We start from the raw sequence: 116,407 nt of genomic DNA, 5'->3' as shown, positions 1-116,407 counted from the left end.
CCTTTACTCGAGTGATCACTTCGACCTGACTTGGTGGCCAAGTATAAGCATTACCTGGTAGCTAACCACCCATACAATCAGATTGTGAGTCAGACTACGAATGCCGTGAATGTAATTACACACTCACTGCACTTGCTTACGGTAATCGAACCTGGGACGTCAGCGCTAGAGGGGCTTAGCAGCGGTGAAGTATTGCTTTTAAATTTTAATTAAGAACAAAAGAAAACCTCAGAGGTTCGATTCCCGAAAGGGAGTGAAGTGAGTGTCCGGTCACCTACCAGGTAACGCTTATGGTTGGACAGCAAGTGACGTAACATCAGCCACGGTGCCTTCAGTTGTGAGAAGCAGATCATAGAATGATTGAAAATAGTTTTGCATTTACCTTTTTAGTAAAAGGCGAGCTTTTAAGCCTGAGAAATCACCCCGTAAATGCACACGTTTAATTGCACATGTGTTAATATGTATGCTTACACAGTATTAAAAGACACTCAAAAATTAACGTCATTTACCTTCGTTCCCGCGTTTGACTCGTGCTGTAAATCTCTTCCTTGTTTTTAGTTCACGTGATTACGTAGGAGGCGTGATGACGCGATACGTGACTCCGCCTCATCCATTACAGTATATGGACAAAAAATATGTTCCAGTTATGACCATTACGCGTAGAATTTCGAAATGAAACCTGCCTAACTTTTGTAAGTAAGCTGTAAGGAATGAGCCTGACAAATTTCAGCCTTCCACCTACATGGGAAGTTCGAGAATTAGTGATGAGTGAGTCAGTCAGTCAGTCAGTCAGTCAGTCAGTCAGTCAGTCAGTGAGGGCTTTCCCTTTTATTAATATGTATAGATTATTATTGGAATTACTAGGTTCTAACCTGCAAAACATGAACGAAAGCAGCAGTAAAATTCAAGGAACCCAAACGGTTTATTCATAAATTGTTACAAAACACAAACTGGTGTTGCAGCCGTGTCTGCATGTATTTGATGCTTTCTCCAGTTGAACTGGTCTGGTTGTCTGATATGACAGACCTTTCCGTTGTCTATACGTTGTCACCAGGCTGAAGAAAAGGAATACTTATGGACCATTCTCATGACAGTATCTTTCCAAGTACTAACAAAAACAACGTCCTTTGCTTTCTTCTTTGAGCTGGAAAAAATACTCCAATGCATCATGTCATCTTTCATAGCAATTCTGCCGTATCATTTTCAACATATTACAAGTCTCTCAAAAAACAACTTCAATCAACAATCCACCTACAACAACACAGGTAGGCTACTTCTCGGGTCTCCCGCTTTGCCAGGATTACAAGTCACTCATCATATTATTAAAACGAGGAAATAGATTGGAGGGCACAGATGAACGCTATTCTCCTATTTCAGTATAGTATTGAACAGGAAAATCGCTGCATTTTAAATCTTGGCATATTGTATTCTGACATGGATCAGTGTCGCTTGGATTTAGAAATTTATCTGAAAACTCATTAAATATACTATGCCTTATGGCCCTGCAGTGAAGTAGTGTGGCCACATGACAAAGAAATCGGGGAAAAGACAGAACTTTATCATCTTATTAATATCTTGTGATATATTATGTCTACAGTAATCACACAAAAACACAATGTTATGTTAAGCTGGTGTCATGAATCGTGTGCACGAACGCGCATTGTAAAGGACGTTATATCAGATGCGATCAGTCAGACTAACATCAGGTTACGGTCTTCTCTGCGTCGACATGATTCAAATTAAAGTATATCACAGAAAAAGACATATCCTTCTGGAGCAGAGAAAAGAAAGAAGAAGAATATAGAAGATGAGAAAAAACAGCAAGATAAAGGTAAGTTACATGACGAATTTTAACATTTCATCAGAATCACTTGCTAAGTAGCGTCATTCAGTTCAGTCAGGGGATGTGCGGCTAACGTTAGCTACTTAGGGGATTGGGAGGAGGAATTCAGGACAAGGATGGAAATGCATGAGTAGTATAATTCAGGGACTTTCTGTCAAAATGATTGATGACCTTAAGCCCCACCCCTTTTGGCTGTCATTAAGCCACGCCCCTTTTAATGGATGTGTGACAATTCCTTGAACCCGCCCCCACTCCCTGTTTACCCCAGGAAACTGTCAAGGGGTTTTAATGGATGTCTGCCCCTTCCTTGAACCCACCCTCTACCCACCTGATTGGTCCTCCTTTGTGTCAAGAGTATTTGGAGGGTTGTCTCCTATTCAGGTCTGTGAAATGTACTTCTACATAAAAAGGCCTAAGGTCTTGCGAGTCTGGTCATTGTGAATAGTTAATACAGAAAAGAGAATACAGTACACACAGCGCACTTGTCCTATCTCTTCGGAAAAACCCTAGGTGAATTTTGAACATCATGTCCTATGATTGGTTAACACTGTGGACGCAGGCGCTACATCTCCGTCATATTGACCTTTACAGAGTAAAGATTATAGAATGTTTTACGCTCTCCATTACAAGATCCACAGCCCCCACAGAGAGTTTGACAATTAAGTGGAGACCCTTTAGTTTGTCAGAATCATGGGGTTAGCGCAGAGGTCCATATTCTAAAATATCTTAGATTATATCTATTTAGTTAGCATGTCGGCACTGTTCATTTTCAATATATGTGGTATATGTCCCTGTCCAGGGGTTTCTTGTCAAAAGGTTAAAATAAAACAGAGATCCAACATATCCCTATTGAAACAGCAACATTTGTTATTAAGTATATAGGTTCATCTTGCATTCTCATTCTTAAAGCTGTATCAAACTATGGTTCATTTCAAAGCAAAATGCAGCCAATCATTTTGCTTATAACTAAATTAAATAAATCTTATAAACAGAACCCAGTGCTTGATAATACTTAACACTAATGGATATCATTAAAGGCTACTTCTGTGCTTTATTCAGTTTTAATATTTTTAATATGTTTTATTTAAAAATGAACTCTTTAAGACATATTCAGACTATTCCAGACTGCACATGTCAAAAAAGCTTCTTATTTATTTCAAAAGGTTTCTTTTCATGCTGGTTTTGTCATCTATCAATGTTTTTTTATACATCACGGCAGTTTTTCAAATTGTAATAACTCCTTTATAGCTCCAGTTTTTCATGTGATTATTTACTTCATAATTATCTTTTATTTATTTATTTAATAATTTTGGCACAAATGTCCTTACCATCATGACTACCAGTCTAGTTAATATTCTAAACTCCAATATTTAATGTTCTTCCTGAATCTGGGGGAACACAAGCCCAACTTTTAGTGCCGGATAAGATTCTAACAATAACAGGCTAATGTTAATTAGCATCATACTAGCAGATGTTAAATAATGTTTTCCCCATCTCTTTGCAACCCCGTGGAACTGCCTAAACAGATGACAGTTTAGCTGATAATACACCGCAGAACACGTAGGTTCTGTTGTAGTGTGCTGTGAGCTTGGGGTGATCCCTTGTTGATCCAGTCTTAATATGTTTTTTAATCTCCTCTGTGACTTAGTATTTGTAAATTTTAGTTTTTACTATCTTATATTCTGTGGTGGGCTGGCACCCTGCCCGGGATTGGTTCCTGCCCTGTGTTGGCTGGGATTGGCTCCAGCAGACCCCCGTGACCCTGTGTTCGGATTCAGCGGGTTGGAAAATGGATGGATGGATGGACTATCTTATATTTGTGATATGGGCGAGTCAATGTTTCATTCTGGAATAATAATGTCTAGCTTAACTCTGCCCCTGACCGTGATCATTGCACAAACCCTGGTCCTTTGACTCGTATTCAAGAAGATTGCAGACACTTGTTGATTCTTGGAATCCCCTTCACCCTGAATGCGAATAAAACAAAGGGTGCTTTTTCACAAACAGAAGGGGAAAAGCCATTTTCAATGATAGATGGTTTACCTAAAAGAAAGAATAAACCTCACAGTTTTAGAAAATTTTAATCCTTGTGTTATCACCTATAATAGATATTATGTAACTATTCACTAAAACATTTTCCTTCCTGATTTGCCTAACGTGTCCACAATAAGCCTAATCATCAGCCCTGTAGTGTATAGGCTCATAAAACATACGATAACCATTCTTATTTTTCAGGGGCTCATAACTGATGTAAAATGGAAGGCTCTTACCAAGCGTTAACAGAAGTTCTAAAACTTTGTGTTATACAAATTACCCTGCGTACCAAAGTGGTTATAACCTGTTGATGAAAATGCTGATTTAAATTAAAGCCTGAACAATATAACTGTTTTCTAATCATCGTATAAAATGTTTAGTAAATAAAGAGACTAAATACAATTTTTAACAAAAATGGAACACTGATGGACAGCTGAATAACCGAGGGAATCTAATTTAGCTTGAAGTGCCACAGAGTGTTTTACAAATAACCCCAACAACAGCGGTTCTCAAACTGTGGGGCGGACCCCATCTAGGGAGAGTGAAGATGTCCATCCATCAATTTTCCAACCCGCTGAATCCGAACACAGGGTCACGGAGGTCTGCTGGAGCCAATCCCAGCCAACACAGGGCACAAGGCAGGAACCAATCCCGGGCAGGGTGCCAACCCACCGCAGGACACACACAAACACACCAAGCACACACTAGGGCCAATTTAGAATCGCCAATCCACCTAACCTACATGTCTTTGGACTGTGGGAGGAAACCGGAGCGCCCGGAGGAAACCCACGCAGACCCAGGGAGAACATGCAAACTCCACGCAGGAGGCAGCAGCGCTACCCACTGCGCCACCGTGCCGCCCGAGTGAAGATGTAAAAAAAGAAAACAAGAATCGAAAATATGAAAAATACATCTATTGAACCCAAAACAAATTAACTTAAACTACATTCTGATACTAGAAAAATAAATATAGAGATAAGATAAATGTCGATAAAAGTTAAGTAGGTATAATAAAATATGCAAATAAACTGTAATGAGAATAAAATCTGATTTTTATTTTTTTTAATTTTTCATGATTAACATGACAAAGATTTGGCCATTTGACCGTGCGTTTGTGTTGTGAGCAGAATCTGAAAAAAAAAAAAAAGATATATGATAGAAGATATAAGATGTCTCCAGTTCCCACCCAGTTCCTTTAGGGACCTTATACTGGCTATTATCATTTAAAATGAGTACAGTACAGAAATTAAGTTATATGCTATGTTTGGGTGGATGTGATTAGAAAGGCCCTGATGATTCCAAAGATCAGTCAAGAAAACTGTTGGAAAAAATGGGCAGAACTCTTTTGGAAACAAGGATTTTTCTTATAATGTTTTAAAATTGGACCTTTACAAAGATGCTTTTAGATGCTTTATTTTCTAAAGATGCTTTATTTTCATGTTAAAGCAACTGGTCATTTTACTTGGCTACTGAAAATGTATTTTGTTCACTAATGCTTTAGTGTTTAATTAAGAATTACCTGAATATTTGATAATTAGTTTAAGCAGAAAGAGTAATTAGCTCTGCTATTTTGTGAGCTATACAAGCGTGCTGAGCTGTCGGCTCCCATTTATGAGGTCACTAGCATGAGCTAAAGCTGATGATTTTAAAAACATGATTTTAGTTCAATGAACTTCGGATGTACAGAAGAGCCAAGCGCTATAGTCTCCTGGCTCTAAGAGCAGAAGCGTAAGAGCTATGAATGAATTTTCAGAGACAAGAAATTTAAATGTAATAAAGGAAAAGTTGTCTTGGAGACAGGATGACCACATCATACCTAGATTACCTTTATAAAATCAGTATAAAAGCTGATCAATAAAGAATAAAGGAAAGATCTTGACTTATGGCTGATACCTCACACAACGCAAAAAAAAAATGGGTCACCTGGAAAAAACGAAACATCTAGCAATACCAGGTTGTGTGCTGTTCACACTTTATTTTTCTTTTGTTTTATGGCCCTGTGTATTTGACCTATAATACTTTTCTTTTTCTCTTGCCTGTTATGGAGCTCTGTCTAATTACCTAAAGTTACAGGAATTGGGAAGTGATGAACTATTTTGGTAAGAATATGTGTTAAGGTCTACGTAAGAAAGAGTATAAAGGGGAAAAGTGTCACCCTAGGACCCTCCCATGACAAAACAAAAATCATAATTGGGATTTTCTGTTTTTAACTTTTTAATTAAAAATAGTAAAATGTTTTCTAATTATCACCTGTGTTAATAGAAATAATTTTAATTTTTTGAATAGACAGAAAATATCAATTTTGTTCTAATGTAACAGTGAGTGCTTTTAAATGCACGTACAAAACTGGGATAAGGTGTGTAACCTGCTTTCTTATAAATCTCCGTTTAAATGCACAAGTGTATTTATAGAGTTTTCCTTTGTCAAAAGGCTCCTATGTTATAGAAATTAAAAATCATCATAAGCACAGCCATTCCTTTCATTACTAGTTTAATAGGTTAGAGAGGATAAATATGAATACACACGCAAGATGTGCCTCATACCTCGAAAACAAAAGGCTACAATGCGGCGGAAAGCTCCGGCTTCCAGCGACCTTTTAAATGCTACGGAAATGGAACTGAATAAACAAATGAAATTCATACTTGAACGCGGTGACTTGAGCTCCGATGCAAAAGTAAAACTTTATACGACTGTCTTACAAAGATACCTGACCTTTGTGAAAAAAGCTGATAAAGAAACAGGTACCACCGAAAAATGTCTACATACAAACTTTTTAAAGATGTAAATAAAAACAGACAGCCAGGTCTCAGGTTCCCTGTGTATTAAGATATAATCTCATACATCCCGGTACATCTTATACTATTCATTTACCCTATTATTCAACAATACACTTGATATGTCTAAAAATCGTCTGGACTTTGGGGCTACTATAGGCTGTACTAAAATAATTACATTTCATTTAGAAGAATGAAAACACAGTTGCATTAAGCTCCTGGTCCCTGTTCATCCTTGGAGGCTGTCTCCAACCGGCTATCCAAATGAGAGTTTATCAAGTAAAAATGTTTCGTTACCTCAGACTTTTAAAAACAGGCGGATCCGTACAGAAAACAACCGGTTACAGTGGCATTCCGATTCGAAAGAGTACGCATTTCACAAATGGGGCCCTTCTGCACGTATTTCAGTATACAGAGCTCTTAACTATGCCACAGCTAATTCACAGCCTGCCTGCATTTTTAAACCCTGCCTCTAGTTAAACAAGCACACCTCACTATAGCCTCCTGGGTCTAAGAGCAAATCTTTTTTAGTAACTGTCTTTTGTCTGATTTTAGACAGACCCTGGAAAATAAGCCCTAAGGTTAATCTCTGTATATATATATATGTGAACATTCTTGGTATCATCCACCAATCACCCAGGTCAGATGTTTTATACGTCTCAAATGTGATTTAAAAGGGAACTGCGGCATACGTCTGTGTGATTTTTACAAGGCTTATATCAAACTAGTTATCTCATGCATTACCTTGAAAATGTGAAGTACAATCCATGGTCAGAGGTTATGTTCTGGGCGCTCACGAACAGGTTGGGGATCTTACAAACAGCAAGTTGGTTGTTAAGAAATCGGTCTAAAATAGTTGGAGTGGAGATGGCTCTCTGAAACTGCTTCTCAGAATATGCTTCTTTTCTCACACTATGTGATAATCAGGAAACAGGGAGCTGATATGCAAATAGATCAAAGTAAATTCACTAAGAAATGGTTCAGAAACCCTTCTGCTGTGTCACACGTGACTTGCTAGTAGCTGAAGGATTTGAGAGCAAAGCCGGACACCAAAAAGTCCTGTATTTTTTAAAAAGTCACCTTTGCATGCCACAAGGTAAGGCAGTTTTTTCACACTGACCCCCGAATGATCTGACCTGGGTTTAAAGATCTGGCCTGGCCCCCGGGGGTTCAACAGACACCTGTGAGGTGTGAATTGCTCCCAAAGGCTTTGCCAAAGAGTGCTTTAAAACGCATTTCTCTATCCCCAGAGGTCCGATCTGTTTAAGGCGATCTAACTTGGATGGAATAGGGCTTTTTTAAGATATACTTTATTATATAAAATATACAGCCAATGCTTGATTTTTTTAGACGTCTCAAATGTTCTTTAAAAGGGCCCTGTTGCCTATTATTTAACGATGTGTGTGATTTTTTACAGGGCTTTTATCGAACTATATTTAAAATAGGACGGAAAAGGGCTTGTTTTATATAAATTATACATCCGACCCCTGGTTTTTTTTTAATACGTTTCAAATGGGTTATAAAAAGTCCCTGTTGCCTATTATTTAACTGTGTATGATTTTTAAAATCCTTTAAAAGTTAAGTACAACCTTTACATATCATGGATAGAAGGTCTGGCCATTCAGCCATCAAGGGGGATGGGGGTGTGAGATTGCAAGCGAACTCACAAAGGCTTCCTCAAGTGGGACGCCCGATATCTTACAGCTATAGACCCTGGACAGTTCGCGCCTGCGCAGAACTCAGACCCTAAACAGTACGTACTCGAGTGCGCACACACAACACAGCAGGGAGGGGTTAGGGGGCGGTATCTAGCGGAGCTCCAGACTCATAGTGTTTGCAGCTATACCCAGATACTGATAAGCATGCGTGCGCAGAACACAGCATGAGGGGGTTTCCAGCTATTGACACGTGCCTGCTCGCAGGGACTCAGAGACTGTCAGCTTTTTAGAGACCCAGGTACTCTGCTGTGTAGACAGAAAGAGCCACTGCTCGTATTTCGAACTACACATGCTTGCCTGCATGTACGCTTGGAACTTCGACCCATGGGGCATCACACAGAGGCTGCCTGCTCCACTCTCATGCCTCAACTGTGGGGAAAGAGTGAAAGCCCATGCCTGCTAACAGCATGGACAGCGCAGAGACTGTCTGGGGTCTTTCTCTGCTTGACTTAGATAAAATAAAAAACGGTTTACAAGTGCTAAACCAAAGTTTAGATAGATATTTAAAGTAATAGATATTTTAAATAATAGATACAGGGGTTCTTACCCAAAACAGTAGAGGCAGGAAAGGCTATAAGGTAGATTGCTCCAGCTGGAACATGCTCTGGGCCTGTCCTTGGGAGAAGTGGGCAAGGAAGTGGAAGGGGCCAGTCATCAGGGGATGCCTGACCAGGAGCCGAGGCAGAGGCAGGGCCTTCATACCTGGGACCACCAATAGATGTGAACGGCAGAGGCCTTCCCTCACATGCCTAGACTTGTCCCCGGGAGAGGGGTGGGGGACGGGGTGAAGGAAGGGACAGACATCCATCAAGTCTGCTCTTGACAGAAAGGAGAACCAAACAGGTGGGATCAGGTGGGTAGGGGGCGGGTTCAAGGAAGGGGCAGACATCCATCAAAAGGCCCTTGAAAGTTTCATGGGGTAAACAGGAGGTGGGGGCGGGTTCAAGGAAGGGTCACACATCCATCAAAAAGGAGTGGGCTTAATGACAGCCAAAAGGGGCGGGGCTTACGGTCATAAATCATTTTGACAGAAACACCCTGCATTATACTACTATCCAGTTTTATTTAGTGATGTTCATTGATGACCCGCATGTATAAATCAAATTGGTCAAATTAACGGGAAGAATAATTGCACAGTGCTGTTGGTACATCCTGTTAAAATGGGGTGGAGGTGGGAATACATTATAGCTGGAACAAATCAGTCGGTGAAATGACCAATGATTAAGAAACCCTGGCTTAGAGTGCCGTTAAAATACTGCCAATATGCAGTCACAGGTTCGACCTGACTGAGTCCCACCGCAATCATTTTATAACTAAGTTTGTACCTCCCTAACCAACACTCACTAAACGCCGTCCTGTGTTAGTCCACAAACATCTGACTAAAAAAGAAACATTATGATAATTTCTCCTAACTGTCTAAAAAATACAAAATTCTCCATAAATGAATTTGTGAAGATCACTGCTGGTGAATAGTCACACCACAATGTCAATTGCACAACTCTGAACATACCTGAACATTTTTAGTAATTCTTCGCTTGACTGAGGTCTGAAGCCGCTCACTTTGATTTAAGCTTCGAAATCTTAGGAACTCCTGTAGGGTTGTCCCTGTCTCTGAATTTAATCAGAGTCACACAGAATGTTGATTACGAAACAGTGCTAAAGTTTATGCAACCGACAGCAGCTGGCTTGGTACTTGACTCTCTAGAATGTTTCAGAATTTGTTGATATTGGGTGTGAGGGATTGCCGCCCATATATTCCGGCCAAGCCGCCAGATGGAGCCCTTCTTGCAGCATGGAGGTGCCCCGAATGCCAGCAGGGAATCATGGACCTTGGAGTTTTTCTTCAGAGCCCTGCTGGATACCATGGGGGCCGCCAGGAGTCGCTGCAGGGAGGCCCAGGGATTTATGCTTTCCGTATAGCCCGGAAGTATTTCCAAGTCACGGGAACGGAAGAAATGATATACTTCCGGGCTGAAGAAAAGGAGAAGTTTTTACCTGACCCGGAAGTGATAGAAAGTCACATGGACTGAGGGACAGAACCACTTCTGGGTCAGGGACTATAAAAGGATTGTGGGAAATCCCGGACGTTGAGCTGAGCTGGGTGGAAGGGTGGCAATGCGTCTGGGAGTGGATGATTAATTATTGATTGTATTATTGTGTATTATATGAGTATAGTGGAGTGTAGAGTGCTTGGTGCACATTATTATTATAAAATAAAGTCATATTGGACTTTTACCTGGTATCTGAAGTTTGGTCTGAGGGTTCAAGGGGTTGACACTGCCTCTATCTGTCACATGGGTTGAATTCATCTGACCCTCAACTTTAACAAGGGCCCCAGTCCCTGAACTAGCCACACAGCCCCACAGCATGATGGATCCTCCACCAAATTTGACAGGAGGTAGCAGGTGTTTTTCTTGGAATGCGGTGTTCTTCTTCCACCATGCAAAGTGCTTTTTGTTCTGACCAAATAACTCAATTTTTGTCTCATTAGTCCAAAGCACTTTGTTCCAAAATGAATCTGGCTTGTCTAAATGAGCATTGGCATACAACAAGCGACTCTGTTTGTAGCTGAGTGCAGAAAGGGCCTGCCATACAGATGTAAACATGTTTATTTTAGACAATGTTGGAACAAACTGAAAACACCTTAAAACTATGCAATACCAACGCAATGCTTGCTTTATAACCAATCATGGAAACTATATTTAAAACGAGACTGATATGACAAAAAATGGTAATGTCCCTGTATCTTTAAGCAGGTCTTCTTCTTTTTCTCTTTTCTAGTAAATTAAAAATTACGTCATTTCCGTTTTGAGAACAGACTTCAATTTTGTCCTTGATTTTTATTTGGCATTTTTGTTAATTTGTTCTATTGTGTATTTCACTGGTGGCGCAGTGGATAGCGCTGCTGCCATTCAGTTAGGAGAACCAGATTCGCTTCCTGGGTCCTCTCTGCGTGGAGTTGGCATGTTCTCCCCGTGTATGTGTGGGTTTTCTCCGGGTACTCCTGTTTCCTCCCACAGTCCAAAGACATGCAACTTAGGTGGATTGGCGATTCTAAATTGTCCCTGGTGTGTGTGTGGGTGTGTGTGAGCACCCTGCGGTGGGTTGGTGCCCTGCCCGGGGTTTGTTTCCTAGCCTTGCTCCCTGTGTTGGCTGGGATTGGCTCCAGCAGACCCCCGAGACCCTGTAGTTATGATATAGTAGGTTGGATAATGGATGGATGAATGGTGTGTTTAATTAATTTGTTTCATGACTTTTTTGTTAATGTGTAGATTGTTTTTCATGTTAATTTGTTCTATGTGTGTCTTGCTAATCTGTAATTTATGTTTTTTTGTTCATTTGTTCTGCTGTGTTCTTTATTAATTTGTTGTATTTTTTTTATGTGTTCTATTGTGTTTTTTATAGTTGTATTTTTTTTATTTGTTCTATTGTGTTGTTTTATTGTTGTATGTTTTTTTATTTGTTCTATTGTGTTTTTATTTGTTGCACCATAATACGTAAAACGATCAGTAAAAATGATCTATCATTACTGCTCAACATTTAATGTTAAAGCTAAACAATTTCTTTATACATATCCCAGCTATGTGACTAATATTTTACTAATTGTGTCCAGAAATGTTTCATAAGAACCTTAGATCATAGATTTAACTTTTTTAATTGGACATTTCTTAATTGATTGGTTCTTTTGTCTTTTTAAGGTTCTTTTTCTTTAATGTCCTGTTTTTACAAGGGACAGGGGTTGGTTTTAGTAAGGTTTGTTTTAGTGGTTTTATTGATTTGTTTTTAGTGCAGTGTAGGCCACGCCACAGACCTATGCCACTAGTTGTTTTCATTTTTGTTTAATAAAAGCATGGAACACGTTTTCACCATCCCCTTGCTCTACATGTGATTTGTCCCCGTCTGTCAGCTTAGTCGGTCATAACTATCGACGGTATTGGGTTCGAGACACCCTCAAATGTGAAGAGGGAGCAAGGAGTGGACCCGCATTGTCACAAGATGTACCAACAGCATGGTCCGACAGCACTTCCGGGTAATGCAGAAGCCTAACAAAGTAGGGGTCTGCAGCCCCTTCAACATCCCCTGGAGGTACCCCCAGAACCCAACAAGGCAGGGCTGAACTCTGTGTCACCACAGCGAGCAAGGGGGGCTGCGACCTAGCATCCTGGGGGAGATAGTGCCCTGACCACTCCTACAAGGTCCTACCATAATCTTCGTGTCCCTGGCCCACTGTCACAATGTTTATGCACACCATTATCAATGCCTCATCATTTCAAACACAACTCCACACATTTTCACACATTTTCTTTAACCAGATACATTCCCAGACTTGCTTAAATACCTTCAAATGCACTTCAGTTACAGAGATCTCTTTCATATACTGTAAAGCATATTCAAAAGTCACTTAAACCAAACTATCCAAATTGATAGAAAGAACATACAAACATCACCCAGGTCTGCACGTCAAGATAAATAAAGAAACAGAAAGAAAAACAAAGCCTAGAGAACAACGAGTTAGCTGTCATTTCTTTTCTAGGAGGGTGTTTCATAAAGTTCGCAGTTGTTAAAAATGCAATAAATCAGCCAAAATTCAAAATTTTTATTTAATTTCATTCAACATGTGCTTCGATTTAATAATGAAAAATGATATCGAGCATATGTCCACCTCCTCTTTCTCTGCAGTCAGTCATCGGATCGTTGAAATTAACGATAACTCTTTTGCAGACATCCCTGTCGATTTGGCCGATTACCCGTTGAATTTCCCTCTTCAGTTCGGCAATTATTTGAGGTATGTTCACATTGACTTGTAACTTCACATATCCCCATAATAAGAAGTCACAAGGTGTGAGGTCACATGACCTCGGAGGCCATTCTTGGTCGCCACCATGAAGCGAGATCAGACGCTCAGGGAATTTTTCACGAAGCAAGGTGATTGTCTCCCGAGATGCATGGCAGGTAGCCCCATCCTGCTGAAACCACATTTCATCAATTCCATCATCCTCAATTTCTTCCAGAGCAGGCCACAAAAAATAAGTAATCATGTCCCGATAACGGTTGCCATTTACAGTAACTGAATTTCCATCATCATCTTCAAAAAAGAAGGGGCTAATCACACTCCCTGCCCAAAATCCACACCAAACCGTGGCTCTTAGGGGATGCATTTTGTGCTCTTGAATCACTCTAGGTTTTCGTCACCCCAAATGCGGCAATTTTGTTTATTGACATACCCCGAGAGATGGAAATGTGCCTCGTCACTGAAGATTATTCTTTTTGAAAAATTGTCATCCTCTTGTTCCAAAATCCAATCAGCGAATCTTCGCCGTTTTGCATGATCTGCTGGTTTCAGCTCTTGTGTCAACTGAATCTTGCAGGGGTGCATATGAAGATATTTTTTCAGTATTCGATACACCGAAGATGGTGACATACCCAGCTGTTGTGAACAACGGCAAAGCGACTTCACGTGGCTCACATTCACACTGTCTTGCACTTCCGCAATGTTTTGTTGCGTTCGAACGTTACGGTTTCAACCGGGCGATTTTCTGGTTGCAACTGACCCAGATTCTTCACTTTTCTGCACCAACCTCGAAACTGTTGTTGCGGTAGGGGCATTGTCACGTCCAAAGATCGCGTGAAGTTTACGGACAGTCTCTGTGTAGCACTCCCCGTTTTTGTAATGAGTTTTCACAATAAGAATGGGTTGCTCAATACTGAACCGCTCCATGGCTACTAAATGGAAAAATGATAAATGGTCATCTAATCGGAGTGATAATATAGATAACAAAAATGACAGGAACAGTGCTGACAACCTTCAAACAAAAAAATCCCATGCAATTCAAAAACTGCGTACTTTATGAAACACCCTTTACATTCCACCCTCACTCACAATGTTGATTAGAACAAAGAAACCCCCTACAGCCTCTGATGACATGACCTCTGGTGATTGCTGCAACATCTAACAAGAAGTTCAAGCTGCACTGTCTACTTAGCCATAAAGAGAACACCGTCTCACCACACAGAAAACATAAACCTTACAATCTGTAGCATTGACTTAAATCTTAACTTTAGATCTAAGTCATATTCTTTTCCTTAGAACACCTGTACAGGCACAAACAGGACAATCAGTCCTTCAGTATCATTCTGCTCTTTTCATGCACAGTCATTAAGTCATTGTCAGTGGTTCCTGGTTTTATCATTACAGGGATATTTCTGCCATCATTTGCAATATTCGTCCTTAATTCTTTACCCTAGTATCCTGTTAACATTAGCACTTTCCTTCCCAATTAGGACTTTCTGGGAAACCCACTTTTTCCTGATTGAGCCCAAACTGTGGGTCTGTTGGTCTAAATGCAGATTGCTGTTGGTCCCGATTTTTTGGGGTAACTCTCTGTTACTCTGAGCTAACTGATTCTAACCTTGTTGCCAGGGGTTCACTAAACAACTCTTTCTAAAATGTCCTGGTTGAGCACATCTCCAACACACCCCAGATGGATTTTGTGGAGTCACTTTATTTTGACCTTTTTTCCTACCTTTTGACCATGCCTTATCTCAGTCTAATTGCTGGACATATACAAATGCTCTAATCCATCCCTCTCCATCGTGCTCATGAATGTCAGGAGGCTAACTGCCAGGTTCTCTAAGACTTGCATTTTCTGTACAACGTGTTGTTTTCTTGTCCCCATAATCTTAGTACAGTCAAATGAAAAAGTTTGGGAACTCCTCTCAGCCTGCATAATAATTTCCTCTCCTTTCAACAAAAAAGATATCAGCGGTATGTCTTTAATTTCCTAGGAACATCTGAGTACTGCGGTGTTTTCTGAACAAAGATTTTTAGTGACGCAGTATTTAGTTGTATGAAATTAAATCAAATGTGAAAAACTGGCTGTGCACAAATGTGGGTCCCCTTGTAATTGTGCTGATTTGAATGCCTGTCACTGCTCAATGCTGATTACTTACAACACCAAATTGGTTGGATGAGCTCGTTAAGCCTTGAACTTCATAGACAGGTGTGTCCAATCATGAGATATAAAGGTATTTAACGTGGTCAATTGCAAGTTGTGCTTCCTTCCCTTTGACTCTCCTCTGAAGAGTGACAGACAGCATGGGATCCTCAAAGAAACTCTCCACAGATCTGAAAACAAAGATTGTTGAGTCTCCTGGTTTAGGGGAAGGCTACAAAAAGCCATCTCAGAGGTTTAAACTGTCAGTTTCTGTAACTGTAAGGAATGGAATCAGGAAATGGAAGGCCACAGGCACAGTTGCTGTTAAACCCAGCAGATCTGGCAGGCAAAGAAAAATACAGGAGCGGCATATGAGCAGGATTGTGAGAATGGTTACAGACAACCCACAGATCACCTCCACAGACCTGCAAGAACATCTTGCTGCAGATGGTGTATCTGTACATCGTTCTACAATTCAGCGCAATTTGCACAAAGAACATCTGTATGGCAGGGTGATGAGAAAGAAGACCTTTCTGCACTCATGCCACAAACCAAGTCGCTTGTTGTATGCAAATGCTCATTTAGACAAGCCAGATTCATTTTGGAACAAAGTGCTTTGGACTGATGAGACAAAAATTGAGTTATTTGGTTATAACAAAAAGCGCTTTGCATGGCAGAAAAACACCGCATTCCAAGAAAAACACCTGCTACCTACTGTCAAATTTGGTGGAGGTTCCATCATGCTGTGGGGCTGTGTGGCTAGTTCAGGGACTGGGGCCCTTGTTAAAGTCAAGGGTCAGATGAATTCAACCCAATATCAACAAATTCATCAGGATAATGTTCAAGCATCAGACACAAAGTTGAAGTTACTCAGTGGTTGGATATTCCAATAAGACAATGACCTAAAACACAGTTCGAAATCTACAAAGGCGTTCATGCAGAGAGAGAAGTACAATGTTGTGGAATGGCCATCACAGTCTGCTGACTTGAAAATCATTGAAAATCTATGGGATGATTTGAAGCAGGCTGTCCATGCTCGGCAGCCATCAAATTGAACTGAACTGCAGAGATTTTGTATGAAGAATGGTCAACAACACCTCCATCCAGAATCCAGACACTCATCAAAGGCTGTAGGAGGACAGCGTCTAGAGGCTGTTATATTTAAAAAGGAGGCTCAACTAAGTATTGATGTCATATCTCTGTTGGGGTGCCCACATTTATGCACCTGTCTAATTTTGTTATGATGCATATTGCATATTTTCTGTTAATCCAATAAACTTAATGTCACTGCTGAAATCCTACTGTGTCCATAAGGCAGGTCATATATTAAAAGGAAGTTGCTACTTTGAAAGCTCAGCCAATGAGAAACAAAACTCCAAAGAATTAAGAGGGGTTCCCAGACTTTTTCATATGACTGTATTTGTACATAAGTATACAAAGTTGCTCTGAGCGAACGGGCACTGTGGTCACATGATCAGGTTCATTGATGGAGCGGAAATGCACATAATGACACACTTAATGGACACTGAGCTGAAGAAAGTTTTAGTTTTAATAAGATAAAAATAAAGACTCGAAATAAAATAGACTCCTGAATTTCTGATCAGAAGGCGCACACTGTATGCTTTAATTTTGATATCCCTACACCTTTGTAATTTATTTATTGTTTAATTTACTAGCTTTATTTTATTTTAGTTTTTCACAGTGTTTGAGAGCAAATAAACACTCTTCAAACATCAGTTGGAGCGTGGTCTCATCTGTACCAGGAGAAAACTATCAGGAGCAGCTACAAAGTCAATATTGATACCTGATGAGAAAAAAATTAGTTACCTTAAAAGATGAATGTTTTTTACTGTCAATCAGAATTGAACATATGCCTATTATATTTAGTATTGCATTAGTAATGACCATATTAGCACTTGTAGCATTACCAGTAAAGTCAGTGCAGTTTAAGCTTTCTTGGATATTGATTTAATTAAAAGAATGAATAATCCAGAGTTTAACAGGGAGGGAGATTTGTTAACTAAGAAGAATAATTGTAAATTTAAGGGATAGATAGATAGATAGATAGATAGATAGATAGATAGATAGATAGATAGATAGATAGATAGATAGATAGATAGATAGATAGATAGATAGATAGATAGATAGATAGATAGATAGATAGATAGATACTTTATTAATCCCCAAGGGGAAATTCACATACTCCAGCAGCAGCATACTAATAAAAGCAATATTAATTAAATAGTAATAAAAATGTAGTGCAAGTTAAAAAATGGAGGTATAACAGACAATAACTTTATATAATTTTAACATTTACCCCCTCCCAGTGGAATTGAAGAGTCGCATAGTGTGAGGGAGGAACGATCTCCTCAGTCTGTCAGTGGAGCAGGACGGTGACAGCAGTCTGTCGCTGAAGCTGCTCCTCTGTCTGGAGATGATACTGTTTAGTGGATGCAGTGGATTCTCCATGATTGATAGAAGCCTGCTCAGCGCCCATCGCTCTGCCACAGATGTTAAACTGTCCAGCTCCATGCATACAATAGAGCCTGCCTTCCTCACCAGTTTGTCCAGGCGTGAGGCATCCCTCTTCTTTATGCTGCCTCCCCAGCACACCACCGCGTAGAAGAGGGCACTCGCCACAGCCGTCTGATAGAACATCTGCAGCATCTTCTTGCAGATGTTGAAGGACGCCAGCCTTCTAAGGAAGTATAGTCGGCTCTGTCCTAATAATAATAATAATTCATTACATTTATATAACGCTTTTCTCAGTACTCAAAGCGCTATCCACACAGGGAGGAACCAGGAAGCGAACCCACAATCTTCCACAGTCTCCTTACTGCAAAGCAGCAGCACTACCACTGCGCCACCTGTGAGGATGCCCTCACTGTCCTCTCTTGCACAGATCATCAGTATTGGCAGTTCAGTCCAGTTTATCATCCAGCTGCACTCCCAGGTACTGGGAGGTACAGGTGCACTCCCTGCACACAGTCACCTCTGATGATCAAGGGTTCCATGAGGAGCCTGGTCCTCCTTGGTTTTGCTGGACCATTTAACAAAGTACTTGATTGGGTTCCTATACTCCTCCTCCTGCCCACAATGTCAGACCTGCAGTTCCCAAGACATACATACTGAGGTCTGTCTGTAAGATAGTCCACGATCCATGCCACCAGGTATGAATGTACTCCCATCTCTGTCAGCTTGTCCCTGAGGAGCAGAGGTTGGATGGTGTTGAAGGCGCTGGAGAAGTCTAGAAACATAATTCTTACTGCACCACTGCCTCTGTCCAAGTGAGAGAGGGATCGGTGTAGCATAAAGATGATGGCATCCTCCGCTCCCACCTTCTCCTGGTATGCGAACTGCAGAGGGTCGAGGGTGTGGCGGACCTGTGGCATCAGGTGGTGAAGCAGCAGCCACTCCATGGTCTTCATCACATGTGACGTCAGGGCGACAGGCCGGAAGTCATTCAGGTCATCAGGACGTGATACCTTTGGGACTGGGGTGATGTAAGATGTTTTTCAAAGCTTCGGGACTCTCCCCTGTTCCAGGCTCAGGTTGAGGATGTGCTGTAGAGGACTCCCCAGCTCCAATGCACAGGCCTTCAGCAGTCGTGGCGATACTCCACCTGGACCACGTGCTTTGCTGGCACAAAGTCTCCTCAGCTCTCTGCTTACCTGGGCTGCTGTAACTGTGGGTGTGGAGAAACTCCCTCCTATGCTGGTATCAGCAGAAGGATGGGTGGAGGGTGCAGTACTCCGAGGTGAGAGTGGGTTAGGGTGGTCAAACCTGTTAAAGAAGTTGTTCATTTGGTTTGCTGTCTTCACGTCTCTCTCGATGGTGGCACCCCACTTCGAGCTGCAGCCAGTGATGATCTTCATCCCATGCCACACTTCCTCCATGCTGTTATTCTGCAACTTCTGCTCCAGCTTTCTCCTGTACTGCTCCTTCGCCGCCCTGAGCTGGACTCGGAGTTCCTTCTGCACACTCCTGAGCTCATGCTGATCACCGCCTTTGAAAGCCTTTTTCTTCTGGTTCAAAAGGCCCTTGATGTCACTTGTAATCCATGGCTTGTTGTTAGCATAGCAGCGAACTGTTCTTACTGGAACTACAATGTCCATACAGAAGTTGATGTAATCAGTAGTACAGTCAACAACCTCCTCAATGTTCTCACTATGTGACCCCTGCAGGATATCTCAGTCTGTAGTTTCAAAGCATTCTCTAAGAGCCTTCTCTGCCTCCGGGGACCACTTCCTGAATAAGCGTGTGGTTGTAGATAGATAGATAGATAGATAGATAGATAGATAGATAGATAGATAGATAGATAGATAGATAGATAGATAGATAGATAGATAGATAGATAGATAGATAGATAGATAGATAGATAGATAGATAGATAGATAGATAGATAGATAGATAGATAGATAGATAGATAGATAGATAGATACTTTATTAATCCCAATGGGAAATTCACAAGTAGGTAGGACCCTCACTCTTGGTTTGTAGTGAGGCTGAATCAGAACCAGGTTATGATCTGCTTTCCCAAGTGCAGGCAGCGGGGTGGTGCTGTATGCATCTTTAACGTTTGCATACAGTAGGTCAATAGTCCTATTTCCCCAGGTGTCCACATACTGGGAGAAGGCAAGTGTTTTGGGAATAGGGGCATTAAACACACAATGTCTAAATCTATTAATATAAGCTGAAGTTATAGTTTGAACGTAAAGACTCTTGAAACAAGCAAAATGCATCATTTGCTTAAATGACTACTGTTTTTTCATGATGAATGTTAATTTTATTTATGTAACAGTAATTGATACAGAAGGATGGAACAAATTTGAATGTATTAGGAACTTTGCATTAGAATTACACACAACATTAGGACACATATTATGCGATACTAGCCATGTGCACACAACTACGTTGCGTGTGTTAAAGTTGTCAGTGAAGGGCTCCCTGTTTAAATGTGGCTGCCAGTCGTGAACTGGGCCCTTCGTCGCACAGCATTATCATTTTTTATAAGGGAAACAAAATTACAAAACAAAACCGTTGGACATTGATTCGATAGGAACGGCCTACTCTGAATCACTGTCCGAATAGTAATTATGTGGTGGTGGAGGAGCATTTCTGCTTCTCTCCGTTCACAGTCTGTCTCGTTTTCACGACGCTGTCGTTTCCTTTCACGATCTCTTCTCAACCTTTCTCCAATCTCGCAGGTTGCTTTGTGGCAATCCAAAGAGTAAGGAAGAACCAATGCTTCTTTCTTGAACTCCAAACGCCGACTGATGGAAAATCACAAAAGTGTGTCTGACTTATATACTCTGACTGTCGACTCCAAGAAGCGGGTGGACATTCGATTTGGACGAAGTGCTGCCAACGACGGTCGATAGAACCAGAAAAAACCACAGTCTCGACAACGAAGCAGGTGTCGACGCCAGATCTAAACACAAAGCACAGTGTCGATGCCAGATCTAAACACAAAGAGTGGTATCGACAGTGTTTGTAAAGAAAAGTAACAACCAAGGCAGTGTCAAGGGAACATGAATTCGCGGACAAACAAAGATCAAGATCCAAATGAAGATTATATATAGAGATTAGTTAATTTAAAGCACAACAATTTGTTTAGTTTGAATGTCTGTGTTTTGAGGTGTGACTGGAGTACTACAGTCTTCAGTACTATAAGCCTGGAGGAGATTCTTAATATAATGCCTATGTTTTAGCTGTCTCTCTACTGCCATCTAGTGCTTCTTCTTCTAATTCATTCGCGGACAAACAAAGATCAAGATCAAAGTGAAGATTATATATAGAGACTTGGTGTTAAGATTAAATATGCTAAATTAGATACAAGGTATAGTACACAAACTTTTAATGTTTGTGGAATGGGGCAGAAGGGAAATAAAGTCTGTGGGATAGTGGTAACAGTGTTTTTAGGAACGGGGCACCTAGGGCTATCTATACAGAAATGGTTGGTAGCAATTCAGGACAAAAAATGAATGCAATGGCTTCTTGGGGCTAAGTAGTATAGAAGATAGCAAATCAAAGTAACAATGCGGCACAACAGAGATGGAGTGTCTTATGCAAAGAGTTGGTGAGGGTGTAGTTTGTGGATTGGAAAACCAGATACAAGCCGAAGATCCCAGCTGGTGGCAGAGGACTTTAACATCAATGAGAAGCTTGGGTTCAAACCCTTGCAATTTTAATATGATCTTGACATGAGCCAGTGGCTTGCATTAATGAGAGTAGTGCTGATGTCTTCTGAAGGGAGCTGTTTGCTTTATACAACAAAGGTGATAACATCATTTAAGACCACAGCTGGATGTAAATTGGGGCAACTTTATGGATGAGAGCATGAAGATGCGAGCATGGCTGTGTGGTTGAGGGCTCTATCTCTGGTCATTGATGTCTTCATCATTAGCAACATAAACTAGAGACTCTGGAAGTTTTTAAAAGTAAATAATCATGCTGTCTTTGTCACCATCAACAATACTATTAAATGATCTCATCATGAATGAAAACACAATACTAAGGTACATTTGTTATGAACTATCATAGCTAATGTTTATTGGACAGGAAGGACATTGAATATTTTGTTAACAAACAGGGGACACAATGACTTTGACAATAATTTATTATCAAACTTAGAAGTTATGAGCATATGGAACACAAGTCTTTGATTTATAAAGGACAGCATGTAATGCCAACTTATTTAGAGGAAGAAAAATAACTTTGATACATGCTTTTGTTCACTGTTTTTGATTTATGTAATTATCTTAGGCATTAATGATTTTCAATGATTTCTGCTATTCTGAAAATTTAGCTAGCCAGGGATCTTATACTTTCTTAAGCCCCAAAGGGGGGACATATTTAGTATACACACATGTTCTGTACAGATTAGAAATAGAGTTAAAGTAGGATACTAGACATTGTACTTTAAATGAGACTTTAAGAAGTCCCAAATGGGGGAAAATATCTAGAATTTTAACAAATATTTTTAATTAATACATGGTCATTTTTTACAGTTTAATACAACAATATGTGTAAATGAAGTTGAAACAATGACTTGTTAAACATAGGGATAAGAATTGAATATAACTAATGGGTTAACTACATGTTGCTTTAAGCCTAGGCATCTTAGAGGAGACTCAAGTCAGTTGCTCAGGTTAAAATGAAGCAGTTGAGTTACAAACACTCTCCCCCTAAAAAGTGGGAATAAACTAATGGGAAAGCGCAAACACCCGTCCTGTTAAGTGGTGCTAAAATCGAAAGAAGAGTCAGCAGACAACTCCTATTTACATGGCAATATTCAGATTAATGGGAGAGTGAAAAGGAGCCAGAAAATACTAGTGGCACTCGTTGATTGGATGAAACTTTGCAAATTATGCATATTAAGAGTGTGATGTGATGGATGAGGTAATGTAACAGAAAAGCATAAAGGCAGATGAATTGTTTTATTGATTGCTCACTGAGCCGTTTGTTCGTACCTGTGTACAAATAAGAACTGTTTTGCATTTTCATCTGGTCACTGTGAATGACTTCTTTGAAAACAGAGGAAAGCTTTTCAACTACAAGCCAGATATGAATGAGTGTATCGCCATCATTCCATGGCGGTATGAGGGCCAAATTGATAGTGGTGAGCCTGGGCCAGCACTGGGCCGTTACTCATTTGCCATCTTAACACCAATGGTGCAAGTGGAGACCAGTCAGAGGTTAAGCCAGCCAATGCAGATGATGTCCAATTCCTCATAAATGTACTGTTGTTTTATTTCATACAGATTGACAAACTTTCCATCATAATTTCTGCATTGACCCAAACACACAAAAACTGTCCTTCCATTGTAAAGTCCACTGCGGTATACATTAGTGTGCAGTACAGTACTCAATAGAAACAGTCATCGACAGGAGAAATTTCATTTACAATAAACAAGAAAAGTTGTGTCAGTTATTTGAAATATTAAAATGTGTGATTCAATTACATCTAAAATCTAAATGTTCTCAATTGCAATAGCAGTTGTCACTGTCACCCTCTGATAGAGGTCCATAGATGACTAGACTCCTAGTAAAGCATCAAATATCAAAAATAATATCATATCCATAGCCATTGACTTTAAAATAGTATAAACCAATACCCCATGTGCTCATGCTTTAAATGTGTCATTATTATCATTCTAGAACTTGTTTGTGGAATGCTAGGACCACCAATAAAGCACCAATTCTAAAACATATGACCATTTCTTGATCAGCAACCTCAAAATAGCATTGAATGACACTCCACGTGCCTATATTACCAATCGTTATTGTCTTCAAAGTTTTGTTGAAAGGAGTAACTTGGACCTCTCGCATCCCACTAGGGTTGATCCCCTGGGGTCAGATGATGTCATCTGCACAATTTCTGATCATTTTTGTCAGACACATTGGCTTACTCTTTATTATAAAGGTGTATGTAATTCCTTACTCAAATTATGATTGAAAAATGATCTAAGAATTACAGTTTGTGTCTATAGGGCAAAAAAAAAGGGGGGAAAACCAAAAAGTTCAATATCTTGTATAACAAGACATTGAGACAAGGCGAACAGTACATCATATGTGGGGGGGTTTCTCACATCGGTGAGTCAGGAGGTGCTGGACAATTCAGAAGTATATTTCCATTTCTATTCATTTGCTTAGCAGATACATTTATCCAAAGTGACTTCCACAACAGATCATCATAAAGTAAACATAATTCTGGGGGACTGTTTGGTAACAAGTGTGAAAGGACAAATTGATAAAATTGGTAATTATAAGTGAAGAGCTGAGAACCCAAAACCCAAGCAAATTACCAGCATTGCGTGGTATCAAGTCTCAGTCCAGACTCTTTTCATGAGCTCAGAACATCTTTTACATAACATATAGACAATAAAACGAACAACTGTCCATTAAGGTGAGCTTTGTGGATATTGCTGGTGTAATGGTGAGGATGTTTTGTCCCATAAATCAGAGGGCGTCCTGTAGAAGATGGGTTTGGACTGCCGAACACAAGACAGTGGTGCGAGGACACAGGAGTGTTCAGTGTCCTTATGGTGGTGCTCAGCAGACGGTGTAAGGGGTTTTGTGTTCTTTGCTCTTCAGGTGGAGAGGTGGGAGCGAGCGTACAGCTGCATAGCTCAGAGGAGCCCACTGGGGTGCTGTCCTGTCCTCCTCATGTTGCCTGATTTAAAAGAGGAAGTGTGCGGCGGTAGAGGGGGTGACAGCGGACAGCCAGGGTGTGTCCTGCCAGGGAATGAGGGGGGATGAAGTCAGCTGGCAACATCACTCTTCTGACTCAAGATAAGGTTCAGTCTTTGGATTATGGATTATATAAAGAAGTTGTCAGAAAAGGCAAAACATTTACAAATGGATTTTGTGTTTAAAGTGAGACTGGGGGTCATCCAGTCAGGATTGTAAGAGACGAGAAGATAAGAAGTGAGAGGTGCTTAAATAATTTGGGCTTTGTCATCGGTTATCTGATTCTGTCTCGGTTATTGTTATGTGGGAAAGGCCACTGAGAAAAGTTACCCCAAACTGAGATAATGTGTCATTAAAATGAGAGGAGAAAGACTAGGAGCTGTTTGAAAAGAGTTGTAGAAAGTGATATCTGATCTGTTTAGATCATGTAAATGAAAAGAACAAACAAGTTACAGATATTCTACAATATCAAAGAATGGTTTTAACGGACTGTTTGGCATTTTGTTCTGAAAGCCCAGTTTATGTTCCTAAATAAATTGTTCCTTTGTTTGTCTGAGCACTGAGAAGGTTCATTTAGTAATCGCTCCTCTCATTATCTCACACTCACACAGCACTCTGCTACTTTGCCCGTTTTGTTCGGCCACACTGGCGTCATTTTGAGGTTTCTTTGATGTGTCAGGAGGTTGAGATGTAAAAGCTTCTGAGCTGACCGCATTCTAAAGGTCCTTGCTCATATTAACGAGTGTAGCATCATGAAGGTGAGCTGTGCTGGTACTTCTCATGATTTTCTTTCCATCAATTACAGTCACACTCAAGGCTTGGACTCGGACATATTCTGAAGGTTGTAAATATTAAAAAGACCCAGACGTTATCTCCACATTTCCTGTGAAATTAAAAAGGTAACAACAAAACAGGGCACTAATTTGTGTCCACAATTCAACTATGAAAGACTCTGTCTTGTCTATTGCCCCTTGTCCTCTTTGTGACCCTCGGCCCACCAAAACCTTTCTGCCCGCCAATGTCTCAGGACTCAAACAGTTGGTTTTTCTCCACACTTCTTTATTGTTCCCCCGTTTTTTTGTTTTTCTCCAGTTGTCCCTTCGCTAAGCTCTTCAGTGCCATATTGTCATTCAAATAACATGGTTTACAACACGGCACAGAATTGTCTCTGTGCTCGACTATTTATTTAGTGTTGGAAATAAAGAACAATCACAGAAACATGAAGGTCTCATGAAGAAAACTTTATCATTGTTAGTTTAGCCATTACAGTTTAATTTGGTCTGATTATCATTCAGTGAAAGAAAGTGTACAAGATTTATGAAAGCAAAATTTTAAAGAGACAAGCTATGGCCTCAAAAAGACAGAAAAACTGTGCAAAGCTCTCATATCTTCCATGCTGCCTGTCAGCCTGGAGGTGCCAACTTGCCGTTACTTCAGGGGGTCCTTGCTGGTGAGACCCTTTCTCATGTGTTGCCTTTCTCACACTATGGCTTCACATGCTTCAGAGACGCAGGGTAGCTTTGGACGCCAGTACTGTGACAGTCGGCCACTTCGTCCCCATTGATGGCCACATGCATTTTTCCAGCCATGTTTTGAAACTCATAGAGACACCAGGCTCCACTGCGCACTCGATAAGAGGCCACTTTGTACCCCGAAGGCAATGTGGTGTGCTCATCGAGATCGGTAGATGGACCATCAAAGTTGATTCTCTCAAACAAGATAATACGTGGGGCGTCCACGTCTTTGATGAGCTTCATAGATGTAAATCTCTTGCCATCTGGGATACTCGGATAATTTCCTTCTATGTACAGATTCTGAGCTCCTCTAAATTGAGCCTGATTATAAGTAACCCAGGGATTCCCCTGCACATTCAAGGAGGCCATTTGCCTGTCAAAGCCATCAACTGTAAGGTCAGAAACATCATTGTGGTATTTGCGCTTGTCTCCATTTAACTGCTCGCCTTTGAACAGAGTTATGGTGCTCATGGTGGGACTGCTGATGTTTGTCTGCACTTGGAAAGAAGAGATTTGGTGAACTCCTAAGAGGAAACACAAAGAAAAAAACAAAAACAAAAAAGAAAATCAGCACTATGTATTGGACTTGAATGAAAAAACTGAAAGTCACACATTTTCAACGACAACTACCAGAGGGCCCTGCAGACCCCTGCCACAAGGTTTTTTATTTTCTTTGTATACTAAAGAGCACATGGCAGTGTACATACCCTGAATGTCCCAGAACAAAAGGACACATTCTTGAAATGAAGGCCCCTGCTAATATAGTGCACAAACCCTCTCCATTTGTTCTCCCTTCTGTCCAGGAGATCGAGGAGAAGCTTCAACGTAAAAACAACATCTTTGGAGGAAACGCAAAACTCTTCTGTGTGGACATTTGTCCAGAAGTGCCGCTGATTTGTTTTTGGATGTCAGTAGGTGAGGGTTCTAATGCTGACAAGTCTTCTGACGTTTCTTTCTTTTCTGATTTTTCTGTTGCCGCACTTGAGTGAAACTCCACTTTGCTGCCGTCATCTTCATTTTAACAACAACTTTTACCTGGAGAGCTGTGTGTAGTTTTGGCATTCAGGCTACAAAAAAGAGCAACAGGTCTGATTGCAGGACTACAGGGGATGAATTATAAGGACAGATGAAAAGAGCTGAGCCTTTACAGTTTAAATAAAAGGAGATTAAGTGTATCGTGATTGAAGTGTTCATAATTAGTGGAATTAGTGCAGTGGATTGAGACTGTGACATTAAAATGAGTTCATCAAGAACACGAGGACATAGCTGGAAACTTGATAAGGGGAAATTTCACACAAACATCAAGAAGAGAACGACAAACACATGAAATAAGTGACCAAGTAGTATGGTAGACAGTAGTTTAGGGACTTTCAAAACTCAACTTAATGTTACTTTAGTTGAATTAAGTGGATAGGACTAATGAGCTGTGTTAGTCTGTATGACCTGTTTTCAAATGTATTTAAACAGCTGAACAGATGACTTCATTTAATTCAAGGAGTAAGTAGAAATGGTCTGAAAAAGTGACTGATCTATCTATCATCTAGATTTGAATGCCATAGCGTTGTGCGTAGCTGCGGCACCCATGTGAGTGGCATCAGGTGTAAGTTTTGGACATGATGCCAAGCCGTCACAGAGCAAGCTTACCCACCATTTAACAGAGTCGCTCAGATTCAATTTGTGAATATTTCATGAATCTAAAATGGGCATGTATAGTGTATGATAGAGAAACCAGGATATATAGAGGAAGGCAAGCCGACCACAACGAGAACTTTGATACACTCATCAGTGTTTAGGTCCGTCCATTCCTCCATTGCCTAACCTTTCTTAATCTGATTCTAGTGGGGGAGATGGCTGAATCTGTTCTAGCAGCACTGACAGTAAGGCAGGAGCCAACTGTGAACAGAGTGCAGGAGGAGAAGAAGAAGAGGAGGAGGAGGAAATGCAACACACATAATGTCGCTACCCAGGTGACTGAAGATATCAGGTGGCAGTGCCAGGCATTGTGCCGCCAGGACTATCAAGTGAATGACACCTTCACAGTAATGTGACAGCATGAGCTACACAAAAGATATGAAGCACTTTACTGAACATAGAGTGGGAGGCCTACTGGACTTGTGTGTTCTCATCTGTTGAGTGTCAGCCTTTTTCTGAATTGATTTCATATGTATATGTATTTTTTATTTATTTATTTATTTTAGCTAATAACCAAAGTGTGCAGTTTAAACACAAGTAGGTAAAGAAAGTCAGAACTGACCCCATGGACAGCCTTAGCCACATGTTGGGAAATCACAATGGACTTTGATTGTAGAGGAGCCCTAAACGTCGAACATCACTGTTGTTCAAGTGTTTGGCTGACGCATCTGCTACTTGTGTTTTATTCCTATTGACGTTGTCATTCATGCTCAATGTATAAGAATTTCTACACATTATCATATTTAGATTCACTCCCTCGTAGTAGAGCTGATGTAGCGCTGACTTTCATTTGCACACACAGGTGAGCTCTCAGGTGAGACATTCACCTGCCTCAGTCCTTGTGGCAACGCAGACCTGAAAATCTACAAACTCAGCCTCGGCCTGCCATTTACTGGACGGTCATGTCATTATACTGTTTAGATAAAGAGTATTATAAAGATGAAATTAAACATAAATGTGTGTCCAGATGAATGCCACCACTCTCAGTAATTATTCTCGCATTTGTGAGTTTTCAAAATATTTTTTAGGACTCACAACTGTTGGACTTTCGAAGCTGCAACTCAACTTCAAAGCACAACGGATGAACAGCATCTCATGCTGTCAAGAGGTCAAAATGGAAATTTTATTTCAAATGGGAAGAGCAAAGACAAGGCCGTGTAGGTAAACATTATTCTCTTGCTAAAAACAGTTTAAAGGAAACGTAAAGATGGCGCATTGTGGCTGTTGAAGCTGCTCAGACACACCGGATGAAGGCTCAGCAGCCAAGATGATGCATCTCCAAGCTTTTTTTATTCAGTTGGAAAATAACCCATTTGCTATTGTGTGTACCATCACATAACAAAGAGAATATTTGTTTTTAACCGAGTCGTTGATGATTTGTGTGATTCTCGTATATTTGTTTTGCTGAGAACACCTTCATGAAAGTGACGTGGACATCACCTCAGTGGAGATGAAAGCTGCTCCTTCTTCAGAGATCAGCTGCATTTCTGCAACCTCTTACTGGTAGAACTAAAGTAAGGATGAAACAAACTCTTATAACAGAAAATAAGCATTAAAGAGATTCCTTGATTCATGGAAGCTGGAAACGGTTTTATAATTGCTAACCAAATCGCACGAGTTTAGTGCAAATGTCCATTTTACTGCACTTAACTTCTGTTGATCTAAGAGGTGGGGGGCTCGCTCAGCGACCCTCATACACAGAATGAGGCCAAGGAAGCCAAAACAAAGGAATGGTTGTTTTTTACTGCATGTAATTAATGACAGGAGAAGAATACAAAAGCAAGAAATAAACACAAAAACACACCTGTTGTTGCTCTGAACCCACCTCAGCGAGTGTCAGTCTTTATCCTCCAGCAGGGTGTTTTGTCCACTCGGTTATTTTAAATTGCTCTAAAGAACTCATCTCCCTGACCTCCTGTCTCTCAAATGCTGGGTTATTCCTCTCAGAATTCCCTTCTCTCTCACTCCATTCTGGATGACCAGTCCACTTCATTTCTGGATGTCAAGTGCATTTCCACAGATGATCCCCCTTCCTTCTGTACTGCTGAGCATATCTCCACTCAGTGGTCTTACTGAACATCTCTTTTCATGAAGTCACCCATCACACTGTCAGCAGTGGTGAACCCATTGAGCTCTTTTGAAAAGGCTGTGTGAAACGCTTACCTGCTGTTTTATTATTACTTTATTTGATAACATTTAAAGAAAAGAGCTTACCATCTAAAAGTGTAACTTCTGTTTGATTAGTCTGGTTCTATTTTCATGAGCGGTGGAATTCAAGTAAATAAGCAGGAGCAGAGAGAGCACTTTATTGTACAATAATCACACCTTATTTAAAAATCAAAATGAAACATTATCATCATTTCATCATAGACTTATTTAGGTGTGTGACCGCTGACTGACTAAATGAATTCATGTACTGATAAACACAGCCCAGTTGTTTTTTTTTACTGAATCTTTAAATCTTCTTTGCTTTTATTGTTTTTGAGTTCAAAAATCAGCATCTTGGGTTTTCTAACACGCTGATTAATGAATGATGCCCAGCATAAGCATGCACTTCATGTGATAAGAGCCTGATAAACGCGTAGATCAGTCAGTTTTAAAGCACGATGTTTAATGTCATTACATGTAGGGTGAAAATAAACCATGCAAAGAAAGAAGAGAGCATGGTAATGGCAAGTGTCTAATCAAGAAATGGTCCATTTATAAATATTAAAAATAAGTCTGTGATTCACACAATCTAAGATCATCCTAAGCTTAAAATAATTACAACTGTCTTCTTTTGATAAGCTCATCCCCTCTGTGTCTCAACTGTCAAATAATTCAACTCTGGCCTTCCCCTTCACCACTTCACATGTCCATCACAACGAATGATGTCCATTCCTCACATTCCCTTTAGATGTTTAGGTTTATATTTTCAGTTGTGTTTCTCTCTAAATCACAGAATTACAAATCACACGACTGAAGCATTCATTGGCTTTTATTAACAGGCCAGTTGGCTGTCAGCCTCTCACTGAAGTGTTCAGTAAGGAAAAAGGTAAAACAGAACTTTATAACAATGGAGGCAGTTGTTATCTATTTTATATTACAAAAGGCATCAGTGTCCCCCAGTCATCAGGAGACTGAACCTATCAGAAGTTCATATCTGATGATGCATTGTGGAAACAAATTTTGTTGTTTTGTGTTTGCACTGTCCTGTGGCAAACAACAAAATAAATGACCACCTAATAAAGAATGTTTGGTCATTTTAGTTGACACTTTTCTTTATACAACTTTGTCATGCGATCATTGATTGTGCCATTCATGAATATTTGTTATTTTATGATAAAGTAAAACACTAACATTAGATTCAGTCTCTGAGTACTGATGTTGAACACACAAGAACCAAGACAAGACCACTTACCTGAGGAAAGACCACCGGTGCTCACACGCTAATGGAGGGAGACACAGACGAATGATTTGCTGTCTCAGTCCTCCTGCTTTTATTGGCCAGCTGCTGCTCTGTTTTGTTACTGCTGTGTGCTCATTGGTTACTTCAGAGGGAGGGTTTTTCTTTGGAAATTTAAACAAGTCAGGTGACTTCATCATCATTGTCATCCTCCTGCATATTTATTAGTAATTTTAATTTAGGTTGGTTAGGTGAGGTGGACTCTATTATGTCAGAGAGAAACTTGTGTGCAGCAGAGAAGAACAAAACACAAGTCAAGAGACAACATATGACAGTCATTGTTATAATCAGGGCTCACACCATGAATATTTATACAAATAAGAATAATTATGTTTAACAGTAAATAATATTAATACTGAAGGCAGTTGGAAATTGACAGCTAATAAACTTCAAAACTGCATAAAGGTCACAGAATCAAAGAATTCAGAAATCTGTTGTTTATAAATCTAAATCTGCAGTCTGAGTTCTAAAAATTACACTTTGTAAAATGAGAATGGCCGCAGTGTGTGGTAACTGAACACAATTTAGAACAGAAAATGTCTGAACAGATTCAGGCCAACACAATTAATAAGGGGACATTCACATTCAGGGTATCCACCACCCTAAGTGGCTCTTTCAAGTGATTATTTAACAGTCATTGGCAATCACAGAGAATCCTGCCTGATGGCCTACAGTTCAACTTCTTTACCACTAGAGGGTGACATCACCTCAGCAGTACACCAAGGTTGGGCATTCACTTCGGTCACATTATTATTATTATTATTATTATTATTATTATTATTATTATTATTCATTTTAATATCATCAAAACAATCAAAAGCATGCAATTATACAAGAAAAACAGGATTTAAAAAATGTTGGCAAATCTGTTTAAAAAATAAATAAAATATCACAATGACGCAAGTATTCAGACCCTTTACTCAGTACTTGGTTGAAGCTCCTTTGTGACTAAATTCAGCCTCGAGTCTCCTTAAGTCTGACAGGACAAGTGTCATACATCTGGATTTGGGGAACTCCTGCCATGTTTCCCTTTAGATCCTCTCTGGCTATGTCAGATTGGATGGAGACCTGTGGTGGTCTTCTATTTTCAGGTTTCTCCTATTATGTGCAGTTGGGCTCAAGCCTGTTCTCAGGGCACAGGGTAAGTGACAAGACAAGACTGTACCAGTGAACCCACCGATGTGTAGGTAGTAATTTTTTTACCTCCCACTTAGATAGATAGAACACTTAAAATGAAAGAAAATTTAAAATGAAAGAAAATTTCTAACTTTGCAGTCCCAGTCCCATTGAGGCGCTATACAGACGTATTACTGTTGGTGTAAAGGACCCTTGTCGCATTTCTTGATCCACTTCTGCTGATTCATTGTCTGGAAGTTGTCAGTGTTAGTGAGACACAGAGAGGATGTGCATCATTGTTCATAAGGGCACTCAGTATCGTTTAACTTCTCTCTTTTGCTATGAACTCTGGGGTGTCCAGAGTGCAATCCATAACAGAGCTTGCCTTTTTAATTAGCTTGTTGATTTGGAGGTCCTCTCTTGAAGTGATGTTACCAGCCCAGCACAGCACACTGGCCTTCACAGAATTGTAGAAGATGTGAAGGATGTCACTTCCCACATTAAATGAGTGCAGCACCCCAAAAAAAAAACAGTCTGCTGTGCCATTTCTATTTTAGTTCCTCTGAATAGTGACTGGACACAGAAGCTCTTTAGTGTGGTGAAAGTCAATCAGCAGTTCCTTGGTTGTGCTCATGTTACGTTGCACACAATTCTCAAAGTTTTCCCTCTGACTTCTCGTCCCCTGTATCAATATACCTCATAAGTGAAAAATCATCTGATAATATCTGCAAGTGACCTGATCTGTTGCTATATGTATAGTCTGAGGTGTTATCTGAGTGGTGTACACCTCAGTTTTGTGCTCCAGTGAGTCCTTGAGTCTCACAAACTGCAGTCTTCCCCACAGATAGTCCATTATCAGGACACCACAGGCTCACCCATCTGCATATCTCCGAATTGACCCCTTAACTGGGACGGCTGGATGGTACTGAAGTTACTGTAGAAATCAGAAAACATCATCCTCACAGGGCAGCCAGCTGTGTCCAGGTGAGAATACGCCTTGTGGAGTAGATAGAGAATTGTATCCTCCACTGCTGTCTTTTTCTGATATTCAAACGTCAGAGAGTCCTGGTGGTGTACCACAAAAAGACTCCTATAGTATATGAATTGAGTTTCATTTTGATTACAGGTATATTTTTATGGAACTCAAACATATCTCTTTGCCTTGCTGGTGTTCCATCAACATGGCTACGTCAATCTGAGCCATGTGGCTGAAATCTCACGTGTACGGCTGTTGTCCTGCTGAGATTCACTGCAATCTGCGAGATCCCGTCAAGTGAAGTCTTTGACTGAAGATCTTTAGAAGCCCAATTGTGAAGAGATGGACCCTGTGATTAAATCACTGAAAACCATCACTGGCAGGACAGCCGCACTCTGATCACCTAAGCCCACAGATCAAAGAATTGAGTGAATTCTAAACTGGTTAACATCCATGAATTTGTTTCCCGTTATTCCTGTGGATGACAAACAAATGTCAAACCTTCTTGAGCACCTATAACTAAAAACACATTTTAAACCTATATTTTTATCAGAAATTAATTAAATGAAATGACCATGTCAGCCATAAACTAGCTATTAAATATTGATTTCACATCATGATTACCGGTACCTCTCTAAACGTCAAATTAACTGAGCATGGAACCTTCATGACAAGTGACACAGACATCCCAGGGTGGGCTTTGCCCCTTCACTTTAACTGACTCTTCCAAGGTGTCTGACTTCCACAGAATGAATTTCCATTCCATGTAAACAGTAGCGGGCAGCCTGAGGAATTTTCATGTTTCCTTCTTACAGTAATCATAAGCCAAGGCCTGCTGGCCTGCAGCACAGGCGTGAAGAAAAACCCGCTCTACATATCGCCTTTACTGAGAAGAAGAATATGATTTCTTTACAAATTCTTCAGACTTTCAATTTTTTTAACGTTTTGGCAAAGTTCCAAGGGCACACATGCTCTTCTCCTCAAACGCGAGGTAAACACCCTGAGGGATTTTACAATTTCATCACAGGAGCATTCATTTTATAAAAAGAGAGCTGAAGGAACAGAGGTGTTACTTCACTTCAAAGTTCGCTCACTCAATGAATTAATTTCAGCAAAACACAACATCTCTCTAGTTTTCTTCAAAATTCTTCTTTTCACTAATATTTTATCATCATATATATTTCAAGTTTTGCATAATACACACTTTAAAACCAATGAACTTAGGAAAATAAAGGAAAGTCCTGTGATGGCTCCAGTGTGGTAACACCACAAGTCAGTGTGCACAGAAGTATCTGTGACTACTTCAGATGGTCAGCGCAGCTCTGAACAGTTTATTGTTATACTGTAGTCTGCAGTGAGAGTGGGCCGATAACATTTATATTGATTCACAAATGGCATACGGTGATAGCAAAGTCCAAAACATTCAGCAGTGACATGTACAGCACATGTGTCAGGGTACATACACAGCAATACAGACACTCTTCAGATTTAGCTAAAACACACCCACAGTCACACCAATAGAAGATCCAGTGAACAAAACAGATCACAGTGGAGAAGCGAAAACAAAAACACCTGGCAGTAGTGACCACTAAACCACTGAACCTCTAGTGGGCTCATGTACACCATGGAGTGATCCTCTTAGAAGCAGAGGTCAGCTGAACTGGCCATCTCCTCACTCTGTGATATCTGATACTAACTACTGAGCCACAAACTGAATGAAGTCCATCAGCAAAGTCAAATTCAATGTTCTGGTGCTCAGTCAGTGGGATTGTTATATTTCTGAAAAGAAAGCACACACAAAGCATGAGACTGGTAACTTTAAGAATGCAATTTAGCAAAACTAATATGGGATGAAGATTTTTAAAGAAGTTAAGGTCTTCAGCAGTGTACAGAAGTGAACTGAAAGGTGTGACCTGCAGGGGGTGCAGAAGTCCCTAACCCAACACAGACAGACACAGACACGAGTTCAGCACAACACACAGGCTTTTATTTTGCCATGGGAAACTCTTCCCAATCGTTTCCTACACAATGAGCACAGTGTAAAGCGCTAATTCAGCACACAGAAATACTTTTCTCTTCTTCCTCTTCTCTCTGGCTCTTTCTCTCCTTCTACATCCACTCTTCCTCCCTCTTTCTCCCCTCTCTGGCTCCCGGAGTTGTGGCAGGCAGCTCCTTTTATGTAATCCCTGGAAGTACTTCCGGTATCATGAAGGCTTGGCCCAGGAGCACTTCTAGGTAATGCTGAAGCCCCACGAAATAGGGCTCCCAAGTCTCTGCAGCACCCCCTGGCAGCAGCCATGGCACCCAACAGGGCTCTGTCAAAGAAATCCAATTCCCATTTTTCCCAGTGGGACACCGTGTTGCTGCCACAAGCCAGGGGGGCTGCCATGTAGCAATCTTGGGGAGATAGTCCCTGAGCACACACTCTCCCCTTGTCCTTCCAGTGTAGAGGTGTCCCGGTCGAGTAAGGGCCCTGGCTGTCCCTCACAAAGGCTAATCAGATGTTAGGTTATATAGTGCCCAGATGCTTGGAACACAAATCAAGAGAGGTTACGCTTCAGTTATTTAAGAACAACATTTGTTTCTAAAGCAAGTTTTCATACAAAACGTGAGACTCAAAGTGCTTTACAAGATAATAAAGAAAGTCTTGAAAGTTAAAAGGGAAATAATAAATTATACAAATATGAGTATGAATGAATAAATAAAAATGAAACATATAGACATAAGACAGATAACGTAGTGAACTTAACTATGGATTTAATTGTTAAACTATTTTTTAGGCCTCTAATGTTCATAGCAATAAGTCAAATGCAATGGTTGGATGGCCACAAGGACAGAAAAATTAAAACCGCAGTCAATGAGTTACTGGAGGAAAAAAATATGCCAAAAGACCACCCAGTCTCCATGGGCATTCTACCAAACAAATGTGCTCAAATCTTTGCCTTTTCATTTTATGCTTCGTCTTAGAAGATTTGATTCAATGGCCCTCATCATCAGTTGTAGTAAAAGGTGAGCAGAGGGCGACTTTATGGGTTTAATGGTCCTCATTGTCACGGGCGCTGAGACAGGTGACTGTCTCATTAGAATTCTTATCTGTGTGTCACAATGAGAATAGCTGCTCTGTCACCAGATGTGAAAATCTGTTCAAATTCTACTACACTGTGCATGTTGATAAGAATAAAATACAAGTAGCAGATGTGCCAGTCAGACACATGAAGGACAGCCATGTCTGACCTTTACGGCTCCCTCTTTAGTTAAAGTCTGTTTTTGTTTTCTGGACATGCGGCTGAGGCTGTGGGTTTTTTTCTGTAAAGCAAGACTTGTAGGCCTTTGGTAAAATTGACTAAAGTCCCATCAAGACAAGTCACCATAAGCAGTGAGGCTATTTGTCATTACATTAATCTTAGAAATGCTGACATATGCAGTTGATTAATAAAAGCTCACATTCAGGGTAAGAAGAATTCAGCTCGGCTCCTCTTTTCTGCTTAGCACATCCTCACCAATGTCTAAATGCTGCAGGAAACTCTTCAGAGAAGTCAGATATTTCTTTGTTGTTCTTGAGTTGTAATCTAGAAGTGAGAATAATTCTGAATAATTCATCAGAAAAGTTCAACAAGCCTTCCCTTGGTGCCTTTCTCCAGCAAAGCCATTACATAAATGAACTCCATTTGGTTATAGTCCTTTAGGAAAGGTGGCAGTTGGTCCAGTAGTCAGTTCTGCATTTGTTTCTCCTTTTACTGTTTCTGTTTCTGTTTTCTTCATCAAAACTGCCTACTTGGATCATTAAATACAACAAACATCAATCCCTTTAACAATTTTATAAACTTACCCTGAGGAGAGTCGCCAGGGAAATGAATGAGAAAACACAGATCCAGTCCACATCCGATTTCATATCCACTCATGGGGCTCATATGTTGTGTGTAAATATTGGTGAACATCGTGCTGCAGGATTATTTTGAAGGTGTCATTTGCTTGATTGGCATGGCGGCACAACATCTTCAGTCAACTGTGTGATGTCATTATATGTTTTCGGGTCTGTTCAGGTTTCTTCTTCTTATTCATCCCCTCTTGCACTTTGTTCCTTGTTATTGCCAACACTTCCTGGACACTTTCGGAGTCTCCATGAATATATTTGGATTCCTTAAGGTTGGAAAATGGATGAATGGATGGATCTAAAGATTGATGATTGATACCCTGCTTTCCCTCTCATCTCCTACATACTTTAGATTAATCAGATGGTCCTAAGTTGATCCTGATGGATTCTGTTCAGCAGTGAGTGAGTTTGCACTTTAATAGCCTGATGTCATGTCCAGAACTGGTTACTTTCTTGCACCCGATTCCACTCACATGGGTGCCCTATCTACACCCAATGCCATGGCATAGACATCTAGAAAATTGATGGATGAGTCACTTTTTCAATCTTTATCTATTTACTCATTGAAGCGAATGATGTTATCTGTTCATGTGTTGTAGAATATGTAAAAGAGGACACAAATACAAAGCGAAAGGTTTAGGTATCCTCCACATCTACTTGAAAAAAGGTCATTGTAGATATGACTTTACAGACGTGAGCTCAAAACAGAACTGGACAAAGAGAACATAGACAGAATATATAGCAGGTAGACAGGAAGTGACGTAATTGGTTGGTGGAATTCTGGGACTGGAAATGATGTCAGATGGAGTAGGATCTGGAAGACTGGAAGAGGAAGTGATGTTGGCTGTCTTCTGAGGACCTACTGGAAGAGGAAAAGAGGAGAAAGAGTCAGCGGGCAGTGCCAACCTCCTTTCTGGGAGGAACATGAATGTTTTTGAGCCCATAAACTGTCTCCCAAGTGCACATGTGTGACAAACATTAGGACAATCTAGATGAGAATGTGCCATTCAGCCCAACAAAGCTCACCAATCCTATCCAATTAATTCTTCCAAAGTGTCATCAATTCAAGTTTTGAAAGTCCCTAAAGTCCTATTGCCTACCACAACACTCAGTAAATTATTCCATGTATCTATGGTTCTTTGTGTGAAGAAAAACAGCCAATTGGTTGTGTGAAATTTACCCTTAACAAGTTTCCAACCGTGTCCATGTGTTCCTGATGAACTCATTTTAAAGTCACCGTCTCGATCCACTGCACTAATTCCCTTCATAATTTTAAACACTTCAGTCATGTCTCCTCTTAAGCTCCTTTTTCTTAAACTGTAAAGGCTCAGCTCTTTTAATCTTTCCTCATAACTCATCCCCTGCAGCCCTGGAATCAGCCTAGTCACTCTTCTCTGGACTTTTTGTAGAGCTTCTATGTCTTTTGTGTGGGCTGGAGAGCACAACTGTACACAGTACTCCTTATGAGACTTGTTGTTAAAAAGAAGGTGATAGTGGCAAAGTCTGGCATTTCAGTTTGTTATTTTCAATACATCTGAAAAAATTCTGTACTCCTATTTTTAGACTAATCATTCTGGGGTATTGAACCTATCTATCTATCTATCTATCTATCTATCTATCTATCTATCTATCTATCTATCTATCTATCTATCTATCTATCTATCTATCTATCTATCTATCTATCTATCTATCTATCTATCTATCTATCTATCTATCTATCTATCTATCTATCTATCACAGCAAAGAAATGGACCACTGGGATGAGAAATGTAGTTTTAAAGAAGCCAAAGCCCAAGTGGGAGGTAAAAAAAAAATTCTGGCTCCACATCTGTGGGATCTCTTGTACAGATCAACGTGCAGCTTTGACACACAATTCTACTTATCAATAGCGCCTGATGAACCCAACTCTCTTGGTTCACAGACCCCAATGTCTGACTTGTGTTTCTGAATGGAGGAGTAGTCATTTTCTCAATCTAAATAAGGAGAAAACCGAAATTTTAGTGATTGGCAAAAATGGATATAATGAGGGTATCTATACTAATAAAAGGCAAAGCCCTCACTGACTCGCTCACTCACTCATCACTAATTCTCCAACTTCCCGTGTAGGTGGAAGGCTGAAATTTGGCAGGCTCATTCCTTTCAGCTTACTTACAAAAGTTAGGCAGGTTTCATTTCGAAATTCAAAGCATAACGGTCATAACTGGAACCTCTTTTTTGTCCATATACTGTAATGGACTGCAGCTCACTGGCCGTGGGAGGCGGAGTTGCGTATCGCGTCATCACGCCTCCCACGTAATCACGTGAACTGACTGTGAACGCAGTACGTAGAAAACAAGGAAGAGCCCCAAAGAGCGCTGAAGAAAACATTCATTACACAATTGAGAAGGCAGCGAAACAATAAGAAGCGAGCGAGTGACGCATACAAGCATATTCATAAGTGCAGCTAAGGCGGAAACAAAGCACGGTGTAAACTGTAAGTTTAAATTAAGTTTGGCAAGATTGCTTTTCTCCTGTACAACTATACGTTGCATTCTCAACAGTAAGCTTGCACGACTTGGTCATATTACAACCGGAGTGCTGAACTGACAACGTGGTATACAAAGAGAACTATAACAATCATAATAAACGAACAATAAAACAGCGGAGAACCCGTGGATTAAATAAAAAGGCTGCTTCCTTGGCGAAGGATGGCCTTATATGGCATTCGTTTATAAAACAGCGGAGAAGCTGTGTAAAGACTGCTTCACAAAAAAACAGCAGAGTGCCTTATATGAGCAGGCAGTCAGCTAAAGAAGGGAATCAATAAATAACTATAATCGTAATAAACGAACAAAAAATAGCGGAGAATCCGCGGATTACATAAAGGAAATGGGTACCTGAACAGAAAAGTGAGTCTCAATTACCTACACAATAACTATAACAATCGTAATAAACGAACAATAAAACAATACAGAACCGCTAAGCAAGGAGAAAAGACGGCTTTATATGGCGTTTGTTTATAAAACAGCGGACAGGCTGTGTAAAGGCAGCTTCGCAAAAAAACAGATCCTTAACAAATTGTTATTGGTATATTTTCCCTCAATTTAAAAAGGTTTTCTTTTCTTCTTAATTAAAATTTAAAAGCAACACTTCACCACTGCGAAGCGTGGGAATTTGGATATATGCAGTGAGTGTGTATGCCTGATGAGCCCAGAATTAGGGCGAAACGCGTGTCGCATACTCTTTGCATTATTTGACAGTAAACTATTTTCAACCATTCTATGATCTGCTTCTCACAAATGAGGGCACCGTGGCAGATGTTAGCTGACTTGCTGGCCAACCACAAGCGTTACCTGGTAGGTAACCACCCATACAATCAGATTGTGATTCAGACTACGAATGCCGTGAATATATATATATATATATATATATATATATATATATATATATATATATATATATATATATATAAGTAGATATGTATATATATATATATATATATATATATATATATATATATATATATATATATATATATATATATATATATATATATATATATATATATATGTGAATGTATGTATGTATGTATATATGTATGTCTATATTTATATATATATATATGTGCATATGTATATATATGTATATATATATGTAGATATGTATATATTTATATGTATATATATATGTACATATGTATATATATATATATATAAATATATGTAGATATGTAAATTTGTATATGTATATACATGTAAATGTGGATGTGTATATGTATGTATATATATGTTTATGTAGATATGTGTATATGTAGATATGTATATATATGTATATATGTATATGTATATATATGTTTACATAACCTCTTTAACACACTACTTCTCCTCTGCGAAGCGCGGGTATTTTGCTAGTTAGAAATTAACTTGATCCATTAGGATTAAAATTCAAGACGGAGGTAAAGAATTTATGGGTAATTATTGACTCTGACCTGAATTTTAAATCACATATTAATCAGATTACCAGGGCAGCATTTTTTCACTTAAGGAATATAGCAAAAGTTAGTTTATAATTTTGCAAGATGCTGAAAAATTTGCTCTCACTTTTGGTTTAATACCAATAACTTAATTTCAATTTCAAACAACATTCTATATGGTGACAACTCTGTAACTTCAGGACCTCTGTCTCAAACAATGTTTCTCTTACATTGATCATAAATGAAGAGTTGTTGTGTTTCAATTCAAACTTCACTCATTGATTTATTTACTCAGTCAATCATTCCAGAGCTCCTCCTTTAATCATTGGGTCAAAGCATGAAAACACATAAGTTCTTTGCCATGAGAACATTACATGGCCCCTAAACCTAACCCTTCAAACTCAGCCCCATCATCCTGAACCCACCAGTGAGATCGAACCTTCAAAATGATACAAAGGCCAGGGGTTTTCAATAATGGATAAGGATACCTATTTGAACACAGTAAAACTGAAGAAAAGAATCCTGTTTTTTTGTACTTCAAGCAATAAAACTAGACATATTGCTTGTAGATATTTCATAACATTTTTTTGGTTGTTCCTGTCACATTCTTTGACACTGCTGTCATGTTTAGAAGTTTATTCCAACTCCTTTTGGAAATAAGAATAACATTCTTGGTGTCCCCAATATTTATTGCCGCAGTCCTGAGCTGTAATTCCTTCTCCCAGCTGCAGAAGGCGTGTTTGACAGGATTCTAGGCAGGAACTATGGCAGACCCAGCCAAACTTGTAGAACTTGTTCAGCAGCTGGCAGTCTAAGTTACAGCTCCAACACGCTGAGCTGCTGAAAGTGAGAGGCAGCCAATGTATACCATGGGGCAAGGGCCGGCTCAGCTCCTTGTTCCCATTAGGCAAACATACCTCCAGATGGCTCGCTGGCTCCGATTGGGAATAAACATGGCTTAGTGGATCTTGGAGATGGTGGCAGGCAAATTTCTGGCCCACACCCTCCCAGAGTACCTGGTCTTCCCTATACAAAGGCAACCTGGACAACATGTAATGGTCGAGATAATAGAACGCCATTCAGACCGTACACCCTGAAGAACGACACAGCTCCTGCACCAGTCGGGCCACAAAGACAGAGGCAACCCCAAGAGGCACAGAGACACCAAGTGGTGATGACTCCAAAGTCTCCATACTCTGTGATCCTGAGAAGAGACTGGTCCCATAGAAAATCCCACAGGGAACCGCCGAGCCTGGCCGGACTGACGAGCCTCTCAGTCAGCAAAGACCAAGTACCCAGAAAAGAGTCTCGGACATGCAAGAGGAAAGGTAAGGGGGCCTCCACCTAGGATGATTTCATGGATGTTGACCAGGGGGAAGACAAAGATACTACAACAGAACCATTATCGTCGGCCTAAGATTCTGCGATGTCACTGGCTGTCACTCCTGACCCATTCGGTTCTCTGCAGCTTTGGTTTTTCAACCTGCCCATACCATTCAAATGTGAGCAGTGAAATGACGATTCCCTGGAGCATGCAAGGAGTATGGTCACCATCATCGATGGACAGCCTACCAACAGCTCCATGCCATCCACTTCTCACTTTCTCCTTGAACATAATCTGCTGTACTGTGTGGCAGAAAACCAGAGTGAAGTCTAGTGCCAACTCCTTGTCCCTTGGCCCTACTGCTGAGAGGTATGTGACCTGGCCCACGCTTACTTCCTGGGGGTGCATTTGGGTACTTAAAAAAGCCCCAGAGTGCATGACGGCATGTTTCTATTGGTGCACCTCTTTTGAAGGTCCTGTGTGGAGTGCCAATTGACTCAGATACCTCGGTAGGATTGTGCATCTCTTGCTCCCTTGTCCATAATTGACATACCTTTTGATTGGCGTGATGTGGATATCATCGAGCTAGGGGTGATAGAGGCCAGCCACAGCCCCTGTCCAGTGTACTGGTCCCAAAACCCAATGAGAACTGGCACATCTGCAATGACTTCCATTGGCTCAACTATACCTTCTGATTTGATGCCTATCCCATGCTCTGGGTGGATGACCTCTTAGAGCTAGTAGGGAACTCTCAGTACCTCTCCACTGTTGACAGGACGAAAGGCTGCTGGCAGCTTTCTCTAACGAACGTGGTGAAAGTAAAGACCACGTTTTGCAACCCTAGTGGCCACTGGCACTGCCGCATCATACCTTTTGGTCTGCATGAGGTGCCCGCGACCTTCCAGCATCTGGCTTCACAATGCTTACAGTGGTACCTACCACAATGACATTGTAATCTATTGCAACACCTGCTGCATGTCAAGAACGTCCTCTGCACCATCTGTACAACTGGCCTACAGATCAACATCCGGAAGTGTTGTTTTGGGTTGACAGAGGCTAAGCATCTTGGCTATGTGGTGAGCAGAGGATGGATCAAGCTGCAGTGGTCTAAAGTTGTTGCCAATCATGACTGACCTCAGCCACAAAACAAGAGGCAGGTACAGGCTTTCCTGAGATTGGTGGGTTACTACCATAGATTCATTCCCCGCATCTTCGAACAAGCCATGCCTCTCACTGATGTTCGGTGGTTGTCTCCTGACTTCTCTCTACCCTTTCTCCTCCAGACCAATGCCATGGACACCTGCCTCGAAGCTGTGCTAAGCCAAGTCGTCGATGGAGCAGAACACCCCATCATGTACGAGGCCTAAAATTGCTGGACTGGGAGATGAGGAACATGGTGATTGAGCAGGAGCTCCTTCCTATCAAATGGGCTGTTTTGCAGATTCAATACTACATTCTGGGCCAGGAATAGACCCTTGTGATGGGACCACCTGCAATGTTTCTGTTCCCACTTGAACCCTCAGGTTACCTACTTGTTCCTAAATCTAAAGTCCCAAAAATTCAAGGTGTTACACCACCGTAGAGCCATCCACACCAGCACTGAGGCACTCTCATGGGCCCACAACTTCACGGCCTGGTCCTGTGAGGGTGCGGGTCGGCTCCTTGCTCCCTGTCCCATTTGGGAACTTCTTGAACCCAACATCGTCGGTAGTCATGACCAGGACAAGCTGTGCAAATGAGGACACCACATGAAGCAAGGGGAAGGTACAAAGATGAACAGTGCTTTTATTAAAAACAAACCCAAAACAAATGTTCTAAAAACAATGCAGTGCTCAAAAGGTCGATAAATAAATAATCCATAAAAATGAAGTGCAAGTAAAAATTCAAATAAAAAAATCCAATAGAAACGAGGTTAAAAGTCCCAATGCCAACCCTATGGTGCCTGTGGAGAGCCATCAAGCCCTGCTCCCACTCCCACCCAGTGACGTGCGGTGAGGTTCATGGCTGGTGAGGCACGGACTCCTTCAGTGTTAGATCTACAAATATATGAACCCAAAAGAGTAGCTTATTCACAATTCAATTGGCAGCATGCACAGTGACAACTGGTTATGTTTCATATCTCATCAGCATTCTTTACACACAGACACAAGTAAGGTATATATTTGGATAAGAAAGAACATTACATTTATAACGGTGAGAGAGAGTGGAAAGAGCACATTTGCTCGGCACCCTCCGTGTGTTCTAAATTTGCCATTGTGATTCCACAATTCATACTCATTCAATACAAATGAACGTATTGAGCAGTGTATCAAAGAAAAAAAAAAGAGATTTTGATTTTGACCTTTAGTTGTTTTTAAAGCTTTTCATTCTGATGCTTTAATCAATTTTGATACAGACTGTTCAATGGAAGGACGACAAGAAAAAAAAAGAATAATTTATTTAAGGTCAAAATTTAGTTGTTAAATATTGCATTGTTTTTTACTTAGTCTGATCTCATTTTTTATAAAATTGAAAACCATTTATGATCTTACCTTTATTTGTAAATGAAGTCCATGTGTCTATCCTTCTCCATCACTTTCTTGTAAAATTCCTCCTTATTTTCCTTTATTTTAAAAAATCTTAATCTTCAGAACAAAAAATAAAAATAAACGGACTGCTGCAGTGCTCATGACTTTCTGATATCGCTAACTTATTGGTGCCTCTGCATAGAAGAACAGCAACGAGCACCTGTTGGGCTCACATGCGCCCCCCTTCAGGGCGACACGGTACTGTCTGCCTCACTCAACTTGTGCCTTTCACTGCGGTTTTATGTTCGAACAACAAGACTAAATATGTCACACACATTTATTAAACATACTAGCCAGACTGTGGAAAGTCAGGGTGTATAATTAACGTGTCTGCAAACCTTATATTGGCGACATACAGAGAGACAGCAACAGACAGGAGCCAAATGCATGCATCAGCCCCGTGTATGAGGGAGAGCGCAGTCCAAGGTGAGGTGCACGGGAAATGCACAAATTCAGCGATTTTGACTATAGAAAATGATCACAATTATTGGAATCATACAGAAAACAAATGTATAGCACAGGCCAGTGGACACATTTATTTTACGTTATCATTATTAGTTTTTTTTTACTGTTCATGATGACAGATGAGGCTGTGCCTCACCTGCCTCCCCTGACCGCACGTCCCTGTTCCCACCACTGCCTTTCCAGGCTTCACCCAGCGAAAGCACACTCTGTCCTCTCACTGTCACCGATCCATTGGCTCCTTATGGCAAGAGGACACTCCTGACCCTAGTGATCGCTCCTGCTACTGTATGTTCAAGAGGTGCGACTTCCTGGAGCTCTGCACTAGTCTTTCTGCTTCTTTTCATTATACCCGCTCCTTAACGCTCCCTGCCTCTCTTCTCCCCGTACTTTAACCTCCGTCCACTTTTCTTCTCTTTTGTTAATTTTTCTTCCTCCTGCACTCGTGCATCCTTTTAAAGCGGGGACGTGGCACAGCTGACGGGCAGTCAGCAGCTCCAGGCACCAGTTAGGGTCACAGACGATCCTGCACTTGTGCACTAACTGCAGGGCCGTCCGTTCCTGCATAGTGCATGGCATCTGCTCTCACCCTAATTGAACGACTAATTATTTAAAACACAAATCAGCCACTTACCTCACTCTACTTCACTTTACCTCTATCCTCAAGTTAAGGGAGTTGGGCCATGTCATAGTAACCCACCGAGGCAAGAGGGGCCGTTGCTGCTAACGCTGTCATCTTCTTTCCCTACAGTGCAGAGAAGCTACCCAGTGAAGGCATTTAACCCTGTCCCTTCCGGTCAAACCACCATAAAACCCTTGACATCACTTGAGGTGAGAGCAACCTGCGAGACGGAGGTCTGCTAAAGACCAGCGACACTCCACTCTGCATATGTTTAAATTCCCATTGGAGGGACATGCACCATCAAATGCTACTTGAGTTCTTTTTTTTGTTTTCTTCTGTCTTTGTTTGAATAAAGGGGCGATCCAGTTGATGCCCAAAGATTTCTTGCCATAGACATGAGCTGTCGATCATTCACCTGGCCATAATATAATATGCATCACAATAACTCAGCAAAAATCAATAATTAAATAAAAATAAAATGAATAATATATGTGGTGTGATGCTTAAACAATACACTTAAGTCAGGAGATTTTACATCTTAAATTTGTTTATGGTTTTAGTATTGTGCCTTCATTGGGCAGTGCATCATTTATGTGACTCTTGTAAATGTGACTCTTCATATAACAAGAATGACTCTAATTCTGATTGCTTTTAGCACTATAATAATCTTTACCAACTACTGCTGATTCAACCCTAACCCTAAGCCTAACCCACTAGAGGTTCAGTGGTTTAGTGGTCACTACTGCCAGGTGTTTTTGTTTTCGCTCCTCCACTGTGATCTGTTTTGTTCACTGGATCTTCTATTGGTGTGACTGTGGGTGTGTTTTAGCTAAATCTGAAGAGTGTCTGTATTGCTGTGTATGTACCCTGACACATGTGCTATACATGTCATTGCTGAATGTTTTGGACTTTACTATCACCGTATGCCATTTGTGAATCAATATAAATGTTATCGGCCCACTCTCACTGCAGACTACAGTATAACAATAAACTGTTCAGAGCTGCGCTGACCATCTGAAGTAGTCACAGATACTTCTGTGCACACTGACTTGTGGTGTTACCACACTGGAGCCATCACAGGACTTTTCTTTGTTTTCCTGAGTTCATTGGTTATAACGTGTGTATTATGTAAAACTTGAAACATATATGATGATAAAATAATAGTGAAAAGAAAAATTTTGAAGAAAACTAGAGAGATGTTGTGTTTTGCAAAAATTAATTCATTGAGTGAGCGAACTTTGAAGTGAAGTAACACCTCTGTTCCTTCAGCTCTCTTTTTATAAAATGAATGCTCCTGTGATGAAATTGTAAAATCCCTCAGGGTGTTTACCTCGCGTTTGAGGAGAAGAGCATGTGTGCCCTTGGAACTTTGCCAAAACGTTAAAAAAATTGGAAGTCTGAAGAATTTGTAAAGAAATCATATTCTTCTTCTCAGTAAAGGCGATATGTAGAGCGGGTTTTTCTCCACGCCTGTGCTGCAGGACAGCAGGCCTTGGCTCATGATTACTGTAAGAAGGAAACATGAAAAATCCTCACACTGCCTGCTACTGTTTACTTGAAATGGTAATCATTCCATGGGAATCAGACATCTGTAAGAGTTAGTTAAAGTGAAGAGACAACACCCACCCTGGGATGTCTGTGTCACTTGTCGTGAAGGTTCCATGCTCAGTTAATTTGACCGTTAGAAAGATAATCATGTAGTGATGTGAAATCAATATTTAATAACTAGTTTATGACTAGCATGGTCATTTCATTCAGTTAATTTCTGATAAAAATGAAGGTTTAAAATGTGTTTTTAATTTATGGGTGCTCAAGAAGGTTTGACATTTGTTTGTCATCCACAGGAAAAACGAAACAAATTCATGGATGTTAACCAGTTTAGAATTCACTCAAAAACACTGAGACAGCATCTTTGCTCCATGGGCTTGGGTGATCAGAGTGCGGCTGTCCTGCCAGTGATGCTTTTCAGTGATTCCATCTCAGGTCCCTCTCTTCACTCTTGGCCATCTAAAGATCTTCAGTTCAGGTGTCATAGCTCTACAAGGACTTCACTTGATAGGATCTCACAGATTGCAGTGAATCTCAGCAGGACAACAGCTGTACACGTGAGATTTCAGCCACACGGCTCAGATTGACCTTAGCCACGTGATGTGTTTGGGTTCCACATCTATCAGGATAAAGACATGACTGGAATGAATCTCAATTTATCAGAAATTGTCCTGGACTATATGAGTCGACTTGTGGTAGACCGCCTGAACTCTCTGCAGTTTGCCTATCAGACAAAGATTGGAGTGCAGGATGCAATTCTCTATCTGATCCATAAGGCTGATTCTCACCTGGACAGACCCAACAGCACTGTGAGTATTCTGTGTTTTGATTTCTCCATTGCCTTCAATACCATCCAGCCATCCCTGCTAAGTGGTCAACTCAAAGAACTGCAGGCGGATAAGCCTCTGGTGTCCTGATAAAGGACTATCTATGAGGCAGACCACAGTTTGTGAGACTCAAGGACGAATGGAGCACAAAACTGAGGTGTACATCACTCAGATAACATCTCAGACTACGAATATAACAACAGCTCAGGTCACTTGCACATATTCTCAGATGAGTCTGCACATATGGGGTGTGTTGATAAGGGGGATGATACAGAGGAGAGGAGTCAGATGGAGAAGTTTGATAATTGACTACAACTTAACATATGCAAAACCAAGGAGCTTCTGATTGAATTTCACAACACCAAAGACCCTCGCTGTCAGGTCAGCATTCAAGGAGTGGATGTAGATGTGGGCCACTCCTACAAGTACTTGGGGTCCACATTAATGACAGGTTGGACTGACCACTGAGGAACTATAGAAGAAAGGGCAGAGCAGACTGTTTTTCTTTAGCAGACTGTGTTCCTTTAATATGGGAAGTGACATCCTTCACATCTTCTAAAAGTCTGTGATTGCCAGTGTGGTGTGCTGTGCTGTTGACATCACGTTAAGAGAGGCCCACTGAATCAACAATCTAATTAAAAGGACAGGCTCAGTTATGGGACACAGTATGGACCCTTTGAAGGTCATAATGGAGGACAGAATGAAAACAACGAAGTGCCAGTATGAACAATGCTGCACATCCTCTCTGGGACACACCAACACTGATGACTTTCAGCCAACATTTCATTCAGCAGAATTGTGTCAAGAAACATGGTAGGGGGGCACCTTTATAGCAACAGCAATACGCCTCTATAGCGTCTCAAAGGGACTGGGAGTATCTATCTATCTATCTATCTATCTATCTATCTATCTATCTATCTATCTATCTATCTATCTATCTATCTATCTATCTATCTATCTATCTATCTATCTATCTATCTATCTATCTATCTATCTATCTATCTATCTATCTATCTATCAATCTATCTATCTATCTATCCTTCACAGCAAAGCAAATGGACCACTGGGATGATAAATGTAGTTTTAAAGAAGTCAAAGCCCAAGTGGGAGGTAAAAAACAAATTCTGGCTCCACATCTGTGGGATCTCTTGTACAGATCGACGTGCAGCTTTGTCTCGTCACTTACCTTGTACCCTCAGACCAGGCTTGAATCCAATTCCACAGAACAGGAGAGGCTTGAAAACAGAAGTCCACTGACAGTCTCCATCCAACCTCACAAAGCTTGAGAGGATCTGCACAGAAAAAATGGCAGGAGTTCCCCAAATCCAAATGTGTGAAGCTTTTCTTCTGGGAGAGGCCGCGTTTCTTCAGGCGGGATAGTCCGCTTCCTGATATCTTTGGCGCCCAGGTCCTCTCCGAAAACATCTCTAAGGTAATTTGTCTCTCTTGACTTTGTAATTTTAATCTTAACCATTTGCAAAATGCCTTGCTAGTTTATGATAACTCTGTAACACGCTTTTCCTCAAATTTGCATTACATTAATACTATAATAACCAACCTCAGTCTAAGTAAACAATCCAGACAGTGCTGCATAAATGCAAATAATTTAATCACCATTTTACCTCTAGATGTGTACTGCATTAAAACTATAACAACAGACTATGGATTAAATAAAAAATCTACACAAAATGGCATTAATACCAATAACTTAATTACCATTTCAAACAGCATTCTATATGTTGCTCCACAAGGATCTCTCCTGGTCCGCTGCTCTTTTCGATCTCCATGCTTCCGTTAGGGCATAACGTGAGCTACCACAGCTATGCTGATGACACACAGCTCTATTTATCAATAGCGCCTGATGACCCCGACTTTCTTGGTTTACAGACTCCAATGTCTTACATGTGTTTCTGAGTGGATGAGTAGTCATTTTCTCAATCTAAATAAGGAAAAAAAACAAAATTTTATTGATTGGCAAAAATGGATATAATGAGGGTATTAGATATAAACTTGATCCATTAGGATTAAATTTCAAGATGGAGGTAAAGAATTTGGGGGTAATTATTAAGTCAGGCCTGAATTTTAAGTCACATATTAATCGGATTACCAGGACAGCTTTTTTCACTTAAGGAATATAGCATAAGTTAATTGTTAATAATTTTGCAAGATGCTGAAATATTTGTTCACACTTTTGTTTTCAGTTGACTAGATTATTGTAACGCACTCCTCTCAGGACTACCCAAAAAAGACATCAATCATTTACAATGAGTGCAGAGTGCAGCTGCTGGAATCTTAACTAGGAAAAGAAAATCCGAGCACATCACCCCAGTTTTGATGTCACTACACTGGTTACCTGTGTCATTTAGGATTGACTTTAAAATTCTGCTTATGGTTTACAAAGCCTTAAATAATCTGCTCCATCCTATATTTCAGAATGTCTTTCACCTTACACTCCAAATCATAACCTTAGATCTTCAAATGAGTGTCTGTTTATAATCCAAGAGCTAAAGTTAACAGAAGTGCTGAGGCAGCTTTCTGCTGTTAGGCACCTAAAATCGGGAATAGCTTACTGTTAGAAATTCGCCAGGCTAATACAGTGGAGCATTTTAAAAAACTGCTAAAAAACATTATTTTAACTTGGCATTCTCATAGCTTCATTTTAGTGTAACCCTGATATTCTGTATATGCACTGAATGATCGTTTTTATCTCCCAAATCCGTACTAACCCCTAGTTTCTCTGCTCTTCTTTTTCTGGTTTTCTGTGGTGCTGACCTGCACCACCACCACCTGATCAAAGCACCGTGCAGTCCCTACATTGATGGATTAAAGGCCAGAGGTCCACATGTCATCATTTAATTTAATGTTTCCACATGAAGCCTGAAAATCATGAGGACTGATTGAGATCATTGATGTTAGGTAGAATGCCTAGAGGGGGCTGGGTGGTCTCATGGCCTCGGAGCCCCTGCAGATATTGTTTTTTTCTCCAGCACTCTGGAGTTTTTGGGCAGCACGGTGGCGCAGTGGTAACGCTGCTGCCTCGCAGTAAGAAGATCTGAGTCACTTCTCGGGTCCTCCATGCGTGGAGTTTGCATGTTCTCCCCATGTCTGCGTGGGTTTCCTCCCGGTGCTCCAGTTTCCCCCCACAGTCAAAAGACATGTAGGTTAGGTGCAGTGGCGGTCCTAAATTGTCCCTAGTGTGTGCTTAGTGTGTGTGTGTGTGTATGTGCCCTTTGGTTGGCTGGCGCTCTGCCCAGGGATTTGTTCCTGCCTTGCGCCCTGTGCTGGCTGGGATTGGCTCTGGCAGACCCCCGTGACCCTGTGTTAGGATATAGCGGGTTGGGTAATGACTGACTGACTCTGGAGTTTTGTTTTTTTTTTGTTTGTTTTTCTGTCCTCTATTCATTGTTATTTAGTATTGCTTAATCTTGTTTTTTTTTTTTAGAAACTATTCTTTCTTCATAAACCACTTTGAGATTCATCATTTACATGAAAATGTGTTATAGAAAAATGTGTTGCTGTTGTTGTTGACATGCCAGACCCAACTAGACTCAAGGCCAAATTCACTCACAACCAAGAACTGAGTAAAGGGCCTGAATATTTGTGTCATTGTGATTTTTAATTTTTTTAAATAGATTTCCAAAAGTTTCTTAAATCCTCATTTTGTTGTATCATTCTGTGGTTTTGAGTGTTGCTTGATGAGGTAAAAAATAAATTGAAATATTTTTCTTAAATGTGACAGAACTGAATGCTGCCACATTACAGACTACTGCTGAGATGATGTGGCCCTCTAGTGGTGAAGAAGTTGAACTTTAGCTTATTCTCTGGGATCGCCAATGAAGGGCCACTTAGAGTGACGGCTACTCAGAATGTGAACGTTCCCGCATATTAACTCTGTCGGGCTGAATCTGTTCAGACATTTTCTGTTCTAATTTGAGTTCAGTCACCACACACTGTGGCCATCCTCATTTTGTTAAGTGTAACTTTCTGTGTTCGGACTGTAGATTTAAGTTCCTAAGGACACGAACAGTAGATTTCTGAAGTCTTTGATTCTCTGAACTTTATTCAGTTTCAATTTTAGTAGCTGTGAATCTCCAGCTGTTTACTGTATTAATACTGTTTACTCTTATTTGTGTAAATCTTGCTGGTGTGTGCACTGATTGTAACAATGACTGCTATGTGTTGTCTATCAGCTTAGTTTTGTTCTTCTCTGCTGTACACAGGTTTCTCTCTGACATAATAAAGTCCACCTCAGCTAAGCCAACCTAAATTCAAACTAGTAGTAAATATGCAGGATGATGATGGTGAGGTCACTGTCAAAACCCAATCCATGTGCCTGGCATAAAGCATTCAAGCATGCATTAAACTGATTGGGCAGCACCGTAAAGTGTGCGATGACGTAGCATTATGCACACGCATTGTGATCTACAGATCACAATGTCATCAGCAAACATCATAGTCCACGGGGACTCCTGTCCAATGTCGTCTGTCAACCTGTCCATCACCATTGCAAATAAGAAAGGGCTCAGATGGAATTATTAAACATGTACTATGAAAATATTTCAATGTTCCTTAAGAGATTTGACGAATGGCTGTTCTAAGCTTACAGACATTCTTGGCTTGACATTCTTTAAAGAGTTGATTGTTTGATAATTGGTTACTTGGAGAAAGAAAAGGAAGGACAGGAATTGGGGGTTAGTATGTTTGAGAGAGACAGTACTGCTGCAATAAAGTATTTTATTGAGGGTCATGCACGGGGCAGCAAGCATCATGCGGGAGGCAGGAGCAATCTCTGAACGGGGCGCCAACTCATCGCTACCACTGCACAAATGTGCCTCAATGTCTTATACATGCTTTAATTTCTATCATCATGAAAAGGATATCAAGTATACATCTTAGTATTTAAATTGTTCAGAGAGCTGTAACATCAAGAATGTAATGAATTCTCTGTCCTGTCGGTGTAAGAGAAAGCCTGTTTAAGAAGCACGTACTGATTTACACACGTCAGAGTACATAGAATATGAAGCATTTAACATGCTACTTTAGTTACGATGGCATTTGAGAAACAATTAAATGATTTTAAGATGAAGTTTATGACTTTCTGCTTTGATGACAAAATAAACTACGTGATTAAAGTGGAAATTTTAACCTTTTTTCACACTGTGTCCCTATTTATTTTTCTTTTCTCTGTACCCTAATAAGTTTCCATATAACACTCAGACAGTGGGATACAACTCGTCTTTTCACGGCGACTATGATATCTGACAACTTCTTTTTTATTTCGGGCACTGTGCGATTTCTGAACTTAAACTTTTGAGTTTCTCCACCACTCTGTCACTCGATCAACTTCGTTTTGTTGTTTATACGACTGCTTAAACCAACAAATAGTACGTTTTTCCTTCCCTGTACTTGGTATTCGCTGAAATTCTTCTTTTTCCTCATGCTTTTGCCATTGTCTTTTCACAGGATGCACAACATAAGAGGCTATTTATACTGATTTGAATATTCAAAGAGGCGTTATTCTGGGAGGAGTCGGGGTGGAGCGGCAGACACGTGCACGAGTGTTACTTTCCACATTGACCAGGATTTATGGAGCGGAAGAACCTGGAAGATGGCGTACGCACAGATTTATGCATCTGGATTTTTTTGTGTGTACAGTAATCCCTCACTATATCGCGCTTCGCCTTTCGCGGCTTCACTCCATCGTTTTATATGTAAGCATATTTAAATATATATCGCAGATTTTTTGCTGGTTCGCGGATTTCTGCGGACAATGGCCTTTTAATTTCTGGTACATGCTTCCTCAGTTGGTTTGCCCAGTTGATTTCATACAAGGGACGCTATTGGCAGATGGCTGAGAAGCTACCCGGCTTACTTTTCTCTGTCTCTCTTGCGCTGACTTTCTCTGATCCTGACGTAGGGGGATTGAGCAGGGGGGCTGTTCGCACACCTAGACGATACGGACGCTCGTCTAAAAATGCTGAAAGATTATCTTGCTATCTTTTGTGCAGCTGCTTCCTGAAGCGACATGCTGCACGGTGCTTCGCTTACTTAAAAGCTCGAAGGGCACGTATTGATTTTTGATTGAAAAACAAACTCTGTCTTTCTCTATCTCTCTCTCTCTCTCTATCTGTATCTCTATCTCTCTCTCTCTGCTCCTGACGGAGGGGGTGTGAGCTGCCGCCTTCAACAGCTTTGTGCCGCGGTGCTTCGCATACTTAAAAGCCAAACAGCCCTATTGATTTGTTTGCTTTTCTCTATCTCTGTGACATGATCTGCTCCTGATGCACACTCCTTTGAAGAGGAAGATATGTTTGCATTCTTTTAATTGTGAGACTGAACTGTCATCTCTGTCTTGTTATGGAGCACAGTTTAAACTTTTGAAAAAGAGACAAATGTTTGTTTGCAGTGTTTGAATAACGTTCCTGTCTCTCTACAACCTCCTGTGTTTCTGCGCAAATCTGTGACCCAAGCATGACAATATAAAAATAACCATATAAACATATGGTTTCTACTTTGCGGATTTTCTTATTTCGCGGGTGGCTCTGGAACGCAACCCCCGCGATGGAGGAGGGATTACTGTATATATATATATATATATATATATATACCACACACACAGATTGTTGTACAGGTGCATCTCAATAAATTAGAATTTCATCGAAAAATTTATTTATTTCAGTAATTCAATTCAAAAAGAGAAACTTGTATATTATATAGATTAATTACACTCAAAGTGCAATATTTCAAGCGTTTATTTCTTTTCATTTTTCTGATTACAGCCTACAGGTAATGAAAACTCACAATTCAGTATCTCAGAAAATTAGAACATCACATAAGACCAATAAAAAAATGATTTTTAATACAGAAATGTTGGCCTCCTGAAAAATAGATAGATAGATAGATAGATAGATAGATAGATAGATAGATAGATAGATAGATAGATAGATAGATAGATAGATAGATAGATAGATAGATAGATAGATAGATAGATAGATAGATAGATAGATAGATAGATAGATAGATAGATAGATAGATAGATAGATAGATAGATAGATAGATAGATAGATAGAAAAAAAAAGTATGTCCTTGTACGCATTTAATACTTGGTCGGGGCTCCTTTTGCATGAATGACTACATCAGTGCGACGTGGCATGGAGGTGATCTGGATGTGGCACTGCTGAGGTGTTATAGAAGCCAAGGATGCTTTGACCGCGGCCTTCAGCTCGTCTGCATTGTTGGCTCTGCTGTCTCTCCTCTTCCTTTTGATAGATTCTCTACGGGGTTTAGGTCAGGTGAGTTTGCTGGCCAATCAAGCACAGTGATACACACAATGGTCATTAAACCAGATATTGGTACTTTTGGCAGTGTGGGCAGGTGCCAAGTCCTGCTGGAAAATGAAATCAGCATCTCCATAAAGCTTGTCAACAGAGGGAAGCATGAAGTGCTGTTATGTCTTGGTAGAACAATATTTTACTCTACTTTCCCCTATTGTATTATTAATATGTAGCCTCTGTCAGAACGCCTCAAATCTCACAGACTTACCACTGTTTTTAAGGTATTGTAGTATATAACTTCTGACCTTCCCTTCTACATCTATAACCTCAGGCAATTAGGTGTAGTAAAAGACAAGCAGGAGTTAAGTTACAATTTAAACAATGTATTATTGGTAATATTCATAAATAATAACAATATGCAAAGTACATTTGAATATTGGCACCCATACAACCTGATAAATGGTGATGTGTAGTTTCAGGCGGCACACAGACTTGTTAGTTACTTAAAACTGTCTCTAGTTAAAGCATCATTTGTGGTCAGCTTTCTTCAGAGCAGGCCACATGCCTGTCTTAATATGGCTGCCGAGCTGTGCACTTCATTGTGTTGTCTTTTTCTGTTCATGGTGTGAGATGCTCCTTTATCAGATGCTAGTAAGAGAGAGAGAGTGAGGTAAGCAAGCAAATTTATAGATTCTCTGTCGAACCCCTAGAGCCAATAGGGCGTCATGATACTTACAAGCCAGTCCCAAACAGCCATACTTCAGACCAATGGGGGAATAGAACATCTTCACACCTGCCATTCCCCAAAACCATATGTTAAGGTAAAGCTTGGCAGTTAGGCAGCCTGGCTTTGTGTGGGAGTTGAGAGACTTCAGAGAAACATTTACCAAACTTGTTTCAGGCACTTCCCCCCCAACCCTATCGTAAAATTCAAAGAGACTCAGTCCTGGTGGGGGGAGTGGGGGTTTGTAAACATGAATGCTTTTCACTAATGTAACAGTAATATTACATTGCTTTGCCTACATTACAAATAAAGACATACAAAATATTTATCAACTTGTATGCAAAATCTCACATCACAACAAGTGCTCTCAAATTTCCTGGTAGACGTCTGGCTCGCTGACTTTGGATCAACACCAGCAGATGACATGGCTCCCCAAATCATCATTGACTTTGGAATCTTCACACTGGATCTCAAACAACTTGGATTCTGTGCCTCTCCACTCTTCCTCCAGACTCTGATTGCAAATGCAAAATTGACTTTCATCTGAAAAGAGGACTTTGGACCACTGAGCAAAAGTCCAATCCGTTTTCTCCTAAGCCCAGGTAAGGTGCTTCTGATGTGGTCTCTGGTGCTGGAGTGGCTTGACACAAGGAATGCTGTGACAGTTGTAGCCCATGTCCCGGAAACGGACTCCAACCACAGTCCACTCCTTGGGAATCTCCCCCAAATTCTTGAATGTGCTGTGCTTCACAATCCTGTCAAAGCTGTGCTTATCCCTGTTGCTTGTGCAGCTTTTTTTTGCTCCTTGTGGAGGGTGTCAAAGACTGTCTTTTGGACAACTGTCAAGTCAGCTGTCTGATTGCGTGGTCTACTGAACCAGACTGAGAGAACATTTAAAGGCGAGGGGCACCTTTGCAGGTGTTTTGGGTCAATTAACTGAGCGGAGTGTGACACCATAAGTCTACAATATTGAACTTTTTCACAATGTTTTAATTTTCTGATGTACTGAATTTTAGGGTTTTATTACCTGTACGCCATAATCAGCAAAATGAAAAGAAATAAATGCTTGAAATATATCACTCTGGTGTAATGAATCTATATAATATTCGAGTTTGACTTTTTGTATTGAATTACTGAAATAAATTAACTTTTCGATGATATTTGAATTCATTGAGATGCATCCGTATATATATATATATATATATATATATATATATATATATATATATATATATATATATATATATATATATATATATAGCCTTGACACACAAAGAGTTTTGGGACAGCCTCCCGTATACTTGAAAATTGGCTAGAAAAGTTGAAAAGAGGGTGAAAAATTATCTTTACAGACGAAAGTCCAAAACAGAACTGCCCAGGTTAATACATATAATGGATATATAGTGGAACAGCAGTAAGAGAAGGGATCTTGTCACTGGAGCCAGAAATTAGGTCATCAGGTTGCAACTTGTTGGAAGGCGAAAGGATTAATGCACTCTGCCATTCCTTGGTCTGATTGGGAATGACCTTATTTTTAGCCCTTTAGTTGTCTCCCATGCGCACATGTGTGACACAGCCCAAGTCAGCCCAGACCCATCGGATTCCTGACCGAGAGGATGTGAATCCGAGGGAGAGCATTGCAATTGGCGTGGAGAGACCCTCGATGATAAATAACCAAAAACTTGTATGGCTGTAGGTCTAAAAAATATCTTGTGACCCATGGGTTTCATTCCCAGTGTGGGGCCATCCACCATAAAGGTGCATGATCCATAACCAGGGTGAACTCACGGCCCAAAAGGTAGTACCTTAGCTGAGTTATCACCCACGTAATCACAAAGGCCTCCCATTTCACTGCTGCATACCTGGTTTCCCGTTCCAACAGTTTCTTGCTCAGGAACATGATGAGGTGTTCATCACCATCAACGCTTTGGCTCAGCACAACACCAAGACCTGTGTCCAAAGCATACGTCTGAAATATGAAAGGCAAAGAAAAGTTAGGAGCCTTTAAATCCAGTGCAGACATAAGGGCCTTCTTTAAGACACCAAATGTAGTTTCTGCGTTAGCATCCCATACCACATTGTTTGGGGCTCTCTTCTTTGTTAGATTAGCCAAGGGCGTCGCTCTCTCGGAAAACCGGGGAACAAACTGGAGGCAGTAACCCACTAAGACAAGAAAGCCTTGGATTTGCCTCTTGGTCTTTGGACGGGGCCAATTCACTATGGCTTCTATCTGGGAACACTGTAGTTGTACAGTACTGCTGCCCATTAGGTAGCCTAAATATTTGGCTTCTTTAAGCCCAAAGAAGCTTCTGCTTGTGTTCGTAATACAGCTCGGACCTGCCGTAGGTGTTCCTTCCATGTTACTGAAATAGATGACGACATCATCCAGGTTGGCAGCACTATAGGAGTTATGAGGACGGAGCACTTTATCCATCAGATGCTGAAAAATTGTGGGTGCCCTATATAGCCCAAATGGAAGGACACAATACTGCCAGTGACCACTGGGGGTGCTAAATGCAGACTTAACCTTTGCGGAGTCCGTTAACAGAGCTTGCCAGTACCCCTTGGTCATGTCAAGAGTGGTCAAGAATTTAGACTGTCCTAGCCACCAGAGGAGGTCGTCAACTCATGGCATTGGATAGGCATCGAATTGGGAGACTTGGTTAAGCCGAAGTCATTGCAAAACTTCCAACTCCCATCAGGCTCACTGACCATTACAATAGGACTGGACCAGCGACTATGACACTCCTCTGTCACCCCTTGTTCCAGCATACGCTTGATCTCCAACTCCACTTCTGCTCTTTTTGCCTCGAGAGAGTCAATATGGGCGTTCTCGGATGATCACCCCTGGCTCACTCACAATGTCACGCGCAATCATGGAGATCTGTCCAGGTTTATCGCTCACCACTTCCGAGACAGACAGAATAACTGATTCCAGCTCCCGTCGCTCTATGGTGGTCAAATTAATACCGAAGTTAAGGTCCACTTTATGAGCAAAGATGGAACGGGGCTGTCTGAGGAAGGGTCAGGTTCCCTATCCTTCCACGGTTTCAGCAGGTTCATGTGATACACCAGTTCGCTTGGCCGACGATTTGGTTGTTTTACCAAATAATCAACAAGCCCCTTTCTCTGCTTACTTCGTAAGGGCCTTGCCAATGGGCCAGTAATTGGTCACTGCCAGGGAAGCCCTGGACGTCAGCAGTTCCGCCACACCTGGAGGTGCTGGCAGAAGGAAAACCAGGGACACCCGGAGTGCTTCTGGGTGCTCATGAGGCACCTGAAGCATGTCCAGGTGGACTTAAAAGGGGCCACCTCCCTCCATTTATCAACTGGAGTTGGGTGGAAGAGGACAAAGTTCGGAGGAGAGGAGTGGAGGCAGTGAAGGAAGGTAAGGAACTGAAGAGCCCGGACTTGATGGTGTGTGGTGCAGGGGCACCGGGTTGTGTGCGGTTTTTGTAAATAGTTGGAAAATGTACAATAAACGTGTGTGTGTGTGTGTGCTTGAACCATTGGTGTCTGCTTGTCTGTGCCGAGGCTGGTTTCCACAATGGCATCCCAGATGGGACTCTCTGCCTGGTTCAAGGCAGGGACCCATCAACAAAAATAATTTTGTGGACAGCCCAACACAGCAGGAGAACCCATACATGCACCGCGGTAGCGGTACGCACACAACCCTGCGGGGAGCGACTCACCCCGAAATCCGCCGACGATTCGCGGATGCGCCATCTCCACCTGATGCAGGAAGACAAGACCTGGCGTAGCAGGAGTGCAGCATACTCCCATGAGCGCGTCACTGCTAAGGACGCCCAGGACGGCATCACGTCTGGGAAGGCCATGCCAAGGACAGTTCCTCTGGCAGACGGGATCCGGGAGGTAAGTTCCCTGTCCAACGGCAGTCGGCCCTGGGAGGCCGGACTTTGTTTGTGTGTTGCAGGCAGGGACTGCCTGGATCCACGTCGGTGGCCAGCGCGTGCCGATGCACAGGGCTTCGTCAGCGTGGCAGCAACAGAAAGAGCTGTGGAGGAGGAACCGATGCAGCTCGGAAAGCCGCGGCAGCTGAGTAGCTGCCAGGAGGTTCACCACCGCACCAGGGGCTGGACGGAGAGGATGGCGGAGAACCGGAAGTCCCTCCTTAAGACTGGCGAGGGATTGGACGCTGTGTGTTGTGTGCCCGCTGGTGGTTGGTTGGATGCAGGCCCAAAGAATGTCCATTCTGAGCCACGGGAGGACCCGATTGGGCCCAGGAGGATGTTCCGCAGCATGCGGAGATGTTCTGTGCTTGCTGGCGGCTCTGCGCGAGCTGGAGGATTGCCTTCAGCCCGCAAAGTCATTATTTCAGGTGATACACGTCCTCCATGACGTATTGAAGAAGCTGGAGGGGAAGGCGGTCGCGTCCCTGAGGACTCTACAGGAGTGGACAAAGCGGCGCAACGCTGGATTCTCCGGCCGGAGTGACACGGCGGTGCAGGTGGGTAGAACCAGCACCGTACTAAAAAAGGGAGACACCAGCGAAAAGAACTGTGATGTTGCTGATCGGATTCAAGTAGCAGGGGCTCCGATAGTGGATGCGGTGGGGATAGCCGATCACTTGGTGAGGGCGGAGAGAGCGAAAGGGCAGTCAGTACACACAGCTGATGTGTGCCAGATGTTCAATGGCCATATGCCCAAAGCCAGCGCCAGTCTCACATTGCTCTGCAGGGTCGCAGATGGCATGGGGTCACACCAGGAAGTGCCGCAGGAAGCTCATCAGGAGGCACCTGGAGCATGTCCGGGTGGACTTAAAAGGATCCACCTCCCTCCATTCGTTAGCTGGAGTCAGGTGGAAGAGGACGAAGCTCGGAGGAGAGGAGTGGAGGCGGTGAAGGAAGGCAAGGAACTGAAGAGCCCGGACTTGAGGGTGTGTGGTGCAGGGGCACCGGGTTGTGTGCGGTTTTTGTAAAAAGTTGGAAAATGTACAATAAACATGTGCCTGTGCTTGAACCATTGGTGTCTGCCTGTCTGTGTCGAGGCTGGTTTCCACAATACACATCCATCCATTTTCCAACCCGCTGAATCTGAACACAGGGTCACGGGGGTCTGCTGGAGCCAATCCCAGCCAACACAGGGCACAAGGCAGGGACCAATCCCGGGCAGGGTGCCAACCCACCGCAGGACACACACAAACACACCCACACACCAAGCACACACTAGGGCCAATTTAGAATCGCCAATCCACCTAACCTGCATGTCTTTGGAAGGAAACCGGAGTGCCCGGAGGAAACCCACGCAGACACAGGGAGAACATGCAAACTCCACGCAGGGAGGACCCGGGAATCGAACCCAGGTCCCCAGATCTCCCAACTGCGAGGCAGCAGCGCTACCCACTGTGCCACCGTGCCGCCCCACAATACACATATACAGTATATATATATCCATCCATCCATTTTCCAACCCGCTGAATCCGAACACAGGGTCACGGGGGTCTGCTGGAGCTAATCCCAGCCAACACAGGGCACAAGGCAGGAACCAATCCCAGGCAGGGTGCCAACCCACCACAGAGTATATATATATATATACTGGTCAAAAAATTAAAGAAACATTTTTGAAAATGAGTATAGCATCAAGGCAATGAAACTTCTGGGCTATTGATCTGGTCAGTTAAGTAGCAGAGAGGCTTGTTCATCAGTTTCAGCTGCTTTGGTGCACTAGATGGGCAACACTGAGACGACCCCCAAAACAGGAATGAACGGTTTAACAGGTGGAGGGAGGCCACTGACATTTTTCCCTCCTCATCTGTTTTGTCACTCGTTTTGCATTTGTCTATGGTCAGTATCACTACTGGTAGCATGAGGTGATACCTGGACCCTACAGAGGTGGCACAGGTAGTCCAACTTCTCCAGGATGGCAGCACATCAATACGTGCCATTGCCAGACGTTTTGCCATGTCTCTAAGCACAGTCTCAAGCGCATGGAGGAATTTCCAGGAGACATACAGTTACTCTAGAAGAGTTGGACAGGGCCGTAGAAGGTCCTTATCCCATCAGCAGGACTGACCGGTATCTGCTCCTTTGGGAACAGTATAAGCACTGCCAGAGCCTACAAAATGACCTCCAGCAGGCAGGCCACTGGTGTGAAAGTCTCTGACCAAACAATTAGAAACAGACTTCGTGAGGGTGGATGAGGACCCGGTGTCCTCTAGTGGGCCCTGTGCTCAATGCCCATCTGATACCATGGAGATCGATTGGCATTTGCCATAGAATACCAGAATTGGTGGGTGCCCTGTGCTTTTCACAGATGAGAGCAGGTTCACCCTGAGCACAGACATGAAAGGGTCTGGAGAAGCTGTGGAGAATGTTATGCTGCCTGTAACATTGTTCAGCATGACCGTTTTGGTGGTGGGTCAGTGATGGCATATCTGGGGAGGCATATTCATGGAGGGACACACAGACCTCTAAAGGCTAGACAACGGTTCATTGACTGGCATTAGTTATCGGGATGAAATCCTTGGACCCAATGTCAGACCCTGTGCTGGTGCAGTGGGTCCTGGGTTCCTTCTGGTGCACAACAATACCTGGCCTCATGTGGCGAGAGTATGCAGGCAGTTCCCGGAGGATGAAGGAATTGATACCATTGACTGGCCCTCAAGCTCACTCACCTGACCTCAATCCAATAGAACACTTCTGGGTGGGACACTATGTTTCGGTCAATCCAATGCCACCAGGTTGCACCTCAGACTGTCCAGGAGCTCAGTGATGCCCTGGTCCGGATCTGGGAGGAGATCCCCCAAGACACCATCCATCATTTCATTAGGAGCATGCCTGCCCCCCAACGTTGTCAGGCATACATACAAGCATGTGGGGGCTATACAAACTACTGAGTATGATTTGGAGTTGCTGTAATGAAATTTTGGCAAAATGGACAAGCCTACTACATCATGTTTTCACTTTGATTTTCAGGGTGTCTTTGAATTCGTCCCTTTGTAGGCTGATCATTTTCATTTCCATCAAACGATGTGCCATCCTTTCATTCCTAACACATTACCATATCAGTCCATATCAGTAGAGATATCCAGCAGGATTTTTTTCCTATTGAGATCTGATGTGTTTTCAAAGTGTTCCTTTAATTTTTTTTATCAGTTTATAAATAAAAATATATATCTATCTATTATAAAAGAAAATCTTGAGACGAGACTATTGTCAAGAGATTTTATCAAGTCCCGCCCTCCTCTCAACAATTTCCATTAATGGCCCATGCCCACGGTCCTCTCACCTCTCATTCGTGTGAATGCTTTTGTCAGACACAGTTCATGCGATCTCAGCTCTTATAAATTTTTACGCTTTCCTCACTTTAAGTTCCCAATAAACGAAAACTTATTATGTCCGAATCTTATTGAAGAATTTCATTCCGAAGGGATATCAACAGAAGAAATGAGCAATCAGCCAATCCTAGCACCGAGAGACGATGAAGTCAAACGAATTAACGCGAAAATTGTCGATTGGTTAAATGTGTATCCATAGACTATGCTGAAACAGTTGGTGGTGATTGTGTGGAAGATGAAAACATCAACTTACAATATCATGAAGAATATCTACAACCGTTAACACCATCCGGTCTTCCACCAGCTGAATTACTGCTGAATGCAGGATGTATCGTAATGTTATGGCGTAATTTATGTCTGAGTGATGGACTATGCAATGAGACAAGATTCAAAATTGGTCGAACAATTCTGACATGTAAAATTTTAACAGGTGACAAGAAAGGTAATAACAGGGGATAACATTAGACACCAAAGGAGATCTTGATATGCCATTCGTGTTAAAATGTTTACAGTTTTCCGGTAGAATAGCTTTTGCTATGACAATTAACAAATCACAGGGACAAACATACGATAAAGTCTATTTATTTATTAGAGAGAAAGAAATGATATTCACTCACGGACAGTTATATGTTGCATTGTCCAACGGCTATTAAACTTACAAAGAAGTTCAACTTTACATCCACACACTTAAATTAAGTGAATGAGCTTGTTATCACTTGAATCAATCATCAGTGAATTCTAAATGTCAATTTAATTTTTACGTGTGATATGTTTGATCTGTTTTTTACAGTAAGTGCTTGCTGCTATAGTTCATATTTGTAATAAGTTTGTTCTTAGTGATGTGTTTTTAATGTTATTTCAAGGTGTCTCTGTAAAAACCCCTGAGAAACCAAACTTACCTATTAAGACAATACAATTGAACTGAATTTAACAGCTGTAAAATAAAATATTCTCTAGTAACTGAGCAGGATTTAAACAGCATGAAGTAGTTCAGTTTATGATGAACACCATGTGGACAGAGGGCAGTGACATTCTTTCTTACAAGTCTAATCAACACAACACACCAACGTTGTTTATGTGCAGACTCCTCATCTAATGTGAATGGTATTATTCACCCATATTGATACAGAGCCAGTTCATTTTTATAACTTTAAGAAAAGGAAATACGATACACTTTTTCATGCATTTTTTATTGAATAAATAAATGGTGTGTTTAAAGATTTCAAAAGTGAAACAACGTTTCTCAAAAAAACAAAATGACACCCAGACACACATATACAGTATGTATTGCCAAAAGAACAGGAGACATAAAAAGGTTTGGGGCAGCCACCCGTATATTATGCCCTGGCTGCAAAAAGGGTTGGATTTTGTTTAGTTGTGTCTGTTTTAGTGTCCAAAAAAGAACTGATGACACGTGGCAAAAATGTCGGCTTTAAAGGTCTGGACAGGAAGTGACATCATCTTAGGTGCCGGGATGGGAAGTGACGCCATCATAAGCGCAGGTAGTGACGTCATCACGGGCGCCAGAACCCTGTGGAATTTCCCATGAATGGTCTGCAGAAGATTGAGAAAAAAGGAATGTGCACCACGCCACCTCCTGGTCAGACATGGAATTGTCACTATTCAAGCCCTTTAGCTACCTACCATGCGCACGTGTGTAACAATATATATATATACTATGACAGTAGGGGGCTCTGTCGCACCTCCAAACCCACAGACAATACGTCCAAACACCAGGTAAAATTCCCAATAATGAATTTATTATAACAAAATGTGCACAAAGCACCTCCACCTCCACTATACACAATATCCATCCATCCATCCATTGTCTCCCGCTTATCCGAGGTCGGGTTGCGGGGGCAGCAGCTTGAGCAGAGATGCCCAGACTTCCCTCTCCCCAGCCACTTCTTCTAGCTCTTCCGGGAGAATCCCAAGGCGTTCCCAGGCCAGTCAAGAGACATAGTACCTCCAGCGTGTCCTGGGTCTTCCCCGGGGCCTCCTCCCGGTTAGACGTGCCCGGAACACCTCACCAGGGAGGCATCCAGGAGGCATCCTGATCAGATGCCCGAGTCACCTCATCTGACTCCTCTCGATGCGGAGGAGCAGCGGCTCTACTCTGAGCCCCTCCCGGATGACTGAGCTTCTCACCCTATCTTTAAGGGAGAGCCCAGACACCCTGCGGAGGAAACTCATTTCAGCCGCTTGTATTCACGATCTCGTTCTTTCAGTCACTACCCATAGCTCATGACCATAGGTGAGGGTAGGAACATAGATTGACTGGTAAATTGAGAGCTTCGCCTTGCGGCTCAGCTCCTTTTTCACCATGACAGACTGATGCAGAGCCCGCATTACTGCGGATGCGCACCGAGCCACCTGTCGATCTCACGCTCTATTCTTCCCTCACTCGTGAACAAGACTCCGAGATACTTGAACTCCTCCACTTGGGGCAGGATCTCACTATACACAATAATAAATCAATAATAAACAATAAACACTAATCAATCCTCCACTCCACCCAGCACCTCTGTCACACTCCCACCCAACTCCGACTCAGTCTGCTGGGTTTCCCACAGTCCTTTTATAGTCCTTGACCCAGAAGTGCTTCTGTCCTTCAGTCCATGTGATGCCATAGCACTTCTGGGTCAGAAAAAAAACTCTTCTTTTTCTTCAGCCCGAAAGTACTTCATTTTTTCCGTCCCCGTGACGAGTTAGTACTTCTGGGCTATAATAGAAACACTTGAGCCTCCCTGCAGCGCCCCCTGGTGGCCCCCATGGTATCCAGCAGGGCTGTGCCGCAGAACTCCATTGTCCATAGTGCCCTGCGGGAATTTGGGGCACCTCCATGTTGCAGGGAGGACTCCCTCTAGCGGCCTGGGGGTGTTGACCGGGAAAAACTGCTGGCCATCAATAATCATAAAGATGCATAAATGGTAAATGCATTTAACTAGAACAAAAATACAATGGAAATGGAAAAGAATGGGGAGGTGTTAAAAACTATTAGGGAAAAGGAACAAAAATATAGTTACAGATTTTTACCTTAGAATTTATAAAAGAAATGGCAGCCAAAGTTTTGAACACAGTACAAAGTGAATCAATAAATTTGTGAAAAAAGGAATAATGCTACTTTAGCTTTATAAACAAGATAATACTCAGAGTCAAAGAGTTGCAGAGCCAAAGCCCATACAGCCCCTAACCCCCCCCCCCAACACACACACACACATCCCAGTATACATAATTGTGGCCGTCTCGGTCCAATCACAATTCCATTTCAGGACATCTTGTGAACTTTTCTTTTCCCCGGCATCAGAGGCCGTTTGAGTTGAGTTCACAGATGGCCCACGGGGGGCACCACTGCAATAAACTGGAAAAAGAAAACAGAGAAAAACAGCAGAAGTTAGTGCCCAGTGCAGATCTTGCAAACTGTATACAGTACCATTTCTAGTCTATTATAACCAATGCAAGAAATTAAAAAAAGTAAAATGCCAAATTAGGCTTGTTGAAGCTTTTTGAAATGCTTGACGTTTGTAGCCTGGCACTTCTCTATTGGCAAAGCATTCCAGATTTTTTTGCATGAATACAGAAAGCTGCCAGTTTTTATGGTTGATCTTGGAATAAAAAGCAAAGCAATGTTTGTGAAAAGAAATGTTGGGAGCAGACACTCCAAACTACAGCCAGGGTCTAAAATACTCAAAGCCTTCTATACTGTATATTTAATAGAACTTTGAAATTAATTCTATATGAGAGAGGCAGCCAGTACAATGAGACTGAGACAGTTTTCAGAAGTTGGGGGGAAAAAAAACAAACAGGCCAATAACTCGCGATCACTTGGCAAAGGCACAGCAGATCAGACCAGAGATTGAGATGGAGGATTCTAGGAAGAGGGTCATGAAGTTGGGACAGGAGGACCTCTGCCTACCAGCCGGCATGATGCTTTGCCCACCCCAGATACATGACCTCTGATACTCCATCGGGCCATATATCACTCCTGCCTCTGTTAAGTTACATGAACCTCTGCATTTTTGACTATCTAACCCCTGCACCTCCTTTAAATCAGAGGTCATGGTCTTCACAGCCATGGTCCAGAGGAGAACGGACATCTGGTCAAGTACGAGTCACGCCAGTCTCGTGTGCAAAGTCCCAAGGCTGTCTTCTGGGCATGTAGGTGGTTAAAGGGTGGAAGGGAAGGGGACAAAAGCTTGGTTTGAGGGCTGACTTTCAATAGATCTCAGCGAGGGAGCTGCTCTGCTACGTACGACACCCTGAATCAGAATTAGGTTGTCTATGAAAGATTGAGCACCGGATTCCCCATGAACATGTGGTGTAGTAGAGGAAGAGAGAGCGGCAGCTCATAAGAGGCCACTCCTCTGCCCCATCTCAAATGGCCCCCCGTCCCTGTATGCCCCCTGTGGAGGTATGGGGTTGCAGGGCAGCCTCTGGCTATCCCTAGCCCACCACATGAATCATCACGTTTAGGAGGAATTCTGACTTAGAGGCATTCAGTCATAATCCCACAGATGGTAGCTTTGCACCATCGGCTCCTCAGCCAATCACATACACCAAATGTCTGAACCTGCGGTTCCTCTCTTACTGAGCAGGATTTGTATTGTGACAGCAACATCATCAGTAGGGTTAAAACCTTCCTCTTGTGTTAGGGTCTGCACCGACCCCTTTTAAATTTTAAATGCATACAAGAATCACATAAATTTGTTTATTGCATCAAGGCTTTTTGACTTTGTCAGGAACCTCTATTTCAACAAAATAAAGCAAAAAAAAATATTTTTACTAAATTATAAAATGCTTGGGTTGAAATTATGACCTTTGTGTTGTTAGGGTCAGTTTCGACCCAGTTATGATAATACGATGATAAAGCAATAATTAGAGCCAAAACTGAAATCCTAAGTGCACTGTCAGCTGACACACTGACCACCAGCTACTCTCCTAATCATGTGAGCTTTCTCATTTTGCGTGGCTTTCCAGTATACCTGCACAAAAACAAAACAAACAAAGACGGGCAGTCCAGACATGTGAGGTGAATTCACTCATTTGAGTGGCCATTTGACTTGCAGAGTGCACATTTACAATTTGCAGCATGCAAGAATGAGAAGAAGATTTACAGTGACCCAAGTTCTGGATCATATTTTTGGTGAAAATGAAGGAGAGGACACAGAGCAGCATAGTGATTCAGATGAGCAGGCTTCTGAAGAGGAAGACAATGTGGAGTATCATCCAGAAGACACAGACACATCTGATGAGTCGGATGAGGAGGTCACTGGTGCTGAAGCTGCTCCTGCTGAAAGATTCAAGTCCAAAAATGGTAAGATCTTTTGGAGCTCAGTACCTCATGATGTACATGGCAGGGCAGCTGCTGCAAATGTCATCAAAATGACCCCTGGAATCACAAGGTTTGCTCTGACCAGAGTCAGTGACATCAAAACATGTTTTGAGCTATTTATGCCATTGTCACTAAAAAGAATCATCATTACTATGACGAACATTGAAGGAAAAAAAGTCCATGGCGACATGTGGAAAGACATTGATGAGGAATACCTGAATACTTTCATTGGTGTTCTTCTTCTTGCTGGAGTGTACAGATCCTGCAATGAGGCCACTGATAGTCTATGGGACGCATCAACAGGCAGAAATATTTTCCGGGCAACAATGTCACTTCAGACATTTCAAATTATATCAAGAGTCCTCAGATTTGACAACAGAGAGACCAGAGTGAGATCTGACAAGCTTGCTCCCATCAGGGATGTCTGGGAGAGATGGGTGCAGCTCCTTCCACTGATGTTCAACTCAGGGCCCGAGGTGACAGTGGATGAACGTCTTGTCCCTTTTTGAGGAAAATGCCCCTTCCGGCAATACGTACCCAGTAAGCCAGGGAAATACGGCATAAAAATCTGGGCAGCCTGTGACGCAAGAACCAGCTATGCCTAGAATCTACAGATTTACACGGGCAAAGCTGCGAGTGGCATCCCTGAGAAAAACCAAGGAAAACGTGTGGTCCTCGATATGACCACTGGACTGCAGGGTCACAATATCACTTGTGACAATTTTTTTACCAGCTATGACCTTGGACAAGAACTTCTCAAGAGGAAACTTACCATGGTGGGAACAGTGAAGAAAAATAAACCTGAGTTGCCTGCTGAAATCTTGCAGGTGAAGGGCAGGGCTCCACTTTCCTCAAAGTTTGCTTTTACAGACACCACCACTGTTGTTTCATATTGTCCAAAAAGAAACCGGAATGTGATACTCATGTCTACTCTTCACAAAGACGCAGCTGTATCATCAGGAAGTGACAAAAAGCCGACAATTATCCACGACTATAACAAAAAACAAAGGAGGAGTGGACAACCTGGACAAGCTGACAGCCACATACACATGCCAGCGAATGACCAGAAGATGGCCAATGGTTGTGTTTTACAACATCCTTGATGTGTCTGCATACAATGCATTTGTGTTGTGGAGCCACATCCACCAAGGGTGAAACTCAACCAAAAAAAACAAGCGGAGACTGTTTCTTGAGGAGTTGGGAAATTCCCTTGTCAAGCCACACATTAGGCGAAGGGAACGTGTGCCCCGAGACCCAGACGCTGCAGAGCTCACCCAGCACTCCATCCTCACCATCAGCAACACAGAGAGAATCTGCATCAGCATCCTCCTCAGCCAGCCCTGCCTCAACACCAACCGAAACAGAACCAACCCCAGTCAGGCCGCCTGATTCGAAAAGAAAGAGGTGTCAGGTCTGCCCAAGAAGTAAGGACAGAAAGACAAATGTATTGTGTTTCAACTGCAAGAAATATCTCTGCAAAGAACACTCAAAAACAGGCCTCTAAACACACACATACACAAGCATGTTCTTGCACACAGAGGTTTTTACTCTGATTTAGCTTTGTATTAGTTTTGGAACTTGTAATTGATTTCTATTTGATTTTCTTGATTGGTTTTTGTTTATTTGACCATGCAAATATATATTTTGTGTCATGACCTGTTCTGCTTTTCATTTTTTTCAGTTTATATTAAAGTTCTATTGCTGAAAAAAATATTTTTTTGCCTTTTCTTGATGTAAATATCTATGGGTCGAAATTGACCCATAACACCATAGATGTCACTTTAGTTATTAATATTAAAATGAAAAAATAAATAAAACAAATTTATTTAAGAGATGTGTTCTATACCCCTCAGTATTAGTCAGGTAACACAAGAACCTTTTATTTATTAATATGATTCTCTTGAGGTTCATTTTACCATTTTTTTAAATTGAAATCAAGGGGTATACTGACACAAAAAGGCCCAGAGGCCCACACCAAAAGTATTAAAACCAACATTTTCATGGATAAGGAAGCCTAACAAGGTAACCAAGAGATGAGAAACAAATTGGATGATAGCTTATTGTTTTTAGTGTATTTTATAGCTGATTTAATACACGGGTCAAAACCGACCCGTTAACATAAGAGATGATAACAGAAAGCTAACACAAGAGGAAGGTTAAACTAACCTGTCACACGATGGTCTAAACCCAGCTCACGTTCCCTAGTAGTGGGTGAACAATCCAACACTTGGTGAACTCGGCTTCACAATGATCGGAAGAGCCCACATTGAACAATCAAAAAGCGACATCGCTATGAACACTTGGCTAGAACAAGCCTTTTAACCCAGGGGTAACTTTTCTGACACCTCCTGCTTGAAACCGAAAAATCCAGAAGGATTGTGAGGTCCCACTTTCACGGTGTGTACTCAAACTGAAAATCAAGATCAAGCAAGCTTTTGCCCTTCTGCTCCACGGGAGGTTCCTGGCTTTCCTGAGCTCACCTTAGGGCACCTGCATTATGGTGTGACAGGTGTACCGCCCCAGTCAAACTCTCATGTCTCTTCACAGTGCCAGACTAAAGTCAAGCTCAACAGGGTCTTCTTTCCCTGCTGATTCTGCCAAGCCTGTTCCCTTGGCTGTGGTTTGATTAGATAGTAGGTAGGGAAAGTGAGAATCTTGTTCATCCATTCATGCACATCACTAATTAGATAGCAAGGCATTTGGATACCTTAGGAGAGTTATAGTTACCCGCGCTTCATTGACTTTCTTCACTTTGACATTCAAAGCACTTGGCCGAAATCGCATTGCGTCAACACCACTCTCCAGTCCTTTCAATGCTTTGTTTTAATTGAACAGTTGGATTCCTATCCCGGGGAGAGGGTAGGGCGTTGGAGGCAGGCCAACGCGCAACACAGTTCAGACAATCTGGACAATCTGGGGGCACGCAGAGGTTGTGGGGATGACCAGTCTGATGCCCTTCTCACTGACAGGCCCCCTTCTCTGCCCGTGGAAGTGAGGGGGAACATCACTGCACCACAGGTCTGCTCTTGGGGGACAGAAGGGCCTGAGTCCCTGCGAACTCCTCAGCCATGCCGACCGCAGGAGAGTGGTGCGGCGATTGATCAGATAAGTGACCCTCAGGCAGGCGGTGCGTTCAAAGTGTTAATGATCAATGTGTCCTGCAATTCATATTAGTGCTTCCTTCATTGACACGCGAGCCGAGTGATCCACTGCCAAGAGTAGTCTCTCTCTCCATGTCTGTCGAAGGCCCAACAAGGAGTGACAAGAGTCACCGCGGCAGGGTGGTACAGGAGTTGGCCTTCCCTCACACCTCACACCGTTGCCAAAAGCATACAGGAAGGATCTCGGTTTAACCTCTCTGGCTGACAAGGGTGGGGGAAGGCAACTCAGTGACCGTTCCGACACATATCGGACGAGAGGTCAGGGCAGGAGCCTGGGAGGGTAGCGCCTGCCACCTGAACCTCTCTAAGGCCATGCGTCTGGCCATGCCCCGGGGAGGACACCCCCCCCACCACACACACACACCTCTCCTTGTGGGACGGGGGTCGCAGGAGTTGGGCAAGGAAACTCAACAAGGAAGGGGAGGGTGGTCTCAGTAGATGCCCCATTCCTCCCTCACCCTCAGCCCTCTAGAGAGAGGGGGGAGTAGGCCTAATGGTCGCGGCCCCAGAAATGGGAGGCATCGGTAATGATCCTTCCACAGGTTCACCTATGGAAACATTGTTACGACTTTTACTTCCTCTAGATATTCAAGTTCGAGGACCTCACTAAACCATCCAATTGGTAGTTGCGATGGCCGATGTGTACAAAGGGCAGAGACTTAATCAGTGCGAGCTTATGACCCACACTTACTGGGAATTCCTCATTCATGGAGAACAATTGAAAGCCCCTGTCCCCATCACGAATGGGGTTCAATGACTTACTCACACCTGTCTGTTCCAGGTAGACACACGTTGATCCACTCAGTGTAGCACACATGCAGCCCCAGACATCTAAGGTCATCACAGACCTGTTACTGCTCAAACTCATGTGGCTGAAAGCCACTCGTCCATTTAAGACAGGGGTGTCGAACTCCGGGCCTGGAGGGCCGCAGTGGCTGCAGGTTTTCATTCTAACCCTGTTCTTAATCAGTGACCAGTTTTCACTGCTAATGAACTTCTTTTCCTTTCACTTTAATAGCCCTATTTTTAAGGATTCAATCCTCTGAATTGATTAGTTTCTTCATTAAATGGCAGCCAAACAGAAATAAGATGTGAAAGGAGCTAACAGGATGACCAGCTAAATTGAGATTTCAAAATCCAACCAATTTCACTTTAAGCAGTCTCTAAATGAGAAGCTGATTCTTGTTGCAAATTAAACCAGTTATTTAATTCCACAGCTTATTGCTGCTCTCATTCTCCCATAGGAGACATTTCCAAAACTGTTGATTTTTCTGTTTTTTCAATGAACACCGTCAAAAGGTTTTGGTGATCTGAAAGACCTCCACCTACCTTTATTTTCAGATATTGTGTGATGGGCACAGATGAGCTGGTCATGTGGTGACTTGTTTTGTGTCTCATTATTGTTTGGCTGCTAATTAAGGAAAAGGAGACAACTTAGGGGACTGAGTCAAGTTAATTAAAACAAAGACTAAAGAAGTTAATTAGCAGCAAAAACTGGTAACTAATGGAGAAGATGGTTAGAATGAAAACCTGCAGCCACTGTGGCCCTCCAGCACCGGAGTTCGATACCCATGCTCTAAGAAGTTGGACATCGACAGCTCGGGGGTCACGTAACTGTTTAGCAGGATGGAGTCTCGTTTGTTATCGGAATTAACCAGTGCCACACACGTGCGAATGTGAGGCAGCTAGAGGGCCCGAATAAACGTTGCACCACACCAGACCAGGGGGTGGCGAGCTGCACTAACTCCCTCTTAATCCTTTGCAGGCCATCCACAGAAAATACCACTAGGTTCTGGCGCCATTGAAGACGTCACTTTTGGTTTCTGGACCATTTATTATGTCGCTTCCAGTCCCGAAGACGTCACTTCTGGGTCCGGCACTATTGAGGATGTCACTTCTGGTCCAGACGGCATCACTTCCGGTTCCAGTCCCGATGATGTCACATCCTGTACTGGCCTTTAAAGCCACCACATCCTCTCTTTCAAATCAGTTCTGTTTTTTGACATTGAACCAATCATAACTCAAACAAATTACCCAATTTTGCAGCCAAGGCATAACACGTGGGTGGCTGCCCCATACCTTTGATGTTTACCCTAGCTAAATGTGGGGCATCCCCAGACCAGCAGGGGGAAAGAATAAAAAAATGGACATTCGACCCAGAGCAACCGACCCAGAAGCAAGCCTTTGCTCTCCGGGAAAAGGTGCCCCTATGGCTACAGCCATTTGAGTGCACCACCAGCAGATAGCATGCTTTCTGTTGTTATAAACCCTCCCCGAACATTTCACCCAGCCAGTCTGGGGAACATTTCAAAACATGGATGAGCTCATTGAGCTCATCGAAACATCTAGGACAGCTTCACAATCTGGGAGAGCAGAACGGTCCTTTAGCGGACCCTATGGGGATTACATCCCACAAAATATGCCTCTTCCTTAAAAACTGGAGTCTGTTCCAAAGTCCCCGGTCCCATGGGAGCGCAACTTACTCGGGAATGAGGAGGAATGCAGGTGGAGAGGGACAGGGGGGCTGTGTGCACTTACAAACCCCCTGATGATGTCTCATTCGGGAGTAGTGATTGTTAATGGATTCAAAGTGGAAGCCCTCCTTGATTCCGGCAGCAATGTTTCCATTGTTGCCCGCTGACATGTACTACCGTGACAGTGGATCAAAGTAAAGACCAGTATTACTTGTATATACGGAGAAATCTGAAAATATAAAACCGCCCTATGTTTCAGTCATGAAGGAGCATGAACCAGTGCTACTCATCAGCCCATGCTGCAGGTCCTCAATTTGTAATGGAAAACGATCTATTATATCGGGTCGTGAAGCATGAGTGGGAGGTGAGGAAGCTGCTGTTAATTAACTGTTGTTAATCCCACGGACCTACCAGCGGCAGGTCGGTGAACTGGCACACGCCCACCTCCTAGGAGGCCACTTGGGCACCGAAAAAACACCAGAGCGTATTAAGCTCCGATTCTATTGGCCGGGAATTAATGAGGAGGTTCGCCGTTTTTGCATTTCTTGTCCAGAACATAAATTGCGGCAAATTCCTAGGAAGGAGGAGCTCCTCTCGTTCCCCTTCCCTTGATTGATGTCCCCTTTGAAAGGATTGGGGTCGATATAGTAGGACCCCTAGAGCCCTCAGCCCGAGGACATAAATATATATTAGTTCCCGTGGATCCATCTCGTGGATGGATGGATGGATTATGCGACCCAATATCCAGAGGCTATTCCTTTGTCTCAGCTACATTTAAAGCTGTTGCACGGGAAGTTGTAGGGGTCTTTGCACAAGGCGGTATCCCTAAGGAAGTCCTTACGGATCAAGGGACGCCTTTTACCTCGGAGACGTTCAGGGAGACGGCCGAATTACTTAAAATAAAGCACTTAAAGACCTCAGTGTATCATCCTCAAACCGATGGTCTTGTCGAGAGGTTTAATCAGACTCTCAAGCAAATGCTTCACAAGGTGGTCAACAGGGACGGGAGGAATTGGGATCAGCTCCTCCCCCTCATTATCTTTGCCTATCAGGAAGTTCCACAAGCCTCCACGGGGTACTTACCTTTTGAATTATCGTATGGACGTCAACCCCGTGGTATATTGGAAATTCTAAAAGAAGGATGGGAAGGAGAGGCTCTTCTCTCTACTAATAAATTCAAATATATCGCACAATAAATTTGGGAAAATTCAACCTCTATTAAAAAGTCACATGGAAGAGGCGCAAGCAGCACAGGCCCACTATTATGACCGTGGAATGACTCTCAGAGAATTCCATTTGGGAGACAGTGTCATGGTTTTAGTTCTAAATTGCTAGCCCATTGGCAAGGCCCCTGTGAAGTTAAGGAGAGGAAAGGCCTTGTCAATTATTTGGTGAAACATCCCAATCATCGACCGAGCGAGCGGGTACATCATGTAAACTTGCTGAAACTGTGGAAGGAAAGGGATCCTGAACCCTCCTCTGCTTAGCTCCTCTCATTCTTTCCTCAGAAAAATATCCTTGACATTAGTACGGAATTAAATACTAGACAAAGACGGGAGCTCGAAGCAGATATCCTGTTCGTCCCGGAGGTATTGAGTGAAAAAAACAGGAAGGACTTCTCTGATTGCACTCAGTATTGTGACAGAGCCTGGGATTATCATTCGAGAGTGCCCCTATCGCCTTCCCGAGACAAAGAAGGCAGAGGTTGAGCTTGAAATCAAGTGCATGTTGGAACTAGGAGTTATGGAGTAAAGTCATAGTCCCTGGTCCAGCCCAATTGTCTTGGTCAGTAAGCCTGACGGGAGTTGGAGGTTTTGCAATGACTTCCGTCGACTTAATCAAGTCTCTCAATTTGATGCCAATGCCACGAGTGGACGACCTTTATGAGAGGCTTGGACAGGCGAGTTATTTGACCACGCTTGACATGACAAAGGGGTACTGGCAGGTTCCTTTAGCAGACTCTGCTAAGGTTAAGAGTGCGTTTAGCACCCCTAGTGGACACTGGCAATATTGTGTCCTCCCATTTGGGTTACATGGGGCCCCTGCGACTTTCCAGAGTCTGGTGCATAAAGTGCTCCACCCTCATAACTCATAGAGTGCTGCCTATTTGGATAACGTTGTCATTTATTCCAGCACATGAAAGGATCATATACAGCAGGTCCAAGCGATAGTTTGAAGGAAGCTAAAAATTTAGGCTACCTAGTGGGTCGGGGTACCGTAAAACCACAGTGTTCGAAGAAAGATGCCATTTTGAAATGGCCCTGTCCGCGGACCAAGCAGCAAATACAAGCATTTCTTTGTTTAGCCGGGCATTACAACTGGTTTCTGTTATTATTATTATTATGTATTATCTGCATCCCACTTCCTTGTAATAACTTAGCTGTTTCTACTCTTGTATGTAATCTAGCATTCATCATTATCTATTTGTTTACTTTATTATGGATTAACTCTTGTATTGATTCAATCTGAAATCAACATAACAAAAAGAAAAAAGAGATGGCTTTCGAGGGCACACTTTACACCAGTGGAGTGTCAGACGTGCTCTCCTAATTCTATTCCTAATTCAACACCTAGATTACATTGTTTTGCTTAATTATTAGCATGCCGTTCACTCTTTAAGATCAAAAAATGTGGACAAATGTATAAAAAAAACATACCAGCAAATGATTATAGGGTGTTACAGAAAAATGACATACATCCATTAATCCGTTAACCCTAATATGGAAACTACTGTGACTTTTACCTTAAAACCAGAAGATTATGAAGGTGGTATGGCAACTGAAAATGAAAATTAGTATTGCATTTTTCATCAATGCGATGTATTTACAAAAAGCTGTACGTATCCATTATAAAGTCAAAGTCAAAGCGAACTTTATTGTCATCTCAACCAAGTATACAGGCAGACGAAATTGCGAAGCACAGGGTCTGAAGTAAAGTTTTAAATTTAAAATTAAAACACAAACAAGACAAGACAAAGAAGTAGCAGTAATATTGACGTGTAGTAAGCAATATGAACATTGATGCACAACCTGTGCACAGCAGAGAATTACAAAACTAAGCTGATAGACAACACATAGCAGTCATTGTTACAATCAGTGCACACACCAGCAAGATTTACACAAATAAGAGTAAACAGTATTAATACAGTAAACAGCTGAAGATTCACAGCTACTAAAATTGAAACTGAATAAAGTTCAGAGAATCAAAGACTTCAGAAATCTGCTGTTCGTGTCCTTAGGAACTTAAATCTACAGTCTGAACACAGAAAGTTACACTTAACAAAATGAGGATGGCCACAGTGTGTGGTGACTGAACTCAAATTAGAACAGAAAATGTCTGAACAGATTCAGCCCGACAGAGTTAATATGAGGGAACGTTCACATTCTGAGTAGCCGTCACTCTAAGTGGCCCTTCAAGTGATTATTTAGCAGGCATTGGCGATCCCAGAGAATAAGCTTGGTGGCCTAAAGTTTAACTTCTTCACCACTAGAGGGCCACATCATCTCAGCAGTAGTCTGTAATGTGTCTGTAACTGTAGGGAAAGAAGATGACAGCGTTAGCAGCAACGGCCCCTCTTGCCTCGGTGGGTTACTATGACATGGCCCAACTCCCTTAACTTGAGGATAAAGGTAAAGTGAGGTGGAGTGAGTTAAGTGGCTGATTTGTGTTTTAAATAATTAGTCGTTCGATCAGGGTGAGAGCAGATGCCATGCACTATGCAGGAACGGACGGCCCCGCAGTTAGTGCACAAGTGCAGGATTGTCTGTGACCCTAATTGGTACCTGGAGCTGCTGATTGCCCGTCAGCTGTGCCACGTCCCCGCTTTAAAAGGATGCACGAGTTCAGGAGGAAGAAAAATTAACAAAAGAGAAGAAAAGTGGACGGAGGTTAAAGTACGGGGAGAAGAGAGGCAGGGAGCGTTAAGGAGCGGGTATAATGAAAGGAAGCAGAAAGACTAGTGCAGAGCTCCAGGAAGTCGCACCTCTTGAACATACAGTAGCAGGAGCGATCACTAGGGTCAGGAGTGTCCTCTTGCCATAAGGAGCCAATGGATCGGTGACAGTGAGAGGACAGAGTGTGCTTTTGCTGGGTGAAGCCTGGAAAGGCAGTGGTGGGAACAGGGACGTACGGTCAGGGTAGGCAGGTGAGGCACAGCCTCATCTGTCATCATGAACAGTAAAAAAAAACTAATAATGATAACGTAAAATAAATGTGTCCACTGGCCTGTGCTATACATTTGTTTTCTGTATGATTCCAATAATTGTGATCATTTTTTATAGTCAAAATCGCTGAATTTGTGCATTTCCTTGGACTGCGCTCTCCCTCATACACAGGGCTGATGCATGCATTTGGCTCCTGTCTGTTGCTGTCTCTCTGTATGTCGCCAATATAAGGTTGGCAGACACGTTAATTATACACCCTGACTTTCCACAGTCTGGCTAGTATGTTTAATAAATGTATGTGACATATTTAGTCTTGTTGTTCGAACATAAAACCGCAGTGAAAACGCACAAGTTGAGTGAGGCAGACAGTACCGTGTCGCCCTGAAGGGGGGCGCATGTGAGCCCAACAGGTGCTCGTTGCTGTTCTTCTATGCAGAGGCACCAATAAGTTAGCGATATCAGAAAGTCATGAGCACTGCAGCAGTCCGTTTATTTTTATTTTTTGTTCTGAAGATTAAGATTTTTTAAAATAAAGGAAAATAAGGAGGAATTTTACAAGAAAGTGATGGAGAAGGATAGACACATGGACTTCATTTACAAATAAAGGTAAGATCATAAATGGTTTTCAATTTTATAAAAAATGAGATCAGACTAAGTAAAAAACAATGCAATATTTAACAACTAAATTTTGACCTTAAGTAAATTATTCTTTTTTTTTCTTGTCGTCCTTCCGTTGAACAGTCTGTATTAAAATTGATTAAAGCATCAGAATGAAAAGCTTTAAAAACAACTAAATATTTCCGTTAAGGTCAAAATTGAAATCTCTTTTTTTTTCTTTGATACACTGCTCAATACGTTCATTTGTATTGAATGAGTATGAATTGTGGAATCACAATGGCAAATTTAGAACACACGGAGGGTGCCGAGCAAATGTGCTCTTTCCACTCTCTCTCACGGCTATAAATGTAATGTTCTTTCTTATCCAAATATATACCTTACTTGTGTCTGTGTGTAAAGAATGCTGATGAGATATGAAACATAACCAGTTGTCACTGTGCATGCTGCCAATTGAATTGTGAATAAGCTACTCTTTTGGGTTCATATATTTGTAGATCTGACACTGAAGGAGTCTGCAAAACAGCCCATTTGATAGGAAGGAGCTCCTGCTCAATCACCATGTTCCTCATCTCCCAGTCCAGCAATTTCAGGCCTCGGTACATGATGGGGTGTTCTGCTCCATCGACGACTTGGCTTAGCACAGCTTCGAGGCAGGTGTCCATGGCATTGGTCTGGAGGAGAAAGGGTAGAGAGAAGTCAGGAGACAACCACCGAACATCAGTGAGAGGCATGGCTTTTTCGAAGATGCGGGGAATGAATCTATGGTAGTAACCCACCAATCTCAGGAAAGCCTGTACCTGCCTCTTGTTTTGTGGCTGAGGTCAGTCATGATTGGCAACAACTTTAGACCACTGCAGCTTGATCCATCCTCTGCTCACCACATAGCCAAGATGCTTAGCCTCTGTCAACCCAAAACAACACTTCCGGATGTTGATCTGTAGGCCAGTTGTACAGATGGTGCAGAGGACGTTCTTGACATGCAGCAGGTGTTGCAATAGATTACAATGTCATTGTGGTAGGTACCACTGTAAGCATTGTGAAGCCAGAGCAGTCTGTCCACCAGATGCTGGAAGGTCGTGGGCACCTCATGCAGACCAAAAGGTATGATGCGGCAGTGCCAGTGGCCACTAGGGTTGCAAAATGTGGTCTTTACTTTCGCCACGTTCGTTAGAGAAAGCTGCCAGCAGCCTTTCGTCCAGTCAACAGTGGAGAGGTACTGAGAGTTCCCTACTAGCTCTAGGAGGTCATCCACCCAGAGCATGGGATAGGCATCAAATCAGAAGGTATAGTTGAGCCAATGGAAGTCATTGCAGATGTGCCAGTTCTCATTGGGTTTTGGGACCAGTACACTGGACAGGGGCTGTGGCTGGCCTCTATCACCCCTAGCTCGATGATATCCACATCACGCCAATCAAAAGGTATGTCAATTATGGACAAGGGAGCAAGAGATGCACAATCCTACTGGGGTATCTGGGTCAATTGGCCCTCCACACAGGACCTTCAAAAGAGGTGCACCAATAGAAACATGCCGTGATGCACTCTGGGGCTTTTTTCAGCACCCAAATGCACCCCCAGGAAGTAAGCGTGGGCCAGGTCACACACCTCTCGGCAGTAGGGCCAAGGGACAAGGAGTTGGCACTAGACTTCACTCTGGTTTTCTGCCACACAGTACAGCAGATTATGTTCAAGGAGAAAGTGAGAAGTGGATAGCATGGAGCTGTTGGTAGGCTGTCCATCGATGATGGTGACCACACTCCTTGCATGCTCCAGGGAATCGTCATTTCACTGCTCACATTTGAATGGTATGGGCAGGTTGAAAAACCAAAGCTGCAGAGAACCGAATGGGTCAGGAGTGACAGCCAGTGACATCGCAGAATCTTAGGCCGACGATAATGGTTCTGTTGTAGTATCTTTGTCTTCCCCCTGGTCAACATCCACGAAATCGTCCTAGGTGCAGGCCCCCTTACCTTTCCTCTTGCATGTCCGAGACTCTTTTCTGGGTACTTGGTCTTTGCCCACTGAGAGGCTCGTAAGTCCGGCCTACATATGCACATATATATATATATATAAATATAGACATACATATATACATACATACAGTGGGTACGGAAAGTATTCAGACCCCCTTCAATTTTTCACTCTTTGTTATATTGCAGCCATTTGCTAAAATCATTTAAATTAAATTTTTTTCCCTCATTAATGTACACACAGCACCCCATATTGACAGACAAAAAAAAGAATTTTTGAAATTGTTGCAGATTTATTAAAAAAGAAAAACTGAAATATCATATGGTCCTAAGTATTCAGACCCTTTGCTGTGACACTCATATATTTAACTCCGGTGCTTTCCATTTCTTCTGATCATCCTTGAGATCACCTTCATTTGAGTCCAGCTGTGTTTGATTATACTGATTGGACTTGATTAGGAAAGCCACACACCTGTCTATATAAGACCTTACAGCTCACAATGCATGTCAGAGCAAATGAGAATCATGAGGTCAAAGGAACTGCCTGAAGAGCTCAGAGACAGAATTGTGGCAAGGCACAGATCTGGCCAAGGTTACAAAAAAATTTCTGCTGCACTTAAGGTTCCAAAGAGCACAGTGGCCTCCATATTCCTTAAATGGAAGACGTTTGGGATGACCAGAACCCTTCCTAGAGCTGGCTGTCCGGCCAAGCTGAGCTACCGGGGGAGAAGAGTCTTGGTGAGAGAGGTAAAGAAGAACCCAAAGATCACTTTGGCTGAGCTCCAGAGATGCAGTCAGGAGATGGGAGAAAGTTGTAGAAAGTCAACCATCACTGCAGCCCTCCACCAGTCAGGGCTTTATGGCAGAGTGGCATGTCGGAAGCCTCTCCTCAGTGCAAGACACATGACAGCCCACATGGAGTTTGCTAAAAGACACCTGAAGGACTCTGAGATGGTGAGAAATAAGATTCTCTGGTCTGATGAGACCAAGATAGAACTTTTTGGCCTTAATTCTAAGCGGTATGTGTGGAGACAACCAGGCACTGCTCATCACTTGTCCAATACAGTCCCCACAGTGAAGCATGGCGGTGGCAGCATCATGCTGTGGGGGTGTTTTTCAACTGCAGGGACAGGATGACTGGTTGCAATCGAGGGAAAGATGAATGCGGCCAAGTACAGGGATATCCTGGATATAAACCTTCTCCAGAGTGCTAAGGACCTCAGACTGGGCCGAAGGTTTACCTTCCAACAAGACAATGACCCTAAGCACACAGCTAAAATAACGAAGGAGTGGCTTCACAACAACTCTGTGACTGTTCTTGAATGGCCCAGCCAGAGCCCTGACTAAAACCCAATTGAGCATCTCTGGAGAGACCTAAAAATGGCTGTCCAGCAACGTTTACCATCCAACCTGACAGAACTGGAGAGGATCTGCAAGGAGGAATGGCAGAGGATCCCCAAATCCAGGTGTGAAAAGCTTGTTGCATCTTTCCCAAGAAGACTCATGGCTGTATTAGCTCAAAAGGGTGCTTCTACTAAATACTGAGCAAAGGGTCTGAATACTTAGGACCATGTGATATTTCAGTTTTTCTTTTTTAATAAATCTGCAACAATTTCAAAAATTCTTTTTTTGTCTGTCAATATGGGGTGCTGTGTGTACACTAATGAGGAAAAAAATTAATTAAAATGATTTTAGCAAATGGCTGCAATATGACAAAGAGTGAAAAATTGAAGGGGGTCTGAATACTTTCCGTACCCACTGTACATTCACATATATATATATATATATATATATATATATATATATATATATATATATATATATATATATACATATCTACTTATATATATATATATATATATACATTCACGGCATTCGTAGTCTGAATCACAATCTGATTGTATGGGTGGTTACCTACCAGGTAACGCTTGTGGTTGGCCAGCAAGTCAGCTAACATCCGCCACGGTGCCCTCATTTGTGAGAAGCAGATCATAGAATGGTTGAAAATAGTTTACTGTCAAATAATACAAAGACACGTGTTTCGCCCTAATTCTGGGCTCATCAGGCGTACACACTCACTGCATATATCCAAATTCCCGTGCTTCGTAGCGGTGAAGTAATGCTTTTAAATTTTAATTAAGAAGAAAAGAAAACCTTTTTAAATTGAGGGAAAATATACCAATAACAATTTGTTAAGGATCTGTTTTTTTGCGAAGCTGCCTTTACACAGCCTGTCCGCTGTTTTATAAACAAACGCCATATAAAGCCGTCCTTTCTCCTTGCTTAGTGGTTCTGTATTGTTTTATTGTTCATTTATTACGATTGTTATAGTTATTGTGTAGGTATTTGAGACTCACTTTTCTGTTCAGGTATCCATTTCCTTTATGTAATCCGTGGATTCTCCGCTCTTTTTTGTTCGTTTATTACGATTATAGTTATTTATTGATTCCCTTCTTTAGCTGACTGCCTGCTCATATAAGGCACTCTGCTGTTTTTTTGTGAAGCAGTCTTTACACAGCTTCTCCGCTGTTTTATAAACGAACGCCATATAAGGCCATCCTTTTTCCTTGCTTCGCCAAGGAAGCAGACTTTTTATTTAATCCACGGGTTCTCCGCTGTTTTATTGTTCGTTTATTATGATTGTTATAGTTCTCTTTGTATACCACGTTGTCAGTTCAGCACTCCGGTTGTAATATGACCAAGTTGTGCAAGCTTACTGTTGAGAATGCAACGTATAGTTGTACAGGAGAAAAGCAATCTTGCCAAACTGAATTTAAACTTACAGTTTACACTGTGCTTTGTTTCCGCCTTAGCTACACTTATGAAAACTGTATGCTTGTATGCGTCACTCGCTCGCTTCTTATTGTTTTGCTGCCTTCTTAATTGTGTAATGAATGTTTTCTTCAGCGCTCTTTGGTGCTCTTCCTTGTTTTCTACGTACTGCGTTCACAGTCAGTTCACGTGATTACGTGGGAGGCATGATGACGCGATACACAACTCCGCCTCCCACGGCCAGCGAGCTGCAGTCCATTACAGTATATGGACAAAAAAGAGGTTCCAGTTATGACCGTTACGCTTTGAATTTCGAAATGAAACCTGCCTAACTTTTGTAAGTAAGCTGTAAGGAATGAGCCTGCCAAATTTCAGCTTTCCACCTACACGGGAAGTTGGAGAATTAGTGATGAGTGAGTGAGTGAGTCAGTGAGGGCTTTGCCTTTTATTAGTATAGATACCCTCATTATATCCATTTTTGCCAATCACTAAAATTTCGGTTTTCTCCTTATTTAGATTGAGAAAATGACTACTCCTCCATTCAGAAACACAAGTCAGACATTGGGGTCTGTGAACCAAGAGAGTCGGGTTCATCAGGCGCTATTGATAAGTAGAATTGTGTGTCAAAGCTGCACGTTGATCTGTACAAGAGATCCCACAGATGTGGAGCCAGAATTTTTTTTTTACCTACCACTTGGGCTTTGGCTTCTTTAAAACTACATTTCTCATCCCAGTGGTCCATTTCTTTGCTGTGATAGATAGATAGATAGATAGATAGATAGATAGATAGATAGATAGATAGATAGATAGATAGATAGATAGATAGATAGATAGATAGATAGATAGATAGATAGGTTCAATACCCCATAATGACTAGTCTAAAAATAGGAGTACAGAATTTTTTCAGATGTATTGAAAATAACAAACTGAAATGCCAGACTTTGCCACTATCACCTTCTTTTTAACAAGTCTCATCTGGAGTACTGTGTACAGTTGTGCTCTCCAGCCCACACAAAAGACATAGAAGCTCTACAAAAAGTCCAGAGAAGAGCAACTAGGCTGATTCCAGGGCTGCAGGGGATGAGTTATGAGGAACGATTAGGGACTTTCAAAACTTGACTTGATGACACTTTGGAAGAATTAATTGGATAGGATTGGTGAGCTTTGTTGTGCTGAATGGCACATTCTCATCTAGATTGTCCTAATGTTTGTCACACATGTGCACTTGGGAGACAGTTTATGGGCTCAAAAACATTCATGTTCCTCCCAGAAAGGAGGTTGGCACTGCCCGCTGACTCTTTCTCCTCTTTTCCTCTTCCAGTAGGTCCTCAGAAGACAGCCAACATCACTTCCTCTTCCAGTCTTCCAGATCCTACCTTCATCTGACATCATTTCCAGTCCCAGAATTCCACCAACCAATTACGTCACTTCCTGTCTACCTGCTATATATTCTGCCTATGTTCTCTTTGTCCAGTTCTGTTTTGAGCTCACGTCTGTAAAGTCATATCTACAATGACCTTTTTTCAAGTAGATGTGGAGGATACCTAAACCTTTCGCTTTGTATTTGTGTCCTCTTTTACATATTCTACAACACATGAACAGATAACATCATTCGCTTCAATGAGTAAATAGATATAGATTGAAAAAGTGACTCATCCATCAATTTTCTAGATGTCTATGCCATGGCATTGGGTGTAGCTAGGGCACCCATGTGAGTGGAATCGGGTGCAAGAAAGTAACCAGTTCTGGACATGACATCAGGCTATTAAAGTGCAAACTCACTCACTGCTGAACAGAATCCATCAGGATCAACTTAGGACCATCCGATTAATCAAAAGTATGTAGGAGATGAGAGGGAAAGCAGGGTATCAATCATCAATCTTTAGATCCATCCATTCATCCATTTTCCAACCTTAAGGAATCCAAATATATTCATGGAGACTCCGAAAGTGTCCTGGAAGTGTTGGCAATAACAAGGAACAAAGTGCAAGAGGGGATGAATAAGAAGAAGAAACCTGAACAGACCCGAAAACATATAATGACATCACACAGTTGACTGAAGATGTTGTGCCGCCATGCCAATCAAGCAAATGACACCTTCAAAATAATCCTGCAGCACGATGTTCACCAATATTTACACACAACATATGAGCCCCATGAGTGGATATGAAATCGGATGTGGACTGGATCTGTGTTTTCTCATTCATTTCCCTGGCGACTCTCCTCAGGGTAAGTTTATAAAATTGTTGAAGGGATTGATGTTTGTCATATTTAATGATCCAAGTAGGCAGTTTTGATGAAGAAAACAGAAACAGAAACAGTAAAAGGAGAAACAAATGCAGAACTGACTGCTCGACCAACTGCCACCTTTCCTAAAGGACTATAACCAAATGGAGTTCATTTATGTAACGGCTTTGCTGGAGAAAGGCACCAGAATTATTCTCACTTCTAGATTACAACTCAAGAACAACAAAGAAATATCTGACTTCTCTGAAGAGTTTCCTGCAGCATTTAGACATTGGTGAGGATGTGCTAAGCAGAAAAGAGGAGCCGAGCTGAATTCTTCTTACCCTGAATGTGAGCTTTTATTAATCAACTGCATATGTCAGCATTTCTAAGATTAATGTAATGACAAATAGCCTCACTGCTTATGGTGACTTGTCTTGATGGGACTTTAGTCAATTTTACCAAAGGCCTACAAGTCTTGCTTTACAGAAAAAAACCCACAGCCTCAGCCGCATGTCCAGAAAACAAAACAGACTTTAACTAAAGAGGGAGCCGTAAAGGTCAGACATGGCTGTCCTTCATGTGTCTGACTGGCACATCTGCTACTTGTATTTTATTCTTATCAACATCTTCATCATGCACAGTGTAGTAGAATTTGAACAGATTTTCACATCTGGTGACAGAGCAGCTATTCTCATTGTGACACACAGATAAGAATTCTAATGAAACAGTCACCTGTGTCAGCGCCCGTGACAATGAGGACCATTAAACCCATAAAGTCGCCCTCTGCTCACCTTTTACTACAACTGATGATGAGGGCCATTGAATCAAATCTTCTAAGACGAAGCATAAAATGAAAAGGCAAAGATTTGAGCACATTTGTTTGGTAGAATGCCCATGGAGACTGGGTGGTCTTTTGGCATATTTTTTTCCTCCACTAACTCATTGACTGCGGTTTTAATTTTTCTGTCCTTGTGGCCATCCAACCATTGCATTTGACTTATTGCTATGAACATTGGAGGCCTAAAAGATAGTTTAACAATTGTATCCATAGTTAAGTTCACTACGTTATCTGTCTTATGTCTATATGCTTCATTTTTATTTATTCATTCATACTCATATTTGTATAATTTATTATTTCCCTTTTAACTTTCAAGACTTTCTTTATTATCTTGTAAAGCACTTTGAGTCTCACGTTTTGTATGAAAACTTGCTTTAGAAACAAATGTTGTTCTTAAATAACTGAAGTGTAACCTCTCTTGATTTGTGTTCCAAGCATCTGGGCACTATATAACCTAACATCTGATTAGCTTTTGTGAGGGACAGCCAGGGCCCTTACTCGACCGGGACACCTCTACACTGGAAGGACAAGGGGAGAGTGTGTGCTCAGGGACTATCTCCCCAAGATTGCTACATGGCAGCCCCCCTGGCTTGTGGCAGCAACACGGTGTCCCACTGGGAAAAATGGGAATTGGAGTTCTTTGACAGAGCCCTGTTGGGTGCCATGGCTGCTGCCAGGGGGTGCTGCAGAGACTTGGGAGCCCTATTTCGTGGGGCTTCAGCATTACCTAGAAGTGCTCCTGGGCCAAGCCTTCATGATACCGGAAGTACTTCCAGGGATTACATAAAAGGAGCTGCCTGCCACAACTCCGGGAGCCAGAGAGGGGAGGAAGAGGGAGGAAGCTTGATGGAGAAGGAGTAGATGTAGAAGGAGAGAAAGAGCCAGAGAGAAGAGGAAGAAGAGAAAAGTATTTCTGTGTGCTGAATTAGTGCTTTACACTGTGCTCATTGTGTAGGAAACGATTGGGAAGAGTTTCCCATGGCAAAATAAAAGCCTGTGTGTTGTGCTGAACTCGTGTCTGTGTCTGTCTGTGTTGGGTTAGGGAGCTTCTGCACCCCCTGCAGGTCACACCTTTCAGTTCACTTCTGTACACTGCTGAAGACCTTAACTTCTTTAAAAATCTTCATCCCATATTAGTTTTGCTAAATTGCATTCTTAAAGTTACCAGTCTCATGCTTTGTGTGTGCTTTCTTTTCAGAAATATAACAATCCCACTGCTTTGATGGTTCAGAAGGAATTTAGAACAGCCTTGGAAATTTGGGGCAGTCTTATCATTAAGCAGAGCAGCATTAACATGGCTCTTGTGAAACCTCATTTTGCAATAACTTCTCAGATTCTGATTATATTTAAAAATGTAATAATCTTTATCAGCTGCTGCTGACTCTTTTACATTCTAGTTTTAGTGACTGAGCACCAGAACATTGAATTTGACTTTGCTGATGGACTTCATTCAGTTTGTGGCTCAGTAGTTAGTATCAGATATCACAGAGTGAGGAGATGGCCAGTTCGGCTGACCTCTGCTTCTAAGAGGATCACTCCATGGTGTACATGAGCCCACTAGAGGTTCAGTGGTTTAGTGGTCACTACTGCCAGGTGTTTTTGTTTTTTGCTTCTCCACTGTGATCTGTTTTGTTCACTGGATCTTCTATTGGTGTGACTGTGGGGGTGTTTTAGCTAAATCTGAAGAGTGTCTGTATTGCTGTGTATGTACCCTGACACATGTGCTGTACATGTCACTGCTGAATGTTTTGGACTTTGCTATCACCGTATGCCATTTGTGAATCAATATAAATGTTATCGGCCCACTCTCACTGCAGACTACAGTATAACAATAAACTGTTCAGAGCTGCGCTGACCATCTGAAGTAGTCACAGATACTTCTGTGCACGCTGACTTGTGGTGTTACCACACTGGAGCCATCACAGGACTTTCCTTTATTTTCCTAAGTTCATTGGTTTTAAAGTGTGTATTATGCAAAACTTGAAATATATATGATGATAAAATATTAGTGAAAAGAAGAATTTTAATGAAAACTAGAGAGATGTTGTGTTTTGCAGAAATTAATTCATTGAGTGAGCGAACTTTGAAGTGAAGTAACACCTCTGTTCCTTCAGCTCTCTTTTTATAAAATGAATGCTCCTGTGATGAAATTGTAAAATCCCTCAGGGTGTTTACCTCGCGTTTGAGGAGAAGAGCATGTGTGCCCTTGGAACTTTGCCAAAACGTTAAAAAAATTGAAAGTTTGAAGAATTTGTAAAGAAATCATATTCTTCTTCTCAGTAAAGGCGATATGTAGAGCGGGTTTTTCTTCACGCCTGTGCTGCAGGCCAGCAGGCCTTGGCTTATGATTACTGTAAGAAGGAAACATGAAAATTCCTCAGGCTGCCCGCTACTGTTTACATGGAATGGAAATTCATTCTGTGGAAGTCAGACACCTTGGAAGAGTCAGTTAAAGTGAAGGGGCAAAGCCCACCCTGGGATGTCTGTGTCACTTGTCATGAAGGTTCCATGCTCAGTTAATTTGACGTTTAGAGAGGTACCGGTAATCATGATGTGAAATCAATATTTAATAACTAGTTTATGGCTGACATGGTCATTTCATTTAATTAATTTCTGATAAAAATATAGGTTTAAAATGTGTTTTTAGTTATAGGTGCTCAAGAAGGTTTGACATTTGTTTGTCATCCACAGGAATAACGGGAAACAAATTCATGGATGTTAACCAGTTTAGAATTCACTCAATTCTTTGATCTGTGGGCTTAGGTGATCAGAGTGCGGCTGTCCTGCCAGTGATGGTTTTCAGTGATTTAATCACAGGGTCCATCTCTTCAGAATTGGGCTTCTAAAGATCTTCAGTCAAGGACTTCACTTGACGGGATCTCGCAGATTGCAGTGAATCTCAGCAGGACAACATCCGTACACGTGAGATTTCAGCCACATGGCTCAGATTGACGTAGCCATGTTGATGGAACACCAGCAAGGCAAAGAGATATGTTTGAGTTCCATAAAAATATACCTGTAATCAAAATGAAACTCAATTCATATACTATAGGAGTCTTTTTGTGGTACACCACCAGGACTCTCTGACGTTTGAATATCAGAAAAAGACAGCAGTGGAGGATACAATTCTCTATCTACTCCACAAGGCGTATTCTCACCTGGACACAGCTGGCTGCCCTGTGAGGATGATGTTTTCTGATTTCTACAGTAACTTCAGTACCATCCAGCCGTCCCTGTTAAGGGGTCAATTCGGAGATATGCAGATGGGTGAGCCTGTGGTGTCCTGATAATGGACTATCTGTGGGGAAGACTGCAGTTTGTGAGACTCAAGGACTCACTGGAGCACAAAACTGAGGTGTACACCACTCAGATAACACCTCAGACTATACATATAGCAACAGATCAGGTCACTTGCAGATATTATCAGATGATTTTTCACTTATGAGGTATATTGATACAGGGGACGAGAAGTCAGAGGGAAAACTTTGAGAATTGTGTGCAACGTAACATGAGCACAACCAAGGAACTGCTGATTGACTTTCACCACACTAAAGAGCTTCTGTGTCCAGTCACTATTCAGAGGAACTAAAATAGAAATGGCAGAGCAGACTGTTTTTTTTTTGGGGTGCTGCACTCATTTAATGTGGGAAGTGACATCCTTCACATCTTCTACAATTCTGTGAAGGCCAGTGTGCTGTGCTGGGCTGGTAACATCACTTCAAGAGAGGACCTCCAAATCAACAAGCTAATTAAAAAGGCAAGCTCTGTTATGGATTGCACTCTGCACACCCCAGAGTTCATAGCAAAAGAGAGAAGTTAAACGATACTGAGTGCCCTTATGAACAATGATGCACATCCTCTCTGTGTCTCACTAACACTGACAACTTTCAGACAATAAATCAGCAGAAGTGGATCAAGAAATGCGACGAGGGTCCTTCGCACCAACGGTAATACGTCTGTATAGCGCCTCAATGGGACTGGGACTGCCAAGTTAGAAATTTTCTTTCATTTTAAGTGTTCTATCTATCTAAGTGGGAGGTAAAAAAATTACTACCTACACATCGGTGGGTTCACTGGTACTGTCTTGTCTTGTCACTTACCCTGTGCCCTGAGAACAGGCTTGAGCCCAACTGCACATAATAGGAGAAACCTGAAAATAGAAGACCACCACAGGTCTCCATCCAATCTGACATAGCCAGAGAGGATCTAAAGGGAAACATGGCAGGAGATCCCCAAATCCAGATGTATGACACTTGTCCTGTCAGACTTAAGGAGACTCGAGGCTGAATTTAGTCACAAAGGAGCTTCAACCAAGTACTGAGTAAAGGGTCTGAATACTTGCGTCATTGTGATATTTTATTTATTTTTTAAACAGATTTGCCAACATTTTTTAAATCCTGTTTTTCTTGTATAATTGCATGCTTTTGATTGTTTTGATGATATTAAAATGAATAATAATAATAATAATAATAATAATAATAATGTGACCGAAGTGAATGCCCAACCTTGGTGTACTGCTGAGGTGATGTCACCCTCTAGTGGTAAAGAAGTTGAACTGTAGGCCATCAGGCTGATTCTCTGTGATTGCCAATGACTGTTAAATAATCACTTGAAAGAGCCACTTAGGGTGGTGGATACCCTGAATGTGAATGTCCCTTTATTAATTGTGTTGGCCTGAATCTGTTCAGACATTTTCTGTTCTAAATTGTGTTCAGTTACCACACACTGCGGCCATTCTCATTTTACAAAGTGTAATTTTTAGAACTCAGACTGCAGATTTAGATTTATAAACAACAGATTTCTGAATTCTTTGATTCTGTGACCTTTATGCAGTTTTGAAGTTTATTAGCTGTCAATTTCCAACTGCCTTCAGTATTAATATTATTTACTGTTAAACATAATTATTCTTATTTGTATAAATATTCATGGTGTGAGCCCTGATTATAACAATGACTGTCATATGTTGTCTCTCAGCTCACTTTCTTGACTTGTGTTTTGTTCTTCTCTGCTGCACACAAGTTTCTCTCTGACATAATAGAGTCCACCTCACCTAACCAACCTAAATTAAAATTACTAATAAATATGCAGGAGGATGACAATGATGATGAAGTCACCTGACTTGTTTATATTTCCAAAGAAAACCCTCCCTCTGAAGTAACCAATGAGCACACAGCAGTAACAAAACAGAGAAGCAGCTGGCCAATAAAAGCAGGAGGACTGAGACAGCAAATCATTCGTCTGTGTCTCCCTCCATTAGCGTGTGAGCACCGGTGGTCTTTCCTCAGGTAAGTGGTCTTGTCTTGGTTTTTGTGTGTTCAACGTCAGTACTCAGAGACTGAATCTAATGTTAGTGTTTTACTTTATCATAAAATAACAAATATTCATGAATGGCACAATCAATGATCGCATGACAAAGTTGTATACAGAAAAGTGTCAACTAAAATGACCAAACATTCTTTATTAGGTGGTCATTTATTTTGTTGTTTGCCACAGGACAGTGCAAACACAAAACAACAAAATTTGTTTCCACAATGCATCATCAGATATGAACTTCTGATGGGTTCAGTCTCCTGATGACTGGGGGACACTGATGCCTTTTGTAATATAAAATAGATAACAACTGCCTCCATTGTTATAAAGTTCTGTTTTACCTTTTTCCTTACTGAACACTTCAGTGAGAGGCTGACAGCCAACTGGCCTGTTAATAAAAGCCAATGAATGCTTCAGTCGTGTGATTTGTAATTCTGTGATTTAGAGAGAAACACAACTGAAAATATAAACCTAAACATCTAAAGGGAATGTGAGGAATGGACATCATTCGTTGTGATGGACACGTGAAGTGGTGAAGGGGAAGGCCAGAGTTGAATTATTTGACAGTTGAGACACAGAGGGGATGAGCTTATCAAAAGAAGACAGTTGTAATTATTTTAAGCTTAGGATGATCTTAGATTGTGTGAATCACAGACTTATTTTTAATATTTATAAATGGACCATTTCTTGATTAGACACTTGCCATTACCATGCTCTCTTCTTTCTTTGCATGGTTTATTTTCACCCTACATGTAATGACATTAAACATCGTGCTTTAAAACTGACTGATCTACGCGTTTATCAGGCTCTTATCACATGAAGTGCATGCTTATGCTGGGCATCATTCATTAATCAGCGTGTTAGAAAACCCAAGATGCTGATTTTTGAACTCAAAAACAATAAAAGCAAAGAAGATTTAAAGATTCAGTAAAAAAAAACAACTGGGCTGTGTTTATCAGTACATGAATTCATTTAGTCAGTCAGCGGTCACACACCTAAATAGGTCTATGATGAAATGATGATAATGTTTCATTTTGATTTTTAAATAAGGTGTGATTATTGTACAATAAAGTGCTCTCTCTGCTCCTGCTTATTTACTTGAATTCCACCGCTCATGAAAATAGAACCAGACTAATCAAACAGAAGTTACACTTTTAGATGGTAAGCTCTTTTCTTTAAATGTTATCAAATAAAGTAATAATAAAACAGCAGGTAAGGGTTTCACACAGCCTTTTCAAAAGAGCTCAATGGGTTCACCACTGCTGACAGTGTGATGGGTGACTTCATGAAAAGAGATGTTCAGTAAGACCACTGAGTGGACATATGCTCAGCAGTACAGAAGGAAGGGGGATCATCTGTGGAAATGCACTTGACATCCAGAAATGAAGTGGACTGGTCATCCAGAATGGAGTGAGAGAGAAGGGAATTCTGAGAGGAATAACCCAGCATTTGAGAGACAGGAGGTCAGGGAGATGAGTTCTTTAGAGCAATTTAAAATAACCGAGTGGACAAAACACCCTGCTGGAGGATAAAGACTGACACTCGCTGAGGTGGGTTCAGAGCAACAACAGGTGTGTTTTTGTGTTTATTTCTTGCTTTTGTATTCTTCTCCTGTCATTAATTACATGCAGTAAAAAACAACCATTCCTTTGTTTTGGCTTCCTTGGCCTCATTCTGTGTATGAGGGTCGCTGAGCGAGCCCCCCACCTCTTAGATCAACAGAAGTTAAGTGCAGTAAAATGGACATTTGCACTAAACTCGTGCGATTTGGTTAGCAATTATAAAACCGTTTCCAGCTTCCATGAATCAAGGAATCTCTTTAATGCTTATTTTCTGTTATAAGAGTTTGTTTCATCCTTACTTTAGTTCTACCAGTAAGAGGTTGCAGAAATGCAGCTGATCTCTGAAGAAGGAGCAGCTTTCATCTCCACTGAGGTGATGTCCACGTCACTTTCATGAAGGTGTTCTCAGCAAAACAAATATACGAGAATCACACAAATCATCAATGACTCAGTTAAAAACAAATATTCTCTTTGTTATGTGATGGTACACACAATAGCAAATGGGTTATTTTCCAACTGAATAAAAAAAGCTTGGAGATGCATCATCTTGGCTGCTGAGCCTTCATCCGGTGTGTCTGAGCAGCTTCAACAGCCACAATGCGCCATCTTTACGTTTCCTTTAAACTGTTTTTAGCAAGAGAATAATGTTTACCTACACGGCCTTGTCTTTGCTCTTCCCATTTGAAATAAAATTTCCATTTTGACCTCTTGACAGCATGAGATACTGTTCATCCGTTGTGCTTTGAAGTTGAGTTGCAGCTTCGAAAGTCCAACAGTTGTGAGTCCTAAAAAATATTTTGAAAACTCACAAATGCGAGAATAATTACTGAGAGTGGTGGCATTCATCTGGACACACATTTATGTTTAATTTCATCTTTATAATACTCTTTATCTAAACAGTATAATGACATGACCGTCCAGTAAATGGCAGGCCGAGGCTGAGTTTGTAGATTTTCAGGTCTGCGTTGCCACAAGGACTGAGGCAGGTGAATGTCTCACCTGAGAGCTCACCTGTGTGTGCAAATGAAAGTCAGCGCTACATCAGCTCTACTACGAGGGAGTGAATCTAAATATGATAATGTGTAGAAATTCTTATACATTGAGCATGAATGACAACGTCAATAGGAATAAAACACAAGTAGCAGATGCGTCAGCCAAACACTTGAACAACAGTGATGTTCGACGTTTAGGGCTCCTCTACAATCAAAGTCCATTGTGATTTCCCGACATGTGGCTAAGGCTGTCCATGGGGTCAGTTCTGACTTTCTTTACCTACTTGTGTTTAAACTGCACACTTTGGTTATTAGCTAAAATAAATAAATAAATAAAAAATACATATACATATGAAATCAATTCAGAAAAAGGCTGACACTCAACAGATGAGAACACACAAGTCCAGTAGGCCTCCCACTCTATGTTCAGTAAAGTGCTTCATATCTTTTGTGTAGCTCATGCTGTCACATTACTGTGAAGGTGTCATTCACTTGATAGTCCTGGCGGCACAATGCCTGGCACTGCCACCTGATATCTTCAGTCACCTGGGTAGCGACATTATGTGTGTTGCATTTCCTCCTCCTCCTCTTCTTCTTCTCCTCCTGCACTCTGTTCACAGTTGGCTCCTGCCTTACTGTCAGTGCTGCTAGAACAGGTTCAGCCATCTCCCCCACTAGAATCAGATTAAGAAAGGTTAGGCAATGGAGGAATGGACGGACCTAAACACTGATGAGTGTATCAAAGTTCTCGTTGTGGTCGGCTTGCCTTCCTCTATATATCCTGGTTTCTCTATCATACACTATACATGCCCATTTTAGATTCATGAAATATTCACAAATTGAATCTGAGCGACTCTGTTAAATGGTGGGTAAGCTTGCTCTGTGACGGCTTGGCATCATGTCCAAAACTTACACCTGATGCCACTCACATGGGTGCCGCAGCTACGCACAACGCTATGGCATTCAAATCTAGATGATAGATAGATCAGTCACTTTTTCAGACCATTTCTACTTACTCCTTGAATTAAATGAAGTCATCTGTTCAGCTGTTTAAATACATTTGAAAACAGGTCATACAGACTAACACAGCTCATTAGTCCTATCCACTTAATTCAACTAAAGTAACATTAAGTTGAGTTTTGAAAGTCCCTAAACTACTGTCTACCATACTACTTGGTCACTTATTTCATGTGTTTGTCGTTCTCTTCTTGATGTTTGTGTGAAATTTCCCCTTATCAAGTTTCCAGCTATGTCCTCGTGTTCTTGATGAACTCATTTTAATGTCACAGTCTCAATCCACTGCACTAATTCCACTAATTATGAACACTTCAATCACGATACACTTAATCTCCTTTTATTTAAACTGTAAAGGCTCAGCTCTTTTCATCTGTCCTTATAATTCATCCCCTGTAGTCCTGCAATCAGACCTGTTGCTCTTTTTGTAGCCTGAATGCCAAAACTACACACAGCTCTCCAGGTAAAAGTTGTTGTTAAAATGAAGATGACGGCAGCAAAGTGGAGTTTCACTCAAGTGCGGCAACAGAAAAATCAGAAAAGAAAGAAACGTCAGAAGACTTGTCAGCATTAGAACCCTCACCTACTGACATCCAAAAACAAATCAGCGGCACTTCTGGACAAATGTCCACACAGAAGAGTTTTGCGTTTCCTCCAAAGATGTTGTTTTTACGTTGAAGCTTCTCCTCGATCTCCTGGACAGAAGGGAGAACAAATGGAGAGGGTTTGTGCACTATATTAGCAGGGGCCTTCATTTCAAGAATGTGTCCTTTTGTTCTGGGACATTCAGGGTATGTACACTGCCATGTGCTCTTTAGTATACAAAGAAAATAAAAAACCTTGTGGCAGGGGTCTGCAGGGCCCTCTGGTAGTTGTCGTTGAAAATGTGTGACTTTCAGTTTTTTCATTCAAGTTCAATACATAGTGCTGATTTTCTTTTTTGTTTTTGTTTTTTTCTTTGTGTTTCCTCTTAGGAGTTCACCAAATCTCTTCTTTCCAAGTGCAGACAAACATCAGCAGTCCCACCATGAGCACCATAACTCTGTTCAAAGGCGAGCAGTTAAATGGAGACAAGCGCAAATACCACAATGATGCTTCTGACCTTACAGTTGATGGCTTTGACAGGCAAATGGCCTCCTTGAATGTGCAGGGGAATCCCTGGGTTACTTATAATCAGGCTCAATTTAGAGGAGCTCAGAATCTGTACATAGAAGGAAATTATCCGAGTATCCCAGATGGCAAGAGATTTACATCTATGAAGCTCATCAAAGACGTGGACGCCCCACGTATTATCTTGTTTGAGAGAATCAACTTTGATGGTCCATCTACTGATCTCGATGAGCACACCACATTGCCTTCGGGGTACAAAGTGGCCTCTTATCGAGTGCGCAGTGGAGCCTGGTGTCTCTATGAGTTTCAAAACATGGCTGGAAAAATGCATGTGGCCATCAATGGGGACGAAGTGGCCGACTGTCACAGTACTGGCGTCCAAAGCTACTCTGCGTCTCTGAAGCATGTGAAGCCATAGTGTGAGAAAGGCAACACATGAGAAAGGGTCTCACCAGCAAGGACCCCCTGAAGTAACGGCAAGGTGGCACCTCCAGGCTGACAGGCAGCATGGAAGATATGAGAGCTTTGCACAGTTTTTCTGTCTTTTTGAGGCCATAGCTTGTCTCTTTAAAATTTTGCTTTCATAAATCTTGTACACTTTCTTTCACTGAATGATAATCAGACCAAATTAAACTGTAATGGCTAAACTAACAATGATAAAGTTTTCTTCATGAGACCTTCATGTTTCTGTGATTGTTCTTTATTTCCAACACTAAATAAATAGTCGAGCACAGAGACAATTCTGTGCTGTGTTGTAAACCATGTCATTTGAGTGACAATATGGCACTGAAGAGCTTAGCGAGGGGACAACTGGAGAAAAACAAAAAAACTGGGGAACAATAAAGAAGTGTGGAGAAGAACCAACTGTTTGAGTCCTGAGACATTGACGGGCAGAAAGGTTTTGGTGGGCCGAGGGTCACAAAGAGGACAAGGGGCAATAGACAAGACAGAGTCTGTCATAGTTGAATTGTGGACACAAATTAGTGCCCTGTTTTGTTGTTACCTTTTTACTTTCACAGGAAATGTGGAGATAACGTCTGGGTCTTTTTAATATTTACAACCTTCAGAATATGTCCGAGTCCAAGCCTTGAGTGTGACTGTAATTGATGGAAAGAAAATCATGAGAAGTACCAGCACAGCTCACCTTCATGATGCTACACTCGTTAATATGAGCAAGGACCTTTAGAATGCGGTCAGCTCAGCAGCTTTTACATCTCAACCTCCTGACACATCAAAGAAACCTCAAAATGACGCCAGTGTGGCCGAACAAAACGGGCAAAGTAGCAGAGTGCTGTGTGAGTGTGAGATAATGAGAGGAGCGATTACTAAATGAACCTTCTCAGCGCTCAGATCTTCACAGGACAAACAAAGGATCAATTTATTTAGGAACATAAACTGGGCTTTCAGAACAAAATGCCAAACAGTCCGTTAAAACCATTCTTTGATATTGTAGAATATCTGTAACTTGTTTGTTCTTTTCATTTACATGATCTAAACAGATCAGATATCACTTTCTACAACTCTTTTCAAACAGCTCCTAGTCTTTCTCCTCTCATTTTAATGACACATTATCTCAGTTTGCGGTAACTTTTCTCAGTGGCCTTTCCCACATAACAATAACCGAGACAGAATCAGATAACCGATGACAAAGCCCAAATTATTTAAGCACCTCTCACTTCTTATCTTCTCGTCTCTTACAATCCTGACTGGATGACCCCCAGTCTCACTTTAAACACACAATCCATTTGTAAATGTTTTGCCTATTCTGACAACTTCTTTATATAATCCATAATCCAAAGACTGAACCTTATCTTGAGTCAGAAGAGTGATGTTGCCAGCTGACTTCATCCCCCCTCATTCCCTGGCAGGACACACCCTGGCTGTCCGCTGTCACCCCCTCTACCGCCGCACACTTCCTCTTTTAAATCAGGCAACATGAGGAGGACAGGACAGCACCCCAGTGGGCTCCTCTGAGCTATGCAGCTGTACGCTCGCTCCCACCTCTCCACCTGAAGAGCAAAGAACACAAAACCCCTTACACCGTCTGCTGAGCACCACCATAAGGACACTGAACACTCCTGTGTCCTCACACCACTGTCTTCTGTTCGGCAGTCCAAACCCATCTTCTACAGGACGCCCTCTGATTTATGGGACAAAACATCCTCACCATTACACCAGCAATATCCACAAAGCTCACCTTAATGGACAGTTGTTCGTTTTATTGTCTATATGTTATGTAAAAGATGTTCTGAGCTCATGAAAAGAGTCTGGACTGAGACTTGATACCACGCAATGGTGGTAATTTGCTTGGGTTTTGGGTTCTCAGCTCTTCACTTATAATTACCAATTTTATCAATTTGTCCTTTCACACTTGTTACCAAACAGTCCCCCAGAATTATGTTTACTTTATGTTGATCTGTTGTGGAAGTCACTTTGGATAAATGTATCTGCTAAGCAAATGAATGGAAATGGAAATATACTTCTGAATTGTCCAGCACCTCCTGACTCACCGATGTGAGAAACCCCCCCACATATGATGTACTGTTCGCCTTGTCTCAATGTCTTGTTATACAAGATATTGAACTTTTTGGTTTTCCCCCCTTTTTTTTGCCCTATAGACACAAACTGTAATTCTTAGATCATTTTTCAATCATAATTTGAGTAAGGAATTGCATACACCTTTATAATAAAGAGTAAGCCGATGTGTCTGACAAAAATGATCAGAAATTGTGCAGATGACATCATCTGACCCCAGGGGATCAACCCTAGTGGGATGCGAGGGGTCCAAGTTACTCCTTTCAACAAAACGTTGAAGAAAATAACGATTGGTAATATAGGCACGTGGAGTGTCATTCAATGCTATTTTGAGGTTGCTGATCAAGAAATGGTCATATGTTTTAGAATTGGTGCTTTATTGGTGGTCCTAGCATTCCACAAACAAGTTCTAGAATGATAATAATGACACATTTAAAGCATGAGCACATGGGGTATTGGTTTATACTATTTTAAAGTCAATGGCTATGGATATGATATTATTTTTGATATTTGATGCTTTACTAGGAGTCTAGTCATCTATGGACCTCTATCAGAGGGTGACAGTGACAACTGCTATTGCAATTGAGAACATTTAGATTTTAGATGTAATTGAATCACACATTTTAATATTTCAAATAACTGACACAACTTTTCTTGTTTATTGTAAATGAAATTTCTCCTGTCGATGACTGTTTCTATTGAGTACTGTACTGCACACTAATGTATACCGCAGTGGACTTTACAATGGAAGGACAGTTTTTGTGTGTTTGGGTCAATGCAGAAATTATGATGGAAAGTTTGTCAATCTGTATGAAATAAAACAACAGTACATTTATGAGGAATTGGACATCATCTGCATTGGCTGGCTTAACCTCTGACTGGTCTCCACTTGCACCATTGGTGTTAAGATGGCAAATGAGTAACGGCCCAGTGCTGGCCCAGGCTCACCACTATCAATTTGGCCCTCATACCGCCATGGAATGATGGCGATACACTCATTCATATCTGGCTTGTAGTTGAAAAGCTTTCCTCTGTTTTCAAAGAAGTCATTCACAGTGACCAGATGAAAATGCAAAACAGTTCTTATTTGTACACAGGTACGAACAAACGGCTCAGTGAGCAATCAATAAAACAATTCATCTGCCTTTATGCTTTTCTGTTACATTACCTCATCCATCACATCACACTCTTAATATGCATAATTTGCAAAGTTTCATCCAATCAACGAGTGCCACTAGTATTTTCTGGCTCCTTTTCACTCTCCCATTAATCTGAATATTGCCATGTAAATAGGGGTTGTCTGCTGACTCTTCTTTCGATTTTAGCACCACTTAACAGGACGGGTGTTTGCGCTTTCCCATTAGTTTATTCCCACTTTTTAGGGGGAGAGTGTTTGTAACTCAACTGCTTCATTTTAACCTGAGCAACTGACTTGAGTCTCCTCTAAGATGCCTAGGCTTAAAGCAACATGTAGTTAACCCATTAGTTATATTCAATTCTTATCCCTATGTTTAACAAGTCATTGTTTCAACTTCATTTACACATATTGTTGTATTAAACTGTAAAAAATGACCATGTATTAATTAAAAATATTTGTTAAAATTCTAGATATTTTCCCCCATTTGGGACTTCTTAAAGTCTCATTTAAAGTACAATGTCTAGTATCCTACTTTAACTCTATTTCTAATCTGTACAGAACATGTGTGTATACTAAATATGTCCCCCCTTTGGGGCTTAAGAAAGTATAAGATCCCTGGCTAGCTAAATTTTCAGAATAGCAGAAATCATTGAAAATCATTAATGCCTAAGATAATTATATAAATCAAAAACAGTGAACAAAAGCATGTATCAAAGTTATTTTTCTTCCTCTAAATAAGTTGGCATTACATGCTGTCCTTTATAAATCAAAGACTTGTGTTCCATATGCTCATAACTTCTAAGTTTGATAATAAATTATTGTCAAAGTCATTGTGTCCCCTGTTTGTTAACAAAATATTCAATGTCCTTCCTGTCCAATAAACATTAGCTATGATAGTTCATAACAAATGTACCTTAGTATTGTGTTTTCATTCATGATGAGATCATTTAATACTATTGTTGATGGTGACAAAGACAGCATGATTATTTACTTTTAAAAACTTCCAGAGTCTCTAGTTTATGTTGCCAATGATGAAGACATCAATGACCAGAGATAGAGCCCTCAACCACACAGCCATGCTCGCATCTTCATGCTCTCATCCATAAAGTTGCCCCAATTTACATCCAGCTGTGGTCTTAAATGATGTTATCACCTTTGTTGCATAAAGCAAACAGCTCCCTTCAGAAGACATCAGCACTACTCTCATTAATGCAAGCCACTGGCTCATGTCAAGATCATATTAAAATTGCAAGGGTTTGAACCCAAGCTTCTCATTGATGTTAAAGTCCTCTGCCACCAGCTGGGATCTTCGGCTTGTATCTGGTTTTCCAATCCACAAACTACACCCTCACCAACTCTTTGCATAAGACACTCCATCTCTGTTGTGCCGCATTGTTACTTTCATTTGCTATCTTCTATACTACTTAGCCCCAAGAAGCCATTGCATTCATTTTTTGTCCTGAATTGCTACCAACTATTTCTGTATAGATGGCCCTAGGTGCCCCGTTCCTAAAAACACTGTTACCACTATCCCACAGACTTTATTTCCCATCTGCCCCATTCCACAAACATTAAAAGTTTGTGTACTATACCTTGTATCTAATTTAGCATATTTAATCTTAACACCAAGTCTCTATATATAATCTTCATTTGGATCTTAATCTTTGTTTGTCCACGAATGAATTAGAAGAAGAAGCACTAGATGGCAGTAGAGAGACAGCTAAAACATAGGCATTGCATTAAGAATCTCCTCCAGGCTTATAGTACTGAAGACTGTAGTACTCCAGTCACACCTCAAAACACAGACATTCAAACTAAACAAATTGTTGTGCTTTAAATTAACTAATCTCTATATATAATCTTCATTTGGATCTTGATCTTTGTTTGTCCGCGAATTCATGTTCCCTTGACACTGCCTTGGTTGTTACTTTTCTTTACAAACACTGTCGATACCACTCTTTGTGTTTAGATCTGGCATCGACACTGTGCTTTGTGTTTAGATCTGGCGTCGACACCTGCTTCGTTGTCGAGACTGTGGTTTTTTCTGGTTCTATCGACCGTCGTTGGCAGCACTTCGTCCAAATCGAATGTCCACCCGCTTCTTGGAGTCGGCAGTCAGAGTATATAAGTCAGACACACTTTTGTGATTTTCCATCAGTCGGCGTTTGGAGTTCAAGAAAGAAGCATTGGTTCTTCCTTACTCTTTGGATTGCCACAAAACAACCTGCGAGATTGGAGAAAGGTTGAGAAGAGATCGTGAAAGGAAACGACAGCGTCGTGAAAACGAGACGGACTGTGAACGGAGAGAAGCAGAAATGCTCCTCCACCACCACATAATTACTATTCGGACAGTGATTCAGAGTAGGCCGTTCCTATCGAATCAATGTCCAACGGTTTTGTTTTGTAATTTTGTTTCCCTTATAAAAAATCATAATGCTGTGCGACGAAGGGCCCAGTTCACGACTGGCAGCCACATTTAAACAGGGAGCCCTTCACTGACAACTTTAACACGCGCAACGTAGTTGTGCGCACATGGCTAGTATCGCATAATATGTGTCCTAATGTTGTGTGTAATTCTAATGCAAAGTTCCTAATACATTCAAATTTGTTCCATCCTTCTGTATCAATTACTGTTACATAAATAAAATTAACATTCATCATGAAAAAACAGTAGTCATTTAAGCAAATGATGCATTTTGCTTGTTTCAAGAGTCTTTACGTTCAAACTATAACTTCAGCTTATATTAATAGATTTAGACATTGTGTGTTTAATGCCCCTATTCCCAAAACACTTGCCTTCTCCCAGTATGTGGACACCTGGGGAAATAGGACTATTGACCTACTGTATGCAAACGTTAAAGATGCATACAGCACCACCCCGCTGCCTGCACTTGGGAAAGCAGATCATAACCTGGTTCTGATTCAGCCTCACTACAAACCAAGAGTGAGGGTCCTACCTACAACCACACGCTTATTCAGGAAGTGGTCCCCGGAGGCAGAGAAGGCTCTTAGAGAATGCTTTGAAACTACAGACTGGGATATCCTGCAGGGGTCACATAGTGAGAACATTGAGGAGGTTGTTGACTGTACTACTGATTACATCAACTTCTGTATGGACATTGCAGTTCCAGTAAGAACAGTACGCTGCTATGCTAACAACAAGCCATGGATTACAAGTGACATCAAGGGCCTTTTGAACCAGAAGAAAAGGGCTTTCAAAGGCGGTGATCAGCATGAGCTCAGGAGTGTGCAGAAGGAACTCCGAGTCCAGCTCAGGGCAGCGAAGGAGCAGTACAGGAGAAAGCTGGAGCAGAAGTTGCAGAATAACAGCATGAAGGAAGTGTGGCATGGGATGAAGATCATCACTGGCTGCAGCTCGAAGTGGGGTGCCACCATCGAGAGAGACGTGAAGACAGCAAACCAAATGAACAACTTCTTTAACAGGTTTGATCACCCTAACCCACTCTCACGTCGGAGTACTGCACCCTCCACCCATCCTTTTGCTGATACCAGCATAGGAGAGAGTTTCCCCCCACCCACAATTACAGCAGCCCAGGTAAGCAGAGAGCTGAGGAGACTTTGTGCCAGCAAAGCACGTGGTCCAGGTGGAGTATCGCCACGACTGCTGAAGGCCTGTGCATTGGAGCTGGGGAGTCCTCTACAGCACATCCTCAACCTGAGCCTGGAACAGGGGAGAGTCCCGAAGCTTTGAAAAACATCTTACATCACCCCAGTCCCAAAGGTATCACGTCCTGATGAGCTGAATGACTTCCGGCCTGTCGCCCTGACGTCACATGTGATGAAGACCATGGAGCGGCTGCTGCTTCACCACCTGATGCCACAGGTCCGCCACAGCCTCGACCCTCTGCAGTTCACATACCAGGAGAAGGTGGGAGCGGAGGATGCCATCATATTTATGCTACACCGATCCCTCTCTCACTTGGACAGAGGCAGTGGTGCAGTAAGAATTATGTTTCTAGACTTCTCTAGCGCCTTTCACACCATCCAACCTCTGCTCCTCAGGGACAAGCTGACAGAGATGTGAGTACATTCATACCTGGTGGCATGGATTGTGGACTATCTTACAGACAGACCTCAGTATGTACGTCTTGGGAACTGCAGGTCTGACATTGTGGTCAGGAGTGGGCAGGAGGAGGAGTATAGGAACCCAATCAAGGACTTTGTTAAATGGTCCAGCAAAACCAAGGAGGTGGTGATGGATTTTAGGAGGACCAGGCTCCTCATGGAACCCTTGATCATCAGAGGTGACTGTGTGCAGAGAGTGCACCTGTACCTCCCAGTACCTGGGAGTGCAGCTGGATGATAAACTGGACTGGACTGCCAATACTGATGATGTGTGCAAGAGAGGACAGCGAGGACATCCTCACAGGTGGCGCAGTGGTAGTGCTGCTGCTTTGCAGTAAGGAGACTGTGGAAGATTGTGGGTTTGCTTCCTGGTTCCTCCCTGTGTGGATAGCGCTTTGAGTAATGAGAAAAGCGTTATATAAATGTAATGAATTATTATTATTATTAGGACAGAGCCGACTATACTTCCTTAGAAGGCTGGCGTCCTTCAACATCTGCAAGAAGATGCTGCAGATGTTCTATCAGACGGCTGTGGCGAGCACCCTCTTCTATGCGGTGGTGTGCTGGGGAGGCAGCATAAAGAAGATGGACGCCTCACGCCTGGACAAACTGGTGAGGAAGGCAGGCTCTATTGTAGGCACGGAGCTGGACAGTTTAACATCTGTGGCAGAGCGACGGGCGCTGAGCAGGCTCCTGTCAATCATGAAGAATCCACTGCATCCACTAAACAGGATCATCTCCAGACAGAAGAGCAGCTTCAGCGACAGACTGCTGTCACTGTCCTGCTCCACTGACAGACTGAGGAGATCGTTCCTCCCTCACACTATGTGACTCTTCAATTCAACTGGAAGGGGGTAAACGTTAACATTTACCGGTAACATTAAACAAAGTTATTGTCTGTTATACCTGCATTTTTTAACTTGCGCTACATTTTTATTACTATTTAATTAATATTGCTTTTATCAGTATGCTGCTGCTGGAGTATGTGAATTTCCCCTTGGGGATTAATAAAGTATCTATCTATCTATCTATCTATCTATCTATCTATCTATCTATCTATCTATCTATCTATCTATCTATCTATCTATCTATCTATCTATCTATCTATCTATCTATCTATCTATCTATCTATCTATCTATCTATCTATCCCTTAAATTTACAATTATTCTTCTCAGTTAACAAATCTCCCTCCCTGTTAAACTCTGGATTATTCATTCTTTTAATTAAATCAATATCCAAGAAAGCTTAAACTGCACTGACTTTACTGGTAATGCTACAAGTGCTAATATGGTCATTACTAATGCAATACTAAATATAATAGGCATATGTTCAATTCTGATTGACAGTAAAAACATTCATCTTTTAAGGTAACTAATTTTTTTCTCATCAGGTATCAATATTGACTTTGTAGCTGCTCCTGATAGTTTTCTCCTGGTACAGATGAGACCACGCTCCGACTGATGTTTGAAGAGTGTTTATTTGCTCTCAAACACTGTGAAAAACTAAAATAAAATAAAGCTAGTAAATTAAACAATAAATAAATTACAAAGGTGTAGGGATATCAAAATTAAAGCATACAGTGTGCGCCTTCTGATCAGAAATTCAGGAGTCTATTTTATTTCGAGTCTTTATTTTTATCTTATTAAAACTAAAACTTTCTTCAGCTCAGTGTCCATTAAGTGTGTCATTATGTGCATTTCCGCTCCATCAATGAACCTGATCATGTGACCACAGCGCCCGTTCGCTCAGAGCAACTTTGTATACTTATGTACAAATACAGTCATATGAAAAAGTCTGGGAACCCCTCTTAATTCTTTGGAGTTTTGTTTCTCATTGGCTGAGCTTTCAAAGTAGCAACTTCCTTTTAAGATATGACCTGTCTTATGTAAACAGTAGTATTTCAGCAGTGACATTAAGTTTATTGGATTAACAGAAAATATGCAATATGCATCATATCAAAATTAGACAGGTGCATAAATGTGGGCACCCCACAGAGATATGACATCAATACTTTGTTGATCCTCCTTTGTAAATCTAACAGCCTCTAGACGCTGTCCTCCTACAGCCTTTGATGAGTGTCTGGATTCTGGATGGAGGTATTGTTGACCATTCTTCATACAAAATCTCTGCAGTTCAGTTCAATTTGATGGCTGCCGAGCATGGACAGCCTGCTTCAAATCATCCCATAGATTTTCAATGATTTTCAAGTCAGCAGACTGTGACGGCCATTCCAGAACATTGTACTTCTCCCTCTGCATGAATGCCTTTGTAGATTTTGAACTGTGTTTTGGGTCATTGTCTTATTGGAATATCCAACCACTGAGTAACTTCAACTTTGTAACTGATGCTTGAACATTATCCTGAAGAATTTGTTGATATTGGGTTGAATTCATCTGACCCTTGACTTTAACAAGGGCCCCAGTCCCTGAACTAGCCACACAGCCCCACAGCATGATGGAACCTCCACCAAATTTGACAGTAGGTAGCAGGTGTTTTTCTTGGAATACGGTGTTCTTCTGCCATGCAAAGCGCTTTTTGTTATAACCAAATAACTCAATTTTTGTCTCCTCAGTCCAAAGCACTTTGTTCCAAAATGAATCTGGCTTGTCTAAATGAGCATTGGCATACAGCAAGCGACTTGGTTTGTGGCGTGAGTGCAGAAAGGTCTTCTTTCTCATCACCCTGCCATACAGATGTTCTTTGTGCAAATTGCGCTGAATTGTAGAACGATGTACAGATACACCATCTGCAGCAAGATGTTCTTGCAGGTCTTTGGAGGTGATCTGTGGGTTGTCTGTAACCATTCTCACAATCCTGCTCATATGCCGCTCCTGTATTTTTCTAGGCCTGTCAGATCTGCTGGGTTTAACAGCAACTGTGCCTGTGGCCTTCCATTTCCTGATTCCATTCCTTACAGTTGAAACTGACAGTTTAAACCTCTGAGATGGCTTTTTGTAGCCTTCCCCTAAACCAGGAGACTCAACAATCTTTGTTTTCAGATCTGTGGAGAGTTTCTTTGAGGATCCCATCCCATCTTCAGAGGAGAGTCAAAGGGAAGGAAGCACAACTTGCAATTGACCACGTTAAATACCTTTATATCTCATGACTGGACACACCTGTCTATGAAGTTCAAGGCTTAATGAGCTCATCAACCAATTTGGTGTTGTAAGTAATCAGCATTGAGCAGTGACAGACATTCAAATCAGCACAATGACAAGGGGACCCACATTTGTGCACAGCCAGTTTTTCACATTTGTTTTAATTTCATACAACTAAATACTGCGTCACTAAAAATCTTTGTTCAGAAAACACCCCAGTACTCAGATGTTCCTAGGAAATTAAAGACATACCGCTGATATCTTTTTTGTTGAAAGGAGAGGAAATTATTATGCAGGCTGAGAGGAGTTCCCAAACTTTTTCATTTGACTGTACTAAGATTATGGGGACAAGAAAACAACACGTTGTACAGAAAATGCAAGTCTTAGAGAACCTGGCAGTTAGCCTCCTGACATTCATGAGCACAATGGAGAGGGATGGATTAGAGCATTTGTATATGTCCAGCAATTAGACTGAGATAAGGCATGGTCAAAAGGTAGGAAAAAAGGTAAAAATAAAGTGACTCCACAAAATCCATCTGGGGTGTGTTGGAGATGTGGTCAACCAGGACATTTTAGAAAGAGTTGTTTAGTGAACCCCTGGCAACAAGGTTAGAATCAGTTAGCTCAGAGTAACAGAGAGTTACCCCAAAAAATCGGGACCAACAGCAATCTGCATTTAGACCAACAGACCCACAGTTTGGGCTCAATCAGGAAAAAGTGGGTTTCCCAGAAAGTCCTAATTGGGAAGGAAAGTGCTAATGTTAACAGGATACTAGGGTAAAGAATTAAGGACGAATATTGCAAATGATGGCAGAAATATCCCTGTAATGATAAAACCAGGAACCACTGACAATGACTTAATGACTGTGCATGAAAAGAGCAGAATGATACTGAAGGACTGATTGTCCTGTTTGTGTCTGTACAGGTGTTCTAAGGAAAAGAATATGACTTAGATCTAAAGTTAAGATTTAAGTCAATGCTACAGATTGTAAGGTTTATGTTTTCTGTGTGGTGAGAGGGTGTTCTCTTTATGGCTAAGTAGACACTGCAGCTTGAACTTCTTGTTAGATGTTGCAGCAATCACCAGAGGTCACGTCATCAGAGGCTGTAGGGGGTTTCTCTGTTCTAATCAACATTGTGAGTGAGGGTGGAATGTAAAGGGTGTTTCATAAAGTACGCAGTTTTTGAATTGCATGGGATTTTTTTGTTTGAAGGTTGTCAGCACTGTTCCTATCATTTTTGTTATCTATATTACCACTCCGATTAGAAGACCATTTATCATTTTTTCATTTAGTAGCCATGGAGCGGTTCAGTATTGAGCAACCCATTCTTATTGTGAAAACTCATTACAAAAACGGGGAGTGCTACACAGAGACTGTCCGTAAACTTCACGCGATCTTTGGACGTGACAATGCCCTTACCGCAACAACAGTTTCGAGGTTGGTGCAGAAAAGTGAAGAATCTGGGTCAGTTGCAACCAGAAAATCGCCCGGTTGAAACCGTAACGTTCGAACGCAACAAAACATTGCGGAAGTGCAAGACAGTGTGAATGTGTGCCACGTGAAGTCGCTTTGCCGTTGTACACAACAGCTGGGTATGTCACCATCTTCGGTGTATCGAATACTGAAAAAATATCTTCATATGCACCCCTGCAAGATTCAGTTGACACAAGAGCTGAAACCAGCAGATCATGCAAAACGGCGAAGATTCGCTGATTGGATTTTGGAACAAGAGGATGACAATTTTTCAAAAAGAATAATCTTCACTGACGAGGCACATTTCCATCTCTCGGGGTATGTCAATAAACAAAATTGCCGCATTTGGGGTGACGAAAACCTAGAGTGATTCAAGAGCACAAAATGCATCCCCTATGAGCCACGGTTTGGTGTGGATTTTGGGCAGGGAGTGTGATTAGCCCCTTCTTTTTTGAAGATGATGATGGAAATTCAGTTACTGTAAATGGCAACCGTTATCGGGACATGATTACTTATTTTTTGTGGCCTGCTCTGGAAGAAATGGAGGATGATGGAATTGATGAAATGTGGTTTCAGCAGGATGGGGCTACCTGCCATGCATCTGGGGAGACAATCACCTGGCTTCGTGAAAAATTCCCTGAGCATCTGATCTCGCTTCATGGTGGCAACCAAGAATGGCCTCCGAGGTCATGTGACCTCACACCTTGTGACTTCTTATTATGGGGATATGTGAAGTTACAAGTCAATGTGAACATACCTCAAATAATTGCCGAACTGAAGAGGGAAATTCAATGGGTAATCGGCCAAATCGACAGGGATGTCTGCAAAAGAGTTATCGTTAATTTCAACGAACCGATGACTGACTGCAGAGAAAGAGGAGGTGGACATATGCTCGATATCATTTTTCATTATTAAATCGAAGCATATGTTGAATGAAATTAAATAAAAATTTTGAATTTTGGCTGATTTATTGCATTTTTAACAACTGCGAACTTTATGAAACACCCTCCTAGAAAAGAAATGACAGCTAACTCGTTGTTCTCTAGGCTTTGTTTTTCTTTCTGTTTCTTTATTTATCTTGACGTGCAGAGCTGGGTGATGTTTGTATGTTCTTTCTATCAATTTGGATAGTTTGGTTTAAGTGACTTTTGAATATGCTTTACAGTATATGAAAGAGATCTCTGTAACTGAAGTGCATTTGAAGGTATTTAAGCAAGTCTGGGAATGTATCTGGTTAAAGAAAATGTGTGAAAATGTGTGGAGTTGTTTGAAATGATGAGGCATTGATAATGGTGTGCATAAACATTGTGACAGTGGGCCAGGGACACGAAGATTATGGTAGGACCTTGTAGGAGTGGTCAGGGCACTATCTCCCCCAGGATGCTAGGTCGCAGCCCCCCTTGCTCGCTGTGGTGACACAGAGTTCAGCCCTGCCTTGTTGGGTTCTGAGGGTACCTCCAGGGGATGTTGAAGGGGTTGCAGACCCCTACTTTGTTAGGCTTCTGCATTACCCGGAAGTGCTGTCGGACCTTGCTGTTGGTACATCTTGTGACAATGCGGGTCCACTCCTTGCTCCCTCTTCACATTTGAGGGTGTCTCGAACCCAATACCGTCGATAGTTATGACCGACTAAGCTGACAGATGGGGACAAATCACATGTAGAGCAAGGGGATGGTGAAAACGTGTTCCATGCTTTTATTAAACAAAAATGAAAACAACTAGTGGCATAGGTCTGTGGCGTGGCCTACACTGCACTAACAACAAATCAATAAAACCACTAAAACAAACCTTACTAAAATCAACCCCTGTCCCTTGTAAAAACAGGACATTAAAGAAAAAGAACCTTAAAAAGACAAAAGAACCAATCAATTAAGAAATGTCCAATTAAAAAAGTTAAATCTATGATCTAAGGTGCTTATGAAACATTTCTGGACACAATTAGTAAAATATTAGTCACATAGCTGGGATATGTATAAAGAAATTGTTTAGCTTTAACATTAAATGTTGAGCAGTAATGATAGATCATTTTTACTGATCGTTTTACGTATTATGGTGCAACAAATAAAAACACAATAGAACAAATAAAAAAACATACAACAATAAAACAACACAATAGAACAAATAAAAAAAATACAACTACAAAAAACACAATAGAACACATAAAAAAAATACAACAAATTAATAAAGAACACAGCAGAACAAATGAACAAAAAAACACAAAACAAATGAACAAAAAACATAAATTACAGATTAGCAAGACACACATAGAACAAATTAACATGAAAAACAATCTACACATTAACAAAAAAGTCATGAAACAAATTAATTAAACACACCATTCATCCATCCATTATCCAACCTACTATATCATAACTACAGGGTCTCGGGGGTCTGCTGGAGCCAATCCCAGCCAACACAGGGAGCAAGGCTAGGAAACAAACCCCGGGCAGGGCACCAACCCACCGCAGGGCGCTCACACACACCCACACACACTAGGGACAATTTAGAATCGCCAATCCACCTAAGTTGCATGTCTTTGGACTGTGGGAGGAAACAGGAGTACCCGGAGAAAACCCACACATACACGGGGAGAACATGCCAACTCCACGCAGAGAGGACCCAGGAAGCGAATCTGGTTCTCCTAACTGAATGGCAGCAGCGCTATCCACTGCGCCACCAGTGAAATACACAATAGAACAAATTAACAAAAATGCCAAATAAAAATCAAGGACAAAATTGAAGTCTGTTCTCAAAACGGAAATGACGTAATTTTTAATTTACTAGAAAAGAGAAAAAGAAGAAGACCTGCTTAAAGATACAGGAACATTACCATTTTTTGTCATATCAGTCTCGTTTTAAATATAGTTTCCATGATTGGTTATAAAGCAAGCATTGCATTGGTATTGCATAGTTTTAAGGTGTTTTCAGTTTGTTCCAACATTGTCTAAAATAAACATGTTTACATCTGTATGGCAGGGTGATGAGAAAGAAACCCTTTCTGCACTCACGCCACTAACAGAGTCGCTTGTTGTATGCCAATGCTCATTTAGACAAGCCAGATTCATTTTGGAACAAAGTGCTTTGGACTAATGAGACAAAAATTGAGTTATTTGGTCAGAACAAAAAGCACTTTGCATGGTGGAAGAAGAACACCGCATTCCAAGAAAAACACCTGCTACCTCCTGTCAAATTTGGTGGAGGTTCCATCATGCTGTGGGGCTGTGTGGCTAGTTCAGGGACTGGGGCCCTTGTAAAGTTGAGGGTCGGATGAATTCAACCTATGTGACAGATAGAGGCAGTGTCAACCCCTTGAACCCTCAGACCAAACTTCAGATACCAGGTAAAAGTCCAATATGACTTTATTTTATAATAATAATGTGCACCAAGCACTCTACACTCCACTATACTCATATAATACACAATAATACAATCAATAATTAATCATCCACTCCCAGACGCATTGCCACCCTTCCACCCAGCTCAGCTCAACGTCCGGGATTTCCCACAATCCTTTTATAGTCCCTGACCCAGAAGTGGTTCTGTCCCTCAGTCCATGTGACTTTCTATCACTTCCGGGTCAGGTAAAAACTTCTCCTTTTCTTCAGCCCGGAAGTATATCATTTCTTCCGTTCCCGTGACTTGGAAATACTTCCGGGCTATACGGAAAGCAAAAATCCCTGGGCCTCCCTGCAGCGACTCCTGGCGGCCCCCATGGTATCCAGCAGGGCTCTGAAGAAAAACTCCAAGGTCCATGATTCCCTGCTGGCATTCGGGGCACCTCCATGCTGCAAGAAGAGCTCCATCTGGCGGCTTGGCCAGAATATATGGGCGGCAATCCCTCACACCCAATATCAACAAATTCTGAAACATTCTAGAGAGTCAAGTACCAAGCCAGCTGCTGTCAGTTGCATAAACTTTATCACTGTTTCGTAATCAACATTCTGTGTGACTCTTATTAAATTCAGAGACAGGGACAACCCTACAGGAGTTCCTGAGATTTTGAAGCTTAACTCAAAGTGAGCGGTTTCAGACCTCAGCCAAGTGAAGAATTACTAAAAATGTTCAGGTATGTTCAGAGTTGTGCAATTGACATTGTGGTGTGACTATTCACCAGCAGTGATCTTCACAAATTCATTTATGGAGAATTTTGTATTTTTTATACAGTTAGGAGAAATTATCATAATGTTTCTTTGTTAGTCAGATTTTTGTGTACTAACACAGGACGGCGTTTAGTGAGTGTTGGTTAGGGAGGTACAAACTTAGTTATAAAATGATTGCGGTGGGACTCAGGCAGGTCGAACCTGTGACTGCATATTGGCAGTATTTTAACGGCACTCTAAGCCAGGGTTTCTTAATCATTGGTCATTTCACCGACTGATTTGTTCCAGCTATAATGTATTCCCACCTCCACCCCATTTTAACAGGACATACCAACAGCACTGTGCAATTATTCTTCCCGTTAATTTGATCAATTTGATTTATACATGCGGGTCATCAATGAACATCACTAAATAAAACTGGATAGTAGTATAATGCAGGGTGTTTCTGTCAAAATGATTTATGACCGTAAGCCCCGCCCCTTTTGGCTGTCATTAAGCCCGCCCCTTTTTGATGGATGTGTGACCCTTCCTTGAACCCGCCCCCACCTCCTGTTTACCCCATGAAACTGTCAAGGGCCTTTTGATGGATGTCTGCCCCTTCCTTGAATCCGCCCCCTACCCACCTGATCCCACCTGTTTGGTTCTGCTTTCTGTCAAGAGCAGACTTGATGGATGTCTGCCCCCTCCTTCACCCCGTCCCCCACCCCTCTCCCGGGGACAAGTCTAGGCATGTCAGGGAAGGCCTCTGCCGTTCACATCTATTGGTGGTCCCAGGTATGAAGGCCCTGCCTCTGCCTCGGCTCCTGGTCAGGCATCCCCTGATGACTGGCCCCTTCCACTTCCTTGCCCACTTCTCCCAAGGACAGGCCCAGAGCATGTTCCAGCTGGAGCAATCTACCTTATAGCCTTTCCTGCCTCTACTGTTTTGGGTAAGAACCCCTGTATCTATTATTTAAAATATCTATTACTTTAAATATCTATCTAAACTTTGGTTTAGCACTTGTAAACCGTTTTTTATTTTATCTAAGTCAAGCAGAGAAAGACCCCAGACAGTCTCTGCGCTGTCCATGCTGTTAGCAGGCATGGGCTTTCACTCTTTCCCCACAGTTGAGGCATGAGAGTGGAGCAGGCAGCCTCTGTGTGATGCCCCATGGGTCGAAGTTCCAAGCGTACATGCAGGCAAGCATGTGTAGTTCGAAATACGAGCAGTGGCTCTTTCTGTCTACACAGCAGAGTACCTGGGTCTCTAAAAAGCTGACAGTCTCTGAGTCCCTGCGAGCAGGCACGTGTCAATAGCTGGAAACCCCCTCATGCTGTGTTCTGCGCATGCATGCTTATCAGTATCTGGGTATAGCTGCAAACACTATGAGTCTGGAGCTCCGCTAGATACCGCCCCCTAACCCCTCCCTGCTGTGTTGTGTGTGCGCACTCGAGTACGTACTGTTTAGGGTCTGAGTTCTGCGCAGGCGCGAACTGTCCAGGGTCTATAGCTGTAAGATATCGGGCGTCCCACTGGGGGAAGCCTTTGTGAGTTCGCTTGCAATCTCACACCCCCATCCCCCTTGATGGCTGAATGACCAGACCTTCTATCCATGATATGTAAAGGTTGTACTTAACTTTTAAAGGATTTTAAAAATCATACACAGTTAAATAATAGGCAACAGGGACTTTTTATAACCCATTTGAAACGTATTAAAAAAAAAACCAGGGGTCGGATGTATAATTTATATAAAACAAACCCTTTTCCGTCCTATTTTAAATATAGTTCGATATAAGCCCTGTAAAAAATCACACACATCGTTAAATAATAGGCAACAGGGCCCTTTTAAAGAACATTTGAGACGTCTAAAAAAATCAAGCATTGGCTGTATATTTTATATAATAAAGTATATCTTAAAAAAGCCCTATTCCATCCAAGTTAGATCACCTTAAACAGATCGGACCTCTGGGGATAGAGAAATGCGTTTTAAAGCACTCTTTGGCAAAGCCTTTGGGAGCAATTCACACCTCACAGGTGTCTGTTGAAGCCCCGGGGGCCAGGCCAGATCTTTAAACCCAGGTCAGATCATTCGGGGGTCAGTGTGAAAAAACTGCCTTACCTTGTGGCATGCAAAGGTGACTTTTTAAAAAATACAGGACTTTTTGGTGTCCGGCTTTGCTCTCAAATCCCTCAGCTACTAGCAAGTCACGTGTGACACAGCAGAAGGGTTTCTGAACCATTTCTTAGTGAATTTACTTTGATCTATTTGCATATCAGCTCCCTGTTTCCTGATTATCACATAGTGTGAGAAAAGAAGCATATTCTGAGAAGCAGTTTCAGAGAGCCATCTCCACTCCAACTATTTTAGACCGATTTCTTAACAACCAACTTGCTGTTTGTAAGATCCCCAACCTGTTCGTGAGCGCCCAGAACATAACCTCTGACCATGGATTGTACTTCACATTTTCAAGGTAATGCATGAGATAACTAGTTTGATATAAGCCTTGTAAAAATCACACAGACGTATGCCGCAGTTCCCTTTTAAATCACATTTGAGACGTATAAAACATCTGACCTGGGTGATTGGTGGATGATACCAAGAATGTTCACATATATATATATACAGAGATTAACCTTAGGGCTTATTTTCCAGGGTCTGTCTAAAATCAGACAAAAGACAGTTACTAAAAAAGATTTGCTCTTAGACCCAGGAGGCTATAGTGAGGTGTGCTTGTTTAACTA

The 116,407-nt window shown here is 41.7% G+C and overlaps 1 pseudogene; it reads left to right on the top strand.

The window, feature by feature from the left end:
• The first annotated feature begins 67,769 nt into the window (after positions 1-67,769).
• Positions 67,770-97,670, top strand: LOC114643966 (piggyBac transposable element-derived protein 4-like; annotated as a pseudogene).
• Positions 97,671-116,407: the final 18,737 nt, after the last annotated feature.

Source organism: Erpetoichthys calabaricus, chromosome 1 (genome assembly GCF_900747795.2).
Source record: "Erpetoichthys calabaricus chromosome 1, fErpCal1.3, whole genome shotgun sequence".
Taxonomy (NCBI): Eukaryota; Metazoa; Chordata; class Cladistia; order Polypteriformes; family Polypteridae; genus Erpetoichthys; species Erpetoichthys calabaricus.
The sequence above is the reverse complement of the archived record's forward strand: the minus strand, read 5'-3'. Positions and strand labels throughout refer to the sequence as shown.